This window comes from Cyprinodon tularosa, unplaced genomic scaffold (assembly GCF_016077235.1).
Source record: "Cyprinodon tularosa strain WSP-4 unplaced genomic scaffold, ASM1607723v1 ctg608, whole genome shotgun sequence".
Taxonomy (NCBI): domain Eukaryota; kingdom Metazoa; phylum Chordata; class Actinopteri; order Cyprinodontiformes; family Cyprinodontidae; genus Cyprinodon; species Cyprinodon tularosa.
In genome coordinates, this window is record NW_024039350.1 from 51152 (window position 1) to 175282 (window position 124131).

Below are 124131 nucleotides of genomic sequence, written 5' to 3' on the forward strand. Positions count from 1 at the left end.
ACCTGATCTCAACTGTCAATCATCCGTGATTCGCCAAGAGGGCGGGGCATTCGCTAGGCTGTAGTTCCGTCATCTTGCTAGTCTCCGAGGCTACCGGGGGAGGGCGGGGGGTGCGATGTTGATTTGGATGAATACCTGCCGCTGCCGGACCAAGCCTCGGTTGATCAGTTTTTTCAAAACTGGGTTCATCACCGGAAAGAGGGGCGCTTCGGACTAGGAGGATTGATCCCTCGAATCGGAAAACGTTGTTTTTTGGGGGGACTGAGGAGAGGTGGGGAGCCGGGGGTGGGGAGGGGAGGGGGGCTCGATCGGCGGGGGCTGCCAGGAGGTTCAGGCGGAGACAGCATCCTCCGTGCTCAGGCCATCAGCGCCGAGCTCGGCCTGAGGGTCCAACTGAAGCCCTATCCGGGGGGGGTGGGGGGGTCTTGAAGAGGATTTAACCCCGGCCTTAGCGGTGGATGGTCGTGGAGGGAGCCGCTTCTACCCGGCCGCTTAAGCAGCATCTGTCGGGGCTTTTTTCCCCCTCCTCCAGAGCAGGTTAGCGGTCCCCTTTTCTTCTGGAGCCAGGAAACACCGAGCAGATCTAAGCGACATAGACCGGCTGGAGGAGGCTGCAGGGCGGCCCACAGATTGCCCCGTTGACAGGTTGTCATCATGGGCAACGCGCCCACAGCCAGAAAGGGCAGCGAAATGGAAAGCGGTGAGTCCTGATTATCAGAAACAACCAGCTTCCATAGAGAGGCCGCTTTTCACAGCAGCTCCATTCAGAACCATCCGCCTATTGGGGCAAATGCTGACAGGAATTACCAGCAATGTTCCTCTTTTTTTTTTTAACCAGAAATAATTACCAGGCTCTGTTACTCTTCATTGATCGACATGAGTTGCTAAATAATAAAAAGTAAATACTGTTTTTGTTTCTAGTCTTTACCTTTAGAATCGGGGGAAAGAACTGAATGTAAAGTGCAGCAAGCTCACTTCCTCTTGTGCTCAGTTCTTGGCAGGATCGCAGACAGGCTATGTGTCAGATAATTCCTGAACACTCTGTGCCTGTTGCTCTCTGGCAATAGATAATGTTGGCACACACTGCAAACACACCGAGACGAGGCATAAGCGAACCAAGAGGCTTCTTATCACTCAGGCAGACAGGGCCAGCCTGGATGCTGTGGGTTTCTAGTTAGCCCCAACATCAAATCTGTAATCAACCTATGAAAGGCTGACAAATTATTTGCTTTTGTCTTTTTATAGACATAAAAATATACATTTTCTATTAATATCTTAATGGAATTAATTGACTTAAACCATGTGTTTCTATTGAGTTAAGTACACACTAAAATATTTCACCAAAATTTAAAGATTTGTGAAATTTTATTCCATAACAAATTCCCATTTTCTTTAGATTATTCTAAAACAAACCTACTAAATCCTTACATGATGCATATTCATTAATGTGATATAGCTTATTTATTTGCTGCCTTGCAGCAAGAAAGTTCTGGGTCCGATTCCTGGCCCGGGATCTTTCTGCATGGAGTTTGCATGTTTTCCCTGAGCATGCGTGGGTTCTCTCTGGGTACTCTGGCTTCCTCCCACCAAAAACATGACTGTTAGGTTAATTGGCTTCTCTAAATTGTCCTTAGGTGTTAGTGTGTGCGTGAATGGTTGTCTCTGTGTTCCCCTGCGATGGACTGGCGACCTGTCTAGGGTGTACCCTGCTTCTTTATTTGAAATAAATGAACACATTGGTATTATTTTTTAGTAATTATTTTTAATACTAAATACATAAACCTGATGATTATGTAATTAAAATGAATAAGCTCTATTTTACAAAGGAATATTGATCATGTAAGGTTTAATGTTTTCTGTGTGATATATCTACAAAAACTCTAAATGTAAAGACATGAATCTTAAAATTTGATTGAAATACATATGGACTCTTATCAACATTAGTCTAGAGATGGGGTCTTCAACGTTTTCCAGGTCAATGACCCCCAAAGTGATGATGAGATGGAGCGGGGATCCCTAATTATATCTATTTTATTAAATTGTGTTATATCAATGTGATATAACACATACTGGTCCTATAGTCACTCTATTACAGATGAAGTAATGTAACGAAAGTAATTTCTCCCTGGGATTATTAAAGTATTTCTGATTCCTGGTTGATGGGACAGGTGTTGTGAATGAAACGGTGCCCAGTTTGAAAGAGCTCCTGTGTGTTGCTGAATGTGTGCATTGATGACTGAAAGACATCTGCCTCCATTTATCTGTTTAATACAGTGTGTTGAATTCATGTTAATGTTTATTTAAAGACATTTCAATTTATGGAGGGGGGGGGGTTTAAAGAAAAGTCTAATCAACCAAAACTTTCTCGACCCCCATGCAGTACCTCTGTGGACCCCTGTTGAAGACCTCCGCTCTAGAGGTTAAACTCAAAATTGTGTCATTCATGTTTCTAGTACAGTTACTAGACCCCAGAAACGGATTTAATATTCTTTTTGATTTTAATAAAAAGAGAAAAATAAACTATGTTACATTCCTATCTTAGAAAAGCTATTTTAGAGTAGAGGGAGGGCCTCAAAAGTTGAGCTGCAGTTGTACTTTGGTGCTAGAGAAGCATCATAAAATTTTTTTCCCATATCCTTGGACACAGTGCCTTTGCTTATTAACTGCTGCGCAGTAAGGTCGATGCAAATGTATAGTTACACAGAAATATGAAGTTCTTGTTTGCTTGTTTAATTTCATTCTAATTAAGTGAGATGTCAAAAACCAGTTTGAATTTCAAACCATTTGGAGGAAGATTTCCGCTAACATTCATATATAACCGCTTAAACAAGCTGCCTGTTCATCAAGGGTAGGTTTGACTCTACATTCAGGTAGTTTGTCGTTGCAGATTTGCACATTTGGTTTAATTTATTTACGGATTTATTTGTCATGCAGGAAGGGAAGAACCCACTCTGTTTTTGATTTTAAGAATTAGCCATTGAAGCCTACAGGAACCATAATATGCCTTTTCCTTATCCAATAATCTTTAAATAGTAATTTTTTTGTTGTCATTGCTATTTTAAGTTCCAATAAAGCTGGTCTTCTGCATTTAAAGCATTACTCTTTGGGAGCAGGGAGCAGCTTGCAGCATCAGGGAGCATTCTTGGGCTTAGGTTTAGCTTTTGGAGCCAGAGTGGCGAGCGCTCTGCTCTTATCAGAATACTACACTTATTTTATGGAATTATTATTTTCAATTACCTAATGTAAAGTTTAATATTGCATTCTGTAGTTCCATTTATGTTTTGTGTATATGAGTATTGATAAAAGTTTGAGCACTCTAAGTGTGTGAGAGTCGAACTACATGCAAATTACTGGTCTGAGCTGTTTTCCATGCTATTTAAAGTTCAACTGTCATGCTACAAATAACAGTGAACCAGGATGCAGGTTTATTCATGCTTTCTGCCGTTTACCTCTAATATGGGCAACTTGTTAGATACTCCTTTGTCGTCTCTCATTATCCGTAAAAACAAACCGCTGAAGCCACGTTTTTTCCTTCCTCCTACAGTCAAGGAGTTCCTTGCAAAAGCCAAAGAGGACTTCCTCAAGAAATGGGAGAATCCTTCACAGGTTTGTACATTTTTTTTCTCTACCTATGCTCTGCCAGGATTCTAGATGGTTAGACATTCCGGAAGAGTATAATGCCATCACCTTAGGAAAGATGTGTGCAGAGATTATTTATCCTTTCTCCAGTAGCATAGATAAAAATTGACAAAATTCTAATTAGGGCTCCAACAATTAATAGATTTAATCATGATCACTATATTATTAAAATAATTGTCAACTAATTTCTTAATTATTAACACAGTATACAGATGCTAACACAAGAGCAGCCCATTTAGAGCAGGGATCATGAACAAATTGTATTAAAAAATCTATATGAACATCTTTTATTAAAGAATGCTTTTAGTCTGTGAAAATGCTCAATCCATATAGTATTAAATCTTCTATAAGGCGCCTTTTGTTATTCTATTATTAAACAATCAATATTAAAAAAATTAATTAGATTGATTGGAAAAATAATTGTTTAATGCAGTTCTTATTGTGATGGTAAAAAACACGGAGAATTCTATTCTCCTCAAAGTGCTTGAAAGTATAAAAAAGTAAATTCTAGAAAATGAATTCTGGCCCGTTGTCGTAGCAACCTCAATGTAGTTAATGTTTTCATAGGAAATAAAGTTTCTTTAGATTAACATTAGGGCTGAAACAAATAACCGGATGAATTGTGATTGATCCATTAATCGTTAACTGGAGTATAGAGACTGTAAAACATGCTTTTAGCTGACAGGGACCCACATTGAGCAGCAAGTAAGAAAAATACTTAAAAATGTAGATAAAATCAAGATAAAAAAAACCAAAAAACTTTTTCATCTGCCAAAATGCTCTATCCAAAATTCCTTAAGTGGAAAAGTTTGTTTCATCTGGTTTCATTTTGTTAAAAATCTTCTTTAAGGAACCTTTTGCTTTCCGATTATTAATTGATTAATCGAAAAAAAATAAATAGTCAACAGATTAATTGATTTGCAAAATAAACGTTAGTTGCAGGTCCAATTAACATAGTATAATCACCTTCTATCTAAGTCAGGCAACACTTTACTCTCACTTTAGATCTTCTATCCAAATATCGTCTTAGCTCAGTGAAAATATCGACATCAAGGAGTATTTTTATCAGTAGTTGAGCTCAGGTATGCTGCGTTTATTGACCAGGTTTTGGGGCTTCTGGGTCACTAGAGCTAAAAAAAAAAAACGGCCCAATTCTTGTTATGGTGTATGATATCTATAGCTTTACTAAAACATTAAATGAAAAGTTAAGTGTCTTTTAAATGGTTAAAAATTGGTTATAAATAGTCCTTTAAGTGAGATAAAGTCTCAGTTAAAAAGTTCCTCCTTAATGATATTCTATAAATTGCAAGATGTCCAATCACAAAAATGTCCAAGAAATTGATTTTTGATGCTCAATCAACAGTGGATTGTAATTAGAATTATTATTTTTGCTGAAATAAACAAAAATAAAAGCTTTTGATGCCTAGAAGAAATAATGTCTTTTTGTGTGTTTTCTTTTTGCTAATTCTTTCTGTCTTCCATGTGCTCAGAACACTGCTAGCCTGGAGCAGTTTGAGAGGTTGAAAACCTTGGGTACGGGCTCATTTGGCCGCGTCATGCTGGTGAAGCACAGAGAAACGGGACAGCATTACGCCATGAAGATCCTCAATAAGCAGAAGGTCAGTATCACCAAGGGGATCGTCCAGGTCGCAGGGAAATTAGGGCTGTTTAAAAGTGTTCTATTCATCTGCAGATGCTTCTGTTTAATGTTCTCACCTGTTGCTTATGGGATTCACTGAGTGGATTTGTATGGGTTTCATTTCTGAGGGCTTCAAATACAGTTGCAGGCTTCTTCATTCACTTGTGCTAAAATAAGCACCATCCAGTGATGTTTTTTCTGTATGAAGGCTACAGCAAGTGGAGCAATTAAGTATAAAGTTCCGCCTACATTTCTCCTCTGACAACGAAACTGTATGATTATGAAGGTCTAGTCATCACAAGTCATTTTAGACGCCAGTTTGATTAATTTTTATCCTATACTGAGGCCATATTTTAAATACTTCCAACTGAAAATCTTAGTATTCCATAAACAAATATAATTTAAAATGAGATTTTAGACTTCAATAAAGGATATTTCTTTTCTAATACATGAAATGATATTGTCTATTTAACGTGATTGTCAGTGAAGTGTTTTTTTTATGTGGCCTATATTGATTTTAAAACATTAAGTGTTTGGCCGACCTTGGTAGACGTTGATTGTCTGCTTGTTGCTTTTATTTAAAACAATCTAAGAAATATCTGTACTGTATGAATAAGCAGATGTTCAGTATTTCAATAGGCAGTCATTTTCATTAAGGGGTGTGTCTGTAACTACTTTAGAGTTGTTGTTTGTTCAACTTTACCTTGGGGAATAAATGTAATCTACTATCCTGGACCTTAGATAGAAGGAAGTACTTTGACCATATTTGTTTTGGTAATGAGAGTCTTAGGTTAGAATAAGAGAGGAAGTATGTTTTGGGCTTTTTAAGACACCCTCACGGCTTTGTAATTGTTTACTTTGCATGTGTTTATGGGTTAATTGGTTAAATAAAGGGTTTCGTTTTGGACAAGATCCAAACAGATGGCAAGCACGGATGGGATTTTGCAGGAGACAGAATCCGATTAATGATGCAGAAGTTGACTTCTGAGTTAGAACTTCCCTTCAGGGGTAAAATAAAGAACTGTTTAATATTTTATCTCTGGTCATTTCGACTGCATTTGAATAATTCTTGATAAAAATCTCATGTATTTCAACCCGTAAAAATCTATACTGGATTTTGAAACTTTTTTCTAAATATAAAATCAGCATTTTCAGTGTATGTAATGTCATTTAGGGCACTTTATAATGGGGAAAACATGACAACCATATTGTATGAACCATGCAGACCTGGCCTGATTTATTCTACAGGTGGTTTGTTCAGATACAACTACGGCCAGAATAATTCATATGCTGGCAGATTTAGATCTGAAAATACTGTCTTAGAGTTTAGCAGGCTGACACTGTTATTTATTGCCCTAGTTTTAGCTTCCTTCTCTCAATATTTTTGGTAATCATTTATTTGTTTAATTCATAATTGTCATACTAATGCATTAAATAGGACAAAAGACATGGAACATAGATAATATAAATAAATATTAATTCAAAAGACAACAGATTTTCATGCAGGAAAACCACAGGTAGGTCAGGATGTTACAGTATCTTTAAGACTGAGCTAAAATTAATAATGGTGGTCTAAAGGTCTGCTACTGCAGATATGCTATAAAAACAAGGTACCAATGAGGTTTAATTTGGACAACTTGTCTCGATTTAGTTTTAATCATGGTGTTATGACCAAAAGTACTTTTCTTTTTAGTGAGAATTTAGTAAGGCCCAAATTCGAATAATCCAGGTCCAGAAAGCAAAGATCCTGTACGGATATTGGTTCCAACATTATGCATTTTCAGCTCCACTGACTTGGGGTGTCACTGCCCGATTTGCACATGTGTAAGCAGATATTCACCCAGGTCGTCAGAAATAATATAATTCTGGTACTAAAAGGGCTTATTTCTACTCTTAAATCACCAAAGTATAATAATACACACCTTTAAAAAATGTTTTATGACTTTTCTTAGGTACTTTGATGCGTTTTACATTCTGTTTAACTGCTTGACTGACGTCATGATAGGACATGCTCAGAGCAGTCCAGCAAAACATGATTAAACCATTTTTATCTGCATTTTAGTTGTTTCTTTCTTTAGATTAAGTACTATGTACCATAATGTTAACACGAAAGGAAAACATAAAACTTGGGTTCTTGCAAAAAAAGAACCCCAAAAAAAACAGCCATTCCTATGGGGTGGACACGTTCTTCTGGTTGAATTTGCATGTTTTCTACTGCTACTGCTACTATATAAAGCTTCGTACTCAACGCTAATTCTGACGTTTTGAATTGAAAAAGCTTCCTGGATGGGAAGCGAAACGTCTTCAAACTTTGAAATGAAGTCCAGTGGATTGTTTTTGAAGTTTTTTGGATTGACTATGACCTGGAGGACTGAGAATCTTCCCCAGCATAGTAAAATTGTAGTTTGAGGGATCCCTATTTCTAATCATTCACATGAGATTTGATCAACCACATTATTTTTAGATTTTAAACTAGGAAACAAATGCAGCTTATAATTTATACAAAACTTGAAACAAGCCAAGAACGCTACAAAGCAGGTGCTAAGACTAGCACTGTTAGCAGTGATGATAATCTCACAGTCCTTACAAATCACCTACAGGTGCTGGTCATAAAATTAGAATATCATGAAAAAGTAGATTGATTTCAGTAATTCCATTTAAAAAGTGAAACTTGTATATTATATTCATACATTACATACAAACTCATATATTTCAGATGTTTATTTTGTTTAATTTTGATGATTACAAATGACAACAAATGAAAATCTCAAATTCATCATATCAGAAAATTAGAATATTGTGAAAAGGTTCAAAATTGATGGCCCCTGGTGCCACACTCTAATCAGCTAATTAACTCAAACCACCTGCAAAAGCCTTTAAATGGTCTTTCAGTCTAGTTCTATAGGCTACACAATCATGGGGAAGACTGCTGACTTGACAGTTGTCCAAAAGACGACCATCGACACCTTGCACAAGGAGGGCAAGACACAAAAGGTCATCGCTAAAGAGGCTGGCTGTTCACAGAGCTCAGTGTCCAAGCACATTAATAGAGAGGCGAAGGGAAGGAAAAGATGTGGTCGAAAAAAGTGTACAACCAAGAGAGATAACCGCACCCTGGAGAGGATTGTGAAACAAAACCCATTCAAAAATGTGGGGGAGATTCACAAAGAGTGGACTGCAGCTGGAGTGAGTGCTTCAAGAACCACCACACACAGACGTATGAAAGACATGGGTTTCTGCTGTCGCATTCCTTGTGTCAAGCCACTCTTGAACCACAGACAGCGTCAGAAGCGTCTTGCCTGGGCTAAAGAGAAACAGGACTGGACTGCTGGTGAGTGGTCCAAAGTCATGTTCTCTGATGAAAGTAAATTTTGCATTTCCTTTGGAAATCAAGGTCCCAGAGTCTGGAGGAAAAGAAGAGAGGCACTTCATCCACGTTGCTTGAAGTCCAGTGTAAAGTTTCCACAGTCAGTGATGGTTTGGGGTGCCATGTCATCTGCTGGTGTTGGTCCATTGTAGGGCTGCAACAACGAATCGATAAAATCGATAAAAATCGACTTTTAAAAGCGTTGGCAACGAATTTAATCATCGATTAGTTGTGTCGCGCGATTAATGCGTCATCCGCCGCCGCCGTCATCCCGGGGAAGAAAAAAAAATATGGCGGAGCGAGTCAGCGCCGCAGTTGCAGTGTTGCCAACTCAGCGACTTTTCAGACCTCTCCAGCGACTATTTTTTTAAAAAGCGACTAGCGACAAATCTGGCGACTTTTTACGGTGTCACTGGCGGCTTTTGGAGACTCTTACGTGAAAGCATGTATCGTTCCTACTCTTGTCCTCCAGCGGCAGCTGCTGCCGTGGGGCGCCTCCCCCATCCCAACGCCTTTCTCCCTCTCCCACAAGAATCCCTCTCAGCGCTGCAGTCCGAGCCGCAGGATTTTAGTGAGGAGTTTACCCTCAGCGTCCAGACTGCAAATGAAGCGCGCATGCCCCGGGATTGACGGCGCAAATTGATCACAATAATTAAAATAGCCTTTGTAAAGTGAAAAAAGTCGTAACATGCAACTTTTGTAAAGACAAATAAACATGGCACGGAAGCACCACTGTTATGACGCAGCACCTGAAAAGAAAACATGTTGGAGCCTTCAATGGCAGTGAAGAGAGCTGATCAGCAGGATGAGTAACCATGTTTGTTTCATTTTAAAGTGGGGAAACGTAACGTTAGTTTCTCAGGTAGCTCATCTGATGCTTTCCTTAGCTTGTTAGTAGGTTACAGACAGTGATAAGGTTGGCTACTTATTTTACTTTTAATTTCATTTGAATTAGCTTAAGCAGCGTTTATATTTTCTTTATAAATAAATTAACTTGCAAATTATGAGGGCAAGGCTTTTAAAGTTTAAATCTTCTGGCAAAGATAAAGTAAAGAACATCCTGCAATTTATGGAAGTAAAGCAGAATAAAATCCAGCAAGATCAGTAATATGTCAATTAATTATCTGCCACATTCCCATGTAAATATCTGTCTTTGGAGGACGTGTTTTTTAGCACCCCTACTTCTCTCATTTTTATTCCAAATACAATTTATAATTTGAATCACAGGGCTATTTTTATCTCTATGGTTCAGTATTTTCTCAAGTAGCAACTTTAACTGCTATACTTTCCTGTCTTAAAAGGCAGAACTCTTCTAGTCTAAAAAAACCTCATTTGTTGAAATGGGGGGGGCCTATTGTTTGAACCCCTTAGGGGCTTTAAAAAACAAAAATGTCTCTTTTTGCGCTTTATGAAACAAAGTACCCTATATTTTCTGGATGTACAGCTACATTTCTCATGTAAGTTTGCGTAGTTTTAAAACAAACATTTAATTTTTCATATAGCACCAGTACAGTTAATGAGCAACCTGTACTTGTGTGCTTGTTTGTTCTGTCTAAAATGTTTATTTTGGAATAAAGAGGTTAATATAAAAAAAATATTTTGTGTCCGATTAATCGAAAAAATAATCGGCCGATTCATCGATTTTCAAAATAATCGTTAGTTGCAGCCCTAGTCCATTGTGTTTTCTGAGGTCCAGGGTCAACGCAGCCACATACCAGGAAGTTTTAGAGCACTTCATGCTTCCTGCAGCTGACCAACTTTTTGGAGATGCAGATTTCATTTTCCAACAGGACTTGGCACCTGCACACAGTGCCAAAGCTACCAGTACCTGGTTGAAGGACCATGGTATCCCTGTTCTTAATTGGCCAGCAAACTCTCCTGACCTTAACCCCATAGAAAATCTATGGGGTATTGTGAAGAAGAAGATGCAATACACCAGACCCAACAATTCAGAAGAGCTAAAAGCCACTATTAGAGCAACCTGGGCTATCATAACACCTGAGCAGTGCCACAGACTGATCGACTCCATGCCACGCCGCATTGCTGCAGTAATACAGGCCAAAGGAGGCCCAACTAAATACTGAGTGCTGTACATGCTCATACTTTTCATGTTCATACTTTTCAGTTGGCCAACATTTCTATAAATCCTTTGTTTTTATTGGTCTTCAGTAATATTCTAATTTTCTGATATGATGAATTTGAGACTTTCATTTGTTGTCATTTGTAATCATCAAAATTAAACAAAATAAACATCTGAAATATATGAGTTTGTATGTAATGTATGAATATAATATACAAGTTTCACTTTTTAAATGGAATTACTGAAATCAATCTACTTTTTCATGATATTCTAATTTTATGACCAGCACCTGTATGTTTAATCTGACATCGTTTCTGTTTCTTTTTTTTAGCCAAGTTCCTCATAATGTGATTCAGCTCAATGAGACAGTTTAGCCACAACATTGCATTTATTAACAGCTTCCTTTGTTTCTTCAAAATAAGAGTGTTAAATGCAGAATGTGTCTGTGAAGCTCATAGGCTTAAATTTGTTTCCAGGACTAACAGTAGCCTACGCTGGTATGACGAAGTTACTTTTCATGATATGGATTTTACTTTGATGAAAAATTTAAAGAGGTGTTGTGATTGTTTTTAAGTGCTTACACCAAAAGATCTCCTTATACTCCTTTAAAAGCATGGTTTTAGCCTTTAAGTTGTAGTTTCTGATTGGTGAAACCTTTGTGAAAATTGTGATTCCGTTTCCCCAAGATCAAGTTGTCTTCTTCTAATAAATCCAGTATGAAGTTTCTCCTCTACTGAATTAAAAATATAGTAATATAGTGAATGCATAGTGTAGCATTCAGTGGTTAAAGATGTATTTCCAAGTGTTAAAAGGGGGGCAGTAAATAGATTAACTGTCAGAGGATGTTAGGCTGCTCTTCTTATTAGTTGTTTATATTAATAGATGTTTTAAATCTCAGCAGTCTTTTAAGTGATAAAATATAACCTTTGTTATATACTGTGTTTCCCTGGGTTTGACTTTCAGGTGGTGAAGCTCAAGCAGATAGAGCACACCCTAAATGAGAAGAGGATCCTCCAGGCAGTCAGCTTCCCTTTTCTGGTGCGGTTAGAGTATTCATTTAAGGTAGGTCTAATGTCGTTGTTGTTTATATGTCATGGTGGCTGGGAGTTAAGTTCTGGTTTAGTCCGGTCTAACTCATAATTTTCTTTTTGACATAAATGTCATCATTTGCTTCATAAATGGCGATTCCACTTCTTTTTTGTAAAACAGTCCTGAAGAATATGTTAACATTCCATTGAAAAATTAGCTAAAAACAAGATGGCTGCTCTCTGTTATCCACTTCATGCTGTGTTTATAATTATCCACGTGAGCTGTCTGAGTTTGATTCAAACTCAGACAGCTCTTGTTGTGAAAGTCTGGGCTGTTTCTGCACAGTGCAGCTCTGTGCTGTGGCTTCCACTCACCTTTTTATATGCAGATGAGTTCACTTGTAAATTTGTGTGCTGCTGCTTGGTGAAACAAATATATATGTGAGTTTTTTTTGGAAAAGTGCAAATCTTATAGGGCCTGACGATCCTGCTGCTGACCCGCCCATTTAGATCCATGCTGCTCTCCTGATAAGATGATTGAATAATAGTATACTGGATAACCAATTTATTCTGTAAGGGCTTTAATTAATCCCTATATGACAGTGAAACAGGCTTTTATATAAAATGTTTTAACTTCGGAAATTACTTTATCATGTCTAAATGTCCGCCTTTATGTGTATTTCCTAGAAACTGCAGATACTTATTTTAAATCATAGAATTAAATTAAGCAATCAACATTTACTGAGTTTCCAGATTAACCCTTGATAGTTCTTCATTGTCAATAATAACTTTTTTTTGTTGCCAGCAAATAGCATAAGACAAGATTTATTTACATTTAAAGATCCTTTGTTGGCTTTGAACCACTTACAATAATTCAGAAGGTCATAATTAAGGCTGTTCATCAGATTCTCCATATTGCTGCTGGAGATAAAGAGATTAGTGTCTTAAGCAAACAGCAATGGAAAGAGATCAGTTGTGGAAAGAGACGCAAAATTATTCATATAGGTTATGAATAATAGAGGCCCCAAAATGGAACCGAATGAAAACAGAAAAATGAAATCGAATTAACTTCTGAATCAACATTTAGATGAATGTATTGCTTTCTTTCTAATAAATAATTGTTTACTCAGTTTTGTATAGTAGCTTTAAACCATTATCTATACAACCTAGAAAGTAAATGTCATGATTTATGGCATCAAATGCTTTGGAAAGGTCTGAAAACACACAAATTCCAAATTCTTTGTTGTCTAAAGCTGAATGAACTCCTATTAGTTCAATCAGGGCTATACACGTAGAATGTTTTTTTTTTTTTTTCCTGAAAAACACATTGATAATTGTATGAAATATAGTAGAATTTTTAAGCAAGTGATTATTAAGTCTTTTATATACAAGTTTTTCCAACGTGGCAAACGTGAAATAGGGCGATAATTTGAAAATAGTCCTGGATCACCAGTTTTAAACAAAGCAAATTTTTAATCTGAGGAAACAATACCAGAGACAATGAAAATATATAAGTAGTACAGATATTGATAGAGTGGGCCATTTAACAACAGAAGTACTTACAGAATACCATCATGACCAGAAGCAGAAAGCTGAAGACCAACAATGATTATCTGAACCACATAAGAAATAGTGGTTCAAATATTCCAACAAAAGAAAATGTACCTTTCTATACAATCTACCGGGTTTATGTTTGAGGAGGCAATTTTTTTTTTTACCAGAGAACCACCAACATTTGAGAAATAAAAATCTTAAACTTGCAAGCAATATTGAAAGGATCCATAAAAACTTCCATCTGAAAAGGTTTATGGCTATTTTAAAGGATCAAATTTACTTAAAAGATGTTAATTCATTTTTTTCACTGTAGTGTTTTTTTCTCAGCAACCCTCAGAAGATTATTCTATTTTTATTTATACAATTTATATGTTGACAGTTTTAAAGGTGTATGAGATAATAGAGACTTTTTGTACAGCTTATTTTTTTATTAAAGGCATAGTTTAGGATTTTCACTGAATTCTTTATAAGGCCCGCCCACTCCACTTAAAAAAAAAAATGCACATGCACAACCTTGTACCTGCTCCTTAGAGGGAAAGCCTGTCAGACGGGTGTAAGAGCATGCATGAACCCATTTCTCATTGTGCTTTTTGGGATTTTTTGAAAACCATAGATTTGGTGTTTTTTTTTTGTTTTTTTTTTATATCTCTGCATAATTTAATGAAGGGATATTATTTTTTGAAGATATCATTAAATATTTGCATAAACATATGATAGGCAGAGTTATTTCAATAATTGCTTAAATTTTTATTTATTAGTATTGTTGAAATGTTACCTGGGAGGAGCTTGGAGTAGAGTCGTTGCTCCTCCACCTTGAAAGGAGCCAGCTGAGGTGGCTCGGGCATCTCTTTCAGATGCGTCCTGGGGAGGTGTTCCAGGCATGTCCTATTGGGAGGAGGCCTTGTGGTCTCTTAGCTGGCCTGGTGTCACCGTTGGGTCCCTCCAGAGCAGCTGGAGGAGGTGTGTGTGGATCGGGAAGTCTGGGCATCTCTGCTTAGACTGCTGCCTCCGTGACCTCGGATAAAGTGGAAGAAAATGGATGAATGTTGAAATTTCTGTAATAGGTAGCTGATCTTTTATTGCTGATGAAGGTTCTCAGTCATCCAGGTCAGTCATTCCGTAAAAATTCAAAAAATATCCACTGGACTTGGTTTCCAAGATTTGAAGACGTTTCGCCACCTCTCCAGGAAGCTTTCTCAATTCAAAACATGCAAATGGGCCATTTGCATGTTTCCAAGCGATACAAGGCTTTGTCTATATAAGACTCAAACTCACTGCGGATCCAGACATTTGAATTGAGAAAGCTTCCTGGAGAGGTGGCGAAACGTCTTCAAATCTTGAAAACCAAGTCCAGTGGATATTTTTTTAATTTTTACGGACTGATATTTTATTAAGTACGCAACAGCTTTCCAATTGAACTATTTGAAATATTGGAAAATTATGTGAAATATCAGTAAAAAATATTTCAGATTTAGCAATCTTTGAGTGATTTACACAGAGATGTTTCCAACTTAAAATGATTTTAACACTTAATCCTGATTTGAATCCAATCTGTGGACGGGGCAAAAAAAAAAGGACAGAATAGAAAGGAAATAATCCAAGCCTTAAAGACTTCAAGCTCACCACCAAAGAGTGTGTCTTTAGAGATCTCTGACAAAACTGCAAACTGCCATGAACACAAATCCATTGATCTTCACTTTTAGGCACAAATAACCTCCATTTATCACAGAATTGAATTTACTTTTACTGATATCTATGTCTCTCTAAGCATGAATATTTTGGATTTTCTAGTATTTATTGAGCTATTTTAAAGATTAAACAACCAAGATGTCAGAAAAATCTTTTTAACCCTGCTACCATCTTGTCAGCAGGGTCTCCTGTGAGGTTCTTTTTGTTTTTATCCCTCCTTTCTTCACTGTAAACCCTGCTTCCATAGAATACAGTCAATTTGGCTTCGTGCGCCACATGAACAGGTGTCAGCGGCACTTTGTGCCTGTGCACACTAACCCAGATGAGGGCCGTACTTCAATTATGTCCTTACTCAGGTTAAGCTGTTAAGATGCACCTGGCTGGGCAGGCGGTCAGTATCCTAGAGGCCTTAAATAAACCTATTAACGGTCCATGTGTGCTGTTCTGCACACAGATAGAAGTGGCACCAATGAGCACAAATCAATGCCGCCGAACTCATTCTGAGATCATTAAAACCGTTTTCATTCGTCTAAAAAAAGGGACTGGGTTATTTTGTTTTGTGTTTTACTCTTAAGAGGCTTTCATATCACATTTTTGAGCATTAAAGAGACTAAATGAGCAGTGGCCAGACTTCACCTTCAAACCTGGTAGCATGTTTTCAGACCATTTCCTCGCTTTGTGTATTTCAGTTCCTAAGAGGGAGTTAGAAAGCAAACATTAGCAAGATCCCACTAATGTTAGAATGGAACAAGCCTAATCCTCAGACTAAATTATTGTATGTTTTTGTATTTGTGTATAAGAGAGGGTTTCTAATAATATTTTTCTCCATCCAGGACAACACCAACCTTTACATGATCATGGAATATGTTCCAGGTGGAGAGATGTTCTCCCACCTGCGGAGAATTGGCAGATTCAGGTCAGTGTCTATAAGCATCAGGGTTTGCAGCAGGAAGTAGCTCCTGGTGATTCCCATAACAATTTTTTTGGGGTGTTTCATGTGTTTTTCTGTGCCCACAGTGAGCCACATGCTCGTTTCTATGCTGCTCAGATTGTGTTGACCTTCGAGTACCTGCACGCTTTGGACCTGATCTACAGAGACTTGAAACCTGAAAACTTGCTCATAGACCAACAGGGCTACATACAGGTTAGCAAACCTGATTCAACCGTTTCCTGTTTGTGAGGAGAATACAGGAGCTGACATAGAAGGTTGACGTATTTCAAAGATTTTTATTCGTCTTCTTTAGGGGTGCAAATAATTGTAGAATGGGCTTTTTAATTTTTGAATCAAAAACATTAAATTAACAAGCCACAAATAATTGTCTCTACATGTATGACTGGTTAAAGTCCAGCTATCAAAAATCATTTAACCCTCATCTGAAAAAATAAATTGCTTTTATAAAATGCCTCCATCTGGAATTTAGAGAAGAATTTAAAGTTAAAATCTGTTCTTTTTAATTTATTATTGTGCTGTAGCTGTAAACATCCCTCTAGATACCTGTCTCCTGGGAATGTCTTCTAATGCTCTTTAAGCTTACACTCAGACCTCTGACTCTTTCACTCTATTTTCAGCTCCTACCCTAATTTAAATAATTAATCATAGCTTTTTTACTCACTAACTAATTCCCATACTGTTGGTTATTCCAGTCTCTTAAGGATCGGAATTTATTTGTAAAGCAATGCAAAATGATTTTGATGAAAAAAGATAAACTGATACAAATTTAGAGGGGAGATTTTACTGCAGTTTTTTGGCCTTGATGAAAGGATAGTTTTTTTTCTTTTCTTTTTTTGCTAAATTCCTTTTTTATCAACATGACACAAAAGGATATCTAATAAAGCAAAACTGAGATTAAAAGGGTTTTAAGATGATCCATTCTACATAGGAAAAAAAAATCCTGAATCTGTAGTCTGCAAAAGATCAGAATATGTTTATCACGTTCTGTAGAGGTTGTGTCACCACCTTGTGGTTATATGTGAAATTACAGCATCATTTTTTTCCCTCTGCATTTTATTTCTGTTAGCTGTGGTCCATAAAGTGTTTAAAAAAAAAAAAAAAAAAAATCCTTTCTGTCTTTCCTTCCCACTCAGGTTACAGATTTTGGCTTTGCCAAACGGGTGAAGGGCCGGACCTGGACACTGTGTGGCACCCCAGAATATCTGGCTCCAGAGATCATTCTCAGCAAGGTGATCTAACTTCTCTCTTTTGTTTTTTACTTAAAACCTAAAGGGAAACACAGTTTTTTGTCAACATCCAAATAACACTAAACAAATCCGACCCAATTAACCCTAAACAAACCTTGAGCTTTAATAGTTTGACTTAATTTAATCCAGATACATTTCAAGCTAAAATATGACAATAGATAGAGGATTGTTTTTTGGTATGCTTCTAACAAGACCTACAATGCAAATGATTCTCGAAACAGCAAGTATAGTTGGAAAATGTCCATATTTAATCTGCTGCACCTCTTATAACCTAGAAATCTGATGATTTGTTTCCACCGGCAGGGATACAACAAGGCAGTGGACTGGTGGGCGCTGGGTGTTCTGGTCTATGAGATGGCAGCGGGGTATCCTCCTTTCTTTGCCGATCAGCCGATTCAAATTTATGAAAAGATTGTATCAGGGAAGGTGAGTTTCACTCACTTATCACTTAGCTCGTACACTTAAAATATTGGGTTTATTTGACTTAAAAGAGGCTTTGCCAGTTTTATCTTTTTTTTTTTACATATTAAAAAAAGATATACTATCTGTAATTCCCTTGTTTATTTTATAAAACATTTATTTGCAGGGATTTCTTCTACACTATGTGAATGTTTCACACATTGGGAAGCAAAAAAAATCCAAATGTTTGATATTGCATCATTTCTAAGCTCCTATTTGATTAAATCATGCAATGTTTTGATCATTTCTGTTTTAATGCATAATCCCACATAAGAGTGGCACTTTTTATATATGGAAATCATCATTTCCAGTTTGTCGTTTAACTTTTAAAAGCCCTTTACCGTTACATATTAATATATTGAATTACAATCCTGATCTCGATATCAATTTTGGCAATATCCCGTTTGCAAATGATCCATGTTTTCAGGATTTGGTTCAATAGATTCTAGGCTATCAAGGTTCCCTTTCATCCCTCCAGTGATCGTATTTGAGGTACACAGTCTGAACAGCTCAATTTTATCTTTTCACCTCACAATATATGCAAACTATATATATTACTTATATCGAGATGAACTGGATCAGAAATGGATCTCATATTTTGTAGTCGCTATTCAGTCTAAACTATGATGTTTTATTAAATCGAACTTTACAACACACTTTGGACACTAATGATGACACAATCATCAAACTGTTAGTGCTTCTAGAATTAATCTTAACTTTATGAACTATTTTTTCTACATTTACTTATTGTGATACATCTTGTTAATACCCTCAACAACAGAAATACATAATATATATAAAAACAACCTTTATATTTAAAATGAGATATTTAATAAATCACTTACTATAAAACATGCTGAGGTGTTTCTTGTGTGATACCAGAGACACCTTTTTATAGGCCATCATTTGGGATGGAAACAGCTGATATTAATTTGCACTAAGGGGCAGTATTGCTTTCTATTTACTGAGAGATTTTAGCTTCACCCTTTTCTCCCTTTCTTCACATGTTCAACACTTTTTCCCTGTGACATTTCACTTTATGACACAACTTAATTTTTCAACAATCATGGTTTGATGTCTTTCTATGTATGGATGCCATGGATTGTTACAGACATCTGATGAAAATGTCATGTCAATACCACCTCTAGAAATATATTTACTGAGAAAAATTGTGCCGTGTTCAATACTTATTTCACCCGCTGCATATGTAACCATTTAATTATACATTTTACAATTTAGGGATATATTTATATCTTTAAAGAGATGCTGTGTAACTTCTATCAAACAGGGGAATTTGACCTCCAGCTTTAGTCCCCTTATTTAGGCTGCACTTTAAAAAATGAAATTGTCTAGAGCTGTTCCTAACGAAATTTCTTTTTGTTTACACTTGTGTATACAAAATGACAAAATAAATCTGTCTAAGTCTAAAACAACTGGCAATACCTCAATTTAGAATAATTAACCCCCCCCCATGATTGGAAATCTGCTAGCAGACCACTTTAAATCAGCACATTGAGAAGTCATGAATTACAAAGAAAAGTAAGTGATATTTGATCTAAACAATCATTTAATGCATCTTAAATTAAGCTTAACAGGGGCGGAAGGAGCACTGTGTTAGTTTAATAATGTAATTAATAATAGTAAATTTCCTTTATTTCACAATCTGTTCATTTTATTAATTTAAATCCCCTTGTCCCTTATGGGTCTCCATACACTGCAGGGGTCACATTACAGTCATTCATATATTATTCTTGTGACCCTTCATTTGGTGTCAAAAGCATTCATATTCTTTATTTAAATAAAAGTACAGATACCTGTTTAATAAACAAGAGTGTCGTAAAAGTACTGACTGAAATCCTTTACCTAAGTAAATGTAAAAAAAAAAAGTATAGATCCTACAGTGTTCTTCAGTTCAAAGTCAAATGTGTAAGTATTCACCCAAAATGGTGCAAAATAACTTACAAACTCTTCCAATAAAAAAACATTTCTTTGCACAGAAAAGTGGTTATTTTCCACTTCTGCTCACTGTGCTGGTAGAGAAAACACAGATAATACAGAGTTAAGCTAGTTTTGTTCTAAATTAGGATTTCAGACAGGATAATAAAGACAGAACTGAACAGAAGTCCTGCATAAGCAGCTCATTACATTTGGCTGCAAATAACATTAAGACTGACATAGATTTTGAAACATAATCAACATGTAAATGTAAAAGTCTTCTTAAGGGGGATAGACGGGATGTCTCACGTCTCAGAATCTGATCCCTCATATCCATGCAGCTTTTATGTCATATCTTTATCAATATGTATAAATGTAGAAAGTAAGGAGTAGAAAGTACAGATTGTGTGTAAATGTAGTGAGTGAAATTAAAAATTCCTCAGAAAAGTAAATATTCAAATAAAGTATAGATACCAAAATAAGCTACTTAGGTGCATATTAAGCTACTTAGTGAGTATTTATAATTAGTTACTTGACAATTCTGCTTGTGACCCTCAAGGGGTTTTGGACTCCCACTGAGAACTAGATCTAGATCAGAGGTCTTCAACAGGGAGTCTGCGACCCCTAGGGGGTCCGCGGAGGTACTGCATGGGGGTCGCGAAAGTCTTGGTTGATTACTTTTTTTTATGTTCCCTCCTGCAATTTTTTGCACTAATTAAAATGTCTTTAAATACACATTAACATGAATTCAACACACTGTAGTAAACAGATAAATGAAAGCAGAAGATGTCTTTCAGTCGATTGCACACATTCAGCGACACACAGGAGCTCTTTCAAACCTGGGCACCGTTTCATTCACAACACCTGTCCCATCAACCAGGAATCAGATTCAGAAATACTTTAATAATCCCAGGGAGTAATTACTTTCATTACATGACTCCATATGTAATAGAGTGACTATAGGACCAGTTTGATATAACACAATTTCATACAATGTATATAATTAGGGGGTCCCCGCTCCATCTCGCAATCAGTTTGGGGGTCCTTGGCTTTGAAAACGTTGAAGACCCCTGCTCTAGATGATAGAATCAGTTTTTGAATGTGATATAAAAGCTTCAGACAACAAGGCTTCGTCTTTAACCTGTAACCTTTCCTCCCATTGTTAAAACCAGTTTATTGGTGTCCAATTTACTGCAAAAACTATAGAAATGTAATATACCCATAATTTGAGTAGGTAAATAAGAAGCTCTACCAATGGAATGAGTATTTTCTACTTTTAGAAATAAGATAAATGGATAATATGCACTTGATGCACTCTCTTATTCCATTGACAAAGTGTCTCACTTACCTGCTTAATTCATGAAATTTTTTCTTATTTTAAGAAAAATCGACCAACTTAGATGTCCTTTTTTTAAATGTTTTACATTTTTTCGGTTAACTTATAAAGCTGTCACTCATTCCTGTTGTATTGTGATTGGTTTTGTGACAGAGACGCTGTAACTTCTTGCATCTTCTTGTTCTTTAGGTGCGTTTCCCATCTCACTTCAGCTCCGACCTGAAGGACCTGCTGAGGAACCTTTTACAGGTACAGAAAACCTCTCAGAAATCCAGAATTTACAATAAGGAGCCATCTGAAAAGATGCGCTGATCTTTTTCTCAGGTGGATCTCACAAAACGCTTTGGGAACCTCAAAAACGGAGTCAACGACATAAAAGGACATAAGTGGTTTGCAACGACTGACTGGATCGCCATTTACCAGAAAAAGGTCTGCAGGTTTATTATATTTTGATTTTTACACATTTGTGACTCTTCGATTTGATTCTGAGTTGGCGCCTTTTTAACGGCTTTGGTCCGTTTTAGGTGGAAGCTCCTTTTGTTCCGAAGTTCAAAGGACCGGGCGATACCAGCAACTTTGACGACTACGAAGAGGAGGAGATCCGGGTCTCCTTTAACGAGAAATGTGCCAAGGAGTTTGCTGAGTTCTAGCATTAAAGCAGAAAAAAAGAATGAAATAGGGAAAGTCTAAGGTAGGCTGGTCAAACAGGAGAGAAGAAAAGCGTCCTGTCTCCTGTCCAAATATGGACACCAGCTACGAAAAAAGGGAAAAATCGCATAGAGGTGTGAAAAGAAGATAGCAGACCGATAACCAGCAGTGTTGCCTTTTCTGTTGCGTTTCTGTTGTATTTAGTTTGATGTCGTCTTATTTATGAATCCCTTTATAATGACGCTGTGTTTCATGGGTGTCGGGGGACGCCGCTAACTTAGAGTTGCCTCTACGCATTTTCACCCCAGATCTTCCCTCCTCTGCAGTCATTCCCGTCCTGTTCTTTTTTCGCGCCACAGCAAAGAAACGTCGACCAATCAGCGCGCCATTCGTCACATGAGCGTGCGCTAAAGACGCCATGGGTTTAAACCAAGCAGGATTCACCATGCCTACACATCAATGCCCTCATGTTGTATGCTTCTTAATTTCTCCCGTCCATCTCATAGAGAAAACAGTTAGAAGGCGATAGGGGCTAAAAGAGAGACGACACAAAAAAATAAAAAATCAGGTACATCTATTGTGCAACTCCATCTACGGCTCTTATTATTGTTAATATATATTTAAAAACTTTGTACATATCTGCCGTACTCCATTTTTAAATGTTAGTAAGTACTTAGTGGCTCCAGTGAAATCATATCACGCTGACATACAATGAAATATGAATCAAAAAAGAGGATTTCTCTCAGTTTTAACGGTGTGGGAGAAAAACCGACCACATAATGGAAACTCAGGTTTTGAACATATCACTTAACAGGCAATTATCTCCATAAACGTCTAAGGATCAGCAGGTGAATCTCGGATTATAGATTTGAGAATTTGAAGTTGTGGTTTAAAAAGAAAATCAAAAGGGAAAAAGAAAAGGGACTATTTTCGGAGTTTTAGTTGGCGTCTTCCACACTTATCCCTTCCAGAATATTCGGTCGGTTTTTGATAAAAGTACTTCCTGTTTCAGAGCTCATGTATTCCACGGGAATTGAAACAACCGCTCGCGTCCCCCACCCCCCACCTCCCCTAACTTTTAGAGACCCTGTGAGACAGAAGACCTCTGACTGCTTCTGGCTGAGGGTCGTCAGCGCTTCGATGTGTGCGGACAGCGGTCAGGATCGCGTGCTTCATCTTGACCGTCACTGTTTGTTCATATCACAGAGGAGGACGGCACCACTCTATTATCATTCTGTGGTTTAGATCACACCCTACTTTTGCTAAGTTACTTTTTATTTGTGTGTATTGCTGTTCAAATAAAGGATTGGTACTGTACTTAACAGGTCGGAGGTGGGTGAAACACCGCAAGGTGATAATACAGCAGGGAAAAAAAGTGTTGAACACATCTTTCCTGAGTAAATTTGTTTCCATTCAGGCTATGGCTGTAATACTCACACCAGAGGCTGCTAACAACCCAAATAATCTGCACATAAAAGAAATCAAAGCAATGCAGTCTATAAATTAGGTTCTCTGTAATCCAGCTGAAATGTATTAAACATTAAGAGGAAAAGCTTTAGACACTGATGACAATTTTAAGACGTCACTGTTGCATTTCTCTGATGGAATTTGAAGGCTTCTTTGATGGAAAGTTTTCTTCAACTCTTCTTGGAAAGTTTTCTCTGCTCTGCAGTTTTTAGATTATGCTCAAGTCAAGTGATTGGTTGAGACAATCTGATAGATTTCTGCCTTTTTCTAATTTCTTTCTGTACCACAAGTTTTCCCATGGCTTTTTTTCCCCTACTTTGCAGCATAAGCTGATATCTTTGAAAACTTGAGGAAATGTGAGCTTGTCTTGCAAAACCTCAGGTTATGTCATGTCTTTGAAGTATTTGTGCTCTTTCTTTTTGAGCTTGTGGTGGAGATCAATGGGCTGTAATTCCCTGTACTGCTGTCCCATGAGCAGCTATGTCACTTTTTCAAAATTTCTTGTTTAATTTCTTTTTTTTCTTTTTTTTTTTTATAAGAATGATCAACTGGCCCTCTGGGAATGAACTTTTATTGCTCTGAGTGCCTCTAAATGTTAAAATAGGTATTAGTTTGATTAATCACAGTAAAAACTAAAGCTGAGTTAATATTGTAGCAGCGCCATCTATAAATGCGGAGCATTCATGACGTGCTGCTAATGTGGCAATTTTTTAGCTCATATGATTCATTTGTGTATGCTCCAGTGTTAAATGTGTAGGGAGGAGAAACAGGAGCATTATTAAGAATTTAAACATGACCTCTATTAAAACAAAAAAGCAAATATGCAATATCATGACAGGGGTTATTAAGAGGTTTGGGTACATTTCTTCTTAGAAATGCTACCATTCCCCCAGCATTTCAGTGGTTTGTCCAAATATTCTGCTTTTCCTTCAGCAGTTGAGTCTTGCGCAGTGAATCTGCAAAAAAGACCTTGTGGTTAAGTTAAAAAGCAAAAACAAACATTGGATTTACTGATTTTAAATGATCACAGATGTGCTTTAGGATTGGTTATTTGCTTTTAGACAACTTTTCTGATCATGCTTTTCAATCCTTTGTCAGAAAAAATGCAAAGAACCAGTCTCTAAGTGTGTTTGGTAATAATAAGTGTCTTGAAATTAGGGTCAGGGTCATCAGAAAGACAAACCTTAGGGCATCAACTAAATCAGCTGCCATTTTTCTTTATATGTTTTCATTCGTTGCCTTTTTCCTTCTACTTTATAACAAATAATTTGAAGACTGTGCAATTTGCATTGATCTCTTTGTGAGCTTGAATTACTTGGGTTGTTACAAACATCCAACTTTAATTTGTGATCAGTAGCCCCTCTAGAAATGCGTTTACAGAGAAGAACAATGTTTGATGATTGTTTCTCTTGCTATAGCTTGTTAAAATGTATTTTTTGTGCAGAGTAAACAATCTGATGATTTGAAGTTAATGACCTCAGGTGTTCGGGGTTCTCTTTGCTTGGAACAGTTTGAAAGCAGAGCATTATGACCAGAAAGGATTTAATAATTAGTGTCAGCTGTAAGATAAAATGAAATGAGGCTGTAATGTCATCTTATCAGCTTATCGGGGATGTGAAATACTTTAGACTGACACAAAGAATTCCTCTCATCGTATTTTTATGTTATGAATCGCAAATTTGTCAAATGATATCAGAAATGAGAAAACAAAATAGGCCTTTGGTTTAAACACATATTTGCAAAGTTTAATAGTCTATGTGCATCATTTGTAAATTTGAGTGATGTTTGAAATGACCTAACATGAAGGAATTACACCGGTGGACTAGTCAGGTTCACAAAAAAAAAAGGATTTGTTTTATCGTCAACCACATGTGTCTCTAAAGATTTCCTCTGTCTACATTCAGCCCCAGATTTAAACTGCAGTCATTTGGATTAAATACAGAGAAACTGTAGGTTGTAGCACTTTATCATGCTGATACAGTGGAAGTCCTGACTCTCAATTAATCTAAGACAACTGACATATATATGGACAAATATGTTGCCATCCCTGGTAAAGATGTTTGAAAAAAACTGATAAATAAATATACCCGCTACGGAATTAGATCCTATGTGAAGAAATAATTTGTTTTTTCCCCAGTTGTATACCACAGCAGCATTCACAGTGAGAAGACTTCACCCATTCTTATTCATATTTTCCATCGAAGGTCTTGAAATAATAATATCTATTTTTTTTTTTTTTTAGACATGTCAAAGGCAGCAGATGTTTTTGAAATAAGGCTAATGGCTTATGGAGAGGTTGTTAAGGAAACTGCGCTACACCTCCATTCCAGAAGGTGGTGGTACCTTCCGTCGCCTAGAAGCCATGACAGCCTGAACCACAGAGCTGTAAACTCCTAAAAATTAAACCCCAAAAGTTTACATTCCATTTGATTTGTATTTTAAATACATCTCTGCTTAACTTTTGACTCAAATATTGATTATTATTAATCTGAGATGGATTAATGAGTTTTCAGGTCAGTGTACAGTACTTTAGTCAGGTAGCCTAAAAGTCTTTTAGAGTATCCTTGTGAGCTTTCTGTTTGCACTGCTCTGAAAGGCCACAGATCTGCATTTACAGGTGGCGTTCTGTGTCACAGAAAGTCTATTATATCAATCTGCTGTTGTCCCACCCCCCCTATTTGAATATTTGAACAATATTCAAATAAAATTTTAGATTATTATATAAGTGGGATTTTTTTTTTTTTTTTTAACACTTGTTTACCAGGGGGGGCAATAAAAGTGTATTTGTCCACAGTCTTGTCCATCATTTAACACATAAATGGTCATTTTAGTGCATCTGCTGATGTTAATGTGAAATTCCTAGTCAAATAAGTTTTGGTTTGCATTATTATTAGTATTAATAAAGTATTAACAGAACCACCAGAATAAGTGTGTCAGATGTTTGCAGACTGTAACATCGTTACCTCATGATTTATCTTTTATGGAAAGACTCTAAAATCTCAATCCTAGTTATGGGATAGGTGAATGATGCACTTCACTGCTGTTTATTTTTATGCATCACGGTTTGTTGAACAGTAGGAAACTCATTTCCACAATAAATCTGGGGCTTCTTTAATTTTTGATGCAAGGCTTCTAGTTTGAGTTAAAAATTGTTCTCATACCTTGTAACCTTCAGTCTCCTGGAACCTTTTTTTTTTTGTTGGTTTTTGTGCTTTTTCTTGATAAATCTGAAGATCAATGGCCAGCCTTCTGGTACTAACATCCTCAGATTGTTCCTTCATGTCAGGTTAAGTATGCAGCATCCCTGACACACTGTCGCAGACACAACTTCTTGTCATTGCAGACACAATGCTGGTACATAAGAGCCTATTGTTGCACTTTTTAGGGAAATGAGACCTCCCTCTTCCCCAGCCAGTGTAAACCATACCTATCCCTGCCACACGTACACACACTAAACGCTCTTGCGAAGGGAAGCATCTAGACTCACGGGAACGATGACATAAAACACCATGTGTAATATTTTGCAACATGAGTATCATTCCAATAAAGTTTTACTTGTAAAATCTCCACTGAACTTGTTAGTTTTTACTCAATGCTGTACGTGTTTGTTCGTAGTTGTTTGAACAAGGTCAAGTTCTTGAAGAGGTAGTTTCTTTTTTTGGTTCTCCATTTGTTATTTTGCAAATGGGTGGTCTTGGATGTTTCCAACTTTTTTTGGGCGCACAAAGTAAAACCGTTGGCTGGTGGACGTTAAATACCAATTAGCTCAGGGGTTCTAACACTATCAAGAAAAGCAAGAAAAGGTCTTGTAGTAGTTTAAACATCTTTCAGGTTTGGATTTGAATAAAAAGAATAGACATATAAAAAAAAATTTTTTTTTCTTTTTTTTACCCGAATGGCATGTAGAAAGCCTGTATCAGGTTATACCCAACAGAGTTGTAGCCACTTTAGCCACTAATGCGGTTTAAGTCTCCAATGAAAGTTATCTTTCAATAGGAGTTTCCTCATTTTTAATAGATGGATCATAATTTATTCAATTCAGTTCAGTTTATTTATATACCGCCAATTTACTCAAGGCAATTTACAGGGACAATTCAATCAAATCATACAGTCAGATTGGTTAAGCGTTTTCTAAGGAAAACCAGCTGATTGCGTCGAATCATTGACTCGAAAGCAATCCCTCACACTAAGCATGCTTGAAGTGCTACTGGAAAGGAAAACCTCCAGCATTAACAGGATCAGTGTGAGGCCGACTTGGGTTCAAGGAGACATAATCAGACAAACAAAAAGAAGATGGGATACAAAAAGTAACCGTCAACCAGCTCCACAGGCGGCCCCGTCCAAGAAACACACAGCCAGGCAGATGAGCTCCGAGCCAGCTCCCATGTCAGAGGATGAAGAGAGCACATCCAGCCAGTCACTGTCAGAAAAAAACTGGAAAACAGGCCAAGTGCCAACATCTATAAACAAAGGTGTTGATAGCAGCAGCGCAGCTGATATTTCTCTCCAGGATGTTGTTGCAGCCAAACAGGAACAGAGGAATCAAGTATGAGAAAAAGCAGAGGGAGCATAATGTTAGAGATTGAACTAGCAAATACTGCAGAGTGAGAGAATAGAGATAGAATGAAGAAAAATTATAAAAATGGGTCCCCATGTCCTCCAGCAGTCTAACCCTATAGCAGCATAACTATAGAGATAGCTCAGGATAACCTGAGCCACCCTAACTATAAGCTTTATTAAAAAGGAAAGTTTTAAGCCTAGTCTTAAAAGTAGACAGGGTGTCTGCCTCACATACTAAAACTGGTAGTTGGTTCCACAGGAGAGGAGCCTGATAACTAAAAGATCTGCCTCCCATTCTGTCATGATTGGTTACAGAGTAAACCCAATATGCAGAACACACACGGAGGCTGATGAAAAGTTTAACAAGGTTTATTGTTATCACAAGCACATGAATATTGCACTGGAACTGGTTCAGGCCTGGGGGCAGGTTCACTGGAGTCTGCAGGGATGACAGTTCAGTTAGCACAGGGACTGATGAGTTATGAGTCTTAGAGTTTGCTGAGGAATACCTTGAAGGAATCCGGGTTTCTCTTTGAGAGAGGTAACTGTTGGGTCCAGAGACTGTTCAGCAGAGTCCAATAACTGATTCAGCGTCTTACTTCTGACTTTGAGGGCAGACCTTGATTTGGGTTTCCAGCTCTTAGCCAAGAGCTGCAGGGGAATCCACAGAAGAGTCTTCAGGTTTGGCTCACGAGGGCAGGCTCAGCAGGTTAAGCTCATCCAGAGCTTCAAGGAGAGACAGGATTCCTGTGAGGCAAAAACAAGGAAAAGAGTTAGAATCTTATCTCTACTAGAGATAGCAAAGATTCTCAGGTTTACTAGGCTCAGGTTGCTAACCAAACTAGATCAACACTGCGGCGTTGAGGCAAGGTCTGAAGGCAGGTTATATAGTGGAGGATCCTCTGATGATGAGATGCGCCACAGGTGTGTTGGAGGCTCAGCTCAGGAGGATCCACGGTGCACTCTGCTGGAGAAAGGTGGTACAGCTCCAGATCCCAACACATTCTACTTTTAGAAATTCTAGGAACCATCAATAAACCTGCAGAATGAGAGCGAATATCTCTGTCTTATCCTGGTCTAGGTTGGGCCATTTTTTCATTCCAAAACCTATTTTTGAATAAGCCATTTTGTACCGATGTTGTTAAAACACACTTGTAATATAAGGTCAGTTTTAGGGCTTAAATTATTTTAAGTTTACTTAAAATGATTAAATGATGCTCCATACTCTAGTACTTTGAAATATATGTTTACTGATGACACAAACATATTTCTTTATGAAAAGAAAATGGAACAAATAGTTAAACTAGTAGAAAATGAACTGGTTAATAAAATAAAAAAAGGTTTGATAATAAGATATCTTTAAATGAAAATAAAACCAAACCTGTGGCATTTTCTGTTGACCAGATATACAATAAAATGAAGTTGCATATTAATGGAGTTAAAATTAACAGCTTATAAGACTTACAAAAACTATATGAAAAGTGTTTAAAATGAAATACTAAATAAATGTAAAGGACATAATATCTTTGTTAGTTATGCCTTATTTATCATATTCCTCAGAAATATGGGGAAATGCAATCAAGACAGCTTTTGATATATTAAGTTCCAAAAAAAAGCTTATTAATAAAGTGGGATATCATGATCTAAATAAATTAACTTTTTATTCAAAGTAATACTCTATGCCAGGCATCCCCAACCTCGGTCCTCGAGGGCCGCTGTCCTGAAGGTTTTAGAGGTTTCCCTGCTTTAGCACAGCTGATTATAATGATCGCAGTAGACCAAAAGTCTGTTAATCAGCTTTCAATTAAAATCAGCTGTGCTGGAGCAAGGAAATCTCTAAAACCTGCAGGACAGCGGCCCTCGAGGACCGAGGTTGTAGATGCCTGCTCTATGCATAACAATACTGGAATCAATGGCACAAAGCATTGAACAAAAGTCTTCCTCCTGGCGATCAGAAAGTATTTGAGTTAAGAGAAAGTAGATACAACTTAGAAGGTTTGTTATTATATGAACATGAAATAGAGAAAAGTAAAACAAAATCTAGATGTGTTTCAGTTTTTGGTGTAAATCTAAAAAATTAATGAAATGATAAATGTAAACTTTTTCTGCTTTCTGAAGTTCAATTAAATTCAAAAATACTTTGTTACTCTGAGAGCTCTAAGCAGGAAGGATCTTCTGTAGTGGTGTGTCTTGCACCAGATTTGGAGAAGCCACTGACTCAAGACTGAAGACATCTTCTGAAGATGATGCTCTCTGTTGTCAATAATTTCCTCACTTTATGAAGAATTCTTCTTTGTGAAATAATCTCCAGAGGTTCCAGAGGAAGTCCCAGAACAAAGTCGGCCTTCTTAATTAGCTTGTTGAGCTTTTTTAAGTCACTAGCTCTACTGTAACCCCAGCAGAGAATGGAAGAAGAGATCAAACTCTCCACAACAGGCTTATAGAAGCATCTTCTAGCATCTTGCTGCAAATGCTGAAGGACTTAAGCTTCCTTAGGAAGTACAATCTGCTCTGTCCCTTCTTGTAGACACCTTCACAGTTGTGTCTCTATAGGTTGCTGTTTAGGTGAACAACAAAGTAGTTATCTCCTCAGCCATCTGCACTTCTCCCATGATGTAAACAGGATTTAACTTGTTCCTCTTTCCTTTGAAATCTACAGTCACCTCCCTTGTTTTGTTGACATTCAGGATCAGATGAATGTTTCCATACCATGCCACAAAGTGGTTCACCAGCTCTCTGTACCAGAGGCATAGCCAGAAAATGTTTACTGGGGTGGCCAGGCAATAACCAATGTACACTGAGGGGTGGCACCAGAACCTCAGGGTCAATCTACACTCTTCCAACAGGAAAATGAATGAGCAAAACATCCATATTTTCTTAATAAAGACAAACTATACTTTCCTACAGCCTTTGCTAACAAATAGATGAATATATTTAAACATCTGTGCTTTCTATAAAAAAGGAATAGTGGATAAAATCCTTTCAAGTTTGAGTACTGGGGCGAACATCTTTTCCATTGTCTTTACTTACCTACTTTTATCAACAATCATTCTGGATAACATTGCTATTTACGAGTATTAATCTACATAAATTGATTATTTCAATTTATGTAGATTATATGATTTTCTCTTTACCCCATGAAACACAAAATCTAGTAATGGAAAGAGCATGAAATCTGTACTTATCATCTTTGATGTTAGTATTTTAATGTGCATAATTAACCAGTGTTTTTGTTGTCAAGTGATTGTCAATATATGAACATTTTAAATGTTTTGAATATTCCACCTGAGAGTATTACTGCTGCCACCATCTGTATTAGAGGGAAAAAAATGGTAGGGGTGGCTAATGATTGGCTAAGGGTGGCTGAGTACAGAGCAGGGGCAAAGCCCCCCCAGCTTCGCCCCTGCTCTGTACTCAGCTTCTTGTCCATCTTTGATTCACCCAATAATTGCAGAGTCATCTTAGTATTTCTCTAGATGAAAGGACTCTGTCCGGTACTGGAAGCCAGAGGTGTACAGAGTCAAAAGAAATGGAGAGCGTACGTCCCCTGTGGTGCTCCTGTGCTCCATAAAAGGTCCATAAAAGGTCCATAAAAGTCCACAAAAAACGTGTCAATATTCCTCCATACTGCTCGTCCAATGTATTCCAAGTGTCCTGAGTGGGTAGCATCCAGAATTTACTCGAAACGAAGTCATTTAGAATGTTTTTAGAGCATAAACAGTAGTGTATAGGATTTCCTGAAAGCGCGCACATGCGCGCTCACGACGCTACGGAAGCCGGCAGACCAAACCAGCGCATTCAGCTCGGCAAAGAACTCATGCTCTTCCTCAACACTGAAGTCCTCAGACATTTTTCTTTCGTTGTTTCTTTCTTTACACAGGTAAACAGCACATTTCTTCTTCTACGCTTGCATTATTGGCAGAGCAGACGCTGAATGCGCACTTTCATCTGGTTTGGTCTGCCGGCTTCCGTAGCGTCGTGAGCGCGCATGTGCGCGCTTTCAGGAAATCCTATACACTACTGTTTATGCTCTAAAAACATTCTAAATGACTTCGTTTCGAGTAAATTCTGGATGCTACCCACTCAGGACACTTGGAATACATTGGACGAGCAGTATGGAGGAACGTTTTTTGTGGACTTTTATGGACCTTTCTGTCTCGGTCACCATAGACCTCCATTATTTGAATGTCAGCAGACAGCAAGAAGCCTCCCAGATCTCCAGATGCATTTGAGATATCAAAAAAGTACTCCAGAGTGTTGTTCAGCATGGGGGTGAGTAGAAAAGGAAGGCTAATCATGTTTTGGGTGTACTATTCCTTTAAGCCTGTGATTGGACTGTCCAGAAGTTATTAAATGTTTCCATGGATTTTACCTATAGTTTAATGTAGGACAAGTAAGAGTAAAAAGTAGTAACCCGTATGGATTCCTACTGTTCTGTATATATTAAAAAGATTTTCATAATATCAGTTTGTCAAATCAAGGTATTTTCTCCCAAAGTGACAATCATCACTTGGAAAGATGCCACTGAGCCCTAAAAACATTTGTGAAAATTTAAACCTTTTAAACAGTTATATTATTTAGGTGGTTCCTTGCGAAAAGACAAAAAACACAACAAATTATTATTTTATTCTAGTTAAATAAATTATTGCTGATTATGTTTGTTTAAAAAAAGTTCAAACTATATATTTTATGTAAATTTAGTTTAAAAAACGATAAACTTAAGAAACATATTAAAACTGAAGAATCAAAATTCAAGACTATTTATTATTATGTCACCATAATAACATTTTTCTGAGACATTTGCTGAAAATGCACATATATTATAAAGACAGTAAAGGCTGTAAAATACTCACACAAAGAGGTGAAGAAGGGACATCCTTAAAGGAGACTAAAAATGTAAAAACAAGAACAAATACATATGTATGAGGAGTACAGAATGTATTTACATAAAGTGAAGTTTTTTGCTAAAAAATAAATTAATGAAATGGTGTGGAAGACAATAAACACATTTCCTAATAAACCTTTATTAAGCACATTATCCACTTTGAGCACCCTTTCTTTATATAAAGTGTATTTGTTTTAAACAAAGTGGAGAAAAAATGGTTACCCCCAAATTAAGGTTTAGTTTTAGGCCTATATAACTTTGTTCCAGTTCTGTTTTTAAAATTTATTTCTATAACCCCATTTAATACTTTACTACATGGTTTCTTAGAGCATAATTTCAAAGCAAAAGCACCAGAAGCCCCTTCAGACCTTTTGTATTAAACCATTCATCTTCAGCTGTAGAGTGAAGCCTCCTTTTTCTAAATGATCACAGGGATTCTTTGAAAAACCTCATGGTCTCAACACTTGTGCAGCTTTCTTTGTGTTTCTTTGTGCTGTGGTGGAACAGTTTGCTGTAAACCGCCAACAAAGAGAGAACCAGAACTGCGAGACAGTTCCGCCTTAAAAGCTGTTTGCATCTGTTTTATTGGACAGAGGCGCCATCTTCAGTCCACCTTAAGCACAAGGTGGCCAACGAACGCTGGCGACCAGCTGGGATATGGCAAGCTAATTGTGTAATTATTTCACATCCTTGACATCGCCCCTAATATTTATCTACTAGTTGCAACAGCAGCAGTCAGACTTTATCTTTGTTTTGTTGCATATGTCCCTGGCTTAAAACAATATCAATAGCTACCTCTTGTTATATATATAGCCTAATACAAACCAAAATATTTACAATTTCTATATGTCAGACTACAACAGTAGGGAGATGAAAACCAGTCTTAAGAGAGGTTAGAAGCATGTGTATACTGAATATGCATTTAATTATTTAGGGAGTACCAGATGATAATTTGTATCTGAGTGAGTTCCACAAAGACACACCCAGTGGTGGTTCTGGACCAAATGTACCAGGGGGCCAGGAGGGGCCCCGCATCTTTTCATGGGGGTACAGAAAAGCATGAAATAAAAAACAGGGCAAGAGATTTAAATACATTACAATAGCTGCATGAAGTGAAATTTCTATTCAATTAGGTTTAATTAAAGTTCTATGCCTTATTAGGTCAATATAGATTTATAATTTAGGAATTTTACATGTTTTTGACTTAATTTAAGTTAAAATAACAGTTTTATATAAAATCCAAATTCAAACTCAAGAAAAACTGATACATTCAGCCATAAAAATTTGAGTATTTTTTTTTAATGTGTTTTGAAAAAAACATTTAGCAGATGAAAACTGTGACCCTATCTCAATACGACTCAAGTTATCACCTTATTGTTTTTAAATTATTCTGCTTCATTCTATCTCTATTCTCCCATTCTGCAGAATCTGTTAGTTCAAACTTTAAAGTTCTGTTCTCTCTGCTTTTTCTCATAGTAGCTTCGCCTCATCTGTTCCTGTTTAGCTGTGACTCCATCCTGGAGAAAAATATCAGCTGTGCTGCTGCCTTCAACACCTTTATTTATAGATGTTGGAGATCTGCCTGTTTTCCAGTGTAGTCCTGTTTCTCTAAATGTGACTGGCTGGGTGTGCTCTCTTCATCCTCTGACATGGGAGTTGGCTCGGTGCTCGTCTGCCTGGCTGTGTGTTTCCTGGATGGGGCCGCCTTTTACAGCTGCTTTTTGTATCTCTGCATCTGTCTCCTTGAGCCCCAGTCGGCCTCGGCAGATGGCCGCTCACACTGAGTCTGGTTCTGCTGGAGGTTTCTTCCAGTTAAAAGGGAGTTATTCCTCTCCACTGTCACTACAAGCATGCTTAGTGTGAGGGATTGCCTTCGAGTCAATGAGTCAATGCAATCAACTGGTTTTCCTTAGATGGAAAAAATTTGAATCAATTTGACTGTCTGATCTAGTGAACTGTAAAGTACCTTGAGATTACCGTAATTTTCAGACTATTAGCCGCACCAGAATATAAGCCACAGAAGCTAAATTGCATGATTTGTACATATACAAGCCGCACCAGACTATAAGCTGCAAGGTCAAAAAATGGGGAAAAAGTTGCGGCTTATAGTCCGAAAATTATGGTATATGTGTTGTGAATTGGCGCTATAGAAATAAACTGAATTGAATTTTGAGCAAAAGGAAAATCATCCCTCCAAAAGTAACTAGTAAAGCCAAATTAAACATTGTATAGGAACTCAGAGAAAAGGACTGTCAGATTGGGTGGAGGTTTTTGAGCACCAAAATGCAGAGATGAGGTGGCAAAGATTAGCTTTGTAGATTTGATAAGGACCTCCAGGAAAATACCAAATACTGAAAACCAAAAAAAAATGTAAGAAATGTCAGGGATAACATACATTAGGAGCAAAGAGATGAGGAAGCAAAATAACAAAAACAAGAAACCAGCACTGAATGAAGGCTGTGCTGCTCTTTAAAGCCCAGCACTCCTATGAGCCTGATGAGCTCCACCTGAGTAGGCTACCCAGGTTTTCCACCAAGATCCTCTCAAGAAGAGATGCATCACTACCACTAACACACACGGGAACCCTGACAAAGACCTTTGTCTGTTTAAACATTATGGTCTGAAGAAAGTAAAATCAATGTGTATGTCTATAATGTATATTTAGAGGAAAAGGATGCCTGATAACAACAGTAAAGTATGAGGATGGCAGCATAATGCTATGGGAAAGGGAGAATCGTGTCAAACAGATTGCATTGAAAAATACCAGAGGAACATCTTCAGGCAAGGCTTGTTTATTTATATAGCACTTCTCAGTAGCAGGAAAATTCAAAGTGCTGAATCTAATTAGCCAATGTAAACAAATGTCTTTACTGTAAATTTAAAGAATCCTAGATTTTCTGCACTTGTACAGTCTTCTAGGAGTTTATTCTGAATTTGTGGAACATACAAACTAAATGGTGCTTCTCCATGTTGGGTTCTGGTTGTGTAGGGTAGACATGAGTCAGAGGACCTAAGAGGTCTGGATGATTGATACACTGACAACAAGACTGTAATGTATTTCAATGAGTTATAGACTGGAGGATTTTAAAATCTATTCTCTGTGACACCGGTAGCCAGTTTCAGGACTTTAGCACTGGGGCGAATCTCTTCACTTACGTACATATTTTTGGTGAAGATGCAGGGAGCAGCATCTTGGAACAGCTGCAGCTGTCTGATCCACTTTTTGGGCAGAGATGTAAAAAGACATCGATGCAGTATTCAGTGCTACTAAAGATGAATGCATGAATGAGTTTTCCAAGCTCCTATTGAGACATGGGTCCTTTAATCTAGGAAATGTTCATTAGGTGATCAAATGCTAAATTTATCAGTAGCTACATTTACAAACACAAGATTTCCCCAATCTGTTCTAAAGTTTGGATAGTTGGAAATTCAAAATCTCTTTTTACATGGATACTAATAGAATCATTCAATCATAACGCGTGTATACATGTATCAACATTTTGATCAGATTAAATAATTTAAGCATGCATGGAACCAAAAAAATTTCGGGAAATCGGTAAGATCAGCAGACACCATCTCGCTCTTTCAGAATGAAATTTCTTTCCAATTAGTCCAGATTAGAAACTTCAGTCTGACATACGTGATCAGCTCTATGTTCACAGACCGGAAAATGAAACAAGTCAAGAAAACAACACTGTCCCTACTGTTAAACATGGAGGAGGCTCTGTTATGTTCTGGGGCTGCTTTGCTTCATCTGGAACAGGAAGTCTTTAATCTATGCTGGGTACAATGTGATCTCAAGACTATCAAGAGATTCTAGAGAGAAATGTGCTTGCAAATATCAGAAAGCTTGGTCTCAGTTCAAGGCCTTGCAACAGGATAATGACTAAACACACCGCTAAAAACACCCAAGAATGGCTAAGAGGAAAACATTGGACTATTCTGAAATTGCCTCCTATGAGCCCTGACCAAAATATTATTGAGTGTCTTTGGTAGGAGCAGAAACATGGAAAAACCTCCCTTCGCACCTGAGAAAACTGGAGTAGTTTGCTCATGAAGAGTGGGCCAAAATACCTGCTGCGAGGAGCAGAAGTTCCATTGATAGTTACAGGCAGTGTTGGGAAAGTTCTCTTTCTACGTGAACTAGTTCAAAGTTCAGTTCACACATTTTAAAATGAACTAGTTCAGTTCATAGTTCACAATTCCAAAAAACGAACTAGTTCATAGTTCTTTTTTTTTTTTCATATATTGCTCAATTACACCATAGCCTACTGTAGAACCACAGACAGCAATTATTTTATCAGTTGTAACACTGAAACTGTGCGTCAGATTTCATCTTCATATCCAGTTTTGAATCCTTATCCAACCAGGGTTTACATTAGCATTGAGGGGACAGCATTTCCCCATTGTTGCTTTAACGCTTTGTTGCTGTCCATTCACTTCACACTAGTAGCAGCTGCAGCTTTCACCCCTACAGTATATTCTCAAAAACATCAGGAAAAATGTGCTGCTTGAATGGTCTTTTTTATGAGGAATTATTAAAAGAAAAATAGGAAAGTAGTCTTTAAGGTGCAAATGTTTTTTTTTTATTTTAATAATTTTTTCCATTTGAAATTTCATTTCAGTACATACTAAAAAGGAATCCTGGAAATTATACCAGGCAGGTTTAACAAACAAGTTACATGGATAGTAAAACCCTCAAGAACAGGGGTCTTCTTTTCCAGACCAAGGACCCCCAAACTGATGGCGAGATGGAGCGGGGACCCCCTATTTATATATATTGTATGAAATTGTGTCCTATAGTCACTCTATTACAGATGGAGTAATGTAAAGAAATTAATTTCTCCCTGGGATTATTAAAGTTTTTCTGATTCTGATTCCTGGTTGTTGTGAAGGAAACGGTGCCCAGCTTGAAAGAGCTCCTGTGTGTCGCTGAATGTGAGCATTGATGACTGAAAGACATCTTCTGCCTCCATTTATCTGTTTACTACAGTGTGTTGATTTCATGTTAATGAGTATTTAAAGACATTTCAATTAGTGGGGGAAAAAAATGCAGGGGGAGAATATAAAAATATCAACTAACCATGCAGACCCTCATGCAGTACCTCCGTAGACCCCCTAGGGGTCGCGGATCCCCCGTTGAAGACCGATCAAGAAGATTTTACTAACACAAACTGAGGGACCAGGCTGAGGTAGGAATTTAAGGTTACTGAAGTGCGGATTTTTTTACTGAAAGCCGGCGGGCAAACTTGTTGCCATCATCCTCACCGACCACCTGGTCATAAAACTGTTTTAAGTCGCCTCCTTTTGTTTTGATGACGCACGCGGCTGTAGGCTACGACGCTGGTAGCTGGTGTTGCCAGATTGGGTGTTTCTCCCGCTACATATTAAGGCCTGTTTACGGTGTGATTTAGCTGGGGTTTCGCCTGGAGGGCTTTATAGAAATCTGGCAACTTATTGAACGGAGTTGAACTGAGAGAGCGTGCCGTTCACAGACACCAGAATGAACGAGTTCACAATAACGTTCACCAGGCAATAATGCAGTACATTCAGTTCACGTTCGCCCAAAATATGAACGAGTTCATGAACTTTCGTTCAATGAACGCGTTCAGGCACAACACTGGTTACAGGAATTGTTTGATTGCAGTGAATGTTTTAAAAGGTGTGAATGAAAATATTAAGTTATCGGTACCACCATTTTGGTCCGGGCCTGTTTCATGAGATTTATTTCTTAAATTATTCTGTTGAAGGAGTGTTTAAAAGCAGCTCTGTTTAGTATTGATCTGAAAATAATTAGTGGAGTTTCTCCAAGAGTGCCAACTTACCTGTGAACTCATCTCTTAAAACACATGCACTAACAACATTAGTAGCTGTTGAAGTTGTGATGTAGCATGCAGAAGTTTGTCCAGCTACTGAAGGGTTGCTGGTTCAGATCTCAGCTCACTTGTCTCCTTGGGCAGGACACCTGAAACTTATTGGTGAAATGTTAATGGTGTTCAGGGGACATCTGTTAACACCCAGGACAGATGTGGCTACAATGCTTTAGACCAAGGGCCTTCAAACAAGTACCTCCTTGGACCCCCTAGGGGTCGTGAACCCCCTGTTGAAGACCTCCGCTTTAGACAGTGTAAGATTAATTACCAGTTATGCAGATGACACTGAGCTGTATTTTTCCAAAAACCATGTTGTTAACAATATCGTGTGTACTGTTAACTTTTGTTCACTAATGTTAAATAAATGTAACAATAATAAGAACATGTTCCAACCCTTAAAGAGTTAACAATTTAACTCTTTCAAAAGTGTTTTTTAAGTGTTTCCACCTATTTTTGGGAAGTTTTTTTCCTTTCTTCCAGCAGCTCTTCTTTCCTTTATGTTTTCTGGAATCTGCCTAAGTACCTCTTTTTGGTATCCATCGTCGCTAACACATTCTATGTAACAGATATGGTTTTAATCTATGCTCTGGATTACCCATAATTCCAATTCATAGTGTAAAAAATAAAATACTCAAATGCATCGTTCTTTTAAGGTCTTTATTGCAGTTTAAAACATATTAAATGAGTGTATTTTTTACCACCCATCTAATGAACTATACACAGCTATTAACATAGTAATGAAAAGCACCACTGTCTGCTTTTCTATTGGTGACACGTTTAAACGGCTCACCATCCTGTAAAATGTCTGGAATGTGTTGGGGTATAAATAAGGTCCGGTCAATCAGACTAGTATCAGTTGGGTTTAAGAGGATTTTTTTTGCACCATTACATTTGCAAAAATAGGTCCTAGTCCACATTTGCGTAGGGGGCCTACCAGGTGTCAGTGACGGGGCCCCTAAGAGGTCGGGGGCCCCTAAGCAACTGCAGTCTCTGCTTACCGATAGTTACGCCATTGCATGGATGTCAAAAAGCTAACAAATTGGACTTTTACTCTCACTGTTTGGAAAATATGTTCTTATTTAGTGTGATTTTTGGATAAATCAGGAAAATGTTTATCTAATGAGAAATTAAAATTGATATCGGAATTATGGAGTATGTACACCAATGGCTTGCCGTAGCCCTGTCCTCGCTTCTTCAGTCAGAGAGGGGGGTGGGGGTGGGGGGTACCGCCGCACTTTGACTTCCCAGCTCTGACATAGCGTCACCGGTGAAACCAGAAGACGCACTCCAGTCCGCACCCACACAGAGAGAAGATGTCCGAGCCCAACAAGTACCGTGAGTGGATCCTGGAAACTATCGACTCCCTCCGCTTGAGGAAAGCCCGTCCGGATCTGGAAAGGATTTGTCGAATGGTTCGGAGGCGCTACGGGTCTGACCCAAACCGAACCAGGACGGAGCTGGAAAAACTCATCCAGGAGCAGACGGTGCTCAAAGTTAGCTACAAGGGATCCATCTCCTACCGAAACGCGGCTAAGGTGCAGAGGAAATGCAGAAAGAGGAGCGACTTGGACCGAGGCGCAGATGCGGCGCGGAACAAACCCGATCATCCGAACAACAACGGCGACAGCGCGCACAGCTTCACCGACCCGGAGGAGGAGCCGCCGGATCCCCGCGGCGGAACATCCACCAGCAGCCGCAACAAAAAGCTCCAGCCTTCCTGCTGCTTCAGCGGTGGCGCAACAACGAGCTGCGCTGTCGGGAGCGGCTGCGAGGAGGAGAAAGCAAGTGCACCGAGAGAGGAGGGATTAGGACGGCCGGGAGCGGGGGGCTGCCCCGGAGCAGACACTGTGGAGGACGGGGGGAAGAAGTCCGATCTGTCCGGAGCTGAGACTTGCTCCGACAGCCGAGCTCAGACCCAGAGGCAGACCGAGTCCAAACTTCCACTCACAGGAGGGAGCAACAAAGCAGCGCACCGCCACGCCAACTCAGAGCTGCGCGACAAACTGACGGCTCTGTCCGAGAGAAGCCACCGAGGAGGAGCAGGAGGAGCAGGGGGCTCCTCCGCCGCGACCAGAGGCCACGTGAAGCCGCTGGGCTTAAAGGAGATCCTGGGCTACCTGAGCAGCCAGGAGCAGCTGTCGGAGGAAAAACTGACCCGAGGCAAAGTCAAAGCGGTGATGGAGAGAGAGGTGGAGAGGGGCAGGCTGCGCAGGACGCGCTGCGGGAATATCACTCTCCCTCTGCGGGGGATTGAGAATCCGCCCGCTGACAGACTTGTTGGGAGAAGCGCACTGCAGGACGAGCGCGCAGCGGCGAAGGTGGGCAACTTATTATTTCTAACACGTCTGGCGCCACAGAGCTGCCTGGATGCGCTCATCAATGATTGATAGCTGTTTCAAACAGCAGGCATGGCACCGAGGCGCGCGGGATGATGAATAATTACAGGAAACCTGTCACTTGGACGTAGCCAGGCTGCTCTGTTTGGTTTCCACCGTAGCTCGGTTAGCACTTCGATGCGTCTCTTTTTATTTATTTTTTTGCGCCGCATCTGATCGCTCCATCGTGTGCGTGTAGGTCGACTTTCTGCACAAAAGGTGCGGGGATGCTGAAGTTAGTGTCCGATTCGGCGAAGCGGGCCCTTCCAAAACCTTGGAGCTTCTGGAACCGCTTGAAATAAAATTATGAAACACTTAAATCTATTTTGTTTTCATTGCATAATCTTTAAAATACAGTTTGGTTATTATTTTAACGTTTTAACTTATGAAAACTTTTAACACGTCTATTTCTGGTGGCAGTTTTCTTATACAACTTTAAAAATCTGCTAGATTTAAACTGAACCAGATGTTCTTATAATTTCAGATTATAGAAAACTCAATTTAGGATACGTTAATCTTTTTTATTTTCAACTTGTAAAAGATTAAAACAAAAATCCCCAAAAGATTTCTTAAAGATTTTTAGCAAATTGGGTTTCAGGATTATCTTAGTTTTGGACGTGTTTATGAAGTAAATCTATCTTTAAGGAGGTTATAAAAAGCAAATGAACTTCAGAATAAACTTCAAGTGGTGTTTTTAGGTTACCTAAGGGGTTCATAAAAGCATAACTAATCTAAATAAGAAACCTCATAACATTACACTACGGACATTACAGATTACAACATCATTTGTAATTCATTTTCTTTTACAACATTTGAAAAACCCCTGCAGAGGCTAAAATTGGGCAAATAATGCATACAAAGCTATTAACATGTTTTATCTATAGGCGGAGTCTTTTTAGGATGTGTCCCATGTAGGGTGCCTTAAAATTTAAAGTAAAGCTTTACAAAATTACCTTTTAGACATGGTAAAAAACACGAATAAGTAAAAAACAACAACATTTTAACCATGATGGTGCTTCAAATTATACAGTCTGCCATTAACACAGAACTGTTATGTCTAGATTTGCTCTGCTTAGATTTTTTTTAGCTATTTAGAAGTGAGGTTCTGTAAAGTTCAGTTATAGTTTCCTTAGGTGTGTTGTCAGGTGAGTTTGTCAAAGCACTTATAAACTCCTAGTTATGTAAGCAAAGAGCTTTACAGCAAAATATATCCTCTGCATTTAACCTCCTTTACAAGGGACAAGTATAACCCAGACGTGAAGTTCCAGATAGAAATGCATGATTACTCACAGTTCATCTAAAGAAAAACTTTGCAGTTACTTGCATTAGAAGCAGATCCATTTGATAAAATGTTTACAAGTCTGCTGACATCTGAAGCAGACTTTCAGCTTCTCACCCAACTGTTACCAAATCAACACATGGCTGAATACACAAACCTTTCTATTATTAAGTGATGCTTTTATATCTCTAAGCATGATAAATAAATGTGTATTACTTAGTTTAATATTGGTTTTAGGGGTCAGGACCATTACGATCTAAAGCACAGATTGGGTATGAAATGCATCTTTAAGGATTGCATTTGTTAGCCCCGTTATTCCGGTCGGTCATCAGGAATCTTAAGAAAAGCCTTGAAATGAAGATTTTCTTCTAGTTTAACTAAATAAGAATTCCTCATATCACTAACTTAGATTGGTTTGTATTTAGTTCAAACTGGCCAGCTGTCCTTCTGCATCACCACAGCATGACGCCCCCGCCACCTTGCTTTGCATTTAGAATAGTACATTCATTGCTCTATAATCTGACATGCTTATTTATTTTTATTTTTTTTCTTAAGTTAGACCTGTGGAGGTCGTCTTATTTTGCAAGTTTACCCAGTCTTGGAGTCCCAGGATTTTTTTTTCTTTTTTTTTTCTTTTTCAGATTTAATACATATTTAACCAACTACAAACTGTGTTGCATGCAGTAGGCAATTAAAAAAAAGGGAAAAAAAGCTCAGAATTGACAGTTCTAACTCTTTTAGGACAAATTAATTGTCGTTGAATTTAACAGAGTGGTTTTGTAGCCGTAGCACCGAATCAGATGCTAACTTCAGCGCTGCACGCACAGAGGAGCGGGCGGCTCCCAGGACCAGCAGAGAAGAGCGCCGCTGGGAGCCATCCCAGCCTCTGGGCTCCTTTCCATGTTGTGTCGCTTGGATTCCCTTCATATGAAGTTAACGTCGGCTGGTGCGCTCCATGTCAGGCGATGTCTGTGAAAAAAGAAAAAGAAAAAAACTTGAGGCCGGTGGAGGGGCTCATCCAGTTTATTGCTGTTTGTTTCTCTCCTCCCCCCTCGGTGCCTCATTAAAACCTTTCTATGGTCCCTGACACCCCCCCCCCCTCCCCCCTGGATTAGACTCCAGTGAGCTGCTCGTTATTTCTGATATTTGTCTCTTTTCTAGCCATAACCCTCCTTTTCCATGTGATGTTTATAAAGAGGACATTTTTAAAACTTGTCTACAGACTCCACCTCCAGCCACTCTGGAGGACGAGGCCATGGAAACCTGTGAGAAGGAAGAGGAGGAACAGGGAGGACATGAGGAAGAGAAAGAGGATGATGATGATGATGATCCCAGGAGTTCTGATGAGGATGGAGGACTTTCCCCGGTAGCCATGACAACCGAAGCTGGACTTGCTGAGAACAACAGAGAAGATGTGGGCTTTGAGAGAGAGCTGAAGGAGGAGAGCCCCCAGCAGCAGAGGCAGGATGGAGAAGGTGTGTGGCTTCAATTATGTTCTGCTGCCTCTAGCTTTAGGTTCTTCTAAGTTTATTAGTTTTGCAACATTCACAACCACATACTTGGATGTATTTTGTCAGGATTTCAGATGAATAACTAACATTACTGGTACATTTTAATGATCGTAGCACGTATTGCCTGAACCCCTGCTCTCTACCAACTTTCAGTAGTTCAAACTCAGTGAGATTGGAAAAGGTCTGAGTCTTGCTACAGCTTTAATTCTGGACTCTGACTGGGCCTTTTCCACTTTGAGCCAAGCTCTTCCTCTGTAGGTCTAACTTTAAAAGTTTGGCTCTCTCTAGTATTTCCCTGTAACTCCATCCATCATGATCTTTAACCAAGCCTCCCCGTCTCAAAGATAGCATTCCCACAGCATGATGCTGCCACCACTATGGTTTGCTGTGAGAAAAGGTTGTCGTGGGTAGTTTGTTGACTAGTTTTCTGGCATCAACAGAGTTTTGCACGTTGGACAAAAATCTGATCTGTCCAGAACGTCTTCATTTTCACTTTCCTTTTCCACAAACTGCAGACTTACAGTTGTCTCAGTTACACTGTCCCATCTAATAATAATAATAATAATAATAATTTAACTTTATTAGGGCTGCACAGTCGGCAGTGGGTAGCACTGCTACCTTGCATCAAGAAGGTTCGGGGTTCGATTCCTGGCCCAGGATCTTTCTGCATGGAGTTTGCATGTTCTCCCTGAGCATGCGTGGGTTCTCTCCTGGTACTCCGGCTATCTCCCACAGTCAAAAAGCATGACTGTTAGGTTAATTGGCTTTCGAAATTCTCCTTAGGTGTGAGTGTGTGTGTGTGTGAATGGTTTTTTGCCCTGTTTGTCTCTGTGTAGGCCACCAGCACCCCTTGCAACACCACCTGGGATAAGCTTGTCAGAAAATGGATGTATGGATGAACTTTATTAATCTCACAATGGAGAAATGAACTCCATTTAACCCATCCCCTTGGGGAGCAGTGGGCTGCCACTGTGTGGCACCCGGATAGCAGTGTGGGGTTTAGGGTCTTCCTCAAGGACCCAGAGTGGCAGTCTGCGGGAGTTGAACCAGGACCCAAGCGAAATCTAACCACTAGGCCACCATTCCCCCCCTTTTTTTTGTTTCCTTTTTATATAATAATTTGTCTGAGCAGTTGATCTCTGCAGCTCCTCCAGTGTTACCATGGTAATCTTTATTACCTTTTTGATCAACTTCCATTACTTTCCTTGTACTTAACAATCATGCTTTATGTTTGTCATAAAAATAGATTTAAGTAAAATGCGGAAAAAAAGTGAAACATGTTTACAATTACTTTTTTATAACAAATCAATGTTTGAACAAATTTCACATAGTTTTACTTTTTTCTCCTGTTTTTTTATTTTTTTTTGGAGGAGTAAACATTACTCCTTCAAAGTGAATGTTTTAACTTTAACCTTAACTCTTTCTTCTTTATTTCCTCTCATTCTGCTTCAGCTGCTTGCTCCTCAGCGATGTCTGAGCTTGACCTTCCTCTAGAGACCCAGTCTCCACCTCCTGACGGAGCCTCCTGGTCTGAGTGTAACGGCGCACACCCGGAGGAGGCAGCTTTCACTTCCGATCATTTAGTGAGTGAATCATCCATCCTGTTCTCTTTTATCACTGCTCCGTTTTTTTTTAAATAAAAACAAGGTAGGTTAGCTTACTATTTTAATCAAACTATCCATCATTTGGTGTTGCAAATCATTTATAGTTTGAAATAGTTCAGGTTTGGGTAGGATTTCTTTTTTTATATATAGGTTGGGTTCAGAGCTGAAAATGACATCTGCCTGGTAATCTGAAAAGCTGGCTAATTTAGGTTAGATGGTTTGCCGTTATACGGCACTCTGATTAAACAATGTTTGGGGGAATATTTTCTACCTTAAAGCTGCTTTAAACTTCTCCAGACCTTCTTCCCTGACTGGTCTATGATATTTCTTGGCTTTCATGATGCTCATTGTCCACAGATATTCTCCAACAAAATTCTTCAATGAGCTGCTTGATTCATCCTGAGTTTAAACTACCAACAATTTTACTCTTATTTATTAATTAGGTGAGTTTAGTTTGCTGTGTCTTTAATTATAAAGTTTTTAGATAAAGACGGGGTTCATTGCACACTTTTCCACATCCTATCTGTAGAAAAGTTCAAATAAGCTGTTTCTTTTTCACAATTAAGCTCCTCTGGTTTGGTTATTTACATAAGATCTCAGTAAAAGATGACTAAGTCCGCTGTTGATGACAGGTTCGAAGGTCTCGTGCGTCTCAAATTTGAAACACAATACGAATACACATTGTGGATTAACCAATCTATCTTCTATAATGTGGTTTTACTGGCTTTGGTTATTAACACGGATGCAACAGTGACTGCTGCTGCGTAACGTCCCCCACTCACCACATCAGCAGGGTTGCCAAATGTCACTGACTCTCGTTTTCCAGCCCAAAACATTCCATAAACCGCCTGAATGTACAAAATCTTGCCCAATTTGAACCAAAGTCTATTGATCTCTTAGGCCGTAGGTATTCAACAGGGGGTCCGCGACCCCAAGGGGTCCGCTGAGGTACTGCATGGTTTTGGTTTTGGTTGATTAGACTTTTTTTTTTTATATTCCCCCCTGCAGTTTTTTCCACTAACTGAAATGTCTTTAAATCCACATTAACATGAATTCAGCTGATTGTAGTAAATAGATAAATGGAGGCAGAATATGTCTTTTAGTCATCAATGAACACATTCAGCGACACACAGGAGCTCTTTCAAGCTGGGCACCGTTTCATTCACAACACCTGTCCCATTAACCAGGAATCAGAAATACTTTAATAATCCCAGGGAGAAATTACTTTTGTTACATTACTCCATCTGTAATAGAGTGACTATATGACCAATTTGATAGAACACAATTTCATACAATATATATAAAATTAGGGGGTCTCCCCATCAGTTTGGGGGTCCTTAGCCTGGAAAACATTGAAGACCCCTGTTTTATGCCATAAATCTAAAGAAAAACATTTTTTACCCATAAATGGCCATCCTAAACTGCCAGATTGGGAAACATCCCAGCTTGGCAACAATGCATGTAAGATGGGAAACGTTAGATTTAGATGCAGAACCCAATCATGCACCACAACATATTATTGCAAAATATTCAAAGATAAATTCGCCTAATATAAGAGGAATGTCGTAGTTTGGTTTAAAGAAAGCATTTCAGTTGTATTATAATTTAGTTTGTCGCATGGATTTTATAGTTTGAAGAAATAGGATTTTACAGTTTGAAGAAATAGAAAATTACACCATATAACAACCGTCATAAGGATGTGGTAGGAGGTAGGAGCTATGGCTGGAGAGTAATTGTTGGGGCCGGTATGGTTTAAAGAGGGCCGGTCCTCGCACGCTGAGTTTAGGCCCGGCCCACCGGGCAAATGCCTGGTATTGTCATGATGGGCTTTAAGGTTCTAACACTCAGAAAACCAAGGGTAAATGTTGGCGTTGAGGTAGTGACAGTTCGCTGCTCAAATACTCCTCTGTTGATGACCCAACAAGCTGCAGGTGTGCGAGGAGGCCCAAACGAGGAGAGGGCCCCATCTAGTGGCGGAAAGGGAGAACAAAAGAAAACACAAAATCAACCCACACAAACTGGAATCCTAACAGGTATCTTAGAGTACCAGTCAGAGCCTGCGGACGTCTGAATACTTTTTGTTGTTCTGTGGGCACGGCTCAAAGAAAAGGTTGTATTTTCTTTTATTCCAGCAGATATAAAACAGAAAGTTTTTATAGGCAATGTATGTGGCCTTATGTTGACCTTTTTTGAGAAGTTTGGAATATTTTAGGTCATTAGAAAGATTTCAGTGAGTAGGAACGCTATAAAAATGGACTCTTGGTAAAGATTGGCTTCCCACTGAGTCAGTGAGATCGTATTTTTATCTCCTAGAAGATGTTTTATCATTTTTCTAAGCGAAGCAGAAAGATCCTGTTGAATTAAGTGAGTTTATGGGTGTTTAGGATACACTCCAGCGCCTGGCTGGGGGTGTGACTCATCAGCCTTGGCAGCCTGGGCTCCCCCATTGCTGCGCTTCATACCTAGCACATCATCATTCACACTCCCACAGCAGATGGTCTTAATGTGCTGCTGCAGTTTTGTCATTATGCAGCCACCTCCTCTTGTCCTTCAGAGGTTGATTCACTTTAGATGCTCGCTTTCTCCTTGGATTTTGTTTGACCTTTTTTTTTTTTTAATTGTTCATGTTTTCTCCACACAGAGTTATACACAGCGTGATGAAATAAACCTCACCGCCTCAAGCTTCAGCAGTAAGTTTCCCTCTCGATAAGTTCAGTACCTGAGTTTTTTTTTGGGCATGTTGGTGTTGTTGACCTAATATTTCACCTGTAGACGTGGAGTATAAAACAGAGGTTGGTGCTTCGTCCTGCATGCTCACACCAACTGCCTCTCCCAGGGACTCCAGCCTCCCTGAAGAGCAAGGTATAAACCACAGCAGTGGAGGGTGAGTATAGCAAACCAGAAAACATCCCTCCATAGATGAATAGCTTATCTTGTTGGCAGCCTTCCTTTAGCATGAGAACCAATTCATTTTCTTCCAATGAGGCGCTTCTTTCAATGATTTTGATCTTTGTTTAGACCAACAGTGATGCTGAACCGTAATATTTCCTTTTAGCTTCTGCTGACAAACACGATTCATTTGGAAGAAAAAGTAACTCCACAGCATAACGCTACCACCACCCTGTTTCACTATGCATTTGTTGTTCTCTCACCAATGCATAGTGTAAGTATAGTTATGTGAGACCAAAAAGCTTTGGTTAGATTACACCTCAGCTGTTTTTAATTCAAACCCTTGCTTTAGCTGAAATATGCAAAAAAAAAAAGGAAATGTTAGGAAAATCCTGCAAAGACAGTGGTTCTTTATTTACGGTTTAATTGATTCCCAAGAACTGCTTGGCAGGTGTATTTCTCTGGAAAAAATAAAATTAAAGTTGCTTTATCAATTTGTTAGTTTTAGGGTGAGACGCTAATGCCACCAGATTTTTTTGACATATTTTTCCACCTTCTCACCCAAAATATTTACCGTATTTTCACGACTATAAGGCGTACATAAACGTCTTTTTTTCCCCCTCAAAATGTGCGGGGCGCCCTTTGGTGCGGTGCGCCCTATGTGTGTTGCAAGTGCGACTTTTGAGACCACCTCATTGAGGAGATGATGAAAGAGTGGCTGAATGTAAGGAGACCAGGTGTTTTTTTTTTCCACTCATCACCACACCATCGCAGTTAATCTGACTCCATGCGTGCCCATCTCACAGCTGATGTGAAAAACATGGTGAAACAAATTAATGCGCTCGCTGTGAACCGGACGCAGCAGGTGCAGCAGAAGCAGCGAGTTTAGATGCAAAGTCAATGGTTGACGCGCGTATAGGCGCAGTAAAAGGTCCCGCAGCGCGTTATGAGCAGCAGGCGCAGCGCTTCGGGAGCGCGCCGCCAACGCGCTGCTGCTGCTCGAGATGGAAAAAATTGAAGTTTTGCTGCTGGAAGCGCCGCATCAACGAATCAGAGAAGCTGATCTGGGAGCTGACAGCGAGACAGACACAGCGCTCTGATGACATATTAAGGCAAATGGAAAGGGCTGGACGGATGAGGAGATGATGAAAGCTTGGCTGAGGCAGTTTTGTGAGGAGACCAGGTGTTTTTTTCCACGCATCACCATCGCTGCGTGCCCATCTCACAGCCGATGTGAAAAACATGGTGAATCAAATGAACGCTGTGCTCGCCGTTATCTCGGGGGTCTGACAAAGGAACTTCAACCGCTCGACATCGGTGTGAAGCGGCCGTTCAAAGTAAGGCTGCGAGCGGCGTGGGAGCGATGGATGACAGACGGAGACCACAGTTTCAGGATAAGTGGAAGGCAGCGCCGGGCAAGTTACGCCACCTTTAGCGGATGGATTGTAGATGCTTGGACTAACGTGTCTGCTGGCTCTGTTGTTCAAGCTTTTGCAAAAGCCGGCATTATTTCTGAGGAGCCGCGCTGCACGGAAAGTGACTGACAGCGAAGAAGGGGAAATTGGCATGTCTGATTTAGCGCAGCTGTTTAATTCAGAAACAGAGGATGATGACTTTGATGGGGTTGATTAATACTTTGTAATAAATACATGAATAAAGCACAAACATACTCAGTTTTGCTCCCGCTCTATTTTTCTACCTGAAAACTTAATTCAACAGCAGCATCTGGGCCGGGTCTCCTCCTCTTCACCGCGGCGGCTGGCAGGTGTTTTTTCATCTAAATAATCTAAATCTTGCAGCTATATTTGCTGTGATCAGTGGGAATAAAGTAGTTTTAATATGTTTTTAAGTGAGAAAGTCCACCTGAAAACTTAATAATTGCAGTCAGTTCATCCAGATTATCTATTTCTGTCGGAGCCGCTCAGACCCCCACATACCAGCGGTGCACCGACAGCAGAAATCCCTTCAACAGCAGCCTCTAGGCTGGGTAGCCTCCGGGTTCATGCAGTGGCTGGCAGGTGTTTTTCATCTAAATCATTTAAACTGCAGGCACCAGGATACCGGCAATAAAAGCGAACATATTCCGTCGGCAGGTTTCAGGATTTTACGTTAATTTAGGAGTGATCACAGCACTGTGTCATCTGCGATGTGTCTGTCTCACGGCCAGCTCCCAAGTTTGATCAATACTTTGTAATAAATACATGAATAAAGCACAGTCATACTCAGTTTTGCCCCCGCTGTATTTTTAAATACGCAGTAGAGGTATTTAAAGGTAGTAGAGGACATGTACCTGTATATAAAAAACGCGCCCTATAGTCCGGTGCGCCTTATGTGTGTGTTAAATACAGAAATGGCACACATAACTGAGACTGCGCCTTTTAGTACGGTGCGCCTTATGGTCGTGAAAATACGGTAGTAGAATTTCCTTTCATTTATACAAGTGTTGCTGTTGACAGATTTTTTGCAGAGCAATGTGCACATTTTAAATCCCCTGTACCTGCACTCCAGATCTTCGGGTACCCTGTAGGTTTTGTAAAACTCAGGTCTGACTTATTGTTTTCTTCAAGGCATTTGAATTTGGACAGCACCAGAGTAAGCCCTGTATTCTGGACCGTGTCTGATGTGGTCAGTTACATCACAGCTGTGGGTTTCCCTGAGCAGGCAGCTGCCTTCAGGACCCAGGTGAGGCTGTTTTTTCTCTTTCTGCCACTGGAGGGCGCCTTAGAATGATCTAGTGAACCAAGCTTCACCAGCCTTCATTCTATGCTTTGCTCTTATTAAAGGAAATTGATGGGAAGGCTCTCCTCCTGATGCAGCGCAACGATGTCCTTACTGGGCTGTCAATCAAACTTGGACCTGCCCTCAAGATCTACGAGCGCCACATAAAGGTTCTGCAGAAAACACACTTTGAGGACGATTTCTGCTAACAACATGCAGCAAATAGACTCAGACTGTTCTCTTACTATCTAAATATACAGCTAAAGTAGTATACAAATGCATGCATGATAGAAGGTAGGATTAGTTTTTCTGCTAGTGAGGAAGTCAACAGTCAGACTCAGTTCATGTTGGAGTCTCTGCTGCCTGTTTGGTCTGTATGGAAATGTGGCTGGATTTTATAGTAGGATTTTTCTACTGAACGAAGCACAAACGACAGCCAACAAAAAGTAGAATTTTAGAACATTTTCATATGTAAAGATTCAATACAAATGTTTACTTTCTTGATGCACTTTTCCTTTTTTATATTAACTGATCTGCGTAAGCCTGTGATTTTTGTTGTATCTAATGCACATGGTGTCAGAACTCATGTTTTGGTTAAATGATAGGTCTGTGGTGTGAGAACCTCACACTTGTAGGTCAGCTTATTGTTTGTATAGTGGACAAATTTTTTTTATATATATATATATATATATATATATAAAAAGCAAACTCTTAACACCACAAAGTAAATAGTGAGCTTTCATCTGATGAGTTCAAGCTCAATGGGTGCTTGTCTTAAGCGGTTCTGCAGATGATATGAGTATTTTTGTCTGTAGCCCGAGGGAACTGAATTGTCCTGGAAGAATTTGCAATAAAAGGTCCAGAATATTTCACACATCATTTCCTAAAGGTTGGATTTGACCTTTTAGATTATGTCAAGAATAATTTTCACTAATTTGCTCTTTAGCTAAAACCAAGGTTAACAATTCAAACTTGTAATTAGGATCTAAATTGAGTTTCTCTGTAAAGAAAATCTTTTTAAGTTGTTGATTACCTTTTTAATGGTTTATGGACAGGTTCTTGTATCTTATTTATCGCTGTAACCAGACGCTTCTCATAAAAAATAATAAAAATTATAATTAGAAATAAATAAGTCATGATCAAACCTCTGCAGTACTAGATAGTTACTTAAGCCATTTAAATCAGCTTTCACATCTACACAGGACTGGATTTGGACAGTTTATAAGCTAAAAGATCAAGAGCAAGAACATGCCTTCTCTACTTTAGTTGTTCTGTCTATTGACTTTCCATTGCTGCAGAAATCTCTATGTAGCAAAGAAAATGTTGGTCCCACAGGTTCTAATGTTCAGTAAAAACCAGTTGAAGTCTTCTCTATTCTGCTCAGTCCCTTGTCTTTATCGACCCGTCCTTAAAACCATAACAAAAGAATATTTTCACATTCGTATGTTTGAGGTTTTTGCATTGGAATTTAAAATTGTTATAACGACTTGGGTTGGATTTATTCCAGTTTATCTAACCTGGAATATTAACTCTTCTGTTCTTTACAGTTTATTCTCTCAAAATTAAGTGGTAATAGTCGGCTTTTTAAAGGAGTCCTTTCTTATTTGGTCACATGTCTTTAGAATTTTTTTTTACCATAACAGTAAATCTATTGAGTAAAAACAGTTTGAATATGAACTACAGAGATGTTTAGTTGCAGCTCTTTATGACAACTGGTCTAACCAAGATTTCTTTATCCAATTAACAAAAGCAAACACCTAGAAATTACAATTTTGATGTATTCTTGTTCATATTATTCCCTTCAGTCTCACTGATTCTCTGCATGAAAACATACTAAATATTTATGAGTATGAACAGGGACGCACTAATAAATAAATAATAATAAGTCCTGTTTGCTCTCTGTTTAAATCTTTTTTGTGCACATGGGCAGAAGAAACTATGTTCCACCATGTGCTTATCTGATATGTTCATTAAACTGTTGGTGCAAATGAAATATTTAATAGTCCCTTTTTGAACCATTGCTGATATGAAATAAGCAGATATTCCAGGTTTTGCACTAAACATTTGTTGCTGCTTTCTTTTCCCTTTTTTAAGCACATTGGTTTGTTTGACAACAATTTATACTGAGAGACGTTCCTCTTTGTGCATTTCAACCTTCTCTACCTCTTGCTTTATGTTTAGTTGACAAAGCATTTTCTGTCATTTCATCCTGTTTTGGATTAGATGCAAATGTTTGAAGAAAAGGTTGTGTTTGACAATGTAGAAAATGTCTTTTTTTCCCCATGTGTTACTTGTTAATGAACAATTTAAAAATTAAAGGAGAAAAAAGATTTAAAGTTCTCATTCATTCTTGTCATCTTGCACATCAGGAGTGTACAGTCTGAAACATTTTTATATTTTTGTCATCATTACAACAAAACCTTCAGTGTATGCGTTCTTGTTTTTATGCAGCAGACAAACACAAATAGAGCATAATATTTAGAGATTTTAAAATTATTTTGATCCAATTTTCATGGTTAGCTTCAAGTCTTTAAGTCACCATCTTCCAACATCTATAAACTAAAACTTTTGCTCTTTAGAAAAACACATAAATAGAAATGGGAAAAAAAATGTACATTTGTGTTATGCTCTAACTTCATTCTATGTTATCTAATCAAATAAAATTCCTACTTTCATAAGTTGTTCTGTGAACACAAAGTCAAGTCAAACATATTTCCACCAAAAATTCTTGACTAAATAGTGAAACTCAACTACGCTAAGCTACTATGTACACAAAATAGAAGAAAATAAAATATTTGAAAACCATAATCAGAGTGATACACTGATGACACAGTTCAGCATGGATTTTATGTTTGAGAACTAAGCTTAGCTTGAAGAGTTTGGAATTAGGTCAAATTGGCTTTCAGCTAATTTAGAGCAATTGGAATGATATATTTTGTAAAATAATATTTTATTAAAAGATATTTCTTAAATCAGTCCATCAGCCACCTGCGAGCTGCCACTCTAAGGTGGTGGGGTTGTTTGAGTGCCAGAATGATCATATGAGCCATGTTGTCCTGGTCTCCCATGGCAAAAGGTCCTAGGTGACAGGTCAGACTAACAGCAGCACAGAACGCCCTTACGGAAAGAATAAAACAAAGGACCATGATGTTGTCGGCAACCCCGGAGCCAGGCCTGGGGTTGGGGCTCGCATACGAGCACCTGGTGGCCGGGTCTTTGCCCACGGTGCCCGGCTGTGCCCAGCCCAACGGACGATGTTGGCCCACCCTCCTGTGGACCCACCTTAGGGGTCCACAGGAGGGTTGGCGCACCCTCCTGTGGACCCTACAGAGGGATCCGTAGGGGTCGTGCAGCTTGTGCGGTGGCAGAGGCAGAGTTTGGAGAGGCCATGGAGGACTATCGGTCAGCCGCGAAAGTATTTTGGCAAACTGTCCGCTGCCTTAGGAGGTGAAGCAGGACTTTACCAACACTGTTTACAGTGGGGGTGGGGAGTCACTGACCTTAACTGGGGATGCTGTCGGGCATTGGAAGGAGTACTTCGAGGATCTCCTCTATCCCGTTGTCACGTCTTCCGAGGAGGAGGCAGAATTTGGGGACTTAGAGAGAAACTCGCCCAACAACCAAGCTGAATTCACCGAGGTAGTTGGAGAGCTTCTCGGTGGCAAGGCTCTGGGGTGGATGAGATTCGTCTTGAGTACCTTTGTCCCGGTTGTGGCACACTTGACCAGCTCTATACCCTTCATCGGGTGCTCGAGGGTTCATGGGACTTCGTCCAACCAGTCCACTTGTGTGTTGTGGATCTGGAGAAGGCGTTCGACCGTGTTCCTCAGGGTGACCTTTGGGGGGTGCTCCGGGAGTATGGGGGGTGGGGCCCTCTGTTAAGGGCTTTCCGTTCTCTGTATGACCACAGCAGAAGCTTGGTTTGCATTGCCGACAGTAAGTCAGACCTGTTCCCGGTGCATTTTGGCCTCTGCCCGGGCAGCCCTTTGTCAACGGTTCTGTTCTTTACATTTAAGGACATGTTTCCAGACACAGCCAGGGATCAGAGTGTGTCAAGTTTAGGAACCTCAGGATATTGCCTCTGCTGTTTGCAGATGACGTTGTCCTGTTGGCCTCATCAAACCAGGAACTTTGTTGTGCACTGCAGTGGTTTGCAGCAGAGGGGGAAGTGTGAAAGTTGGCCCAGCTACCAGAAAAGATCCTCTCTGTGACAGGTAGCTCAAGGGAGGTGTGTTGTCAGTGCTTGTGAAAAAAGATGGTGTCATCCCAAACATGTTACTGTAAAGATTTCACTTATTGATCTAACACACAGCCAATACGGCGTGTGTTAGATCAATAAGTGAAATAATATCTGATTAAATTAGATATTTACCACCCCTACCGAGGAGGGCAATAAACATCTTAAAGTATCAGAAATATAAATTCCCAGCTGGCCGGGAATTGAATATAACAGTTATTCACAACATAAATATGCCATCCAACCTGGATTAGCATTGAATATAAATCCACAACACTAAAATCACACTAAAAGTCTTTTAAAACAAGTCTGTTTGTTAGCTTTTAGCTCCATTGTCCCTATTAACCAAACCTAACTAAATAAGCTAAAAGGGTCACAATCCGAATTATACCCCAAGGAACAATCTCAAAAGATTAAGAATAAATTGTCTAAACAGCTGATTTACAACTAAGCTAATCATTTAATAAAATATTAAATTACCAAATAATCTTTTTCACCTCTTGGATTTGAATTGTGTATTGGTTTGAACACATTCTGATATATCTAAATTAGTTATAAGCTAATATGACCTAATTCCAAACTTCTCAAGATAAGCTTTGATTCTTAAACATAATACTTATGCTGAATTGTGATATTGCTCCTTCATTTGAGTCATTATGGTTTTTAGCCTATGTACATAGTAGCTTATTAGCTTAGCTGAGTTCCTCTTGTTTAATTAATATTATTTACCTGAAACATGTCTGACCTGGATGAATGATATATGTTCATAAATTATTATATTTTAAGTAAAGGCTGTTGTGAATTTATTCCATATGTTTGTGTAGTGTTAACTGTTTGACCATCATTTGAGCTCGAATCACACTTTTATTTGTCATCCTAACACACAGCTAGTTGGGAGACTGGCCACTGAACAACACATGATAATCCTAAGATTTGATTGAATAACATAAAGTCACAACACCATATAATTGCATAACATGTAATGGCGCTCTCCAATGATCATTGTGCAAATGAGAATATAACTGAGATCATATTATTGATAAACTATGCGATACCATTAACACCGGTTATCACCACTAAATAATGAGACTCCCTAGGAGTTGTCAGAAGTCAAGCTGATTTCCGCGGAGCCGTACAACCATCCTCTGCAGTAAACTGACACATTGCAAAAAGAACATCGATCTCTAGAACAGGTGGTTCAAACTGGAGCAATGACCAGCCATCCTGCTTCTGGTCTGACTAATTGTCACTCCTTGGGGAAAAATGAGAGTCATTCAATTAAATCATGATCAATCTCCCTACATCATCAAAGGTTAGTTCAAATGTTATGAACATGACCTACTCAAGCTCCAATATGACCCTGCTCCACCATGTGAGTACAGCATCCAAAACAAACAAACTCAGTCCTTTGCTTAGGACATAGAGCTATTTGATCCAGATAGTCAGGCCTCAAAAATCAATACTTATCTGCAGGAAGTAGATCAGAGTCTCGTTTCTCTAAAAATCAAAGATAGTTATTCAGCTCTTTGTGAAACTTTAAGTGAAAAATATTTTACAGAGATATTTTCAGCTTGTTTGGGAAACCCGTGTCCTATCACACAGATAAAAGCAAGCTTAGAGTATTAAACATTCAAATAGAGAACATGTCCAGCATGAGACACAGATTTGGTTGTCCAATAGTTAAACCAAGGCAAAGGAGTAAAAGATAAAAGACAGGCAACTTACAAATATGCAAATACCAAAGGTTAACCCCTTCAAAGAGGTAATCACAAAGGAATGTGTACATAGTAGGTTACTAATTTAGTTGTGTTTCACTAGTTTTAAGATATTTTAACTTAGTTATATGTTTTACTTGGAACTGAATAATTTTTGCTAAGAAGTTCTTATATTTTGAATGCATATGAATTTATTCCATATGTGTGCAGGGTTAACAGTTTGACCATGATTTGAGATCAAATCTAGCTTTTATTTTTGGCCTAACAACTTTTTTTGTCCTCAGAACATTACGTCACAACATTAAATTGCAATAAAACAGCTGAGCTTTTGGGGGCGTGCAGATGGTGCAGTGTTTAGTGCGCACGACCCATGTACCAAGGCTTTATGCGGTCCACCTGGGTTCCAATCCCCCTCTCTCATACCCCCTTTCCTGTCAGCCTACTGTCAGAAAAATGGGCCACTAGTGCTGTAAAAACTCAAAAAAAAGAAACACCTGAGCTTTCAGATTGAGTTAATGGACTTTAGTTGTGCTTGAGTTTATTATGAGTATCACAGTCAAGAGGGCTTAATCCAATACTAGGAAATAAAATCCCAATTCAATACATTGTAGTTGCTACATGACAACATATGAGAGCGCTGAATGAAGAGGAATACCCAACACGAGCATTCACGGGCAGCATTTCAGGACCCCTGACAGTTTAGAGCAGCTGCGTCACGACAGGAGCTCCTTTCAGTCACACAATCGGAGGTAAAAACAAACTATCGCCTTTAAAAATAAGACATGGCAAAACTATGGATACTCTTTTGAGTACCTTTATTGGAAAATTTGCTTTAGAACCATGAATATTCATCAGTTGCTGGGAGCAGCTTAGATCTTGTTTGGGTTAGGAGTAAATATCACACTGTAGCCGCTTTGGGACGGCCTTCGAGGTAAGTGCCAGGGATCCCGGCATGTGTGGGCGCTCATGTTGGAGTTATAACAGGCAAAGCAGACAGACGCGGTCATACCAAACAGGCAGAATGCAGCCCCTGCAGACATGAAGACTGAAGAAAGGAGAGTATAGAAGAAAAAAGGACATCCTGAGAGTCTTCTGGGAACCTTTTGGCCTCTGAAGACCACAAGATCACCAAAGACTGAAAAAAGAAAGCTGAAAGCTTTGAAGCATAAAAGCTCATCTGTTGAATATTCTGCAGCATAGTGAGCTTCTCTGAAAACAAAGGGGAGAGGAGATGCCAGGCCCAGGAGGAGCCGAGTGAGTAAACAACTGCATTGTTTTAAAATAGATTAAAAGTCTGATTAACACAGATCTTGATTTGTATTGAAAGTAAATCAAGTATTTCATCATAAACTCCAAAAGAATTTAGATATTTTAGGTTTATTAGGGAAAAAAGTCATTTTTTTTCTGTGGAGAGCCAAAGAGATTCTAAATACAGCTCAGAGTCACATGAAGAAATTAGATCATGGTGTGTAGAGCATGTGCTGCCTGATGTGAGAGTGTCAACGTGTCTGTGTATGGAAGCCCAAAGGGAGAGGATTTCTCCACTGCCATCCTGAAGCAGAAACACAGACCCAATCGACTGATTGTGGACGAAGCGCTCAATGAAGACAGCAGCATTGTCAGCCTATCGCAGGTGCGCCTCTACATAAGTTGACCCGACAACAGATTCATGACAGTGAGTTTGCACTAAGACTGGTCTGTCAACATTAGAACAAGACGGAGGAGCTGCAGCTCTTCCGCGGGGACACCGTGGTGTTGAGAGGACGAAAACGGCGGCAGACTGTGTGCATTGTCCTGACGGATAACACCTGTGGGGATGAGAGGATTCGGATGAACAGGGTGACGCGCAACAACCTGCGTGTCCGTCTTGGTGATGTCATCAGGTAGGTCTGTAGAACAGCTATAGGATGATCACGTACAGTCAAAGCAAACTCCCATTGCCACTCATTGTCACCGTTACCACCTGCTGCATAATGGTTTATTGCCATGTCTAGAAATGGATTTGTAATGGCTGATTTCCCCAAAGAACTTTAGTCATCCGGTGACAACTATATGGCTAAAATAGAATAGACTTTTAGATTTTTGGACTGATGAGATGTTTCTCTGATGTGTAACGGAGAAATTTTGGTCAAATTACACCATTCAATATGAAATAGCTGTCATGTTATCTAAAATTGGCTTCTGATTGGTCGATCAGTCCTTCCTGAGGACTCCTTCTCACTGAAGCTTATCCAATAGTAATATGGTCTATTATTTAAGGGAAAATGTAATGCTCAAACAAAACTAAAAACAACAACAACAAACAAACTGGAAAAAAAACAACACATTTTGATACACAGATTATAGCACAAGCTAATTCATATCTGTGGCGGGTTTTAAAACATTTTTTAAATAAAACAGAACAAATAAAACCCCGAAAAGTCAGTAATTGTGAGCAACTTTTTTCAGCTTTTTTAGACTGGATAAAAAGAAACCTCAGAGCTACAGCTCCTCACATCAGCTAAAAAGTATTTAGCCATGCATACACTTCTTCTGTCTTTTGCCTTATTGTCACCTGTCATGGTTTTGCACTTTTTGATTCTGTTTAAGTTTTTTCTTCGTGAGCTCATTGATTTCATCTTCACTTTGTGCTATTCCAGTTGTTTTCTGGATGTATTTGAGTTCTTCTGTATTTTTGTTTGCCCTCTTGTGTCAGTCTCCTTTCCCTAGCTCCCTTCTAGATCCTCCACTTGTTCCCAATCAGTTGATTACTCCAGTCTTTGTTGTGTTTGCATTAATACTCCTCCTCTGCAGTTACTGATTGCTGGATTATCTCAATCCTTTCATTCCCTCCTTAACCTATATGTTTCCATTTATTCTGGTTCCTGTGTTCCTTGTTCACTTATTTTTGGGGTTTATGCTTCATTGGCCATCATTGGTCATTTAATCTGCAAGAAACCACCTCAGATTCCATCTCTGCATTTAAGTCCTCCAAAAACCTCCACAACCCCTGACAGCACCTAAGTGTTTCAGATGAGCAAAGAAATTGAATTTTAATGATGAATTCATTTATCATTGGAGAAAAAAAATAGTATGCCAGTAATCTGGCCCTATGTGAAATAAAGTCTCCAATCTTGATTTTGTTTCCTCCTTTAATTCTTTCCCTTCCTACTTAGAGCCAAAACTAGAAGTTAGATCAAGGTCAAAAATCCCTCTCTTTGAGGATTTTGACTTTTTCCGGGGTTTTTTTCTCCTTGTTGACCTGTTTAACAAGGAGCTCTACCACTAGGCAACAGTTTAACAGTTGCCTAGTGGTAATTATCTGGGTTATTAACACTTTATTTATTCTGAAGTTAGAGTTAGTGTTGGTTGTTCTGTTTTTTGTATGTTTTAGGTTAGCTCACATTGATAAATAACTGCTAGTTGAAAATTATACATTTGAGTCAGGTTTTTATTTACTAGCTCTCTTTATTTAAAGTGTTATTTATCTATGATGATTACTTGATAAATGTGAATCCTACATTTTTTTAATGAAATCCCACTTTCAGATTGATTTTCTTTTAGAGATAGACAGATGAACAGAGGTATAGTTTTTTTATCCACAGAATAATTTACAGAAATTAATATTACTCAAGATTACTGAAATATATACTTTATTATGTAATAAAAGCTAATGTTTTTGATTTGCCAGCATCCATGCCTGCCCTGATATCAAGTATGGGAAAAAGATCCATGTCCTTCCTATTGATGACACCATAGAGGGTCTGACAGGGAACCTGTTTGACGTTTTCCTCAAGCCATATTTTCTAGAAGCATACCGGCCTGTACACAAAGGTATAAAAACAGGATCGTACAACTAGTTTTCTGATATGAAACAATAAATCACCCTAAATGTTTCTTCTATGTGTTGCTGAGTGAATTGTGATGTCTTTTGTTTGACACCAGGTGACATTTTCTTGGTGAGGGGGGGCATGCGAGCTGTAGAGTTCAAGGTGGTAGAGACGGACCCGAGCCCTCACTGCATTGTTGCCCCAGACACTGTCATCTACTGCGAAGGAGAGGCAATCAAAAGAGAGGTGTGTGTGTTTTACTTAGAAAGAATGAGGTGGGTTTCACTGAAAACATTTCCTCTGAGTCCTTGGTTCTTGTAGAGAAAAAGTAGGAACTTTGCAGACTTGGTTCTGGAGTTATGTACCCAAGTCAGTTGGGTCAGTCCCCACACATGAAATCTTTCGCATTTTTTCATGTTACACCCTAAAATGGTGTTTATAAATCCAGCCTCTAATCAGTGATATCCTGCATGTGCAGCTTTTCTGTAGGTTATAATGTTTTTAGGTTTCTTTTTTTTGCGTCCTGTAGCTGATACCAGGCACATTCAAGTGTAGCGACCATTTGCCTTTAGTGCCCTTTGGTCTGATATCAACTAATGAATTCCTTGGAATCCAATGCTTTTAAAAGTGACCCAACAAATAAATATGATTTCACCTGAACACAGCTGTTCAGTGAAAGGTTTGTTAGAGGTTAATCATGAACAAACACCATGAAGACCAAGAAACAGTGCACAGGCCAGGGAGACAATCAAGGGGAAGTTTCAATATCTCAAAGGTAAATTATGAATACTTTTTCAAGCACAGAATGTAATATTCAGAAGTTAATGAACTGGTTTTAAGCTTGTATTGAAAGCAGAAAGGGGCAACTGGTTTAATCACAATGCTTGAATTTGACGTTTCCCATGAAGTAATATTCCAAAGACACAATTAAAATGTGTCCTGTTTTCACATGTTTGAATATCTTCATCTGATTGTTAGATAATCCTGTTTTTTCCTGCTTTTTATGACAGGATGAAGAGGAGAATCTAAATGATGTCGGGTATGATGACATCGGAGGCTGTCGGAAGCAGCTTGCTCAGATCAAAGAGATGGTGGAGCTTCCTCTCCGACATCCAGGACTCTTCAAGGCAATAGGAGTTAAGGTGTCATGCTCCTAAACTAGTCATTTAAATCCATTTATTAAAAATAATAATATTAATAATAAATCCTAACATTTAGCATGTCTCTTCTCTTGTTATCTGTCTCAGCCCCCCAGAGGTATCCTGCTTTACGGCCCTGCAGGTACTGGGAAAACCCTTGTGGCCCGAGCAGTAGCCAATGAAACTGGTGCCTTCTTCTTCCTAATTAACGGTAAGCCTTTTGCTCAGAATGAAAAAGGTTGCCATATAGATTTCTACTGGTTATGAATCAATTAGCACAGACATGTTTCTGATAAACACTATTTTGGTTAACTAGACCTTGTAAATAAGAAATTAAGTATGGTATCCACATTTTTTCAGTGGCTGAATTCATTTTCACTAGTCACTTCCAGGCTTGTATAATCAAGAAAACACCTAAACAGAGCATGCAGGCTAACAGCTTTCAAAAAGCAATACCCATTTTAAACACACCCAATCTCCCAAAGAAATCCAGGAACAGATAAGAACACAGTTCACTTCCATCAATCAGTCTACCCAGATTTAAAAAGCTGTTTCTAAGACTGTAAGACTCAAGCAAACTACAAGTCTAGACATCACCTGTCAATGAAGAAAACAGTGACTGTCAGAATTTGTTTGTGGATTGAGGACCCAAAAGCAGAGGCAGGCAGGCAGAGGTGAATTATAGTAGATTTAAAGAAGAGTTGAAGAAAAACAAAGTCAAAACAAACATTCAACCAAGAATCCAAAAAAAGGGAAAACAAAGTTCAAAACAAAAAAGAAACCAAGAGTCCAAAAATTCTAAATTCAAAACATGAAAAAATAAGTAAAATTCAAACCAGAAAACCATGGAGACATCAGGGGAATCAAAACTCTAGGAGGAAGGCTCAGAGAGACGAAGTTGAAGCAAGTAACCCTGAAATCCCACATACTCCGTCAGCGCTCCGCTCCGCTCAGCCCCGCTGCGCTCCAGACCGCCTGCGCAAAGCACAGCATACAGCCGCCGCTGTGGTCCCGTCCGCTCGGCTCTGAGTTCCTTGGAGATCGTAGAGAGCATGCGCGAGATGAACCAGGGTTGCCGCGGATCATTAAAAAAATTACAATTCATTCATTTTTTCTTTAAATCAAGGCCTTAATTGGCACAAAAATTATTTAAATATGTTTATCGAAGTATTTATAATTCTTTAATAAAAAATGCTTATAAAAACAATTTCGTCCGATATATTATATCGCTATTAATTTGCGTGAAACTGATCATAAAGCCGTATGTTTGGAAAGAAAGCTCCAGTTGGGGAAAAAGCTAGAGAATATATATATACGTATATATATGTGTGTGTGTGTGTTTACATACATACAAGAGTCATACCAATAGTTTGACCAATAGACCAATAGTTTGGACCCAATCATTTAAATAAACGGTGTTAGATTTTTTTTTTTTATATATATGTAAGAATTGTGCTATAATTTCTAGTCACCGATCTGTTGCTGCTATATTTTAATTTGACGAACCGGAATTTGTCGATGTTCTTTTTCCTGTTTGGTGCTATTGCAATTGCGGATCTTGACCTGGCCGGACCGGAGCGGAGCAAAAAATAGCTCGGCTCCGTAATTTGTCGGTGACGGACGGAGAAGACGTACGTGGACGGAGACGAGCGGAGGAGTAGCGGTGGATGTGGAACAGCTCTCATTGATTTCCATGAAAGACAAGCGCTCCGCACGACGTACGTCAGCGGGGCGGAGCGGAGCGCTGATGGAGTATGTGGAATCTGGGGGTAAGACGAAGTTAGACGAGGACCGGGCAAAGAGGAACTGAACAGAGAGAGCTTTTAAAGGAGACAGAGACAAAGAGGGGGCTAATGAGCAGATAGGAAACAGGTGAGCACAGAAGCAGAAACAAAACAGGAGCTAGGGAAAAAAGAGAACACAAGAGGGCAGCAGAGGGCAACAAATGAAAAACCTGGAAGACTGACAATAACTAGAAAATACAACAAAATAATAATTAAACCACTAAGACTAAAAAGCATGGAGAAAAGTAAAACTGAACACTCAAAAGAAAACATAACAGAACCAAGACTGAAACAGTAACTAGGAATAAACTAGAGGACACAGCAAAATAAAAATAAAACCACTAACACTAGAAAACAACGAGCAAAGCAAAACTGAACACTAAAAAGAAAATATAACAGAACCAAGACTAGGACAGTAACTTAGAAAAAACCAAAGAACACAATAAACTAAGAATTAAACCATAAAAACTAAGAAACAAGGAGAAAAGAAAAACTGGATACTCAAAAGAAAAACATCAAAGAAAACAGAAACCTAACAGTGACTAACCTTTTCAGAGTGGCTGACATACCACATTACTCCAAGTACGAGGTCTGAGCGGAGCCCAGGAAGAAAAAAAACATATTACTATACACTGTTTCAAATCAATTTAGAAAAATCTATCCAAAACATACAAACTTCCTGTCTGTAGCTGTGAAAGTAATTGCCCTAACACCCCTTTCTCAGTTAAATACGCATCCATTCTCAAGTTAACTTTTGCTCATGCTCCCTGCTGATAATCAAACAGATCATCATCTCATCTCTGGACTGGCACTAGCTGTACTTTATGCAAACACAGCACCGCTGTTGACAATCATTCCTATGTCTTACTACAGACCAGACATGCCTGTGTTAGTTCAGAATCAGAATCAGGTTTATTGCCATTATTAGTGAAGGAGTTCACAAACTAGGAATTTTTTGTGGTACAATCGTGCAACATGAAACATATCATATGGAATAGGTAAATAAAATTATATAAATATCTAAAACAAGGCATGCAATAAAATAGACTAATATATACACTTAAGATAAAAATATGGATATAAAATCTAAAAAGTAAAATAGCATCTTACAAGGAGTGCAAATCGAGCAGTGTAAATGACATGGGCAGGTTATAGAGTCTGACATATAGTTCTCAGTCATGTTGGTCAGGGCAACTAAAAAATATGCTTAAATGGAAAGCAACTGGACTCTCTCTCTGTTTTTTTCTGAAGATCTTTCGACACCTATCCAGGAGTCTTCGTTAGTTCTGTTGGCTCGCTATAGTTGGCTGTAGATGGAGAGCTGATGTACTGTATTTATGCAAAATAGAGGTCCATCATCCTCAGCACATTCCAAGTCAGATGCAAATCCAATAACCACCCATTGTCCTTCTGGATTGTCGGATTCTTTTCTTGTGCCAACGACTCTTGGATAGGTGTGAAAACATCTTAAAAAACTTAGCAAAAGTATTGTTGCCTTCAAATTTAAGCCTGTTTTGTGGTTACAAACTAGATATTCCATGTCTATATAAATATTTTCTCTATAAATCTGTTTTGTTTCTGCAAAAATTTTTTATTTCTGTCTTTGAATTGTTTGTGCCTTTTAAGCCAGGAGTCTATGCATAATTGAATTATGCTTTCATAATGCATGGTTGGTTTGAGGGATTGCTGTTGAGTCAGTCAGCTGGTCTTATATATAGAACTTGAACCAATCTAACTATGATTTGATTGAATTCTCTTTGTAAAGGGCCTTGAGATTAAATATGTTGTGAATTGGCTCTATATGGATAAACAGAATTAAATTTAATTAGTAACAGTAAAGATTCTTGATTCTTTAACCACGAGAAAGAGATGTAGTGGAGACAGTGAAAACTGCTGCTGACCAAAAATAACAAAAAGGTTCATTTAAGATTTGCAACTCTTGAGGAAGTCTTTACGACTAAGAGATATGACAGTGGTGTGGGTGAGGGATTTCACAATCATGCTCGTGGTTTGGAAGGCTGAGTGCCAGTGTTTTGGATCTTTTGGACAGTTATGAGTTTCCGTCTCCTCACTAGGTGGGGCCTGTTAGAGAGGAAGTCAATGCTCCAGGAGCAAAGCAGTGCTGATAAACCCAGGCTGTGGCGTTTCACGGCCGGCATGACAGAAAGGAAAGTCAAGTCAACAAAAAGCTTCCTAATATAGGTGTAAGAACACTGCTGAGGAGATTGACTTTAGTACAAGAGACAAGAGCATTACAAGAGCTTCCATCATAAAGCAATTCTCCTTGATATACTGTGCATCCAATTACAATTAAGTGACCTCACCTTAAACATGTTGTTGATGGTTTGAAAACTCAGAACTAGGACAGAAGTAAACTTTCTAAGTAAAGAACCAATAGAAGTGTTTACATGTTTCAGAGACATATTTCACTAAAGTTGATATGATGCAATGGAAACCAAGCTCAAGTTCCTTGTTTTAAACTTGGCCGATAAAGTTGACTTTTCATCCAAAGGCAGCAGTTGCTGCCAAGCAGGAACCAAGCTCTCTAAAACAAACCAAAAAAATCAAAAACTGAAGTCATGTAGCAAAGTGGGTTCTCTTGTTTTTAGCTCAGTGCAAAATATCTTAACATGTTCTGTCACAAGGTCCTGAGATCATGAGCAAGCTGGCAGGGGAGTCTGAAAGCAACCTGAGAAAAGCGTTTGAGGAGGCAGAGAGCAACGCCCCGGCCATCGTCTTCATTGATGAGCTGGATGCCATCGCTCCTAAGCGAGAGAAGGTGGGCAAAGAGGAGGAAGTCTAGGTTTTTTTATTGGAAACTGACATATCTTCTTTTATTTGTTAAATCATTGCATGCACATAGACTCACGGTGAGGTGGAGAGGCGCATTGTATCTCAGCTCCTGACCCTGATGGATGGTTTGAAGCAAAGAGCTCATGTTGTTGTGATGGCAGCAACCAACCGGCCGAACAGCATTGATTCGGCTCTGAGACGCTTCGGTCAGCATGGCCACAGACACACACACGTAGAAAGACACACACCAAAATACAGATGTATTCATGGCAACCCTGCTGCTCTGCAGGCAGGTTTGATCGAGAGATCGACATCGGGATCCCCGATTCCACTGGCAGACTGGAGATCCTGCAGATCCACACCAAAAACATGAAACTAGCAGATGATGTCGATCTGGAGAAGGTGAGCAGCTGCAGTTTAGGTTACATTCAATTCAAGGCACTTAGTAGAGACAATTGTTTTAAAGTTTTCTATCTAAGGAAAACCAGTTGATTGCATCGATTCATTGACTCGACAGCAACCCCTCACACACCAAGCATGCTTGTAGTAACAGTGGAGAGGAAAAACTCCCTTTGAAAAGGTAGAAACCTCCAGCAGAACCAGGTTCAGTGTGAGCGGCCATCTGCCGAGGCCTACTGGGGTTCAAGGAGACAGAAGCAGGCATGTAGCAAAAAGCAGAGATACAAAAGGCAACTGTAAACCAGTTCCACAGGCGCCCCTATCTAGGAAAGACACAGCCAGCCAGATGAGCTCCGAGCCAGCTCACATGTCAGAGGATGAAAGAGAGCACATACAGTTAGTCACAGTCAGAGAAACAGGACTACACTGAAAAACAGGTAGATCTCCAACATTTATAAATAAAATATTCATTAAAACATTTTTTGAAGAACATTTTATTTCTACTTTTCTGCCCCCCATTGCATTGAATTTTTACATAAAATCTAAATAAAAAAGTTTGGCCTTTGGCCTTTGTTTTTTTTATTATGTTGTTTCTTTACAACTAAAAAGCTATAGAGATTACTATTTAAATCACATATTCCTTATGAAATAAAATGTGCTTCTTCCATGCAAATAGCATCGAAGTATGCATGCTGTCACTTGTCTGAAGATTCTGTGTGTCTCAGATCGCCATGGAAACACATGGACACGTTGGCGCCGACCTGGCTGCTTTGTGCTCAGAAGCTGCTTTGCAAGCAATACGCAAGAAGATGACGCTCATCGATCTGGAGGACGAAACCATCGATGCCGACCTGCTCAACTCTCTGGCTGTCACCATGGACGACTTCCAAGTAAATAGTTAAAATCCACTTATGCTGTTTGTTCAAATGCCTTAGATCTGTATAAAAGGCTGTACTTATCCTTATTCCTGCATTTATTTTTTTACCCCCAGTAAGCCAAACTTCTTCCTCTGCCTTCTTGAAATTCTTAATGTAGTTTTAATGCCATTATGATTTATTTTCCAAACAGTACTTGACCAATTTTGTTTAACTAGTGACTTCTTTGTTTGGCAACTTGAGCTGACTGATGAAGCCATTTGGGTTTTGGATCTTTAATGATAATCATCTGTTTTTTTAATAGATATTCTGAAACTTTCAATGCAATATGTCCTCTGTGATTAACCCATCCGTCAGGGAGTAATGTGCTCCCACTGTGTTAGCTGAGGGAGAATTAAGATGTTCTTGCTCAAGGAGCCAGTTTTGCAGGTCTTTAGGACTCAAACCGGGGAAATGGAAGCCTTCTTTGGTCTCAAACACCCTCTGCTCTAACTACTTGGCCAGCAATTCATTTCAGAGAAACAAATCTATAAATCTGGCTCAAACACAACATTTCTCTGCATTTTTTATGGAAATGTCACCAAAGATGATTCATCATAACCTCTTTACCCTCAGTCAGTTAAAATCACTGGTTAGAAAATGGAGGGAAAAAAACAGTCAAAGGCTTATACATACCATTATATACCTGAATACCTGGAATAAACCTCCTGTCAAATTAGGAGATAAAGGGAAAGTTTGATCACAACGTATATAAAAATACAAAACACTCAATGAAGGTTTAACATTTTATGGTATTTTCTTTAATCGTTTTGGTAATAATCCTCATAACCGCTGTTCGTTTAGTGGGCACTGAGTCAAAGCAACCCATCGGCTCTCAGAGAGACAGTTGCAGAGGTTCCTCAGGTCAACTGGGAGGACATCGGTGGTCTCAACGAGGTCAAGCGAGAGCTCCAGGAGCTTGTTCAGGTGGAGGAAACACTGGCCGCATAATCTGTGTGACAACCAAAGCCATATCTCCCTTAAACCATCCATCTATGTTCATATTAATGTCCTCAGTATCCAGTGGAGTACCCTGACAAGTTCCTGAAGTTTGGGATGACGCCGTCTCGTGGGGTTCTGTTCTACGGGCCTCCGGGCTGCGGGAAAACGCTCCTGGCGAAGGCCATTGCCAACGAGTGTCAGGCTAACTTTGTGTCCATCAAAGGGCCTGAGATGCTCACCATGTGGTTTGGAGAATCCGAGGCCAACGTCAGAGATGTGTTTGATAAGGTGAGGAGTTTATAGCAGGAAAATGAATTGATTTATGGTCAGAGCTTTGTTTGTTGCCCTTCTGCCATTTTCCTTCTCTCTGCAGGCCAGACAGGCAGCCCCCTGCATCTTGTTTTTTGATGAATTGGACTCCATTGCCAAGTCCAGAGGAGGGGGGGCGGGGGACGCCGGCGGTGCCGCCGACAGAGTCATCAACCAGATTCTAACTGAGATGGACGGCATGTCAGACAAAAAGAATGTTTTTATCATCGGTGCCACAAACAGGTGCCGCCTTTGTGCATGTCTGCTCTGATTAAATGTAAAGAGATGAAAATCCAGGCTGATTTCCCTCCCCCCAATATACCAGGCCGGACATCATAGACCCAGCCATCCTGCGGCCAGGCCGTCTGGATCAGCTCATCTACATCCCGCTTCCCGACAAACCTTCTCGCACAGCGATTCTTAAAGCCAATCTGCGCAAATCACCTATCGCAAGAGTAAGAAAAGCAGCGGCACATTTCTCAGCTGATTAATCTCCCTCTCAGGTTTCTGCAGTTAAATAAGGGACAAAATGTTAAATAAGTGCAGTTGATGAACATAACACAGTCAATCTTAACTAAAAAATACCCCTCATCATATTATCCTATTTTTTGTATTAGAAGTGTTCACACCCCTCAGACTTTTTACATGTTGTCCTATTAGAACAATGTTTTTAATTGCTAGATCAATCAGTAATGTGCAAAGGAAAACTGTAAGATGTTGACCATATAAGGGATAACTAGGATCCCTGTTACAAAAAAAAAAGAAAGAAAAAAGATTACTAGGATAGACTGCTCAGTGACACAAGAGATAGTACTGCTGCCCTGCAGCAAGAAGGTTCTTTGTTCGATTCCCAGCCCAGGGTCTTTCTGCATGGAGTTTGCATGTTCTCCCTGAGCATGTGTGGGTTCTCTCTGGGTACTCCAGCTTCCTCCCACAGTCCAGAAAACATGACTGTTTGATTAATTGTCTTTCTCTAAATTCTCCTTAGGTGTGAGTGCGTGCGTGAATGATTGTTTGTCCTGTTTGTCTCTGTGTTGCCCTGTGATGGACTGGCCAGGATGTACCCTGCCTCTTGCTCATTGACAGCTAGAGATAGGCACCAGCACCCCTCGCGAACCCACTTGGGATTAAGCGTGTTAGAAGATGGATGGATGGATGTTGTGAGAGGTGCTCTTGGGCATTTTGATTGGATTTCTGAAACTTTTAAGCTTCTTAGTATAAGATAAATATTTTGATGGAGATGATAAATCTGCTTCCTGGTATGTTGAAGTACCGATTGTTTGCATCCAATCATTCAAACAAACGGTCTTAATTTTTGGGAATATATAAGCTCACGAATGAGCCTGGAAGGGCTTGAGAATGGCTTTGTCTCCATTCAAACCCAGATTTAAAGTCTTGTAGTCTTTTATAAAATATGAGAGTCAGGAAATTGTCTATATGCCAGACTGAAAGATTGTTGTTCTCAACTTCAAAAAAACACTTTAGATTTTAAAATGGAAAACTTTTCTATTTTATTTATATATTTCTTTTTAATATAAAAATTCAACGTATAACATGGATGCATACAATGCTAGTTTTAAATAAGTGTTAAATTCTGTTTAAAGTCACAGATCACTAAAAATGTCTCAGGACCTTTACTAGTTGATGATTTTCTTTATTCAGAACCTGCAGATTTTTAAATGGTGACCTCTGGTCTAGTCAAAGTCAACACTAATGTAAAACTGAGAATTTTTGGCACGACCTGAAACTTTGATTTGATTCTGTAAAGAGCGAAGGGCAAAGGTCTTAATGGAGATATACCTGAAAATACCTTAAATAATAAACTGTTTCTTAAAGTAACGGCACAGGACACCTGAATACATGTGTTGTTTTTGATATACATTCAGTGGTGTCAAAAGTACACACAACTGTTACTTAAGTAGAAGTATAGATACTGCAGTTTAAAAACACTCTGGTAAATGTTGAAAAAGTATGTGCTCCAAAAACAACTTAAAGTATAAAAGTATAAAGTAACCTTTAAAAAAACTGCCAGATGCTACTATATGAATTGAAAGCCCGATTTTTCGACTATTTCGATAAAATTCTTTGAAATAGGGCCAAGGATGAGGGAGGTCTTGGTGGTCTCTGTCTCCATCTCCCGATACTCTCTCGCCCGTGTCCGACCTTTCAGACATTTCAACATCTTTTTCTGAATCCCACATTGTAGCATGGCATAGACAATTCACGTTTGCAGTTTGAAGAACACCTGCTTGCTTCTGATGATTTCCTTTAGCTAACCAATGAGTGATTGCGTTATATGACTCATCCAATTACACTAATTTTTACTAGATGTGGATGGCGCCAATGACCTGCATTGGATGGTGCACATGACGTGAAATAAATATTTATAAACATTAAACTGAAGCCAAGAGTAACGAGTGATATTTGTTTTAAAAATGTAAGGAATAGAAAGTTCACATACTTGTGTGAAAATGTAATGAGTAGAAGTCAAAAGTACGGAGAAAAATAAGTAATGGAGTAAAGTATAAATACCTAAAAAGTATACTAAAGTACAGTAACAAAGTTTTTTTACTTTGTTACTTCACACCCCTGCATACATTTCCTTAACATACACATGTGGACAAAATGGTTGGTACCCCTCGTTTACTGAAAGAAAAACCCACAATGTACACAGAAATAACTTGAATCTGACAAAAGTAATAATGAATAAAATTTCTATGAAAGTGAACAAATTAAAGTCAGACATTGTCAACACTGTCCCTACTTTGAAACATGGAGGAAGCTATGTGATGCTCTGGGGCTGCTTAGCTTCATCTGGCAGTGGGTGTCTTGAAACACTGCAGGAAATGTCAAGACTATAAAGGATTCTACAGATAAATGTGCTGCCCAGAGTCTGAAAGCTTGGTCTTAGCTGGAGGTCACAGGGCTTTAACAGGACAATGACCCAAACACATTGCAAAAAAACCGCCAAGAATGACCAAGAGGAAAACACTGGACTATGCAGAATTGGCCTACTATGATCCATGACCTAAATCCTACTTAACATATTTGGAAGCAGCTGAAACATTCAAAAGGCTCCCTTAGTTTGCTCATGAGGAGTGGGCCAAAATACCTGCTGAGAGGAGCACAAATCTCGTTGACAGTTACAGGAATTGTTTGAATGCAGTGATTGCCTATAAATTGTGTTAGTCAAAGTTCAAGTGTCCCATCATTTCAGTCCAAGCCAGTTTATTTAAAAGCATAGTTGGAAAGCAATGTCGGAGTACCATTTGTTCATTTTCATAGAATATTTAATTATTGCTAAATTTTTTTCAGATTCAAGTTATTTCTGTTACAAGTTTGTCAACGCTTGTATTTTATTAATTGTGGCTATAATGTGAAAAGATTGGAAATGGTTCAGGGGGTGTGAACTTAATAGCCTGGTTTGAGTTTCCTGATTCAAAAAGAACAATCCCAGCTACTATTTTTTTTAGATCGTTTTAGTGTAAAACTGCAAAGATAGTAATATTTAATTACTGGTCCAATCCAAGCTCTGCGTACATGTCCTAAGTTAGTGGTCCTTTGAAATGTGTTGTTCCAAAAGCAAACCAAGGTAAAGTTTCAGTCTCTGTGCAGTGCGGTGGATTCTTTTTCCTGCTCTTCATTGTTTTTTGTTTTTTTGGTGGATTTTCTATCTGCAGGATGTGGATCTAGAATTTCTCTCTGGCATCACTGAGGGTTTCTCTGGAGCTGACCTGACAGAGATCTGCCAGCGAGCTTGTAAGCTGGCCATCCGTGAGGCCATCGAAGCTGAGATTAAGGCTGAGCGTCAGAGGCAGAGCAGACCAGGAATCCCCATGGTCAGACATCCCAGCTGCTCTTCTTTTATCTCTACATCACATTTAGTTAAACTCAGTCAGTTAGTATCTTAAACTGCCTTTAATCTTAACAAAGTCACGGCTCTATGCAGGGCTATGCTGTGTGTCCTTGGTGCAGACACAAGCTGTGAAAGATAAGATGAAGGACCTTCAGCCTCTGTACTGTGAACCCACAGGAACACAGCTCTAGCTACCCAATACACATCTGTTTATCCCTTTATAGGACGAGGACTTCGATCCGGTCCCAGAGATCAGGAAAGACCACTTTGAAGAGGCGATGCGTTTTGCCCGCCGCTCCGTCAGTGACAACGACATCCGCAAATATGAGATGTTTGCTCAGACTCTGCAGCAGAGCCGAGGTTTCGGGAACTTCAGGTTAGAAAAAGCAGCCACAGACAACTGACTTTGGTTTTCATTTTGCTCCAGATTTCTAACTCCTACTTGCTTCCTCCAGATTTCCATCTGCTACCGGCACCCGATCTGGGGGTCAGGGGTCAGGTTCTACATCAGAGAGGCCGAGTCTGTACAGAGAGGAAGGGGATGACGATCTCTACCAGTGATGATGATGATGCTTTGGTTCTATTAGTGACAAAACACTAGGGATTAACAATTGTTTGTCTAAACATGTTACTGATAGATAAGACAAACATAAAAGAGAGATATTTTACAAAATACGGTATTTAATTTTCTTTTCTTTTTCTTTTAGTTTAGAATAAATATTGATTTCTTGCCTGTATTGAACTGGACTTCTGTTCAGTCATCAGCTGTTCTGCATTAAGAATAATTTTTCATGCAGGACAAATCTTTAAATAATTTATGTGGAAATAATACAAATGTTGATGCTTACATCAAAACCAAATGTTCTCTGCTGTTTAGTTTTGATGCTTGTTGATGTGGCTCTTTGGTTCTTTTACACAAAATGTTGTATTTGTGATGAGACATTATCACAAGGATGTTATGTTTAAAAGTAATCCAACCAGAAACTGACTCACTAAAAAATTTCAAGTACCCTTTAAAAGACATTTAACAACCTCTTTATAACTGTATGTTTAAAATGTAGCTAGTACTAAATAGTATTTAGTATTTTGATAAATACTTTCTACAACTAAAGACCAGTTTAGCAGCTGGCTCCAAGAAAAAAAAAACTTGAAGCAGGAGCAATTAATTATATTTATTATATATACGTATATTATATTTCATTAAACCTCAAAACCAAAAAGAATAGTAAAAATAGAATTTAAATAAATCATAAATACGTCATTCTTTTCTTTTTCAAAACAGATTGGTTAATTAAATTTTTATTTTTTTTTTAAATACAGAAGAGCTTTTTGGGGCCATGTCTCTTCATTGCAGAAAAGCTCTATCATCTGTTTTGTATGGATGATGTCAAGATGTCCTATTGTAATAAGTATATAAAATACATTTGATAGCATCCGCCTGCTGCTGCCATCAACACCTTTGTATATAGGTGTTCGAAGTCGGCCTGTTTTCCAGTGTAGTCCTGTTTCTCTGACTGTGACTGGCAGGATGTGCTCTCTTCATCTTCTCACATGGGAGCTGGTTCGGAGCTCGTCTCCCTGGCTGTGTGTTTCCTGCAGGGGTTGCCTGTGGAGCTGGTTTACAGTTAACTTTTGTATCGCTGCTTCTTTTTTAATGTCTGCTTCCTGCTTCTGTCTCCTTAAACCCCAGTCAGCCTCAGCAGGTGGCCGCTCACACTGAGCCTTGTTCTGCTGGAAGTTTGTGGAAGTTTTCCTCTCCACTGTCGCTACAAGCATGCTTGGTGCGAGCGATTGCCTTTGTGTCAATGAGTCGATGCAATCAGCTGGTTTTCCTTAGATAGAAAACTTTGAATGAATTTGACTGTATGGTCTGGTTGAATTTCCTCCTTGAAATGATGTGTTGTTAATTGTGTGTATAAATAAAATGACTTGAATGCTGCAAGAGTTTGTTTTTACCATATTTGTTATAATTGGTCCATGATCACAGTAGTAATTAGATGGAAGGAAGTTTGTTTTTCTGTGGAAACTATTTTTATTTTGTGTTTAAGTAGTTGTCTTAAACTTACTTTTTCCTGGACATACCTCAACAAAATAAATAAATAAGTAAATGTAACCAATTTTAAACTATAAATCCAAATACAATTTGAAAGTTGTAAAAAAAATATGAAAACTTCACATGTGCACAGAATTATTTTTAACAAGCTTCTCTGTTACTCTTAAATGACTGATCTAAAGTAAAAATTGCTACAGAGACATCCCAAGATCTATATTTAGATATATATTTTGTTTATTTATTTCTCTAGAATAAATTATTTCCAGTGGAAATTGTTTACCTGTTTCCATGCAATTTTATGATTTAATGAATGAAACCAAGACAGCTCTAATAAAATGTAGGTTATTGATGTTTTATTAGGTAGGGAATTTTATCTAAGAAAAAATTTATTGAAAATAGCTCCTAAAACCATCTACATACTTATTGTTACTTATTTCTTGTAATTTGGTGTTATTCCATTAAATAGCTACCACTGTTTTTACCCATCCATCCATCCATCCATCCATCCATCCATCCATCCATCCATCCATCCATCCATCCATCCATCCATCCATCCATCCATCCATCCATCCATCCATCCATCCATCCATAGTAGGCTGGTGCCTATTTTGTCCAGTTTGCCTCCCTGTCCTGTAGGTGGCGATAAAGCATTTTTAGTTACCTTGATTCGCTCAGGAAACCGGGAGTGGAGGCAGGGGCTTGTGGAGGTGACCGAATGGCAGACAGCAGAATATTTCTGTAAACATTTGAGTTTTTCCTACCAAACAGAAACAGTCAGTGATACGTGCGTTTCACCCTTCAGGGCTGCTAGCATCACCGTTACCATGGGCGCTAACCTGGTCAGGCGATACGTGACCCAAACGGACACCGAGCCGGACCCTGCCAAGAAGTTCGAGTTCGACCCTGATTTCGGCTTCGGGGAGAGGAAAGAGAGAGGTCGGGGTTGAATTTGATCTGGGCTGCAGCCGTTAAGCTGTTGTTTCAGTCTCAGGGCAATTTGACGTAATTTTGTGTGGGTTAGCTTTGGCTAATGTAGGCTCAGAGACCTGAACGAAGCTGGCCTGTGCTAAATGCTAAATGTTAGCATATGACCCAAACACCTGTATTTACCTATTTAATGGGAATATTCTCTGCTTTATAATAGTCCAGCATATATCCAGCTGGAAGTTACATTTAAAGAGCAGTAGGATACTTAAAAGCACAACAAATATTAAAATATAAAGTGTGAGTTAAGCTTACATTAAAATATCCATCATGTTATGATTATTATTTAGATTTTCTTTACAGTCATGTAGTTTAAGTTTGAGAAAATAAAAATTAAATATGTTTATAATAAAAAACATCGAAATGTATTCAGATTTTCAGATAAGTTTTACAGCAGTTATTAGACTTACACAAAATTAAGATTCCACAAAAATTATTTTTTGAAATCCCAAAAGTTTTTTTTTCTTTTTTTGTAATTTTTCAATTCTGGATTATGATTTGAAATGATAGAAAAATGTTTCCGCTCTACGTTGAAATTAAAACATTAAATCTAAACACAGTTTTTCAATTTATTTATATTTTAATAACAATACTTTAGTGTTTTTATCGCATTAATCAACGGATTAACTGCTGACAATTCATTATAATGAATATTTAGTCCATAAACAGATATTTGAAAATCAAGTTAAAGTTCTCATGATTAAGAAGAACCAGATAATTTAGACTTTAGAATTTTCTTTGACATTTTACAGCCATTGCTAAAAAAAAAATCTAAAAATTGACATTCTTAGCATTGGTATGTAAAGAGTTAACCTTACCCCAAACTTTAAAATCATACATTTAGACTTCATGTATAGTTCCTAAAAATTACTTTTTTAAAATGTCTGTCAAAACTACATTAATAAATTTTAGAAGCTTGAATTTGTCAACTAGATAATGAGGGAACCACCATTAGCTCAGTTTAACAGTATGGACGTTTATGAATCATTTTACTTTGTTGACTTGCTGGAAAGAATTTTTAAAGAAAATGCCACTACTTATATTATTTATAACACATAGGCAAGAATGTTACTTTTAATGGTTTGCTCATTAATTTATGTAGTAATTTATGATATTAAAATAAGGGGTAAAAACACAAAAGTAAAGATAAAGCACAGCTGTTCCTTAGGATAATTAATCTTAGTTTAATGAGTTACTCTGCTAAAACTGAGGCCATTATTTGGGATTAGGGCTGGGGAAGTGATTGCATTTGCAAGTGATAAGTGATTGCATTTGCAATATAATCGCAATTACTCACTTAAGCCTCATTACAATTAATAAGAGTAAGACACATTTCTCACTCCAGGCCTTTAGGTGGTGGTAATGAGCTTAAAGTGGGTTTTCTATAGAGAGAGTTGCAGCTGGCATGTAGATCCATGCATAATGTGGAAGCAAGTTTTCAATAAAAACTGGGGTGAAACATCTACAAGCTTTTGGTTAGTGCAAAGGAAACTGATATAAGATCGCATTAAAAAATATCAGAATTTGGATTTTTTTTTTTTTTTTTGGGATGGTGTGTTTTAGTATATTTGGAACCCAAAGCAAAAACAAGTTTAGCATTTTTAGTTCTTTTTTTTCTTCTATTTCTTAAATAATAATAATAATAAAAAACAAAAAAAAAGCATTTTTAGTTCTATAAATAGTTTATAAAAACTTACTTAAAAAAGTCTTTATATTGCTTTTATCATTTCAATAGAATTGTTTATCATAGATTTATGATATGTGACAAATAGATTTCTTTTCATAAAGTTGTTTTTATTGTTAAATACCAAAGTTTAAATATAATGTGTACATATCCTTAACTACAGTCCCTTTTGTTCATTTTTAAAGTAACAAAGCAAACATTTTTAGTAAGACCTTTGTTACATAAACTATTTTTTCAATTCTGACTTCAGTCTCAGATGAAGGCCTAAAGATCAATTCATATAAAAAAAAAATTCAAAAAAGATTCACTGTCCTTACAATCACCTGCTAAAAATTATTATTTTGTTAATCGATTAATCTGTCAATTATTTTTCTGATTAATCGGTTAATCATCGGATAGCAAAAAGTTCCTTAAAGACTTTTTAAAAAGAATTAAACCAGGCAAAACTAAAACTTTGCTTCTCTGGGATCTCTGGTCAGAGCATATTGACAGACAAAAAGGTTTTATTGCTCCAGTTAACTAATCTATTACTAAATTGATAATTATTTAAATTATTCATTAATCTGATTGTTTCAGTCCTACTTATTTTGTTGTTGAATATTGATATAGCTCTATTAAAGTGTGTCACAACTATAAAGTCAATTCAGTCAGGTAAAAAATGTAAAAAAAAAAAATGTTTTAATAACAGCAATTCAACTTGAGATGTGACCAGAGCGGTTCAATGGAAAAGAATCAATTCTATATATTGAAAATTGGTTCTGAATCGATTCTTGACATTTAAGTCAATATCCAGCCATAGTTTTGATGCTATGCTTATTTTTAATTTTATTTTTTTTACCACATCTACATAACTGTCAGTAGAATAGCTCATTTGTTTTGTTTCCAGAAGATACAGTTGTTACAGTAAAATGCATTGTAAAAGAGGAACTAGAGTCAATTAAATAGATACCTATAGCCTAGCATTTAGGTTATTCAATGAACCCAGGATGTTTTAATTGTAAATTTCATTATCCTCTAATAACATTGTGATGAAAACACATAAGTTTTAGGATTAGTTCTCTGTTGGTACCACATCATCATAAGTGGTTTTATTCATCTGCTAAATAAAATTGATCTTATCTATACAGTATTAAACTATTGAAAGTCTTTTACAATAACTGTTTTGCTATGTTGGTATTTAAATTGTCCAACAAGGTCAGCTTAAAGCCTCCCTGGAGGACTGAAAGTTCTGTGCCGTTTTCAGAGATGATTGCGTCCCAGGAACAGATGAACTTGGCCCAGCTGCCTGTTGGCCAGAGAGATTACTGTGCACACCATCTACTGAAGCTCATGAAGTGTAAGAGGGACAACTGGCCCAACTTCCTGGCCTGCAAACATGAGAGGCACGACTGGGACTACTGTGAGCACCAAGAGTAAGTGTTCAGCGGTAGACATTTTATGTGGAACGGATCGCTATGATGCTGTTTTAAACTGCGAGGCAAAAATTCAAGTCACACTAAATAATTAAGATCTCCCCTAAACTACTATAAACTGACCAGCCACCCTGTAACGGTCAATGTTAGGGGGATAGTTACCTCCATTTTATGACCAAACTCTACAATCCTTCCTCCCGTGCTATTCGGAAAGATATTCAGTTGTTGCAGGCCCCTTTTACCGTGGCTTCTTTTTGCTGTAATTTCTATTATGGTCTCTACATTTGTGCTTCCTTTCTCCAGTTATGTGATGCGTATGAAGGAGTACGAGAGGGAGAGGAGGCTCCAGCTGAGGAAGAAGAGGATTGAGGCCAAAGCAGAAGCTGCATGATCAGGAAACCATCTGGTTGTACTTCTTTGTATATACATCTGCTGTTGTCCACATTAAACAATATAGATCAAGCTCTATGTGCCCCATGGCTGTTTTTGTGTGTGTGAATATCTTAAAAGATTGGATCCACAGAATGAGATAAGTATATTCATATAGAACAGTATGAGATCAGACGGCTTGATTTGTTTTGATTTTTTTAATAAATTACCTCAGACAACAAAACATCATTCTGTCAGTTTCAGATTTAAGATTCTTCAGCAATTAAGGGTGAGTTTAAAGAGATTATTAATATCAGCAGATGAAGACAAAAACACCAGAGCTGCAATGAGAGGCAGTAAAAATTGAGCCTTTGCATAATTTACAGCAGATTTTAGTAGATACTTAGGGGGAGAAAAAGAAAACTAAAACCAATCAGAACTGTCTGCAATACAATAACTAAACTAGTGTTTTAGTTTTACTCAACACAGCAGGAAGTTAGAGCAGGGAGAGAAACAGGGAGAGGTCAAGCTTGGAATCTATCAGTCTAAATCCAGCAGTGGGTTTAGAGAAAAGATCAGCTGGAACTGGATCTACAAGATGAAGGGCAGGATGGGCGAGCGGAGAGGTGGGTAGTCTCTAAACTCCTTCAGATAGCTGCGGTGCTTCCCTTTGGCCCAGACCGTCATCTGGATGAAACCCACCATGGTGAAGAAGGCCACCGGCAGACACTGGGTCATCAGGGTGAAGCCGAGCCAGGAGCCCAGCTGCAGAGGGGCGAAAACTCGTCAGATACCAAATGCGTTCAGACCAACAGAAGTTAGCTTGTATTTTCCATGGTGAAAAAAATGTAATTATGTCTGGTAGATATGTCCAGTAAACCTGGGCATTAATTCAAGCTTTTACTTTGACATTTTACTTGAGATGAGATTAGATTATTCAGCAACATTTCTGGATAATTTTGTTTGTTAAAGTCAATAATTAAATGAAACATTTACCATTGGGCTGCTCTTCATTTCATTACACATTTCCAGGAATCTTCTGTCCACACATTTACTTTACAATTGTAAACTATCCAGAGCTATCAATTATATCTATTCAGTAACAATCTGGATTGGAGGTTGGGAGTAATAAAGGACAAATAATTTGTCTCTGTTTCTTATCTTTATGTTCTCATAACTGGCTCATTACTTCTAAATGATAACGTAAAAATACACAAGGAAAAAAAGCCTGGTGTTTGTGACAAAACCGTCAACAGCAACAAAGATGAATGAGCTAGGAAACAACAATGGAAAAGAACAAAACCACCATTCCTTATCTAGTTATTCCTTATCTACTGTATTTTCTTTAAGAACTTTAAGACTCAGTTAAAAAACAAAACAAAAATAAACATCTTACTCCTTGAATTAGTTTTATTTATATATATATATATATATATATATATATAAACTGCTTAGCATCCTTTTTGCCACCACACATGCTAAATTGGATGATAATGCAAAATGAGGGCATGTTTGGACTTAACTGACCACTAGATGGCGTCACAATATTTTAAATAATAAATTAAAAAATGAGCAGTTTGTTGATCTTGCAAAAACTAATCTACGGAGGCTTTTAGGCTCTATGGCTGCCCATGAGCTTTAGGATATTAACCATTAAACTTGAATCATCAAGCAGGTGAATGAAGAGACAATAAAACCTTACCTTACTAAATATTGCACCCTAGCAGTCCTTTAATATCGTCATATACTGATGACTTCTGTGATTTAATTTATTGAACATTTCTACTTATACTATAACCACATTTAGCAGACAGTATGGACTTACTGCAATACTCCATTGACTTTGATTTAAATGATTTAATGCCACATCCTAAAAAGACGATGTTACCTCATAGGTATAGTTGGGACAGGAGACTAGAAGGAAGATCCAGGTGAAGGGGTTCTTGGTTGGATAGGGAATCTTCCTGGTTTTGGAGCCTGTAAGTACAAGGAGAGGAAATTAATAGGACATTTATTTACTGATCCACTTCTTTTTGGGGTGGTTCAAAATTATGTCAGGTTTGCCTCTAAAAGCAAAAAAAAAAACTAGATTTTTTCCCCTAATTTTATTTATTTATTCTTTTTATTGTAGTCAGGTCTAACAGTCTATGAATATTATGTTGCTAATGAATGGCCCAATTATTACAGAATACTTGCTAACAAACTTGCTATAATAAAACAATTGAAAAGATAGGATCATAAAAAAAAACAATTAAGCTAAAGGATCATCATTAAAAAGTTTAAACCAGCTTCATGCTCACTTCTCAAATAAATAAATTTGGTACAAAAAGTATAAAAATTGTTAAACAAAAAACAGATGAACTGAAGATTTTACTATGTTGTTGATTAAATATGTATTTCCAGAGAGAAGTCAATGAGGTAGGATAACTGTATCTGGTTTTATAAATGTACGTCATAGAAATGTAAGCTTTGTATTTGCTCCAGTTGTCATCTAATACATACATGTGACCTCAGATGTTTCATCTCTCAGAGCAGGAGGTTTAAAGTTACACTAGTTACAACTTTGCAGCAATACAAATCCCAAATTTATGTGTAAATCTACACATACAGATATACGCCTTTGAAGCAGTTGTCCCCCCGCTTACCACTTAGGGGCACTCGTCAGTTTGTATTGTTGCAAAGTTGTAATTGTGAAAATGTTTCTCCAGTGAGAACACAAGTTTAGAAGTTATAAGAACACCTAGTGTCACATCTATGAATAAAATGACAAGACACAGGAAATACTTATATTTAATTTCATCATTATTGACTTTCAGGTATCTACGCCAATATTTTTATTGACTGCTGTCTGAAATGTGCTCAGTGTGAGTGACCAATGTGCTGACCTGGAGGGCGGAGGTTCCGCAGGGCGATATGGATGGAGAAGTTCCCGATTTGGCAGAACTGTGGTGGAGAGCATTTAGTTAGAGGCGAGTGGATGTAGAGGTAAAATAGCAGAGATATGCTATAAAGCAGAATGGGAAAAAAAAAACAAACAAACCATAGTATCACCTAAAATAGACCATCCCCTGTTCATCAATTGGCTATTAATTCTGGCCTGGTACTGCAATTTTTAAAAATCTTAATTGTGACCCTCCCCCGCACCAACCAAACATTTCCTTTGCACCAACTAGTATCCTCTTTCTAGTTGCTGGACTTTACTGTTACCTGGTAAAATGCTGTTTTTTAATGGTGTGCATTGATCTGTGCACTAGCTGCACCCTTTCTCTCCTCTTCCGTTTCACTGCAAACCCACTTTAAGCACTACTGCCCCCTAAAGGGCTGGAGTGAGAGTCAATCTCCTCTTCTTAAATGTAATATGATCAAAGACATAGGCTACATTCGCACTGCAGCCTGAAGTGACCCAAATCCTTTTTTTTTTTTGCCCATGTGTCCTGGGTCTGATCTTCTCATGACCGCCTGTGTCTGAACGAGCAGTTCGCATTCATCCGATCTGAACGTCATTAATACTCAACAAGGGTCACCATTCTGCGTCTTGCTTTTTAGGAGCGGGAAGAAAACAACAATCATGGCAAAGAGAGTTTTTAAGGTTGGGAAAGATCGCTAGATGGGCTCCAGCACTACTATCCATGTTTTCTTCCGTAAACACAGAGCATGCTTCGCTTGGTTGTGACGTCATTGTGTCCTCTGCTGCTAAAAAACTGCTAATAAAGGATAAAAAAAAAACTAAAAACAAATACAGGGATTGGTGGTTCATTTTATAGCCTGCAGGTATAACTCTGAAAATTCACACGTTTAATTTTGAGCTGAGGATTTTCATTTTCAGTCCAGCTAGTTAAAGCAAAAATAAATCTATAATATTTGTCATTGCTGTTAAATCTGGGTGAATGTAAACAACGGTTTAGAACTGTACAGACCAGAATAAGTAATTCTACAATGAGGAACAGTAGTTACCAGGAATATGATGAGCGCCAGCCTGATCTGCTGTTCTCCATAAACTGAAAGAGATTAAAAACATTAGAACCAATGAGTGGCCTGCATAAGTAAACAACATGTCTAAATACTCACTGGGTGGTGTATATAGTGGATGGTTGATGTAATAAGCCATCCATGCTGCAAAGCCCCAGTAGTAGGTGCAATTCTGAAACGGAGTGAGAATGTTTTTGCAATGGGAACATAAATGTGTAATAACATCCGGCCGGGTTTATAGAGTATCTCACCTTGAAGATGTTCCGTAACGGCATCGTCCCATGAGAGAAGCGATGGACAAACAGGGTCTCCAGGAGTCTCTTAACGTAATGGAAGGAGTGACACATACAGGCCAGACTGAAAGAGACACATGTTCAATTATTCCCTTCTCTCAAACAATTATCCCTGATTAGAACGCAGTGGGGAGATAATTTCCAGTTTGGCACTGAGATAATCTGGGTTTATTGAGTAAAATCAGAGCCATCTGTTAATGTACACTTCAGCTAAAACCTTCAGGTACTGATTAGTAGTGGGCGATATGGAGTTAAAAAGATTATTTTCCTTATTTTAAAATTTCATGATAAACGATGCAATAAATGCCTCATTTCTATTACAGATGTTCAGAAGAAAGCAGTCCGCCTGGGTAAACCGAAATCTAAATATTAAAATGTTTCAATGAATGTTAGGAAACTAGCAAAGACGTGTGTAGTGAAGGGTTTAGGTCTTGAATGAAAAGCTGATCTTATCAGTCTGCATCGGGTTGCACTTTTACTGCTACCAAAGCTTGGTGTCTGGCCATTTGGACTCACTCCCCGGGTTTTTATAAAAATGCTACACAAGTTTTCTATTAAAACTCCTCCCTTCATGCCTCTTAATTCAAAGGTTTCCTTCTAAATTACTGTCTCAAATAGACATTACTACAGCAGCTTTTTAAAAGTTTTATAAAAAGCTTATTGGTCCCCTTAGTTCTCAGCAAAGACTGCAATGTGACACCCCCAAGTGGCAGCAGTAAGTACTACATCTAGAAGCAAAGGGTAATATTTCTGATTCAATCAGGCTGGTGAAGGAATACTGGAGACACTCACTGTACAACCCAGTGTTTACTGGTGGTGAAGTCATATTTAGGAGCGTAGATGAAAGGAACTCTGAAGTAGAACAGCAGATAGATGACCAGAGGGCCAGTGTATTCTGTCAGAAAAACCTGAAAAACACAGAAGGACCACACAGGTTTGTCTATGGAAACTTTTTTTTCTCTACAGGAAAGGTGATTTATTCTCTCAAGCGTTCATCTTCTCCTATGTAGATCATACATTTAAAAAAATCCCTACAAACTCACAGAATTCATAGTTTATGGTTTCATTGCAAACAGAAATCAATACACCAAGGGACCGACTCCTTTAGAGGACTACTTAACCAATTCCTACACTGAAAATCCCGGTTAGTGCTCCAAAACAGCAGATTATGGTGAATTCTGGCTCTGTGTGATCACGGGAAGCAGATGAAGTTGGAATCCAAGGACTAATCATGTTTAGCAGCTGGCAGGAAATACAAATCTATTGGACTGTTCAGTTCCAGCATCAGTATCTTATGAATACCACAGCCTGACATTACAGCAAAACTAGGCCTGATTTTTATTGTTGACCTTAATTTCAGATGCAACCTAAAAGCTTTCAAAATGTTTTAAGGATAAATTTTAAACATTATATGATTCAGATGGATATCAAATAAAAATGAAATAAAGCTATAAATTAAATATAAAGTGTTTTTTAACCAGTCAGTCAAATCAAACAGATTAGGCACCAGCCATCAGAGCTAATGTTAGACACGCACACACTGATGGTGGTGGTAAGCTACATTGAAGCGAGGCTGCTGTACACTGGCGCTAAAAGGCCCTCTGACCATCATCAGCTGGCAAGGTGAGTGAGGTGTATTGCCAAAGGGTACAAAAACACTGAAAGCTGGAGCTCGAACAGACAACCCTTCAATTGCTGTGCAAACTCCTGCATCTTACATCACTGTCGCCAAAAAAAAAAAAAAAAATTGAAAGGTTAGTCGGTTTAAACCCAAGCCCAGTAAGACATCTCACCCATATTGCCTACTGTTGGTGGTCAGGTGGCCAGTGGAACCTGTGTGCTGCAGCCTTGCTAGAGTCCTGCACATGTCTAATTTTTCATAACTGGACCCGTCCACACCAGTAGAGTACAGAACAAAGAACCGACCCGTTACCCGCAACTATCCCCATTTAAAACCTGAGACTGCACGGACCCATAAATAATAAAGTGCGACCCGACCCATGATCAAAAGTGTACACGCAGCCGTTTATAATAATAAAGGCAAGAACATTGCCTCACGCTGACCTCAGTGCACGCTGCACCCACAGATTAACAGCTGTAAACTGGCCAAAGGTTTGCCTCTTTGCTTAAAAAAATGCTATCTGGACATTCTTGAATCAATTTATATTTTAAGATGTAGAGTCAATGTAGTGAAGGATGCTTTGGCTTGACAAGATACTATATAAATTCTCTCCACTTATTATTTAAAGAATAATAAATCTATTTTGTTTACATCCCCACATGTAGGGGTGTAAAAACAAACAATGATGTCCAGTCTTTGCAATGTATTGTTTTAGTTGGGTTTTATGTATCTGCAATAAATTTTTTTCTTTGAAAATAGAAATAAATTATTACCACTCATGTTCACTTAAACATCCTTGAAGTAGATCCATATAAAGTTCACACAGACTTTTCAGTCAGAAACATTTCCTGCACAGTAGGAACTCGGTGTTAATAACCCTGTTGGATCCCACTTGCTCAGTCATGTTTTCAAGCTGATTGTTGTTTGGACTTACTGTGACCCAGCTGATCTGAGCTCCCAGATCTCTGAAGTAGAAGGTTGCCGTGGTTCCCACAGGAAGATGCTGCAGAACGTCCTCATCCTTCAGAGACTTCCCCTCTAGAACACAGCCATTACTGAACACTTAGATTTACTCAGAGGAAAACCTGCACAAGCTCAGCTGTAATTGGATCAAATGGAAAGACATACTGGGGTCGAGGCGAATAGACTGTCTGGCTGGGTACCACTGAGGGTCTGAAACAGAGAGATAAATAGCTCTGACTCATATAAAGGCAGAAAATAAAGCGTCAAACATATGAGACGCAGTAAAAACAGTACTTACGGCTCTTGTGGAACATAGACTTGATCTCCCCAATGGTGGCATTTGGCTCAACCTGCAAATACCATGGCAGTAAATAAACAAGGGGACACCCACTCATACACAAAGGAGCAGATCATAATCCTGTTTCCAATTATGATGGGGGTTAGTGGTAAATTTAGCTCTGACTGCTTAAACACCTCTTGGATGTGGGCTATCTAACAGCTGTTTCAGAAACAGCAGTTGGCTTGAATATATCAACACAAACAAAAACAAAAAGACACGGGGAGTAAACAAAGGCAATAAGTGCTGCTGTGTTCAGGAAAGCTGCACAAGAGTGAGTGTTTAGCATCGACTAAAGCGGTCATCTTTGCTGTAAGCAAAGTAGTTTAGGTCTTTTTTTAGGGTTTGGTTAATCCTGCAAACCTCAATGATGCAGCACCTTAATAGAACCCCCCCCCATAAACATTTCAACCATCCCCTAAAACTTCTGTCTGTGACCTGTCCAGGACCTCCAAGTATTTTCAGCAGGATGACGTCGCTGCAGTTGGAGCTCAGAAACCACCAGTAGGGTTCCACTGCCGGTCTGGAGCCGATGACCAACTTAGATCCTGCTGTGTTATGACTGCCAAAGCTGGGGGCTGGCTAGAGACAATGCTAACTTTTAAACATATTTTACCAACTTTTCTAAATGATAACATTTGATATATTCCTTTTTTTTAAATTTACAATCATGTTAACATAAACACATTTTCATATTCCTTGTTTCTGTAAAATGTACTAATAAAATGTATTTTTTTTATTCATCACTCATCTCTTTTGACCCCAAGACATATATTCCCATATTGAGAGAAAAAGATTATATATACCGTATATATATATATATATATATATATATATATATATATATATATATATATATATAATTACAAAAGTCTAAGAGCTGATTTACCTCAACCTCCGTATTGAACATTTGCAAAAAAAGGGAATTGTTCTTCTGACTTTACATTCTGATAGATGAGTTCGACCAGCGAAATCTCTCAACTGGGCTCAGTCTGATGTCTAGATTCTGGTCATAGAGAGTGAGCACTTAGATTGCATCAGAGGCGGATCTTGGATTGGATCTGATTGTGTTGATTGTGGATGAATCATGAGAGGCATTTAAATATTTAACCAAGATCACTTTAGCTATATTGGTCAAATTTGTCTTCTGCTTAAAAATCATCCATGGAAAGCATTCTCACTATGATAAGCATGATTATCTTAATACTAACAGATCACTTTATGTCATCGACCAATTAACTCAACATTGTTGAGATTTTTCTGTTTATTAATGTGTTGCAACAGATATTAAACTGTTACAATGGGCACAGCTGTGCATGGTGGTATTTGCACAGCTGTAATTATTAACATGCCAGTGAAAAATCCTCGTGATGCCCTTTACGTTAAAGTAAATTATGTAATCATCGTTGACTGTACTAGAATAGTTGGTTAAAGTGAATCTATATCCACAGCAATGTTCTCACAAAACGTCTGAAGATAGATTTTTAAATTGACTTGATAACGCTGCTCTGTGGTGGTCTGACTGAAAACTCTGTCATTTTAGCTCTAACCTAGTAAACGGGTCCTGCAGGGACCTTTCTGTCTACATCCAAATCTGAATCGGTCGCATCTTTGACTCTCTGGAGGTGATAAGACTGTGACCGTTATCACCATAGAAACTCTGCTAACTCGACAACCGGGTTTAATCTGTTCAGGATAGCGCCTTACACTTTGTATCCTGAGGAGCAGCCTTTAATAAGCAGGGTTTACTTTGGCCGATGGCACTAGGAGTGTGGCTAATGAAACTCTATACACATACTATCAACACACTAAATCTCCCTGAGCACCAGCGGTGACAAAAATTAATCCATCTGACACATACACAACTAACTTTGGGCCAGGCACTGAAGAGTGTAAATAAACCTATAAAAGCTACTGCTCTCCAATTAAAATGGAATAATGTAAATGTGTTATCCTTTCATCCATCAGCAGACATCTCACAAAGCTAGAGGAGATGGAAGACTTTATACCTATTTAAAGTGATTTAAAGGAGTCCAATCAGAACATGATGACTTGATGAGATGACTGCAGTCTGGTGTGCTATTGCTTGGTTGGAAAGAAAACCTGCAGCCACACGGCCCTTTCTGGAACCTCTTTGACACCCCTGCTTTAACCAAAGGAGGAGAGAGCAAGCTTGTCACCCCCGATAGGGAGCCTATGACATTACTACGACAAACTGTGATGCAACACGTAGTCAAACCACCACAGCCTGTGAACATTTTCATGCAAGTTGAAGTCTTGGAGTAAACCTGATCCTGTCATTTCGAGATAGATTTCATGAATCTAAAGCATTTCGGTCCTCAAAATTTAAAATTTTTGTCAAAGCCGATACTGGTTGTAATAAAGGTTTGAGTGGCACTAGGAAGCATCAAGTTCCCTGTGCCCAGGTAAAACAAAAAAAGGGGGGGAGGGGGGCTAGGATCAGTTTTATTTTACTGAAGAAAATAAAAACAACTTAAAGGGATTATTTATAAAAAAGAAAAACTAATAGAGTACTGCTTATAGTATCAAAGGTTTATCAAAGGCCAGTTGCTTTGGAACCGAGTGGGTTCCTGTATTTTCAGAGCTAGTTATGAGTTGTTTTGCTAATGTATTATAGTCATTTGTGAACATAATTTTTCAGGCTTAATTGTGTTTGTGTTCTGGAACATCTAAAATTTTTTCTGCAAAATAAATGAATAAAGGAGGCAATAACCGAGAATTTGAAAGAGGCAAGAAACCTTGCACTGGAAAAACAATCTAGTAAAAATTTCATAAATTAAGAGTTTTTACACTTAATTGGAATAGGTTAATAAGAGGATCTGCCAATGTTATGAGTATTTTTACTCTTAAAATGAGATATTTAGATAAAACGCACTTGGAATATGACAATGTAATTGTGTTTACTTATTTACTTATTTGCAAAATGTCTATTTTACCTCCTCAATTCAAGAACAAATGCAGTTATTTTAAGAAAAAATTACTTGATTTTTTCCAGTGTGGACTGAAACGTAAAGAGAAAGAGAAAATCACGATAAATGCATATTTCATTCATTTAGCTTATAGCTCTATAAAGTTTAAACACATAGATTATTATTTTGAGTGAATTTGCACATATCTTATAGAAAAAAACTCAATGTCTTTTCAGAGCTTTTTACATCTTAGGATGGAATTTTATGTCTATTTTTATTTGTGAAACAATTTAGGCTCAGCAGGAATTGAGGGTTAGAAAGAAATTAGAACATAATCCTTACATATTCCCCAAAGCTAAGACCATTTAATTAAATGATTTGATGCAAATTATTGGTACCAGGAAGCTTTTTCCTTATCACGATCAAAATATTTTATACCGAGAGGCTTAAAAGTTTAATCAAATCCAGTCAAACAACCTTCAAAAGTTACAACTTTTATCGCAGGCATAGATGGAGAGACGCTGAGTTTGGAGGTAGAGAACAAACCAATTCTGTATGATTATTCCTATTACAAAGACCCACAAAAAAATAATGTTTGGGCAGAAACGTGCGTGATTGATGCTGATAGTGAGATTTAATTATGTCATATTAAATTAAGCGTTCATTACTGCATGTTTTTCTCCCATGAATTGAATAATAATATAGCGCACGCTCGCCTCGAGCTCAAAGGAAGTCGGAGCGGAGCAAGATGGGAGGAACCTTGGAGGATGTAGGCTTTGCTTTGCACAGGTGGTCTGGAACGGAGCAGGGCGGTTATGGAGGATGTGGAATTTGGGGGTAAGTCATCCCACATGGAGTAGTTTCTTGTGATTGGCTTATACAAGGGAGCTTTGTGATTGGAGGCAAGCCATTCTCTGTTTAAAAAAATGCATTTGTGCATCGAGCAAGGTCAGGGGAGTCACAAAAATCCACACACAAATGCAGTGAATTTAAGGCGACTGGTACTTCTTCATTTAATTCATAGTTGTTTATGGACCAGAAATATTTTGTTGAATCTTGTTCTGTGTGTGTGTGTGGATCTTGTCCTGTGCATGTATGAATCATATTTGTGTATTTGTAAAAATTGAGACCGATCCAAAGGGCTTTGTCTGGTCCATTCTAACCTGAATATTCTTTGATCTAAACCTTAAGATTGCTGGCTGTATCACAGAGATGTTGGAAGGTAAACCTCCACCCCAGTCTAAACTCTGATAGGTTTACAGACTTCTTTGAAGATTTCTTCCCCATTTTAAATCCATTCATCTTTGAATCAACTATTTCTTTCTTCCTACTTAAAAAAAAAGCATTATCCTGACAGCATGGTGCCTCCACTAAAGGTGGACAGGATTTTCCACATGTGCATCAAGTTTTTGCATGTATGCAAGACAACTTTATGTTATCCTTCACTAAATCATTTGAATATATTAAACCTAAAGTTGTGTAAATAGTGTGGAGAATCAGCTAATGAAACTGAATATCTAATTTATCATAATAAATACTCTTTATGACTATTCTAAATAAAATTAAGCAGCAGTCGATGCAAAACCACAAACCTAAATATACATAAACAGGAGTTCCATCTAAATATGACAATTAACAGCAAAATGAAAAGTCTACATTATGAAATCTTCACTCTGTCTCTTTGAACGTCATCAGGAGAACTAAGCCAGGTCTGCAGCAGCGTCGCATGAACGAAAGGCACTCCAGAGGTCGTCCCTTTTACACTCAGGGATAAATGCCCACTGACTGACAGTGACCACAGCTTCATCAGCCCTGCCATGTTCTAGAAAACACCCATCTTCCACACAGAGAGCCTTTATAGTAATAGATGAGCTCATAGGTGCATGCGCTGCAGTGAGCATATGGATCGTTAGACAATTAAGGGTGTTAAAAGTTTGAGGTGACTTGAAGTGTAATTTCAAGATGAAATCAAATGCACCAAATCAGAGTTAGAAGAGAAACTTCTTACCTTGTCCAGGAAGCAGAGCTTGTCCTTGGTCTTGGCGTCCAGTATCTCCACCTCAAAAAAAACAACAGCCTTTTTAGTTTTTTTAGCAGGTTTACGTTTTGCAGGGGCTTGACCTGTTGGCACAACAGCTGCTGCCACTGCGGCGTTATTCGTCTTTTTCCCACTGGCCTCTAACGCCAAGGCATCCATGTCTCCTTTGCTCCTCCTGCTCACAGTGAATCCCCCCTTGTTCCACTCAGTTCTGCAGCGACCTCTCCAGAACCACGCAGAGAGACGGAGAAGAGCGAGGTGACGCTCAGCTGTGGAAATAAATCTGTCGCTTGCCTCCTCCTCCTCGACCCCACCCTCTTCATTCAGTTCTCTCTGCCCACCTCTCACTTCTGCTCTGCTGCTTAATTTAACAGCCGCCCAACGCCTTGCAGAACAAACATACTCCACAACAGTTGCAAGAAAAGTATGCCAAGCATCTCCAACGCTGAACTGAAGAGAATAAACCTATTCCCAAATAATTGTGTCTGGAAATGAAACTTCCCTAAAAACAGACCACTTTGACCCCTGACACCTCAACCTCCAGCTCAGAGAGAGGAAAGCAGAGAGTTATAACGACAAGCGGCACTTTCCTTAACCAGCCTGCGCCCGTCTTCTTCTCCACAGCTAAATATAAACATCTCATAGCAGCTCTGTCCATGAAGCCTTTTCCCATCTGACCCCACACAGATCTGTGCAGTGATGTCATGCTTGACTTTCACCACAATATGTCGGCTTTAATCGGAGACCGCTCACGTACCACAGGTCTGTCACAGAAGGCCAAAACACTTCATGGGTTAGTGAGCTGGACTTTAAAACTCAACCAAACCTTTAAATCCAACACTCACAAAGAATAAAATGTAACCTTTACCACCAAGAAGCACTGAAAAAAAAAATATATCTTAATTTTCTGTAGTTTATAGGAAAAAACAAAACAAAAAAAACCCCCTCCTAAAATAACGCTTTTTCTCGGTTTTAAGAATTGCAGCATGCTTTTAACTACTCAATTTTGAATTTTGAATGTTTCAGACGGATTACCTAAAGAAGCTTAGGTATTTTTTTAACATCCACGTTAGAGAGGGACATTTTTCTTAAGGTTTAGGACTTATAAATTGTTTTGCTGTGTTACAGCCAATGAAAACATGGAGTCATCAATATCTAAACAATAGTTTCCTTTTTTTTTTATCTGAATTTTTAGACATGTTTTTTTAAATCAAGAAATTTATTTTATTAATGTATAAATTAAAGTTAGCCCCACATAAAGCGGGCAGGATACATTACACCACAGCTGTGACTTCAGGGAAACAACCCCATTCCATTCTTCAGGCCAGCTCCGCTGTACCACCCCTACCCCTGCCTGCCAGATAAAACCGTCCACACGACAGTTAGAGGCTGTAATTCACTCTGTGGCGAGGACGAAGCAAGAAGGACTGTTTTAATCACTACGGTGAGCGGACCACAACTTTTCAGCTACCAGATTTACAGCTTTCCTGCTCTGATGTGTGCGTTGGGTTAGAGGTAAAACTTGATGTTTTTTTTTTCAAACTGATGAAGTGTAAAGATAATGTGCTGAATACAAACATAGACAAACTGAATATATTGGTGAGGAAGGGCGCTGCAGCGCTGCATTTCTCTTTGCTCTCTGATATAATTTATATCGAGCTGATTTTTGGAGTAATAACATAAGCAAACAGATACTTGAATGGAGTTCAAAGCAATCTCAACTTTAATTAATTCTTCTCATTTGATGAATTAATATATAAAAATATAATTCAAACAGACATGTTTTACATCCTGAATGATAATGTCTTTATTTAAATGATCAAATAGAGAAAAAAAACGAACCGCTTTGCCTGGTGATCAATTCCTCCATCTTGAAAATTCCATAATCAAATCAGCAATCAGACTAATTATGCTCTTTAAATCTTTCCTAATTCCCTTTTACTGTGTTGCAGGGGAAAATTAACCTGCAGGACAAGGACGCGACCATCAGATAACGCAGCCTTCTTCCAGACCAGCGTGGGGGTGTGCAGCAAACTGTGATGCAACAAGTAGTCAAACCACTGCAGCCTGAGAACATTTTCATGCAAGGTGAAGTCTTGGAGTCAACCTGATCCTGTCATTTAGAGACAGATTTCTTGAATCTAAAGCACTTCGGTCCTCAAAATTTTATGATCAAAATGTCTCCTCTGCAGTTAAAAAAAAAATGTCCCACCCACTAACAGGTGGACAAATCAGTGGTGTTCACTTTCCCCTTTATAATCCCATAACTCAGTGCTTGATGGGTGCCTGTGCAATTAATATGGATAACATAAAGCTGTGGAGCATATCTTGTTATACTTATATTTTACTGCAACAGTCAATATTCAAAGAATGAAATATACTGCTTACCAGAGGTGTGAAAAGTAAAAACATTTGTTACTTAAGTAGAAGTATAGATACTACCGTTTAAAAACACTATAGTAAAGGTTGAGGTATCAAGTTGACTTCTTTACTCACGTAAAAGTGAAAAGTATGTGCTCCAAAAACAACTTAAAAGTATAAAGTAACCTTTAAAAAAACAGCCAGATGCCACTATATGAATTGAAAAATTCTTTGATATAGAGCCAAGGATGAGGGAGGTCTTATTGGTCTCTATCTCCTGGTACGCTCTCGCCTGTGTCCAACCTTTCAGACATTTCAACATCTTTTTCTGAATCAGACATTGTAGCATGGCATAGACAATTCACGTTTGTAGTTTGAAGAACACCTGCTTGCTTCTGATGATTTCCTTTAGCTAACCATTGAGTGTTTGCATTATATGACTGGTTAGGGTTAATATATATATATATATATATATATATATATATATATATTAAACCGAAGCCAAGAGTAACGAGTAACGTTTGTTTTACAAATGTAAGGAATAGGAAGTACAGATACTTGTGTGAAAATGTAATGAGTAGAAGAAAAATAAGTAATGGAGTAAAGTATAGATACCTAAAAAGTGTACTTAAGTACAGTAACGAAGTATTTGTAATTTGTTACTTGACACCTCTGCTGCTTACATATAGGAGTAAACAGTGTTATCACCACATATGACCACTGTTTTTTCTTACAGGTGCCAGAAATCCTTATTTGCCCTGTGAAGGAAAATGGGAGCAGACCCGCCAGTGGTTGAGTCAGTTTCTGCCAGACTACTTCAGATCCTGTCTGGTGGGTTTAGGGTGTTGGTGTAACTGTGAACTGATGTAAATCTGTACGCCCTCAAAAGTTTATCTGCTCCTTATCACACAGTTATTGTCATTTTAGTGATGAAATAAGTCTGATCTACATTTTAATCCGGCTGAATGTGTGTGTTTTTTTGTTTGTTTTTTAGGAACACCACCAATCCATAGGTTCACCTGACATCTCAAGCTCGTTTGACTGAATAGGTTTGTGACATTAAACCATGTGGATTCGTTTAAAAAAAGAGCTGAGCACGCGATCATGACATTTCACCTGCATACTTGGATAAGCTTGAGCAAGATAAGGAGAGCCATGGATCATTCCAGCCAGAGATGGCGATGCTGTCGAGCATGTTTCCTGCAGCACGAGTTCCTCTAATAAGCTCAATTAAAATACAGATATTAAATTAAAGGTCCGCTGTGTTTTTGGGACGATTTGTGCTGTGAAATTCACCAAAACAGGCCAAAATTTGTTCAGATATCAGTCCATTATATGGTGCTAACCGGGCTAAGCTGTTCACTGCTAAAAATCTAATTTCTGAACCCAATTAATAGGACCTATAAACACAGAGACATCCCAAACACACCGACAAGGTTTAATTTATTGAATTTAACCCAAAAGAGGTCTGGTTTAACAATGTATGAACACCACTCACCTCGTAGTGCTTCATCTTGGCAGTTGGTACCTCTTCCTTATTAAACCCGGATGAATGACGGGTCATCGACCAATCAGCGTATCGACATTAGGCGGATGAAGACATGGTGGGTGGGAACCTAACGTTCATACCAGCCAATCAAGTCCAGTAGAAGTCAGGCGACCACGCCCACGTCACTGAATGTAGCCAATGAAATTTTCGCAAAAGATAAAAGATGGATAATAGGATTTACTTTGGCACTGTAGTTTACAATAAGACATATGTATAGTGCTTCGTATGTATACATTTCAAAATGGTCAATTTCATTCTTGAAATATTGCTTATTACTGACCAGTTAATTGCCTGTTCTTATTGGCTCAATTTTCTGGTTGATTTATTAATAAAACAGAATTATTTTTATTTATTAATAAAACTCCCCTTTGAGAGGGGCTTTGCTGGAATAGTGGTTATAGCAGTGTGAGTTAAATGCAGAGGTACATTTCTCCAGTGTGAGATCAATAAAGTTAAATTATTATTATTATTATTATTATAGAGAATAAAGCAGTTCCCTAAATATTGGTTGAAGTGAACCTTCAGGAAATATCCTGGGATGGTTCTCTGAAGCATCATAGCAACACCTTGTGATTTACATATAATGTTTTACTTAAAAATCAATTTGCGTAAATATTTGACATTTTAGGGATTTCTTTTAAATGATTTTCCAGTCATTTAAAACAAAATGCCTGGAAATGAGTGAGTCTGATGCAGTTTCCTAGAGATTACTCTCGCATACATAACAGGCCCTTAATCTGAAAAGTGTCTATACTGTCGTTTACCTTTTGTTGAGATGCTAAAACAGTGCTTTGAGTGCCTATATGTTATTTTACTAATAAATAAGTAAAGAATTACACAGACTACACAGTAGTTGGCATGTGTTATTGCACAGTGAGAGAAAAGAACATTACCTATTATCTAATATTCTTCTCTCTGGCTGTGCAATAACACATGCCAACTACTGTGAGTCTGTGTAATTATATACTTATTTATAAGGTCAGTACATTTCTGCAGTGCAGGTGCAATAATCCAAGTCAACTCCTCTGTAGTCTTTCCTTAGCTCTCTACTGTGCAGATATTTTAATATCTAAAGGAAACAAATTACAGGACATCGCAACTTTTTAAAAATCTTTTGTACTATATACACACTCTTTTTAAATTGTCTGTTGTATTTTTATCTTTAATGGCATCTTGTTTAACTCTTTGTATTCTATATAAGCGACTGGAACCAGAGATTTTCATCCATCCATCCATTTTCCTTCATGCTTATCCCAATTGGGGTCATGAGGGGTGCTGATTCCTCAAGCTGTCTACAGGCAAGGGGCGGGGTACACCCTGGACAGGTCGCCAGTCTATTGCAACCAAAGATTACCCTGAAGGAGTAATCCCAAGGGACAAATAAAGTTGAGTCTAAGTTTTCAATGTTTAAACAAAACTCCTTCTGTGTCAGCTCATTAGCTTCCAAGTGAGTTTGCTATTACATTCACCTTAATGTCACCTCTATTACATGAGAAGTAGAAGCTACTGCAGCTTTTCCTTCCCATGAGTCCTCATCGGATAGTTTACTGATTTTACTGTATTAGAAAATACACTGATATGAAAGTAAACGTTGGCCCAATATGATGACACTGTATCTGGGACATGTTAGTGAGACTTCAGACATGCTTCAGCAGAGTTTGCTATGGTATGAGCCACACCCAAAGAAGTGAAAATCTACCTGTTAAATGCCTAAAAGGCAATTCTGTTCTCTAAATAAGCCCTCACTGTATCTTTAAAAAAAGGTTTGCTGTTTTTCAGTGTGACAGTGGCCTGGCTTTCTTGGGACTGTAATATATTTTTTCAATGCTGAGGCTTATTTATGACATCAGATCAACCGAATAAACCACATTTGGATCACAAATATAGTCCGGTTTCATGCATTTGACGATGTACAAAGAAATAAGTGTTTACAAGACTTAGATGTAAGGTTCTGAACTTTGTTATAAGGGCCACTGCTTGGATTCGGTGCTAGTAGGGATATTACAGCCCACAACAGGAACAAGGGCCAATAGATTTTTGTTTATTTCCATTTAACTTAATTTGAGAAATAAAAGCAATGTTTAAAAACTGTGGGATCAGCTTATTTAAACATTCAGGCCTCAGGCTTACATTCATTAGCAGTACAAGATCACTACAGTGTATTATTCAATGTATTTTTTCACACTTTTACTGTGATACCCCTAAGTTTTAAACGAAAGGATGTTTGAATTTTTAATACTAAGGTTTTTCATGTTTAATATAACAAGTTAGAATAGTTTAAGTCGCTTAAAAGGGTCTCTTTTTTTCTATTGTACAACAATTGTTGCTTTAAATGAAAGAACCATGAGGTTAACGGATCCAGGTGGGCGTGGCTTGGTGTGTGACGTTACAGAGGAGCTGGTTCTGGCTGCGTGTGGAAGAGTCTGGACGTTTCCACGCTGTTTATAAAGAATACAGTTGGAGTGCGAGCCGCACACGTTCAGGCAGGACACGGACTGCTAAAGAGCACCAAAACTTTATTAGAATATATAAAACTAAAAAATAGGGCAAGGGCCGCTGGACGGGCAAGATGGGCAAGGACTACTATGACATTTTGGGAATCAAGAAAGGAGCATCAGAGGACGACATAAAGAAAGCTTATCGTAAGCAGGCTTTGCGTTTCCACCCCGACAAGAACAAATCACCAGGAGCGGAGGAGAAATTTAAAGAAATCGCTGAAGCTTACGATGTTTTGAGCGACCCAAAGAAGAAGGACATTTATGATCGTTTTGGAGAGGAAGGTAAGCATCATCTGAAACTAGTATGTGGATGGGCTAGTTAATAGGGGTTAGCTGGGTTAGGATATATTAGCAACCACTGTCGATATTTTAGGTCAAATGGTCGTTAACGATAATCTGTTTGTGTCATGGCGCTTTGTCCGTCCTTCATGGTGAGCTTTACCATAAAAGGCTCCATCGGACAGGACACACTTAATGATGATTTGGGACTATAACGGTCATTTAACATGAGTAACGTTATCTGCGCTGCTTAAAGGTTATGTGTTTGGCAGGAGAGGCAGGGTTGGCTTCATGTGTTTGTAGAGATGCTACTGGTACTAGCCTGCTGTGTGCTTGCTTTAATTTCAGCAACAGAATAATACGGAAGACGATTAGGGCCACTGAAAAAACAAACAAAGTTAACAGGTTTGTAAATTTTACTTCTGTATAATAGGAGAAAAAAAGTCGGAATTCTGACTTTAATGTCAGAATTTTTACTTTTTCTTTCAGAATTTTTACTTTTTCTTTCAGAATTTTGACTTTTTCTTTCAGAATTTTGACTTTATTATGATAATTCTGGATCTTAATGTAGATTAGCACCATGAAGGAAGACAAAAGTCAGAATTCTGGGGGGGAAAAGGTCAGAATTCTAACCTTTGTTTCCCCATATTAAACTGAAATAATTTTTAAAAATCAGATAACTTATTTTTATTTTTCCAGTGGCCCTAATCCTGAGATCAAAGTGAGAATTCTGTGAATAAAATGAGAATTCTGATATTAATGTCAGAATTCTAACTTTTTTCCCCAGATTAAACTGAAATATTATCTAAAAATCAGTTAACTTTTTTAATTTTTTCAGTGGCCCTAATCCTCTTCCGTAGACTAAAGAAGAGCTGAAACTGAGTTGAAATTGTTTCGCTTAAGTGACAGAATGCCCCACTACTTCTAATTTAAGATAATTAAAATGATTAAGAGTGGGATCCCTGTGTGCAGGCTATTTTGATGCGTTGCCATGGTTGAATTTATCATAGGAATTGTGTTCATTTTTAGAGCCCATTTTTATTTTGAAAGAGGTGAGAGGGGTTAAAAGTAGGCAGATCATAAAAAGGGTTATTGCTTTTAGTTACTCTGTGATCATAGACATCTGTCTGCATAGGATGAGTCAGAGTATATCTATAGATAAGTATTTTATACAACTCTGTTACAGACTAACTGCTAGTTGAGAAACATTAAATGATTATTATGCAACTGGCATTACATGTAGGCTTGATATTTAAATAAGAGGGTTGGGTGGGGAAAAATAACGTATGTATGTTCATAAATATGAACATAATGGAAGCTTTAGAAATGAATAGAAAACAAAAAAGAATCCAGATTTAGTTCAGGTAAAGAGCAGAGTCTCAGCTGCTCTCTGGTTTTTAGCCGAGGGTGTTTTGAATGAATATGAACCATGGCATGATGTAAAGATTTTACTCCAAATATCAATAGAAGACTGAGATTTGTTGGGCAAAAGGAGCTAACATGCAGAACAGGCCAGATACCTTTAAAATTAAACAATAAAGGAAGCGCTAACACCCAGCAGTATTCAGTACATAGCATATAAATCAGTGTCATAAAAAATAGCTTTTTAATCTTTGCAAATCTAGTGTCTTTTTTTTTTAGCACTGTTGACAATGAAAATAGCTATGTTCAGTTGTATTTGATAACCTATAATATGTGTAAACATATGCTTAATTACTGTTTATGAGCTTTATTTTCATTAGAATTAAATCAGATCTCCCTTTTTTAAAGTCTTTGAAAACAAAACAGTCTAGTTTGAATCAATGATTACTCTTAAGTGACATTTATTGTTTTCATCTTAAATGCATTGTTTTCTTATTTTCTTTATTTAGGGTTGAAAGGTGGCGGAGGACCAACAGGGGGCAGTGGACCTGGCACCTTCAGCTACACCTTTCAAGGGGATCCTCATGCCATCTTTGCAGAGTTCTTTGGTGGGCGTAAACCTTTTGAGCAGTTTTTTGGTGCTCGCAATGGAGGTATGGAGGAGGACATGGACACTGATGACCCGTTTTCTCGATTTGGGATGGGCGGCGGCGGCGGAATGGGTCCCGGTGGAATGGGTGGCTTCTCACGCTCCTTCGGCCCTGGGATGGGAGGGATGGGAGGAATGGGGGGTCACACTAGCGTTGTAAAGAAGCAACAAGACCCACCAGTGGTTCATGATCTCAGGGTGTCACTAGAAGAAGTGTTGAATGGTTGCACAAAAAAAATGAAGATCTCCCGAAAAAGACTCAACCCTGACGGCAGAACAACAAGGTCAGAGGAGAAAATCCTGGAGGTGCAGATCAAGAAAGGGTGGAAGGAGGGCACCAAGATCACTTTTGCCAAAGAAGGGGACGAGACGCCGAGGAACATTCCAGCAGACGTAGTCTTCGTGTTGAAGGACAAACCTCACCCGGTGTTCAAACGGGACGGCTCTGACATTGTTTACACTGCCAAGGTCACGCTACGTGATGTAAGTCAGGATTACTGCAAACCAGAGATATATTTTGACACATAACCATTACATGTAGAGGATTTAAATCAGTGTTTCTTTTAATGTCATTTCTAATTGTTCTCTACTGTCTTCTCGTCCCATCAGGCCTTATGTGGTTGTACAGTCCATGCACCCACGCTGGAAGGCAGGACAGTGACCGTGACGTCCACGGACATCATACAGCCTGGAATGAAGTGGCGGGTTAGCGGAGAGGGGCTGCCTTATCCCAAGCGACCCGATCGTCGAGGGGACTTGATAGTTGAGTATGAGGTGAAGTTCCCAGAAAGGCTTACTCAGAGCGCCCGGGACACCATCGCCCAGGTTCTGCCTCGATCCTAAACAGGACAAACTCGCTGGACTTATACTTGGCTGCCTTTTTTTTACTTGTGAATTGTCATGTGGGCGTCTACAAGTTAGACTTGCATTAGACGCAAAGAGCGACACTCCCAGGGTCAGCTCAGCCCTGGATGTCTTTCCATGGTCCTCTGTAGTGTAAATATGAGCTTTTGGAGGCTTTGCCTATAATAAATGAGTGCTGCTTTTCTGAGTCTTGTTTGTAAATTTGATGAGTGATATTTTGGAGTGTTTGGTTTACGGAGTTTATATTTTTCATGAAACCTGTACAATAGATAAGAGAACACTTGTGCCACTATTCTACTAAATCTTTTGTTTAGAACAATTTTCACTGAGGAACTTTCTTTTTTTGTGAATAAAGTTGAGCATCCAGATTTGCAGTGTATGGTTCACGGTTATGAGATATTTGACCGTGGAAGAACAGATTATTTTACTAAGAATGAAAGCTCACACAGAGGAATGACGCTCGGATAAATGATTGCTCTGTGAGTTCTTTGACATTGATGAACAATAAAGAAGGAAACGGTGCTGTTTACATTTGATGTCTCCTTTATTTTTCTATGATTTATTTTTTGTATTAAATTATTTCCCTCTAAGGATAAAAATGACTTCCTTACATCTTTATCTTATATGAAGTTACATACAATCACATTCAGTGATTTACAATAGTTTTGAGAGTTTCCTTTGATTCAGTAACAATATTCTTTAAATAAAACACGGTAAAGATTGCTGTATTTTCAGCTTTTATGTTACAATGTACTCAGAACAAACATTTCATATTCACAGCAATAAGAAACATTTTAATACAGAAATGTGGACTTTACGTTTTAATACCTGCCAGGAGGATGTTATGAAATCCTTTTAATTGGACAAATAAGCCTCCCTCTGAACGCATTTTCTGTTTGTTTTTTTTGTTGTTGCACAAAATCGCTTGATTTGCAAGAATAAACTAATTTAAATAGATTACCCAAGTGTTCTGTTTCTGAAATCACAAAAACAACTGTCTGTTACTAGGCTCAGCTTATTTAATCAATATATAGGAATTAGCTTGAAATTATAACCTTTGAATGAAAGATCAATAAATCAGATTTTCTTTTTATAACTACTTACCATCTTTGAAGAAAGTATAACTATAAGAAAGCTTTTAAGGCTCACACTGTTTTGCCTAAATAAACTTTTATATTGTGCATTTAAGCCTGCTGCTTTTAAACAAGGTTCCACCTTAGAAAATACCCCCCTTATACTGATATTGCTTATGTGTGTACAAACCTGACTTTTTCAGACAAAATAAGTAATGCCTTTATTGTCCTCCAGTGAAAGAAACAGGCATGTTCAAGTTTAATACGCACACAAAAAATAAAAAGCAGGCAGTTATAACACAAAAACATGCAAATGAACATGATTTTAGAGCCGAATGGTTCTAGATCATGTGAAAGGTTTTTGCTATTTCTATTTAACATAATATATAAATATATCGAGCAGATTACAAAAAGTGCAAATAATGCTTAGATCAGATCTAGAAGCTGTGCGACCAGGAGCATGTTTGTAAATACCTGTAGGGAGCAGCTGGGATGATAAAGTCTAACACAGACAGGAAGGAATGATCCAGCATCCCTTTATGAAGGATATCACAGTTTAAAGCAACAGTATTTTATTTACCTCTCTGGCTTCCTCTGGATGTGCTTCTACCAATTTACCCTTCAGTACCATGAATGTTTTAAAGTTCGCTGAGAACGTTGAGGCATTACACACTTCCTACATGAAAACCCAGCAGGAATTTCTTGTTATTGTTTTTCCCTCTTAGCTGCAGGTCCTATTAACCCCCTTATAAATTTTGTTTAAAAAAAATAAATCTGACTTTGATTTCATATTTAGTGACTTTTTAATTAAAAGAGGACATATACATAAACATATGTCAGTTTGACTCCAGGCTGTCAAGCTTTTAAAGATATACAGGAAATATCAACATTTTACATCTTTCTTCAAAGACTTCCAGGGCTCTATCTCTACATAGCAATAACCATAGCAGTGTGAGAACCACTAATAGTTAGAACAGCATGAAGAAGGAGAAACAAAGAGTTTGATATTTACCATGCCTGTGGTACGTCACTAAAGTCAGGCCAGGGGTGGAGCCTCTTAAGCCGTTTCTCTTCTCCCTGACAAATTTACAGGTGCTGGTCATAAAATTAGAATATCATGAAAAAGTAGATTGATTTCAGTAATTCCATTTAAAAAGTGAAACTTGTATATTATATTCATACATTACATACAAACTCATATATTTCAGATGTTTATTTTGTTTAATTTTGATGATTACAAATGACAACAAATGAAAATCTCAAATTCATCATATCAGAAAATTAGAATATTACTGAAGACCAATAAAAAAAAAGGATTTATAGAAATGTTGGCCAACTGAAAAGTATGAACATGAAAAGTATGAGCATGTACAGCACTCAGTATTTAGTTGGGCCTCCTTTGGCCTGTATTACTGCAGCAATGCGGCGTGGCATGGAGTCGATCAGTCTGTGGCACTGCTCAGGTGTTATGATAGCCCAGGTTGCTCTAATAGTGGCTTTTAGCTCTTCTGAATTGTTGGGTCTGGTGTATTGCATCTTCTTCTTCACAATACCCCATAGATTTTCTATGGGGTTAAGGTCAGGAGAGTTTGCTGGCCAATTAAGAACAGGGATACCATGGTCCTTCAACCAGGTACTGGTAGCTTTGGCACTGTGTGCAGGTGCCAAGTCCTGTTGGAAAATGAAATCTGCATCTCCAAAAAGTTGGTCAGCTGCAGGAAGCATGAAGTGCTCTAAAACTTCCTGGTATGTGGCTGCGTTGACCCTGGACCTCAGAAAACACAATGGACCAACACCAGCAGATGACATGGCACCCCAAACCATCACTGACTGTGGAAACTTTACACTGGACTTCAAGCAACGTGGATGAAGTGCCTCTCTTCTTTTCCTCCAGACTCTGGGACCTTGATTTCCAAAGGAAATGCAAAATTTACTTTCATCAGAGAACATGACTTTGGACCACTCACCAGCAGTCCAGTCCTGTTTCTCTTTAGCCCAGGCAAGACGCTTCTGACGCTGTCTGTGGTTCAAGAGTGGCTTGACACAAGGAATGCGACAGCAGAAACCCATGTCTTTCATACGTCTGTGTGTGGTGGTTCTTGAAGCACTCACTCCAGCTGCAGTCCACTCTTTGTGAATCTCCCCCACATTTTTGAATGGGTTTTGTTTCACAATCCTCTCCAGGGTGCGGTTATCTCTCTTGCTTGTACACTTTTTTCGACCACATCTTTTCCTTCCCTTCGCCTCTCTATTAATGTGCTTGGACACTGAGCTCTGTGAACAGCCAGCCTCTTTAGCGATGACCTTTTGTGTCTTGCCCTCCTTGTGCAAGGTGTCGATGGTCGTCTTTTGGACAACTGTCAAGTCAGCAGTCTTCCCCATGATTGTGTAGCCTATAGAACTAGACTGAAAGACCATTTAAAGGCTTTTGCAGGTGGTTTGAGTTAATTAGCTGATTAGAGTGTGGCACCACGGGCCATCAATTTTGAACCTTTTCACAATATTCTAATTTTCTGATATGATGAATTTGAGATTTTCATTTGTTGTCATTTGTAATCATCAAAATTAAACAAAATAAACATCTGAAATATATGAGTTTGTATGTAATGTATGAATATAATATACAAGTTTCACTTTTTAAATGGAATTACTGAAATCAATCTACTTTTTCATGATATTCTAATTTTATGACCAGCACCTGTAGAGGGGAAGTGTGTTTATAAGGATACTTGGAAAGAAGCGGATAGAGCTCACTGGCAAGCTTTCATTGGGTTACTCATTTTGGCAGGAGTGTACAAATCAAAAGGCAAAGCAAGAGCAAGCCTTTGGGCTGCTGAAGCTGGAAGGAAAATCCTGTCTCCATGTGTCATAAGCTGTTATGATAGGGAAACAAGTTCTCTTAAAACTCTTCTAAACTTAATGCTTCCCAGTTTTTTATCAGTTTCCAAAGACAGTTTCAGACTCTTCTCTGTTCCCAGTTTTCCATTCACATGGAGGGCTGCTTGGCTTGCAAACAGTTTGTACAGCAGCAATTTACTTCTTTAATAAATACCAAAAAGTAAATAGTTATTTTTCATCAGTAGCAGAGAATCAGGTAATGAAACTACCCCCCCCCGGTAGAGAGTGGAGGTAATTAGAGTTGAGGATATATTTGCAGTTTAAGAAGTAAAACACATATTAAGTGGATAGTTTTTAATGGGCAAGCTTTGGATAAAATGAGATGAGATCATAAAAGTGATTACCCTAAAATAACAGTAGACTATTCAATCTCTTAAGATGTGGAAACTTTTTTAAATATATTTTAACATATGTTAAATTGTTTGAACAAGATAAACATCTGTAGTTCCTGACAGCAATGTCAGTAAAAAAAAAAGCAAAAAAAAAAAAAAAAAAAGCTATGTGCTGTTCAAAGGAAAACTTAAGGCCCAATTGCACAGATGCTGCAGTATATTAACGAGAGCTTAACGAGTTGGAAACCCTTTTCCAAAACATACTAGGGCAGAAAAAGATCCTGTTAGTGTCTAATAGAATGAATCCAAAGAATAATCTCTAAACTGATGGAAAGGCTAGTGCACGATTTGCTCATGACCACAAGCACAGAAACATCTCAGTGAAACTAATAATGAATACTGTAACCTCTTCTCAACTCAATGATCTAAAGAACCTTTTTGTTTTTCAGTTAAAGCTGATTAATGTCATAACAACCGGATAACATGACTGCCTAAACAACCAAGGATTTCATCTGATCAATAAAAGAGAAAAGGATTTGATTGGCTGGTTCCAGATAAGATCCCAATGGCATGCCTTTTATCTGATACTCTTAAAGTACTGTAAACAATCAAAAATGTGGGGGCAAAAAAAAATGTCTGAGGCTAATGGCTTTAGGATGAAGTTATAGAGAGAAAAATATTGGTAAAAATAAACTTACCGGCCAGATAGACAGCAAATTATCCAGTCACATGGCTGCAGTCCTTCATGTTTAGGTGCCTGGAAAAGAGGAAGAGGACTGGGACGAGTTCTTCCTGCCTTGGACCATTGATTCAGACTGCTGCCGATGGTATGATCATTGCATGTCCTTAACGGATAATTACATCCCTCTACACCGATGTTGGCACACTGATAAACACACAATGCTTCTGCCTAACATTTATGAAACCACTTGGTTAATAATAATTTTAGAGTTAGACAGACTTATTGTCATTTATTATACACAGAGTGTATACAAAACAAATTATGTTGTTTAAAGCTTACAACAGTTAAATGAACATTACCATTTAAAGTGCAGCACTGGTCAGAATATGTAAACAGTGTAGGAGAGAAAGAACACCAGCTTAAAAAATAATGGTGCAAAAGGGTATTGATACGGAAATATGGTTCGGTGCAGTGCAAAATAAATATGGTGCAAAAATGCAATAGAATATTGCATTTTTGCAAAATAATGTTGCAAGTGTGAAATAATGTTGCAAGTGTGATGCAGGGTCCAGTTTAGAGTTCAACAGTCTGATGGCAGAGGGGAAGATGCTGTTGCTGGACCTGCAGCAAATGCTGCGAAGCCTCTTCCCAGAGGGCAGCAGGGAGAACAGTCCATGGTGGGGGGGGTGGGGGGTCACTGATGATGTTACGGGCTCGGGACATGCAGTGCTGGGACGAAATGTCCTTAATGGGTCAGTTGTTCTCATACCTGTTGTTCTCAGTTGGGTCAGTTGTTTACTGTTGTTCTCTGTGTAATTAAACATTTTCTAACACCTCACACTACAAAATAAGCGTTAAAAGCATTTATGATTTGTGCTGATGTTGTATCGGGTCAAAATTTATATTAGTCAGTTCTCAAAGGTGCAATATCGTTATCATATCAGAAATGAAGAAGTTATTTCAGGACAGCCCTACTTCAAGCAACAATTAATAACCCCTAGTACAGGAAACAGTTGATAACTGCTTGTTCCTTGTGGTATTGCTTCTTACCATCTCCTTTCCCTTATGATCACAGCCATATTTTCCTGTTGCCTTCCAGCAGGACATCACACCACATAAAAAAATAAAATAAAAATTAAATCATGGTTCCTGGACATGGTAAGGACCTCCCTGTGTCCCAGCACTCTGTCTATATAGTTATCACTCTTAATCATTATAAATAGAAAAACAACCAATTTGAAGCAACAGTATAACGATAAATGCCAATCTAGACCAAAATATCTGTCTATGTCATGAAGAAGAGTACATGTTCTGGAGGCAGTTTCCTAATAATGTGGCCTGTGGGTGTATAATTATTTTTTTTCGAGAAAACTTCACAAAATACATAATATCATTCACAGTTTATCAGATCTGAAAGTATTGTTTCATTTTTTAGAGCATCCTACATAAAAACAGCTGTAACTTATAAAACTTATATTGATTTATTCCAGAGTTGCTAAAAGGTAATATAAACAATAGCAAAGAAGCAGTGTCTTTCACTAAAGCAGTGACATTACTTTTTGCAGCAGTCATTTTCCCTTTAGTCTTTTCGGACTTTTTGATGAAGAGCCTGATCTCCCAGAGATTTTATGTGGTTTAACGGGGCCTTCATTATTGAAACAAATAGTCCTTAGGTTGCCCTCAGATACCCGTGACCTGATCTGCAGACAGACCACTTATTGAGTCTGATGGCCTCCAGCATAATGGGATCTAGACTTTTGGAGGCACACGAATGACTGGGGGAGGTAGACATGAACACTGAGGACTTTATAGCCCATCACAGTCATGAGCTGGTTCCTCAATGCTGAGTGGAAGAGATAGGAAAAACTAGCATATGCAGTAGGTTGGCTGTAGAGGATAAATAGAGGCATGGTACACCAGACCCGCTCCCTTTTCATGCAGAGGAAGACTGAACAAGAGCTGCTGCAAGTTTTTTTTTTTTCTTTTGCCAAAGAATCGTTTCAGGGGAGTGTTGCTTTTGTCTATGAGGCGTTCCTGTTTAATGGCAGTAAATCAGATTACTAGTTCAAGCTGAAAGTTTCTTCCACACTCTTTTTTCACTTGGAATCGAGCAATGAGGTCTCTTCTCCTCACCGTTTGTTGCTTTTCAGGTACGTTTCTTCATTTTAGCCTGGGCTGCTGTGTTTTAAATCTTTTATGATATAAATTACACTTATATCACTTTTGCATGGGATTAAGTTAATGTTTTTGAGTAAGAAAAAAAAGGATAATCTATTTAATACCACAGACTAATATAAGTTTAAATTTGCCTTAAATCTGTGTCTTTTTCCTCTTTGAAATCTCAGGTTGCATAACAACAATTCTGCATTTTTTAGGACAACAAACAGCAACAGTTTATTCAGGCAGATCAGATAAGATTTGATAAAGGGCAACCCAGAGGGGGCAGCATTAGATAGATAAGTGGAAGAAGAATGACGTCTAAGATGTACTGTTCTGCATTAAATGTTTTTCCCAGATATTGCCACTCTATCGTGGTTCTGGAAATGCAAAAGAAACTATCATGTTTTCATTATATAATAGTCTGTTCTTTCCAGATGGAGATGTTTTTGCTCTTTGCACATTCTCTAAAATTACGGTAATACAGGAACTGTTTTGGTTGAAAATTTAGGCTGTAAAAGGAGATGGAAAATAACTTGTATAACTCTATACACAACTTTTTTTCCCCTTAATTTTTATGTTCATGGATGAAACAGTCTAGTGAATCTCCAAATCTTCACCTTCTCTCTTAAAAGCTTGCAAGTCAGTACTTAGTTTATGCAGCAACACTTGAGCTTTGTTGCAAAGTTAGCTTTCTTGAAAGTTGAAAGTGCTGGAATTTTCTTTTTCCTAAATTAAATAAATGTATATTTTTGGTGGAAATGTTACATAGAAATAAAAAGCTACCTTCCCAGTACTAGAAAATTATTGTTCAAATAAAAAAATGGATAAAGGTAATATTTTCCTCTTTTAGCCAAAATTGAAATTCAAATCTAAATTATATAAAGCTTAAAATATACATATTTTCTTATAAAGCACATTTAAAACTAGCTGACCTAAGTGCTGTGTGTTCAAATTATACAGAGTTAAAGGCACACTATGCAACATTTTTCAGTTAATTAATGTGTTCCATAACGTTATGCATGATTAAATGATTCATTTCAGGTTGAACAAAGGTATTCTCGGCCGCCCTGGTGGTCTGTGGGGGAAATACTGCACTTGCAATTGCAGGAGCACCTACCTGCACCCACAGGCTCAGAAGTCTCGTGAGAGTCAGTCTTGCTTTACGGCGAGAACTGCTACACGCCCCCAGTTAAAAGCATTCTCGTTGCTAGCACAGTGGCGATCTTTGTGCAGTTATGCTACGTTCACATCGGACGCAGCAAAATCGCGTCTGCTGCTTCATTTTTGCTGCTTGTACCAGTTAGTTCTGACGCGCGGCTGAAGCAGCTTTGCTGCTCTGGCTGCGCGGTGCAAAAGTGTGTCTGACGCGCTTTGGGCGGAGCTTCACTATCCTTTGTCTGCCTTGCAGCTATATTTGCTGTGATCAGTGGGAATAAAGTAGTTTTAATATGTGTTTAAGTGAGAAAATACACCTGAAAACGTAATCAGTGCCGTCAGTTCATTCAGATTATTATCCTGCCTTCAATATTTTTTCTGTCGGAGCCGCTCAGACCCCCACATACCAGCGGTGCGCCGACAGTAGGGATCCCTTCATCAGCAGCCTCTGGCCGGGTTGCCTCCTCGCGGTTCACCACGGCAGCTGGTAGGTGTTTTTCATCTAAATAATCCAAACTGCATATTCTGCCGGCAGATTTCTGTATTTTAAGTTAATTTAGGCGTCAATAAACTGTTTAAGAGGAGTGATCATCAGCGCTGTGTCTCTCTCCCTGCGTCAGATGCTTAAACGCGCCCGATGCGCTGCTTCAGCTGCTCAGACGTGCTGCGCCTGCTGCTCAAAACGCGCCGCGGGACCTTTTGCTGCGCCTTGACGTTACGTTGCATGTAAACTTGCTGCTTCTGTCGCGCCAGCTGCGGTGTGAACGCAGTATTAGTCATTCGTTGCGTTCGCCTGTCTGCTAAGCTCAAAACAACCGCGCCTGGCTTGACGGAGAAACCAGGAGAACAGCTGTGCATATTTACGACAGTGCACTTTTACTTTCGCCCTCTGGGGGGAGCCTCGCTGGAAAATCAACACCGGTTGCATAGTGTACCTTTAAATACAAATTTTAATTATAAAAGACAGTAAAGGAGCCTGCCTAACATGGTGAGTTAATGTATCCCACAAGTGTAAAAGCAAGTTAGTGATAAGCTTCAGCATTGACCTTAGAACCGCCAGTAGCAGTTGACCAGCTGACATTTGTCGAATACAACGAGGGAATCAAATCCTAAAGATAATGGAGGAGCAAAAGCTTTCAGGCATTTTAGAACAAAATAGTTTAAAAATCAGCCCTTATCCACACATAGATTCATTGTGGAACAGCCATAACAGCAGTGCTGTGCTGTGACCTGTGTGATCAGGGCAATGGGCAGCATTGTGACACCCAGCATGAACAAGCTGGGTGTCACAAGGACCACTTGGGAGGAATAGTATGACCTCAGCCTTGGTTGCATCTAGACATTCATCAAAAGATTCATGGAATTAGCATCTTGCTTTTTCAAATGTAGACTTGAGAGTCATTGACATAACAATAAAAGGACACATCCGACTTCTGAAAAACGGAACCCAAGAATTAGATATACGGAGTAAAGAGAAAGGGTCTTAGCGTAGACCCCTGAGTAACCTATTGAGGACAGGAAATCCCTCATGGCGACACTAAAAGTTATGAAGGCCAGATAAAACTTAAACCACTCCAAAGCAGCACCTCTAATACAAACACAATGAGCACCAGGGCAACATAGTTATCAGCTTCCGCAGCTAAAGATATATCATTAAAAACCCAAAAAAGAGCAGATTCTGTCCTGGGAAACATTTAAAATCTTGATATTGAAAACATCAAACAAACAGAAGAGCCAAGAATTTTATAGATTGTTCTGATCTTGAAAAAATTATACATGTTTGTATTAGAACTAGAATCATCTACTGTTAATCTTTTTGCAAATATTTCTTACTCAAGCCTCATCAAGGCCCCCATTGTATCCTCCTTTCACTGCCTCATTTCTACAATAGATTTAAAACTTTATTTTCTTTTTCTTTTTCTTTTTAAAGCTTTTAATGGTTTGGCCCCAACTAATTTTCTGAAATGTGGCCGGTGTTTGCACCTACCGGCCACCGTAGTTTCTGCTTAAAAGGCAGATCCCCAAAGTCTTTGTCCCAGTTCGTCTGCCAAATGGGTCTTGTCGGTCGCAGACCTGACCTGGGCCTTTTTAGATCCAGACTTTTAATGATCTCTGCGGATTTTTCCCTCATATTTCTAACAATTTCTTTGATTTTTTTTAATGTATGTGTACTTTAGTTGTTTTATATATTTTTGCATATTTTTTGTTTTTTGTTGAGTTCTTTGTGGTTGGCTTTTTAAGAGCCATATAATTAAAAAACTGAAATGAATGAATAAAACAGCAACAGAAGTTGTTCTAGCCTTGGACAATCCCATTCACATAATTTCAAATCAAAATTAAATAAGAAATAAAAGCTGTTTTACATCGAATCTGTCCTGAATTTGAATAACATGTAGCTATTCAACAGAACATGAATCACTGTAGTTTATTTTTTCAAATATACACCTATATTAAAAAAAATGTTGAAAATAAAAAAATGTAACAATATATACTTTTGGTTTGAAATTGAAATATTAAGCACAGCAGTGGTTAGTTATATAAAAGCATTAGAACCTGTTAATTGCTTTATTCAGGGTTAGATCATCTGGTTTTAGATAAACAAATATGAAAGGAGAGTCTCCCTCGGTATGGAACTGAAGTGGTTTGCGTGATGCTAATGGCAATAACAACTTATCAAATTCCTAAAAATACCCATCCCACATAGGCTGACAATTCCAGAATTCACTCTGGTTTAATATGCGAAATTAGTGGCTCAGGAAGCATGAAATACTATTTTCATGCCTAGATAAAGCTACAGAGTCGAGCTCTTTGCCCAACAGAGGATCCTTGATATGTCTTTATGTTCTGTTCTCTGTTTCCCATCTTAGCAAATAATAAATACATGAATAAATGAATGAATAAATTTATTCACTCTAGATGAAAAGATAATTCATAAAAGGATCAAACGCCATCACTGCCACCTTGAGTTGGGTAGGAGTAGCTGAGCAGCTTAAGGTTCAAGGAGGTAATCAAAGCAATCCAACTATAAAAAGGTTGAGCTAATATGAACAAATATTACATTAAGTAGTACATCAATGTGGTGCACTGAAAAAAATAATGCAACTGCTTTTGGTATTTACTTAATCATATTAAGTTACTTTAACACAATTGTTTCATGTTTGCAGGGTAGGAAATAAAACAACTAAATATGATTAAGTAAATGCCAAAAGCGGTTACATCATTCTTTCAATGTGTGGTTTTAGGATTCACACACTGCAATGACAAGAACATTTTGCATCTCCATGAGGTTTGTCATCAAAGAGAAGCATGAAGTAATTAGCTGGTAGCTGGCTTTGCTTAGTTTGGACCTGATAAATCACATCGGACCAACAGCAGCAGAGGACATGGTTCCCTAAATCAATACCTCAACCAATGTGGATTCTCTCTTAGAGCTGTTTGGGCTGTTAAAGAACAGTCCAGTTGTATTTCTCCTTGATACCCAGGTCCTGGTGTCTTTTGAAATTATGACTCCAACCGCAGGCAGTGACTGTTCATGACTTCCCCATGGCTATTACAAAGCATTTCTTTATCACATATCAATTTTCATTGGTCTTATGTAATATTTTAATCTGAATATAAATTTTCCATTAGCTGTTAGACATAAAACACTTTTTTTTTTTAATTTCATTTTAGTTTTTCCATTAGATGTTGATTGTTGAACAACTTTCCAGGCATATCTGAATAATAAGTGCATTTAAATATACATATTGTATATATCCTTTACTTTTTACTGCACATTTTGTGCTCAAACTAAAGAAGAGATTTACCCATCATCTTCAAGACATTTTTTGTTTCCTCTCTGCAGTTTTCCACCTGGATGCATCCCAGGTTCTCGAAGTGAACGGCCAGGTTGGAGGAAATGTCTCCATCCACTGTTTTGATAGCTGGTCTGCAGTCAACATTTCAGAGCTGGACAGTGTGCATTTCTGCAATGGTATCTGCTCTGCTGAAAACACCATCATTCAGATGGAGATGATGAGCTCTTCTGTAAAATGGGATGGGAGATACAGCATGGAGTTGGATGGAGAAGACGGGGTCTTTACTGTGACAATAAACAAGCTAAAGAGAACTGATACTGGCAGTTATCTTTGTGCAATGAGTAGAAGCCTAAAACTAATGTTCCAAGAAGTTAGTCTAAAAGTGGTTGATGGTAAGTTTTTAGGTGGATGAATAATCTTCTTGGTGTTAAAATAGAAGTAACTTCATTATTACATACCAAAAATCCTAATAGAACAACATACTTCCTTATTAGGATGTTACATGATTTATAAATATTAGCAAAATATAAATTTCAATATTATTAAACAATATACATATTTTGATAATTTCACAATTATGAATGTATGCATTATAATTATTTGATTTGATATTCTTAATATATCTTTATTATCGATTAACGTAATTATTGAATTTCCTTTTGGAATTATTAAAGTATTTTTGAAATGAGTTTAATAGACACAGGTCTTTTCCTCTAGCCTCAGAGGTTTGTTCAAGAACATCAGCGAACAAAAAGCCTGTTAAAGACCAGGAAGGGATGAAAACATAGAGAAATTTAAAGCAGGATTATGTTAAAACCAGGTAAAAACTCCAGTCTAAATATTTCCCATTTATATACTTTTCCACTTTTTGTTATGTTTCAACCAAAAAATGAAAAGTGTTGGGAAAACTTCTTTGTGAAACTGTATGAAGGAGCGGATTGTTTAGATAATTATCCTCTCAAAAGTGCTACGAGCTCAAAACAACAAAGCTCAGAAAAGTTGGCGCTGACCTACTTGATACTGACAGCCTAGGGTCATTTTGAAGAACAGTCAACCTTGTGATGCCTTCCTGATGGACAGATAGTAAAACCCTGATCTCTGCCAGAATTTTAAAACATCTACCTCTCAAATTGTTTTTACTTAAGTCACCCAGGATGTGATTATTTAATCATTTTTACCACCAAAATCAACTTGAGATGGCTTTAGTATAAACTAAAGGCAACAGATATTTCCTAACTTTAACCATTTTTTATTTTAAATGCTTTTTATTCCACATAAAAGTCTGTTGATTAAATGGGACTGGTTGCTTTTAATAGACAAAGGATGGAACATCATTTGAAAAATGAATTTGAAAGTTTTAGAATATATTTAAACATAAAAAGTACAATGAAAATGATTGATCTCTCTCTTCATAATCAGTTGTCCTATGAAATGACATGCATTACATGGATCTATTATTGCTGAACAGTTTTTTACATGAAGAACCTAAAATCTTTTAATCTGAAAGTCCGCTTCGCTATAACCATAATCTTTAGGTCCATTGATTCTCTATCTAATCTAAGATAGGACTCTAATTTAAAGCATATAATGGTATTACTTAAATAAAAAAACAAAAAACCAAAAGGGAAAGATTAACTGAAACATGTTGTTTTTTTTTAAAGGGAATTAAAAACTTTGTGTCCAAGTATTTGGTAATATTTTTTCTGCTAGCAAAACTGATTACACAATATCTCTCTTTTAAAATATCCTGTTTTGGATTTATCCAACTTATAAATCTACATTTCAACTGACTTGGAGTTATTTAATAGTCCAATCCGTATTCTGTGAATGTGAGAAGCTTTATCTTGTGATTACTTGGTAATGTGTTTTTTTTTTATCTTAGCTATATGTTAAAACGTCACATGAGCCTAGACATATTTATCCTCACTGACCAGCCATTTGTCTTGGCCTCTCAAAGTTTCCACTGTTCCTGCTGGATCCCCTGAAGCCCCCAATACCACCCAGCAGGCAGGGCTACGCTCTCCCAGAGGCAGCTTTCCATCAAACGATGAAGCATCTCACGTTACAATCATGCCACCATCTTCAGACAGGAAGAGAAGACAGAAAGAAGCAAACCACCTAACAGGTATCACACCTTTTCAAGACAAAACCTTAAAATATTATAGAGCAAGTCTTGAAATACATTGATTAGGTTTAAAATGTATTTATGTTTATTTCTAATCAAAATTATTGCCTCAAGTTATGGTTGATGTTCCCCAAATGAAATTCAGGAAACAACAGGATAAGATCAATGTCCTAAATATGAGTAATTAACTGCACATGAAAATATTACTACTAGTATTATATAACGTAAGAATAGGTAAGTTCAAAGGGATAGATAATATTTCAGCAGCATGAAGAGATTAAAATAAAATAAGAACAAACATAACATTAATTAAAGGGTCAGGTAATTGTTTCTCTTTATTTTTTGTTTCTTTTCTGTACATGGTATTAACACTACAGGATTAATTCACTAAGCCTGTCCTTTTCAGACATTTTTTACAACACAAACAATTCAACTTCCTGGAACGTAGACCCTCTATTAAGTCTCAAACTGGTCCAGTTATTTTATTTATATTGCATTATGTAAAAGAAACTATAGCTTTAAATTTTTGAATGCATTAAACGGAAAATAAATTCATGATTAAAATAAAAAGTACATAATGTATCATTGTTATATATATAATACATATAAAATATTTTAGATTTCTTGCTTTATTCATATCTGGTAAGTAGTAAAATGTTACTAAAACCAAATTTAGGAAAAATTAAGACAACTATGTCTTAATTTAACTATATCAATATGATCACAGAATTAAAAGAAGTATAAAACTTTTTTTTTAGAAAATATGATTTAAAGGTGTTAAACCATTGATAAGTCATAATAATCTCCTCAAGCATAGAAAACACCATAAAGCATTGTTCTCAGTCGAGTCTGTAGTACAGGAACTGAGGACTTCAGGATTTGGCCATATGGTGTTAGAAGATCTGAAATATAATCATGTCTAACACAAGATTTAAACTCCAAATAACCTCAATAACGTCTCAAAATTAACATGTAGCCAAAGAAAATATGTATAAAAAAAAACTATTTTTTGTTCTCTTGGTTTTAGAGAGAACTCCAGCTGCAGCATTTTAAACCAAGCCTAGTTTATGTAAGCTCTGCTGGCCAAAACAAATTTATAATGAGTTCCAATAACTGAGTCTAGTGGACATAATGAATCATGAATGACTTTCTCTTTTGGGTAAAAGTGAACTGACCTCACTGATATTCTGTTTGACTGCATGTCTGTATAATCTAAATTGACATGTTTATTTAAGATGAGGATCATTTGACAGTGTTACTGTGTGTTATTGAGGTTAACAGAAACCACATGTCATCACTACAAGGTATATCTGGAAAGCAAAGATGAAAAATAGAAAACTAAGAAATCACATAAATGTAAGTATTCACATCTTTTGCCGTGAAGTCTGTATTAAGCTGAGGTTCATGCTTTTTCTACTGATCATCTTGAGATGTTGCTGCAGCTTTTTTGAAGTCGGCCTTTGGTAGATTTAGTTAAAGGTAAAAGATTAGGAGAGGAACCCACTGGTCCATATAAGGTCCTACAGTGTGTAACCACCAAGCATGAAGTCGAAGAATTTGTCTGTAGACCTCTGAGAGCGCAAATCTGGGTAAGAATTCAGAAAAAAATGGATGCTGCTTTAAAAGCCCCAATGAGCAATGGACATTTTGAGCCCACAGGATTCTCCCCAGAGCTGCTGCACTGTCTACACTAAGAAGGTCACTCTGTCAGAGCTCTAGGAAGATCTTCAAGAGAGACAACTATCTGTACAGCATGTTTTGTAGATTAGCCAGATGAAAATCATTTGGGAAAAGACGCTGGCAACCCATCTGATGTTTCCCAAAAGACACTAGAAGAACTCTAAGCTCATGAGATACACAATTCTCTGGTCTGACGAGACAAATTGTAAAATCTTAAAGCCTGAGCTCCTGGCCATACTTAGTGATTGGCCGTTCCCCCAAATGAATATACACGTTTGATATTCAGAGCTGAAGAGTCAATGGCGTAACTAAGCAGAGACTGCAGTTGCTTAGGGGCCCTCGACCTCTTGGAGGCCCCGTCACTGACATCTGGTTCGCCCCCTACGCAATTGTGGACTAGGATTTCTCTTTGCAGATGTGATGGTGCGAAAAATTCCTCTTAAATCCACCTGATACTAGATAGTCTGACCACACCTTATTTATACCCCAACACATGGCAGATTTCAACAGGATGGTGAGCCGTTTAAATGGGACACCAATAGCAAAGCAGACAGTGGTACTTTTAATTACTATGTTAATAACGTTGTTAATAATGTTGTGTCGTTACGCCATTGTGAAGAGGTATAGGCCCAATAAAATACAAGGAAAAAAAAGAAGTATAAAATTAAAGTAACATTACTACTTTGATAAAATACACCCACAAGATCTTCAAGTTTCTCTTCTAAAAAAGCGCAATAACAAAACATATAAATAAAGACACAAAACTGGCTTATATTGGAAAGAGAACTGGACTTTCGGCTCACAAGCTGACTGTTGGGCCGGGCCTAGGCCCTGTGGGCTCATGGATAGTATCTGAGCGTCCCTTTGTCCCTTTGCCTTCTAATTTAAGCCTGTTTTGTGGTTGCAATTACATCCGGCATGTCTGCATAGACTTTGGATTTTACATTTTCAGCTTACGAAAACAAACAAAAAGATCAACCAGCTACCAACGCTTTAGTGATTTTAATGTGAAATCTTTTTTATGAGAGGATGTTTTAAACAATGTAATAACCATCAGCCTTTGTTGTCTGCAGACACAATGGTTGTCATAATCATCTCTGGAAGCCTGGCTTTTCTGGTTTGTGCCATTATCCCTCTTATATTCTACAGACGGTGGCGAAATATAGCAGGTAAGTTTATACAAGAGGAGAATTCTGAAATCTTGCTGCATAAAATACTTAGATGTACTCCTTATGCTATTCATTTTCTTTAGGTCAAAACAAACAGGCAGAAAACATAAATGCGGTAAGTTTTTTTTTGCCTTTTTAATGTGCTTCATAGTTATAAAAAGGTAAATTTTAATGTTTAAATTCTTTACAGAATGACTGCTGTCAGGAAAATGTAAATACAGCTTCCACTCAAATAGCAGTGGGCGTTCAGACTTCAGAAGAGGATCCTCCAAAATCTGAGGCAGAGGACAACCTCCAGTACGCTGAGGTCTATGAGGGGCTGGATCCCAAAACCCTCGAATGAGCAGGAATTATTCAGTTTCTTTGCTGTTTTTTATTGTGAAACTAACACACTCTATTCTATGTGAAATCATAACATCTCTTTGAATATCTCTCCGTACTATCTGTTGCTAAAGTTGTAGCGTTTCCAGAGTGATAGCTGAGCTTAAACAAATTCTAAGAACAACACAAAGAAGCATGCAGCTGCATGGGCCTCATCCAAACATGCATATATTAACAGCGTGCAAAGTCGAACTATTAACTGGATGCACACACAGAAATGCTTTTGTAAAATTACCAAAATAAATACACAGCTAAGCTTGTTTGACCTTCAGGAATATGCAGAACATATTGATAATCAGGGCATGCAAAATTGAGAAGCATGTGCTAAAAATTGAAATTACTTAGAACAAGCAACGTGATTCGGAAACCATGAAAGAGATGGTGGGTGTAATGTCTGCTTCTACAGTTTTTTTAGTCCTTTGACCGTCAGGTAAAACTTACACGCAAAAATGTCTGTTGTCATCAGGAGAAGGAGACATAAGTGCAACCACAGACAATGGAAAGAAAATGTGACATATGTATATTAATTTATTTGGAGTATTATTATTATGAGACTAGTAATGAACTGATACTGTTCCTACAGATACTTTATATACTCAAAATGCACTGATGTCCCCTGGCTGTATACTTCCTAAAATGTGCAGACATTAAACAACATTCCCTATGAACGCCTCACAATCAGAAACAGTCTTTAACAATTATCTAATAAAGGCAGATATGCTGTCTGGAAAAGGTTCCCTTCAAACCGGACACAACCGGAGCAGTTTGCTCATGAGGAGTTGAGCAAAATACCTGCTGAGAGGAGCAGAAATCTCATTGACACCTACAGGAATTGTTTGATTGCCTCAAAAGGTTGTGCAACAAAATATTAAGTTAAGGGTACCATCATTTTTACACAGGCCTGCTTCGGGAGTTTATTTTCTAAAATGTTTCCTTGAAAAGGAACGTCTGAAGTTTATTATTTTTTTTTTTTTATTTTAACGGGATTTTTTATTTCTTATTACTTTTGTCAGATTCAAGTAATTTCTGTGACCATTGTCCACGTGTGTAGTAGTTGTCCTGTTATTCAGTTCTGAGGCATCAGATGAATTGCCTTTATTTGCATACTTTAAATCACAGTTAGATCAAGCATAAAAAGGGCTTAAAACAAATCGGCCTTTTACTAATGAATAGGAAGTTGTTTTTTTCCCAATGAGTGGAAATTTGTGTTGATCAGAGGTGAAAAAGGTTATCATATTTTATTACACATTTTTTTAACTTTAAAGCCACTTAGGGTTAAGGCACTTTTACTGCCTTCTGGGATTTTGTTCTGGATTAGTGGAGCATAAAAGCAAATGCTAACTTTCTATGTTTGGTTTTGGTTCTGCGGTTGCAGAGTAGATCTTTGGCTGGTTGATGTGTTAACAACAAGTCTGTAATCTTTTTTGGTGATAACTTTAATATCTAATCTCTGAGATACAGGTAACCAGTGATGTGCCTTTCTTTCTAATTTTTGTTGAGGATGCAGGCAGCAGCATTCAGCTGCAGCAGATCTGTGAAGACATTGTTGCAATAGTCAATTCTGTTAAAAACGAACACATGAATAGGTTTTTAAAGTCCTGTCAAGACGTGAGTCCTCTAATCCTGGAGATGTTCTTTAGGTGATTGAAGATCAACTTTGTTGCTGTCTTTATGTGCCCCTGAAGGTTCAGTATTGAGTTAATCACGGCATCAAGATAGTGAGCCTGATAAGTGGTTTCTACTCTCTCAATGAATTAATTGAAGCTGGCTTGTAACTTGTTTTTTTTCTCCTTGGGTCCAAAAATGATTACCTCAAATGATCTGATGGCTTCCAGGACAAAAGGTGCAGTAATGGTCACTTCAAGTTTTCCTACAGATGATAGGTCCTAATTTTATTTATCAATTAAACAGAAAGGTCTCTTCTATTCTCCACCATATGGATCTTTCCCACATAGAGGTTCCCATTTGCAAAAATATGGCTGCCTTTGTTATTCACAAAATAAAACCACTCACCGACTTCTTATGATGAAAACCAGAAGCAGAACCACAATTCTGATTCAAATAGAGTTGTCATGGCCACTTTCATCACTTTCAACCTCTACATCTGCACACAGTGTTGATACAGTACATCCCTGGAAACACACCCACTTTTTGCACATGAAACTCTCTGTTTGCACAAGCAATTAGCGTTAAGTAGATCATGTTCAGTACATACATATTGCCTGACATGGCAGACCACCATTAAACACATGATTAAAGAAAGACAATAAAAAGGACCAGCAGAGGGCACCACATGTGTGATGTTATTAGGCACTGAACGTGATCAAGACAAAAAGGCAGTTTATCCCAGAAGAACATAAAAAAAACAGTTACAAGGGAGTAAAATCCAATACAGTGGAAAGGGAGTTGAGAAGGAAAGATGGTATAGAAACTAAAGAGAGAGAGAAATAGATAGAGACAGGAAACAGCTCATGAAGAGAAGGAAAATAAAACAAAACAGCAAAAATAGACAACAAAGAGGATATACAGCAACTCCTTGAAGTCTTCTTCCTGTGTTAGATGAGAGGGAAAGAAAACAGAGAACATAACAACAGCAAAAGAGGACAACAGACAACCAGAGTAAACGTCAATAAAAAGCTCCAAGAACAGCGGTATCCCTTACATATCCATATGTATGGAAGGCAAACTCTATGGTAAATACACAATATTAATCAGGGTGGTATATACCCGTAGCTGCAGCTTAGTATTTACTAATACTGAATATCAGTGAGCACCTGGAAGCAAAAGCTCTTGGTATATATGAGTGGGCATGCTTGTTCATAAAGGATTAACAAAGCTTCTTCAGAAATAAAATATGCTCAAAACAGGTGTGGGTGGTTCCAGACTCTCACTACAGGTCAGAGGAATCCATAAAGATGCAATCCTTGCCCTATATATCCAGGGGCATCCCAGATCACTTGGAAACAAGAGGGGCAAACATAGGGATGGCTGAACCCACTAAAGAAGGGCAAAAGAGAGCACCCTGAGCCCCAAGGTGCCAAACCCGAAAGTGGCTCAGTCCCTGTGGGGCCTCACTCCAGAGGCCATAGTGCCAAGGTCCCATAGGGCAGTGGCAGCAAGCCCATGGTCTCCGCTGCAAGCTGGATCCGGATGGGAGCCCAGGAGTCTGAGGCCGGGGCACACCACTACCCTAGTGGAGACAGGGCCAGGAGGCCTAGGCCTGGCCCGGCAGCCACCTGGAATGAGAGAGTGCGGACAAAAGTATCTTACAAAGTCCTCTTTGAAACAGTAATTGGTGTCTAAACCTAATACCTGAAGCCGTAGTAGTTGTTAGGTTTTATTATTTATACATCATGTGCACTGTTAATTTGTTAGTCAGATTAGACAGAGCAGAAGGCCTTCCTTCACATTGTGGATGTCGTGGTGTGTACGGAGGTCATCTAATCAAGACAGCCTTCGTGTCTCTAGGAGTACACAGAATATGGGCACATCTTGGAGCCGGTCTGATAGGAGAGCTGCTGTATCTGTAACCCTGAGACAGAGAGGCAACCTGCATGGAGTTCAAGACATTTATGGCGTGTCAGTTTCTGATACGGACAGCTAAGCATCCACATGATGCAACACAGACTCAGAAGGTATAAGAAGCAGGTGATGACGTTGTTCGGGGCTCAAACTTTGCCGGACGCTTGCGGACGTGATTTTTGAGACCACAGCTGTGCATAGCTCGAAGCATTTTTCTCTGTCCTGTAATGACCTGATCTGTAATAAACTCTGTTACTTTTTTACTCCTGTTTTTATAGTCCTTTTTATATGGTTTTGACGAGTTTGAGTTAAGAGTAGTAACTAACTTGCTCCCAGGAAAAGAACCGTGTGAGGAGGCCCCGGGGCGCTACAGCCTTTACTTCCAAGGGGACAAATCCTTCTCACTTTAACATAGTAGAATACACTTTTTGATTTGTTGCCCTTTTCTGGCGGATTTTCCAATTGAGTGATAATTTTTCCATCATGCTTAATCATGCAAAGAAGGAATATTCTTCTGATTCTTCCTCTCAGGCGAAAACATAAAAGCATGGCGAGGCTGCGAGTGAAATGGAGTTGTTTCTGTAAAATTGACAGACCGTAGTAGCCACGTTTGCTCAGCCATGTCTTTGTCCAAATACGTCGTCGCATTTGTACTTTTTAGGGCTTTCAGCACACAAAATTGCACAAATTGCCAAGGCAGCGTTTCTCTCTAGTGAGCTTCATATTCCTCTTCTGCTCGTTTGGCTTCTGAATAGACAAGTCCGACTAGCGCCATCTCACTGCAGAGCTGAGTCCGATGTGGTTTTTAGACCTACAGAGTGAGCAGGTCGTCCCAAACGCACAGAGTGAGAACATACATTGTGAGCTGTGAACTTTTAAACCATGCGGTTTTGATGCACAGTTTAGGCCTTTCTTGATTTTATTTGAGCCTTGTTTCTATGAAGTTCCATGATTCTGTCTAATTGATCTATTCCTCATTTCTTGTTTCATTTTACAGAAATCCAACACATACTTTTAGTTTCTGTCAGAACAGGCCTCATGTTCTTGAATACCAATAACAGTATGCAGTTCCGTATTTTTTTTTCAGAATGTTGCCACTTAGCCCACGCTGTCCTTATTTTTAACCGGAAACCCCAAATGAAAATGACCTGGGGATTTCTATATGACTGATAAATGCAGCTAGTTATCAACCAATCAAAAAGCTGGATTTTGTGTCTGGGTAAAGCTAATATTTAATGTGTCTGCTGTTAGTCTGCTATTTAGATAAATAACAAAATAAAGTTACTCTTTGTGCAAAGTTTTAAATCTTCACTTGATTAATTGTTTATGTGTAAGATCTTTTAATGAAAAACCTATTGTGATGCCTAGGTTTTATCAAGAATTAAGGAACTTTATTGTCATTATGTCACCATAATGAAATTTCCTTAAGACTTCTGACTCGGTAGGGCTTTAGACAATAGGTTCATAACAGAAAAGCACCACACAGGACTTCTATTATAATTTTATTCCATTTCAGATGTCTTGTTAAGGTAGGTATTCCGACATAATTTGTTTTCCGTGCATCAAGAAGACAGATTCAGCAGAAAGAGCTGAGACTTTGTCTTTTTACACCTTCGTTGTTTTCCTATCTGCTTCTTTATTGAAAGAAAATCATTTTAATTTGCTAGAGTTGTAAATAAATTGTAACTTTAGCAGTATTTGATTTATTGCATACTAAATGTGCTTCATATGGAACCAACAAACTGAACGATGGAGAATATTTATCTTTTACTTTTTAACAAATCCACATCTAGTAAATTGGAATTGAGGAGCAGTCAATGAAGCATAGAAACAAGCTCTGCATTGGATGAAGCTTGCTTATTCGGATGAATAAAGCATATTATGGAAGGATATTATATAAAGGATATTATGTCAATATGCTCTAAAATGTGTTTAAGTAAGCTAACATCAGCACATATTCACTTCAGGCAAGATGAAGTCCATAATAAACACTGCAGCTTTACTATTCTCCATGGTTCTGCTCCATATGTTACAGACTTTATTCTGTGAATAATGTAGCTTACTTACAGGTTTGGGTAGTAAATTAAGTTACAAATACAGTTATACAGCTACCCTGCCTGCTACGGTAGATAAAAAAAAAAAAAAAAATCCAGATAATATTAAGTCTGTCATGCAGTTAATATCTGGTTAAAAGATTGTGCTGTGTGTGTACACCATCACCATATTGTCTGTGGTTAGCAGCAGGTTCAGGAGGGGATTAATTTGTTTTGTGAGGATTCAGGTTTTCATTCATGAGTTGTTGCTTTTACAT

At 38.2% G+C, this 124131-nt stretch overlaps 7 protein-coding genes and 1 long non-coding RNA gene across 11 annotated transcripts; 7 read left to right on the plus strand and 1 right to left on the minus strand.

Moving 5' to 3' along the window:
* The first annotated feature begins 300 nt into the window (after window positions 1–300).
* On the plus strand, window positions 301–26614 carry LOC119798033 (cAMP-dependent protein kinase catalytic subunit alpha). Its single transcript, XM_038307364.1, has 11 exons — window positions 301–700; window positions 3545–3606; window positions 5130–5258; window positions 11689–11787; window positions 15830–15912; window positions 16014–16140; window positions 17082–17177; window positions 17499–17621; window positions 21115–21174; window positions 21250–21354; window positions 21450–26614. The coding sequence occupies exons 1-11, from the start codon at window positions 655–657 to the stop codon at window positions 21573–21575; spliced, it is 1056 nt and encodes a 351-aa protein (XP_038163292.1). The 5' UTR covers window positions 301–654; the 3' UTR covers window positions 21576–26614.
* Window positions 26615–39582: 12968 nt separating this feature from the next.
* samd1b (sterile alpha motif domain containing 1b) lies at window positions 39583–51409 on the plus strand. Its single transcript, XM_038307351.1, has 7 exons — window positions 39583–40676; window positions 43235–43487; window positions 44976–45106; window positions 47769–47817; window positions 47900–48011; window positions 50584–50698; window positions 50800–51409. Exons 1-7 carry the CDS (start codon window positions 39672–39674, stop codon window positions 50941–50943), a joined length of 1809 nt encoding a protein of 602 aa, XP_038163279.1. The 5' UTR covers window positions 39583–39671; the 3' UTR covers window positions 50944–51409.
* A 5936-nt stretch (window positions 51410–57345) lies between these two features.
* Window positions 57346–73277, plus strand: zgc:136908. Its single transcript, XM_038307394.1, has 19 exons — window positions 57346–57435; window positions 57882–57940; window positions 58208–58319; window positions 58397–58569; window positions 60357–60499; window positions 60611–60741; window positions 61506–61637; window positions 61743–61845; window positions 66064–66197; window positions 66282–66417; window positions 66501–66613; window positions 67336–67500; window positions 68329–68451; window positions 68542–68754; window positions 68840–69018; window positions 69101–69230; window positions 72456–72614; window positions 72856–73007; window positions 73087–73277. Exons 2-19 carry the CDS (start codon window positions 57918–57920, stop codon window positions 73190–73192), a joined length of 2427 nt encoding a protein of 808 aa, XP_038163322.1. The 5' UTR covers window positions 57346–57435; window positions 57882–57917; the 3' UTR covers window positions 73193–73277.
* Window positions 73278–75235: 1958 nt separating this feature from the next.
* Window positions 75236–79233, plus strand: ndufb7 (NADH:ubiquinone oxidoreductase subunit B7). Of its 2 annotated transcripts, XM_038307355.1 has the most exons (4): window positions 75236–75391; window positions 75487–75620; window positions 78596–78764; window positions 79068–79233. In XM_038307355.1, the coding sequence occupies exons 2-4, from the start codon at window positions 75509–75511 to the stop codon at window positions 79153–79155; spliced, it is 369 nt and encodes a 122-aa protein (XP_038163283.1). In that variant the 5' UTR covers window positions 75236–75391; window positions 75487–75508; the 3' UTR covers window positions 79156–79233. The 2 variants fall into 2 exon arrangements, with proteins under 2 accessions (XP_038163283.1, XP_038163282.1); XM_038307354.1 differs by having other exon boundaries at window positions 75359–75620.
* A 441-nt stretch (window positions 79234–79674) lies between these two features.
* tecrb (trans-2,3-enoyl-CoA reductase b) lies at window positions 79675–95249 on the minus strand. Of its 2 annotated transcripts, XM_038307353.1 has the most exons (12): window positions 95144–95249; window positions 91255–91305; window positions 86278–86329; window positions 86145–86189; window positions 85951–86054; window positions 84188–84303; window positions 83354–83459; window positions 83202–83274; window positions 83088–83131; window positions 82019–82076; window positions 81022–81110; window positions 79675–79898 (listed from the first exon to the last, which is right to left on the minus strand). In XM_038307353.1, the coding sequence occupies exons 1-12, from the start codon at window positions 95207–95209 to the stop codon at window positions 79725–79727; spliced, it is 978 nt and encodes a 325-aa protein (XP_038163281.1). In that variant the 5' UTR covers window positions 95210–95249; the 3' UTR covers window positions 79675–79724. The 2 variants fall into 2 exon arrangements, with proteins under 2 accessions (XP_038163281.1, XP_038163280.1); XM_038307352.1 differs by lacking the exon at window positions 95144–95249 and having other exon boundaries at window positions 91255–91545.
* On the plus strand, window positions 92639–96454 carry LOC119798028. Of its 2 annotated transcripts, XR_005282653.1 has the most exons (5): window positions 92639–92799; window positions 93237–93372; window positions 94382–94476; window positions 94640–94694; window positions 96396–96454. It is a non-coding gene; the product is annotated as an uncharacterized LOC119798028 (long non-coding RNA). The 2 variants fall into 2 exon arrangements; XR_005282652.1 differs by lacking the exon at window positions 96396–96454 and having other exon boundaries at window positions 92643–92799; window positions 94640–94899.
* Window positions 96455–97612: 1158 nt separating this feature from the next.
* dnajb1b (DnaJ heat shock protein family (Hsp40) member B1b) lies at window positions 97613–101377 on the plus strand. Its single transcript, XM_038307356.1, has 3 exons — window positions 97613–97974; window positions 99843–100465; window positions 100592–101377. The coding sequence occupies exons 1-3, from the start codon at window positions 97764–97766 to the stop codon at window positions 100823–100825; spliced, it is 1068 nt and encodes a 355-aa protein (XP_038163284.1). The 5' UTR covers window positions 97613–97763; the 3' UTR covers window positions 100826–101377.
* A 6301-nt stretch (window positions 101378–107678) lies between these two features.
* On the plus strand, window positions 107679–120206 carry LOC119798045. Its single transcript, XM_038307390.1, has 6 exons — window positions 107679–107981; window positions 112991–113335; window positions 114901–115068; window positions 117822–117917; window positions 118001–118032; window positions 118108–120206. The coding sequence occupies exons 1-6, from the start codon at window positions 107945–107947 to the stop codon at window positions 118258–118260; spliced, it is 831 nt and encodes a 276-aa protein (XP_038163318.1). The 5' UTR covers window positions 107679–107944; the 3' UTR covers window positions 118261–120206.
* Window positions 120207–124131: the final 3925 nt, after the last annotated feature.

Coding starts and splice junctions, on each gene's coding strand:
- LOC119798033 (XM_038307364.1), top strand. CDS start 655: ATGGGCAACGCGCCCACAGCCAGAAAGGGCAGCGAAATGGAAAGCG. Junction 5,259..11,688: donor AGATCCTCAATAAGCAGAAG/GTCAGTATCACC, acceptor TTTGACTTTCAG/GTGGTGAAGCTCAAGCAGAT. Junction 21,175..21,249: donor TGCTGAGGAACCTTTTACAG/GTACAGAAAACC, acceptor TCTTTTTCTCAG/GTGGATCTCACAAAACGCTT.
- samd1b (XM_038307351.1), top strand. CDS start 39,672: ATGTCCGAGCCCAACAAGTACCGTGAGTGGATCCTGGAAACTATCGAC. Junction 47,818..47,899: donor CACCGCCTCAAGCTTCAGCA/GTAAGTTTCCCT, acceptor TTTCACCTGTAG/ACGTGGAGTATAAAACAGAG. Junction 48,012..50,583: donor ATAAACCACAGCAGTGGAGG/GTGAGTATAGCA, acceptor GTTTTCTTCAAG/GCATTTGAATTTGGACAGCA.
- tecrb (XM_038307352.1), bottom strand. CDS start 91,443: ATGGATGCCTTGGCGTTAGAGGCCAGTGGGAAAAAGACGAATAACGCC. Junction 86,055..86,144: donor GTCTATTCGCCTCGACCCCA/GTATGTCTTTCC, acceptor GCTGTGTTCTAG/AGGGGAAGTCTCTGAAGGAT. Junction 84,304..85,950: donor CTCAGATCAGCTGGGTCACA/GTAAGTCCAAAC, acceptor TGTGTTTTTCAG/GTTTTTCTGACAGAATACAC.
- LOC119798045 (XM_038307390.1), top strand. CDS start 107,945: ATGAGGTCTCTTCTCCTCACCGTTTGTTGCTTTTCAG. Junction 113,336..114,900: donor TAGTCTAAAAGTGGTTGATG/GTAAGTTTTTAG, acceptor GGCCTCTCAAAG/TTTCCACTGTTCCTGCTGGA. Junction 117,918..118,000: donor ACGGTGGCGAAATATAGCAG/GTAAGTTTATAC, acceptor CATTTTCTTTAG/GTCAAAACAAACAGGCAGAA.
- zgc:136908 (XM_038307394.1), top strand. CDS start 57,918: ATGCCAGGCCCAGGAGGAGCCGA. Junction 66,614..67,335: donor ATGATGTCGATCTGGAGAAG/GTGAGCAGCTGC, acceptor TGTGTGTCTCAG/ATCGCCATGGAAACACATGG. Junction 72,615..72,855: donor GCAGACCAGGAATCCCCATG/GTCAGACATCCC, acceptor ATCCCTTTATAG/GACGAGGACTTCGATCCGGT.
- dnajb1b (XM_038307356.1), top strand. CDS start 97,764: ATGGGCAAGGACTACTATGACATTTTGGGAATCAAGAAAGGAGCATCA. Junction 97,975..99,842: donor TGATCGTTTTGGAGAGGAAG/GTAAGCATCATC, acceptor TTCTTTATTTAG/GGTTGAAAGGTGGCGGAGGA. Junction 100,466..100,591: donor CCAAGGTCACGCTACGTGAT/GTAAGTCAGGAT, acceptor TCGTCCCATCAG/GCCTTATGTGGTTGTACAGT.
- ndufb7 (XM_038307355.1), top strand. CDS start 75,509: ATGGGCGCTAACCTGGTCAGGCGATACGTGACCCAAACGGACACCGAG. Junction 75,621..78,595: donor CGGGGAGAGGAAAGAGAGAG/GTCGGGGTTGAA, acceptor TGCCGTTTTCAG/AGATGATTGCGTCCCAGGAA. Junction 78,765..79,067: donor GACTACTGTGAGCACCAAGA/GTAAGTGTTCAG, acceptor TCCTTTCTCCAG/TTATGTGATGCGTATGAAGG.